The sequence below is a fragment of the Simochromis diagramma genome, unplaced genomic scaffold (assembly GCF_900408965.1).
Source record: "Simochromis diagramma unplaced genomic scaffold, fSimDia1.1 OVJJ01000344.1, whole genome shotgun sequence".
Taxonomy (NCBI): domain Eukaryota; kingdom Metazoa; phylum Chordata; class Actinopteri; order Cichliformes; family Cichlidae; genus Simochromis; species Simochromis diagramma.
The window spans coordinates 15,486,367-15,628,630 of NW_024387375.1; the positions used below are offsets into that span (position 1 = coordinate 15,486,367).

Consider the following 142,264-nt stretch of genomic DNA (forward strand, 5'->3'; position numbering starts at 1 on the left):
TTGAGCAGATCTTTTATTTATTACAAATATAAATTTTTTTTAGTCATCAAAACTAATAACATGGAAAGTGTAATTCAGGAGAAATATTAAAGCACACATCCGTTTCCTATGCCGTGAAATCAAAAGTTGTAACAGTCCTTGACCTTGTCCATAATGTAAGATTGATGCCGTCAGTCATTTAAAACAGCTGCAGGTTGTTGCAGCATGCTCATTGTGATCAATACAAAACCTTTCTGCTGTCTATGTCATCCTGGCCTCAACCTTCCCCATTTCCATAATGAATGTCCACTGGTGCCACTTGGTGTAGTGTGAGGTGAACATTTTCACCTCACACTACACCAAGTGGCTCTGAACACTGGCATTGCTGTAGGCAGAGCTCGTGAAGAGAGGTTGACGTTTAAACATCACTCCACGGAGATGTTTGTCAGATGAAACCAACATGTTTTGTTTTTACATTTTTAATCAATGAAACCATTTTCTACAAACAGACGTCCAAAATGGAAAATGGCTTTGTGTTCCAAACACACATCTTATGCAACGTTAAATCTAAAGCTAAGCTCTTTTGTTGTCAAACCATGCCCAACAGGCGACCTGTAAATGATTACCGTCTCCACAGCAAATCATTTCCACCAGGAAACCGTGGAGTCCTGTGATCCAGAATGACAGGTGTTGAAAAACATTGAGCTTTGGGGGAACCTCTGAAAACTGTTCAAGAACTATGAAATAACCCAGCTGGTTCCAACATGCCAAAGCAATGGCAAAGAGCATTAGTCAAACAGTAATATGAGTCAAACAGTTACTTTATTTATGTTCAGGTAAAAACATGAACCTGATGCAGTAAATTATTGCAGATCTTAGAAACCAGCACATGAACGTTGGGGCCAGGAGAGCATACAGTGGCGCCCTCCCCTGGCAACAGACTGCAGGTGCACACCACAGTTTGTTCCAAGCCAGCAGTGCAAAGAAAGAAAGAAAAAAAAAAAAAAAAAACTACAGCAAGAAATAAAGACAATATAGAAAATTAACAAAAAAAAAAAAAAAAAAAAAAAAGAGGTAAAGCAGACATTCCCACTTCAAACGGGGTGTGAAACTGCATATATATTTTATTCCAGAAAATGAACTTGAAATGCTAATCTGGCTATGAAACGATAAAAATGAGACCAGCCAAACTTTGTGCCCAGCTACATTATGTGTTGAGGGTTGCTCAGAGCTTGGTCTACCAAGATGACCCTACACGTCCGGTAGGATCCAACAGAAAGACGCAAACTCTATTAAAATAAGAGCAAAAAAAAAAAAATTTACCTGGTCAACACATTAGTTACAACTCTTCATTTGAGCTGAAGCTCTCGGAAATGAGGCCAGAACACAATCTCAGAAGGAGCAGAGGGAGAGAGCGAGAGAAGAAAGAAGGGAAAAAAAAAAAAAAAAAAGATAATATGAGCTCATCACTACCCGCATTCAACCAACTGCAACTTTCATTTCCACAACTTGAAGCAAAGACACACTGGGGGGAGGGGGAAGCCGAACCAAATCAAAATAAAAAATAATAACAACAATAATGCAACACACGAACTGGGGGCGAATATAATACAGAAGAGAACGCGAACAGTCGAACTGAGGGGGAGACGTGAAAACAAAGAGCTATTCTATCAAATGTGTAGAATGAGCAAAGTCTGCAAATTTGTCTGTACAAATGATCTTTGGAGCTAAAGTAAACCTAGCTTGCTCAATGGAACCCGCCCTCCCCGCTCCCCTTCCTCCCCCGTCACCCAGTGATGCTGTCCACCACTCTGGAGAGGAGACATCCCTTTTTTTTTTTTTTTTCTTTTTTGTCTTGTTTAAATATCACATAGCAATTTAAAATGTCACCCAGATGTTTTCATCTTTTTTAACATTACTCAACTACTGATATAAGATTTTACTCTCTTTATATTTTAAGTTCTGCGTCATGGAACACCCTTCCATTTTTCTTTTTTTTTCCCTCCTTTTTTTGAGAGACAGGGGCAGCAAATATATATTTAGAGTCTTAATTTTTCTGCAAGCTGCTTTCTCTAACAAGAAGGCTGTACATGTAGCCTTAATGTGTGTGATTACAAAAAAACTAAGAAGGAAGTCATGATTTCATCGGTTGCTGTAGAAGGCATTTTAATGTTGAGATGTGGCGAGATCAGGAAAGGTGGAAAGACTGCTGGCCCTCGCGAGCCGCAATCAACAGTTTCTCTCGCATGATCTCTATGCTGGAGTAGTCAGGCAGCTTCAGGTAGTTGACGCAGGTCATGACTGAGGGGAGGAAGTCGTCTGGATTCTCCGTCGACTCAAACGTCTTCCTCACAATCGTCAGAGGTGGGTTCAGGCTCCGGAAACCTGCCGTGCAAGGGCAACAGCGGGTGAGCGCGGGGCAGACTTGCAGTACAAACACATCCGAGTTTATTTGATTAAGAGTCACATGTCAGGCTCATTAAATGGTGTGCGTGTGTGTATGATGCGCCTCACCTCCGACGGGCAGTCTTGGGCTTCCTGTGACAAACTGCAGAAAGAGTCTTTGCTGCTCAGCATCGAAGCTGCTCAACACCTCAAACAGGAACCGAACTGCACGGCTGCAAAAACGGGATGAAATGGTTGAGAAAAGTTACTGTGTTACTACAGTGATCAAAAATACTCCTCTGCTTTGCAATGATGGTAAAACTGGTGCAACCAGCTGACTGCACTGTGGGTTCTGTTTACTAGAAACGAGAGTCACGATATTTCCAGTAAGAGCCAGCAATGTGGAACTGATCATGCTTTGCCACCATCAGCCAAATTCTTCGCATAAATACTGAAGAATGCTGAGATTTACAACGATCTAAAAATTAAGAACCACAGACGGTCTCACCTGTCATGTGTGTATCCGTGATCCGGTCGACAACACTCCATCAGCGTCTTGACATCCCATGTCTCTGATTTACTGCCACACAGCAACTGGTCAAGCTAAATGTTAAAGTGAGAACGGAAGGAGAAAATCCAAACTATGAGCAAAGGATTTACTTTACCAAAAGTGGAAACAACCCGTGTCTATATTTGACCCATTTTTGTCTACCCTGCATTCCTAAAAATGCACCGAGTGCGGCTGTAAGCAATGCTGACACACTGTTGAAAACTGCTGAATTTCATCATTACAGATGATTTAAAATGACTACCAGGCAGTAAACAAAACAAAGTTTCTTACCTCCTCTGGGTAGAAATACTGCAGGTGATGTAAGGGGAAGACCGACTCAAACCCTTCCCTAAAAGACTCAAATTGTCTGGACACTCCTTCATTTAGAGTCCAGTACACCACCAACTACAGGGACAAAGCAAAACATTAAGAACAGTGGGGACAGGGGGGGATTGATAAAAACGTGGGTTATTAGAAAAACTCAAATACCCTGAGGTACTCCTCCAGGTTGTAGATTGTGACTGGGACGTCTTTGCCGCCCTTTTTCAGCTCAATATTTGGGAATCCTGGAAGGGTGAAGTCCAAACCCAGGTCCTCCACTGAGCAGCCATTCATGTTCAGGCTCTCGAGAGCCTGCTGTAGCGTCTCCCTCGTCTGATGGAAACAAATGAGGACAAACAGGTTAGCAGAGAAAAGTGAGGGAGAACTGCTCTGGGTATAAAGTATGACCTAAAGGTAAGAGACACCAATATATGTACAAAGAAGGGGGAGCACTACCAACAGCAGTAAAGTAGGTGTAAGTTTCGAGGCATCGTTCCACAGAACAATACTCTGGGCCAATTTCATTAAACACAAGCTCTCTGCGCTCTACCTGTGATCGGTCTTGCTCCAGCCTCTTCTTTTGGCGGATAATATCCTCCAAGTGTTGGATTGACTTGGCAACACCGGGATCAATGTTCACCAGGTCGTGGGAGCTTATAGACATCTCATGCCGTAGCATCCACTTATAAAATGGCAGCCCCAAGGGCAGATCCAGCTAAAGACGAGGAGGAGGACAGGATCAGGTCAGAAAGTTTGTTTTAACATGTAAATGTTTCCAGCCTCCGCATGCTAAACGGTGTGCAAGAGATGAAAATGGAGGCCGTTACCAGTCTGAAGTCCATTATGGCTTTAGCCATTAGCTTTCCTAAGAAACGGAACTTCATTTTGATTTTGGCTATGTGCGCTGGTTTGGTCGTCCTGCCGAAGGGAACAGCAAACAGTCCTCTGGAGCTGAACATGTACTTGGTTCCCTCTTGGTTTCCTGCAAAACAAGAAGGCGGTCACTGAAAGTTAGTACAAGATACTGTAACATTAAATATGAATAAAAATGCATTTTTCGCTTCCAGTCATATCTTCTTGGGAAAACTGATCAATTAAAATCAGTGGCCCCTAAATAACGACATACTTCAAAAACCAAACTTAAGCACTTTCATTAACGCCTGACTAATGAGATGAAGACTGCCTCGATAATGAGTTTTGTATTAACAGACTCGCGTCATTTAACAACACTTTTCATCATTTCCCGCACGTCTGTTCACAGTTGCAGGATATAAGCTGGTACCTTTAGGATTGGCCAGAGTAACCTCTTCGCCTCTCCAAAGACCAAGATCGGCGCGCTGAAGCTCCTGAGACACCAGAGCGTAGAACTCCTGAGTGGGACCGAGACCTGTGCCCACCTGAAAAGGAGAGGGAAAACAAAGTCCAAACTTTCCTCCTATTTTCTTTCAGAGTTTGAGTATTCAGATACGAGAAACTTAAATACCTCATTCTCATACTGAATCTCGAGCATTGCCCTGGAGCTGCCGAGATCCTGCATCACAGACTCTGCCTGTTTTAGGAGCTCGTCGCGGTTTATCGTCCTCTGAAAACACAGCATAACAGAGGGAATCACGTGATCACATTTAGCAGGTCACACGACACAAGATGTGGATTCCAAGATAGAAAAAGTACAGCACAATGCTTCGAAGTAACACACTGCACCTTTTTCCTGTCCAGACGTGGTGCAACTCTGCTGTCCTGAGAATCTGACTGGTTGATCTCAGGGTTTGTGTCCAACAAGCGCTGCATTGCTCTGTCACGGTCAAAGGCGGTTACATAGAATAACATCTGCCGAGTGTCAAAGGGGAAGAAGAAGGGGCTGCAGAGGAAAAGAGAGAAATGTGTGTTACTACAGCCAGGCAACAACCCCAACAAATGTAATCTTGGCGTTGCAAAACAGATCACAGACTATTCTTGTGAAACTTACCAGGACTTTCCAAGCTCAATGAGCCACGTGGGGATGTTCCCAGTCATGATGACCAGAGGGTCTTGCAGCTGACGATTGGCTTTGGCTGTCAGTTTACTGTTAATGAACTCATTGGTAGAGATAATTTCCTTACACGCAGCGTTCTGTACAACAAAATAAAATATTAAAGTCAATGTTACTGGAATATTTTATGTCCCAACACAATGAACAATCCTAATTGTGTAAAGGCCTGTGAAAACATTTTCTTAAGGACGATATTTGGTGTTCAAAACTCTATCAGAAACAAACACACACTAACTTCCTCACTGTCAGAATCCTGTCCAAAGGAGACTTACATCATACAGGTAGAACCAGTATCTACTGATGGAGTGCAGGACCCTCAGCAGCAGGATGACCTCTAAAGAAGGGTCATCAAAAGTTATGGTCTCTGGTGGCTCCGAAGTGAGGTATGTCTCTAAGGGATTGATGACGCTGGGACATACACCATCTGGGAGCAATGGGAATAGTTTTAATCAAAACATACACATTTAGATTCAGTAGAAACTGAACAATAAGACCACAGATCCGCTCACTCGCTTTTTGATTTCACAGTTAAACTTTGCAAAGGTGACATCAAACGTCAGATGTACAAGTGTGTGGCCTGCTTGACATTTCAATGTCAGTGACATCCAGTATTTCATAGCCAGCAGGTGAGGTTTTAATGTAAAACGAACAAAGCCTTACTCCTGAGATCTCCAAAATTCTCACCATGCCACAGCTCATCCTGCTTCTTGGCGTTGCGGGGTGAGGTTTTGGTGGGAGCAGTCTGGGCTCGGCCTCTCTTGCCACCCACAGCATCTTTGCTTCCATCCTCGTCCTCCCTCACAGGCTTATACCTGTTTACAGGATAAAAGAGAAAATGGCCTCCATGCTTTAAGAAAAACAAAAAAAAACATGTACAGTCCCAGTTTTACTTCTAAAAGGCCATAGAGAAGAATACGTCTTTGAAAAGCAGGGCATCCTGGTGTGTTGCAAGTCTCTGTAAAGGATCTTCAATGGTTTTAAGTGGCTGTTTCATGCCTTTTCCCTGTCACTCTGACCTAGAGCAACTAAAGCAGTAAACTCCAATATTTAAAACAACAAACAATGGATTGGATTTATATAGCGCTTTTCAAGGCACCCAAAGCGCTTTACAATGCCACTATTCATTCATTCTCACATTCACACACTGGTGGAGGCAAACTACAGTTGCCCTGGGGCAGACTGACAGAAGCGAGGCTGCCATATCGCGCCATCGGCCCATCTGGCCAACACCAGTAGGCGGTAAAGTGTCTTGCCCAAGGACACAACGACCAGGACAGAGGCCGGGTATCGAACCGGCGACCTTCCGGTTACAGATGCACTTCCCAACCCCTTTAAGAGACTTTGAATCTTGATTGTCATGACATATTTAGTTGGTATAAAAAGTGGTTATTTATACCATATTGTGTGCGTTTTGGTCCAGATGCCAGCTCGGCCAAGTGGGTTTGCCTCATCATCTGTTGACTCCCGTTCTTCTTCTGCCTGCAGACTGTACTGCCGCACAGCCTGGTACACCGTCATGTTGTACGGTAGCAGGTGGTCACCAATGTAGAACTGCAGTCTGTGACGTACGCTGCCTGAATTCAAAAACTGAGCCGCCTGAGTAATCAAGAAATCACATAGGAGGGATTAAAAAGATGCATATCTACAGAGGATTATATAGAAGCACACGCACAACCATTATTTGGCATGAATGGAATCGCATACCAGTGATTCGTCTATTTCATCATCTGAGCCATCATCATCACTGTCTTCATCTTCTTCCCTGATTCGGCCGTATCCTGTGGAGACAAGATTTTAAATTTACAATGCAACCTAACAGCGAGTTCTGAAAAATGGCTAACAGCTGAAAAACGTTTGGTCTCTTGGACAATGCAAACTGCCCTGCAGTGGGGGTTGAAGCACAAGTTGACGTAAACATTCTGCAAATGTCTCTCACCTCTGACGACAAGATACCGCTCAATGGCTTGCACCAGAGCCAGAGGGTCGATCTTTACAGGTCCCCCTTTCCACTGTTTAACATTAGTGCAATCTGGGTGTCTCTGCAGCTGACACTTAAGCTGATGTGTGTTGAAGAACTTGAGTGCCTGAGACCCCCTGAGGAGAGAGTGGGAGATTCATATCAATTAAAAAGAGTACACCACACCAAAATGTGCACAAACAGCTGGAAACAAAATGTACGTAAAGCCACAGACCTGCTGCCATTGCCGTTGCCACTGGGGAAATCGTGCACCTTGACAGGAAATTGCTCCATTTGGCTCAGACAGCTGTTCATCTTGTGCACCATGGCCAAGTAAGGTGCATTCTCAGCTAGATCCAGGCGACCTATGGGCTCCATTCCTGGAGGCTGAGACAAAATGAGGGAATAAAAGATAAATAAATAAATAAATAAATAAATAAAATAAAAGTTAGAAACAAACCCAGCAAACATGCTTCCACCATCTTCCTGTAAAACACATTTATTAGAGGAAACCGTTGATTGTAAAAACAGATCACTGCAGAACTTTCAGACTTGAGCAGAATAAGATAATTTAACAATAATATATGTTTTAGTCTCACCGGACAGCCACCGAACACATGGAGGAACCTTTTGAGCCGCACATCACGACTCAGCAATTCTCTGTCTGTGTTGGCGGTCAGGTAGACCAACAGCTGCTTCACCAGCCCACTGTGCTGGATCTCAAAAGACGACACATCAGATTCTGACACAATACTGGAGATCTCCACTAAGCACTCCATACCACCGTCCACCTGTGAAATGCATCAGATGATAAAATATTTCAGGTATGGGGTTTAACTACTGATAGTTACTTTGTACTCAACAAGTACAACTACCATCTTCTTCTTGGAATACATCTTATAACTTTAAAACCTCAAACAAACAAACCCTGTACAAGGTGTTGCTAGCTGTTCAATAACTTCTTTTTCGAGGTAGCGCTCATGTTTTACCTGGAGGTTGAGTTGCTCGGTGGCTGTGCAAAGTCTCTGGAGGACATTCAGTGCAGGGTTGCTGCCATCCACATTTTCAGAGTTGAAGTAGCGCTCCACAAACTTAGTCGCTTGGTCTTTGATCCAGGCCTTAATTTTGTCTCTACAAATGACAAAATAAATAATTCAATTGTTAAGGACGATGGTTTAGCCCACGACGGGAGATTTGGATAACATAGGAGTAAAGACAACGCTAAGCTGTCTTCGTGAACTCACAACCGTACCGGTTATTTGAAATTGAGTCCTTGGGAGGGGCCCTTGCGAGGCCACTCACTCCTGCTGTGCGCGAGGGCTCAGAGTTGGCATTGTTGGTCTGAGCACCCAGCTTGCCCCATGTCTTGGGATTGAGACTGGCCAAGAAGGATGATTTGGGTGACTGAGTACTGGTAGGGCTCTTAGCTGAAAGGAAGAACAGGAGAATTATCAACTAATGACATAAAAAATATTTGATTATTATAGATTTAGATCATTTGGGGTTGGTTTTGGCTTTTTTTTTTAATAATACAAAAAAAAAAAAAAATTATGACTAAACAATTCAGTGTACCACAAGTTACTGTACACCAACAGGTTCTGCTCAACACTGTAAATATTAGCTGGCAGGTATTACTTTAACGCAGGGATGTCAAACGTACAGCCCTACAATTATATCAGACCCGCTAGATAATTTCATGTGTCAGTTATTAATGGTACGTTTGTACGTAGGAGCCGAAACTTCAGCCCTGCTGAGAATCCATGCAGGCAGGGGGTGGGACTTTATTTTGATGGGCAATCCAGCCAATCAAATGCAAAGACAGACTGGGATCATCCCATTGTGTGAAAAGGAGGAAGGGAGGTAGATGTTCCCAAGACAGCAAGTGTAGTGGTACGGACCAGGTACACAGAGAGACAGTCAGGAAATGAAGAAACGAGCACAGGCTGCATGACATTAGGAGCTGGATAAAGTGATACATGCTTTTATTTTCTGCCATTTTCCATTGTGGAGGACAAAAGGTTTCAACTCTCCAGGCCTTAAACCTCATTTGCAGAAGAAAAATCCATAAAAATAAGGCTTTTTGAAATGGAAAACGAAAAATGGAACGAAAAAATTTGCTTCCTTAAAAAGTATTACATTCACAGTTCAGTGTTAAATATTACATAAAATAAATTATATAAAGTGTCTTTGAATGGAAGAGATGCAGAAATGTCTGCATGTGGCACAGAGCCATGGCTCAGTGTTTAAATGAGTCTCACAGCCAAGGAAGTCATTTATAATTCTTAACTTCTTTGATCTGCTGCTCACCACAAGCAAGCACAAGCAGAAGTTCTAGACTTGACTGTATTTTCAAAAGTTTAACAACTTTTCCTACTGATAAAAAACCTCCCTCATGACTATTCATACTATACAGAGTAATTAAGCAATAAACAATTAACCTGTTGAACCCCAATGCCCCCAGAGGTGAAAGGGAGAACATCTGGTTTTACTCCCAGATCTGTAATTTAATACAGATCTCAGAATCTCAGATAAAAGCCCACAAAACGGATTCAAAACCACTAAACCGCTAAAAAAAAACAAACACCAAATGACCAAAGAGCAGGTAAACTGATTCCGCAAAAAGATGCAAACACAAAGTGAGCTCGTTCACCTGACGGCACGTACACAGATGTGCCCCCAGGAGCTGAAAACCGACATTTCAGAGATTCTGAAACCGCAAGTTTCGCACCCTCTGACAAAAATTCACTGAACCAGCAGCAAAAGAAGACGTTTGAAAAAACATTGTCATGAATTTTATCTTACCCTTGTATTAACAGGGGGGGGAAAAAAAACAAACACAAAAACAACCAACCAAAACAAACAAAAGAAAAATCCACACCACACTTCCTGCACAGCTCTCTTGCTCTCAGTGTGCTTCCAGATCAGTTTTCCATCAAAAATTGATGATGATATTTTTCAGCCTATTTGCTTGCTTGTTACGCACCATTCTGCATTGTGTACAGTGTTGACAGCACCTGAGATCAAAGTGAGCTGCATGTGGCCTGCAAATGTTTGACACCCCTGCTTTAACATATGCATCAAAACAGTAACAAATGTGCAAAAAACACACATTCAAATAATTTTGTCAATCAGTTGTTAATCTGTATAATATAATTAGTCTCATACTGACCTGAGTTCAAGAGTATGGTTCAGAACTTTTTCAACAAAATTATTATAACATATTTGTGTCTCAAAGTGTGTCTGGGACACTCACCCTGATTGTCTACTTTATCATCATCTCTTGGTGGCGAGTACTTGGGCCTTCTAGGTCCTCTTTTAGGTAGTCGTTTCCTTTTTAAGACATCACTTAACCGCCTATGTGCAAGAGAAAGTTATTTATTTCATGCTCTTGTGGTTATTTATAAAGATATTTGCTCTTCCATTAACTACAGACATACATACATACCCTATAATGCTTTGATAAATAGTAGCATGTATTAATTGCAGACAATATACATTATCTGTGCTCCGTTTACATTTTTAAGTAGTTGAACAACTATTTGACAACAATATTTGCTCTTAATGACTTAATTACTTTGTGTTTATGAGCTTTTCTTCCAAATACACACTGGATGTTTGGCTCTGCTAAAAAAAAAATTTATATAGTTTCCTTAGATAGCCAAACCAAAGCCACATACGGCCTCAAACTCACCCTTGAGGGCTGAGGTCCAGTGAGTCGTCCATGCTGTGCTGGAAGCTGGGTGAGCCCAGGTCAGGAGTTGTATTATTAGCAGATGTGGTGGATGCAGTGCTGATGGTGGTAGTGCAGAGACTGGCGGTGCCACTAGGGCAAGCCTTTGGAGGACTAGTGACCAAAAAGCTCTCAGACTCTGCCAAATTCTTCACTTGGTGCATGACACCTTGAAGACAAAAAGTATTGCAAAAAAAGCCTTAAAAGAAGCACAATACAGAGCTCCATGCCAGCATAAAGCTCTGGCTGAGGACTGGGACTCAATTCACATTTCAGGCAATTCAAGGAATAATGCATCAGGGAAAAAAATGCAAAGGAAACCATTAGCATCAATGCACCATTGCCACACTTGCAATATAGTAAGGTTTTAGGTAAAGTCAGCCTTAACTGTCACATTTTACTATCTTATTAAAAAAAATCTTTGCATTTAAAGCTTTAACAATTTGCATTCACAAACAATAATTTAGCTATGACATCATACAAAAAACTAACACAAAGTGACAGCTTCAGAGCATACTTCATTTACAAAACGCTTCTACTGTCTTAATGCTGTGATGAACAGATAAGAAACCACAGTTCTCCATGGGATCATACACTACCTTCTCTTCTGAAATAAACACTGAAAACATCTGGGAGCTTCTGCATGAGGATCTCAGCCATCTGCAGTGAACCCACTACAATCTTCAAGTCCTGACTAGATAGCATGGAGGCAATGTGACTGTAGAAATAAACACAAGACAAAGGTCAATTTAATTTAAAATCCCAACACTGGCCCTGTTGTTTCTTTAAAATTCTTCCTTTCCAACATCTTTAGCCTACTGTAAGACCACAACCAGATTTAATATCAGTGCTAACAGGAGCCAGGAGCCTGGACTCTTACCTGGACACAGCATGGTTCCTCAGCACATCCTTCAGCAGCTCTGCATCAGCAAAGTAGATGATCCTGAGGATGGCTCTAAGGCACTTGTGTCTGACAGCTGGGCCAGCTGATGAGCTGTACACCTCATACAAGACCCCGAACAGAGTTTTGATAAAGCACTTTGCCAGCTCAGGGTCCTCCTTCATCAACTGGGCTCGTGCATCTTCACGGCGGACCTCTTGGTGGCTGCCTAATGATAGACATGGAACGGGTCAGATTAATGCCATTAACCATATGCACTCAGTAACTGCATAATGATAAAATGAAATATTTCAGGGGTCTGTAGTAGAGAATAGTACTTGTTTAGTATATACCTCACTGTTTGGGTCATAGTTTAGTTCTCTTTTTGCTGTGGCCAATTAGGAAGCTGTAAAGCTCCCCCCACACACACTATCCTTAAGCTATAATAACAGCAGTAGCTACAAAATTTAAGTTTAGCTAATGTGTCCGACCATACTAGCACTAGCTGAACTATTGTTAGTGCCATTTTTCTGAGTAACTGTTAAGCTTACAGTGTGTACTGAAGCAAACAAATTCAATTTCAATGAAGCATACCAAACAATCCGGGGCAAATGCTCGTGCTGCTGCACCACTAAAACATTGCATTTAACAACGAAGGAATTGTTTCAGGGGATTTTTTTTGCTTTTATTTTTTCGGGCTGTTAACCTGTCACTGTTAGAAATAGAACTGTGTGACTCCAAGCTGATTATAACTACCACCCTCACAAGGAAAAAATAAAATAAAATCTTCATTCATTAGGCACTGAGAGCTTATTTAGATTTTCAAAGGACTTTTCCTTTTACAAGCCTAAAATAAGTCAACCCAAGGAGTTTGTTCCCATTCTATTCTCTGCTAAAATACACTCCTCTTCACACATATCTTCGTCACATATCATTAGTAAAATACCTGTGTTGGGGTTAGCAAGAGGGTTAGGTTTCCTCTGGATACCACGTGCTGTTCCTGTGTCTTCATTGATCTGCTGCATAGAGTTGAAGTCAATTGTGTATACGCGGCCGAGGGTTGACAAGCTGATCTCATCTTCCCCGTTCTGGTGGGCTGTCTGCAGAGCAAGACAACCACACCCAATATCAGTGAGAGATATACAGATCTATACCCACACATGATCCTAACACATTAAATATTCTGACACAAGGTTTAAAAGTCAACCCATTATTCATTCTTTAGTTATCCTTTATTGTAGCATCCTACTAAATCATTATAATATATTACAAAATAAATAAAATTTCAACAATGACTAAACTGATATGACATAACATAATAATAACAACACAGTAATGTGTACCTCAATAATGCGGCTGTCAATGCGGTTGTAAGGATGCCACAGTCCCCGGTCATCCCTCCACTGCCAGATTGCTCCCTCTGTTGTCTGGACACTGCCCTTCTTAAGCATTACATCAACTGCAAAGATGCCTTCTCTGGGCAAGCAGGGCATCAGCTCACTGAAAGGGAAAATACAGAGGTTACCCAATGCAACAAAAATGTTATAGACAAAAATGCCACAAAGTAATAAGCTGTTGTTTTAAGGAAGATTCCTTAAATTACATGAGAAAGATATGCACGTTTAGTAACACACACACACACACACACACACTCACTCACTCACTCTCTGAGGCCCATAGTTTTGATAAACTATGTGCAGCAAACAAAATAAAAACATTGCACAGGTGTCTGTATGTCTGCTAGTCTTTAATTTTTGCCACACTGCCCAGTGTGACCTTAACAATACCATATGAGTGAGGTCAGCTCGTAGAGCTCCTGGGGGCTCCGGGGTACCAGTTCAATCTGTTCCTGGCAGCTGCCATTTGACGCTCCACACAAAAGGAAACGCAGAGTTTCTGCTATGTCTAATTAGAAGGAAAAAAAGATAAAAACAAGCATTTTCTCTGTTAAGTGTTATGTTTCAAGTTCATACACGCCATAATAACACTACTGATAAAAATAAATCAATGGGTTGCGCAATGAATAAAATAAATTAATTTCAAGACATGGCAATTCTTTTTAAATCATTTACAAAGAGCCATAGGACTGCAAACGTTCACAAAAATAGCATTAAGTACATGTTTAGTGTCACATCTGTTTGGTTTGCTGGCAAATAAAGACTGCAAGTTCACAAGATGAGAAACAGCAAATGAAAAGCTTTATCATGTAGGTTGATGTAGCTGTTAGCAGGACCACTATTGACAGGCAGTCATAATTTGGATTTCAGTAATTTGGTGGGGGGAAAAACAAGTTACCAGACTGTATCTAGTAACTAGCACGTCTTAAACCTATTATAAATATCCTATCCCGTAAAGTAAATACACTGTAAAACCAAAAAAGAAAAAGCCAATACTGTCAGAGGGCCTACTAATGTGTGACCTATGTGCAAAGGTTACTCACTCTGTTTCATAAGCTGGACTGCCAGGCATGGACAGTTGGAGCACATAAGTGAAAACATGCGCACAACCATGATGAACATCCCCGAGCTGAGCACAGGAGGAGTCACTACCAACAGCTGCTGGATGTTTGTCAACAGGTCCCTTGATGCCACCTCCTGCAACAGGTTCTGTTGATTTGAACGGAGATGCATAAATGTACATTAAGTGGGCATGTGGACTACAAACCTCTAAATGGCAAGAAACAACTGTTTTTGGTAGACCATGTTTGCTGTTTCAAAACTGAGGTACAGACCTCTTCATGCTGAAAGTTGTCCACCAGTCTGGCGAAACAGAGACAAGTACTTTCAACTGACTTCTTATCCTAAAAAAGGCAAGAGAATAAATGGTGGATAAGTAACAGATTTACCACATTAAACTAAATAAATGACCTCACTGCTTGACCCAAATCACAGACGTAATGTACCGTTGTTGCTAATGTCAGATCAGTATCCTTTATATGAAAACTGTACCTGATGAGTAAGTCTCTGAGTCAACAGTGGCAGAGAGTCAGCAACAAAGTGGAACTCATCTGGAGTAATGCTCTGGCAGCAGTTGGCTGCAATAGCCAAGGCATTCCTCTGAGCATTAATGCTAAAGAACTCCAGGTACAGGAGGCAGTCAGCAAGCCCACCCTATAAGGGATGACAGGTGAGGATCATTACGACTAAATGCGGCTAGCAGAGAAAAGACAAATTAATGGCACAACAAAAAGACAGCGTAACACTTACGGCCTGCAAAATGGCTTTGCTGTGTCGCCTTGACAACATCTCCAAGGCAGTCAGGGCCTGCTCTGCTACGTCAATGAATTGAATCACCTGAAGCTGCAGACAAGAAAGTCGAACAAGCCATTAGCATATGAGAAGGTCACTGTTATGAATTCACAAGTGATTACTGACAGAAAGTGCCATGCTTTACCTTCTCCAGGAAGACAGGAATGGCATCAACCACCACAGCAGAAGATCGAGGGAGGGCCTCCATCATGTAAGTGAGTGCACGCGAGGCATGGTTCATCTGTATGCACAGAGCAATGATGTGAATATAATCAGTTGCATGACCCCCCCCCCCGAACAAAAAGTAAATAAACCAACGACATTTACAATAACAGAAGCCAGTCATACTCACAATATCAAAGTTATGCTCCATTTGTAACAGTGTAATCTGCGAAAGAGCAAGCAGTTACATGGAATTAAATAGCATATATGTGAAAAAACAAAAACTGATTTTCTGTCAACCAATATTTACATTACACATAACTGTGGGAGGAATTTTTCCCTGTAAAACAATGAATAGGTGAGACACTGCTTCAAAACCAGGAAACAGGGCTGTGGAGTACAGGAAGGTAAACAGCCAAAGAAAATAGGACTTACCAAGGCAGGAACCACACTTTTCACAGGAAATCCACCAAGTGTTTCCTCATTGCCCATCACAAGCAACTGGCACATTTCTATTGCGGCTTGGAGTTGCTGAGACTCGTCACCTGTGGCCTGGAGGCCTTGCAGAAGCTGTTGAGCCTTGGAACCTGAAAACGAGGGAGGGATTTTTATTATTATTTTTTTTTAATTAAAATATTTTGAGTGCAACAAGAACGCTGATGTCAATGTTAGAAGACATTACTCACTGGCTCCACTGCCTATGGTCCTGTGAAAGAGTTGAGACATGCGGGGTCCCAGGGGCCCAAAAAGATGGGGAGGGAGACCTCTGGCCTCTAGTAGAGCTAAAGGACATACAAAGCTTTATGTATTAAAAGGTCAAATACTTTTTTGTAATATGAGAAATCTCTAAGGTGGTTTTAACATACCTTGAAGCCTTCCCATTTCAGAATCATCAGACTCACTCTCACCAGAGGTGGTCATGCCCACTGCTCCAGCAACCGAGCTTGACGCTGGAAATAAACCGTAAAAATTCATATTTTAATTTTTTTTTATTGAAGTGAAAACAATCTATCAAATGGCCATAATTGTGTTAACTTTTTCATCTTCACATAAATGAATAGAAATCTGAATCATCTTCCTAATAAAGTTAGGAAGCTTAATTGAATAATGAAGTGAATAATTAACTGACATTTTCAAACTGCAATGTGAGTTATTATAAAAACATGGTGAGTATACATTTGTGTTGTTAGTGCGACTTTTCTAGTCTATAATTATGAGAAAGATCGGAGCAGAAATCTTAGTAGTTCACCTTTTACTTTAGAAAAACCTCTTCGTACATGTTCATCTACACCCCAATCACACATCATTCCAACATTTGAGTTATTTCTGGTTGCAATAAGTAATCTTAATTTGTTAGCGAAAGTACCTGAAGCCCCTTGTGATGCATCATCAGTGCGAGCGGCTGATGAGTTGGCCCCATCTTGGTTGTTGTCAGAGTCGGCCATTTTCTCCTGTCGGCGAGCGTCGGCTGCCCCGCGCTTGCCCAGGCCTGAGCCCCGCCGACTGTTACATGCGTACAAAGAGACTGATTATTATACTTTTATAGTGTCAAACTGCAATGCATTCTGTATCACACGAATACATAGCAGTGGTTCCCTTGGCTAGTGATTCTACTATGGTAAATTTGGATCATGCAAAAGCAGGAGAATATAAACTGAAACAGAGGCTTCCATGCATAGTTATTGCCCTTTTATCAAATGCACGTTAGAAGTTTTCATGTTAAACTCATGGGCATACTGCCAACCATGTACATTGTGCAGGGTTGTTGTGCCACCTCATGTTGTAAAGGGTGGTAAAATCAATTGGGGTCAGTTGGTCTGACCTATAAACACAATGAAATACCAGTTTGTACCTTCTGTGATGGAGACATTTTTCCCCAAAATGCCAATTTGCAGACCTAAATATTGATTATTTAAGGTCACTCAGCTGATACAAGCTGCTAACCCGTTCAGCTTAAATGAACTGTAAACAAACACAATGATAGCATTTGCACAAAATCGTTTCAGCCTTGATGTTTGCTGCTGTTGTTTTTTTTCACTGAAATCGTAACAGACTTTGAGTAGTTTTTTTCTGTTTTGATGAGAAGTGGCTTCACATCCAGTTCAGTCTGGGTGGAGCTCTGCTACTGACAGACACTGGAGCTGATGAGGCGTGTGCTTTAAAATAAAATATCATTAGACCAAGCAGATTTTAAAATGGCAACATTGGTGTAACATCATGAAATAAAGCAAGGGATCTTTAAGGTTTCATCTTTTGTTATTTAAAAGTTTTAATATGCAAACTGATAAAAAGTTTAAACTCAACCCTTTGGCCATCCATCTGAATAAAGCAGTCACACTAGCAACTAGGCATCAGTTAGGTCCCAGTAGGCTACAACTAAGAGTTTAATATATGTAAGCTAAGGTGTTTGGGTGAGTTGAGTCCAATGAATGAAAAGAAAAAAAAAAAAAAGTTTAGCAACTACTTATCATGATTATTCATTACCGTAATATAGTAAACGTTCCAACCTTAAAGAGGACATGAAACACTACACATAAAGGCTAATTTACATCATGGAGCCCTGCTCTCAAAAACTGAAATAGATACAATGTAGACCTAGATATAACATAACATAGATACACTGTCTGTGAACTGATTGCATCATCTAGGGGCTGTACAAGTGATTTTTTTTTTTTTTTAGTTTTAGTGTCCTTATTCTCACTAAGATTCTGTCTCTGGTTAGCTAACATAAACTAATAGAAGTCTATTAGCTGCAAACCAGCCAACCAACCACATGACCTAACGTTCTGTCCTGACAGAACATGGCGCTACACATGTTCTCAAATCTTTAAGCGCCTATTTCTTAAATCCAGCTTCACAGACAGCATCACATTTGTCAATTTTTGAGAGCAGGACTCCAGGATGTAAATTAGCTTTTCTATTTTTAAGAGTTTAATGTCCTATTGGGGAAATAGAAAAGAAACAGAGGTGGTAGGAGAAATGACATAAACTAGCAGATGTGTGTTTTGTTTTTTTGTTAGTAAAGCCTATTCTGAAATGCCAACTACTGTTGGCGTTTGGCACCTTAGCCTCCATGAGAGTTCTGCAGGTGCAGACAGAGGCACAAAGAGGTCCAAGCAGCACAATCCTTTGTCTGCTTTGGGCGATCTACAGGAAGAACTTTGTAGGACTAAAGGTACCAACCAACACTTGACCATAAGTGGACCAGGTGAGGGACCCTCAGAGACAAAGGCACATAAAGGCCACCACTAATGATCTGTCTACAGATAACCTTTATAGACCAACTTCTAGACAGATATTCCTGACCAAAAGGCTCTTTTCATCATTCTGGCTTAAGAGAAAAGACTGACAGCACAGCACTAGGTCTCATTATTAAAATTAGACTGCAATCATTTTAGATGCTGAATAAATCATGGATATGCATTTCTTAACTTTAGTATAGCTTCAATGATGTCCACATTCCTCAAAAATAAATATCCAGAAGTAACATGCATTTTTGTTTTTTGTCACTGTAGTGTACCTGGTGCTGGCACACGAGCCCGTGGTCTTCTGGCGTGTGCTCCGCCGAAAGTTGGGGAGCTCTGCTGGAGGAGACTCGCTGCGCTTCTTAGTGGATTTTCTCAAACCTAAAATAGAAAACAGTGATTATAACTTTTGGACTGGGCCCCAACTGTGGCATCAAATTCTTTCATTTAAAAACATCTTCTACAGGAGGTGAATCAAATTTTTAATTAACCCTTTAAGACCTACCATAGAACCAAGTCCGCCAGAGCTGATAGTATATTTTTACATGCTGTGGAGCCATTTTTGGGAGCATTTCAAGTTGCTATACATCAACACAACCATTATAGCCCAGATTTTAATAATATGTATGCATTAAGTGCATAGTAATTACATAAATTGCAAAAAAGTGCAATAAACTACAAAAAAATTGAAAATCGTTTTTGTTTTTTTAACATATATTTCTAGTTAGAGAAATTTAAGAGGCTTATCTCTCAAAACTGTAAATACAAAAAAGTTGCACAAAATAGATTCCATCCATCCATCCATCCATTCGCTTCCGCTTATCCTTTTTCAGGGTCATGGGGGGCGCTGGAGCCTATCCCAGCTGTCATAGGGCGAGAGGCGGGGTACACCCTGGACAGGTCGCCAGTCTGTCGCAGGGCCAATACACAGGGACAGACAACCATTCACACTCACATTCACTCGCACATTCACACCTAGTGGCAATTTAGATTATCCAATTAACCTATCCCCACAAGCTGAGATTCCCACCACAGGAAATTTATTTTGAGTGTCTTCATAGTTTTATTTTTGAGATACACCAATTTTTATATACTGTAGGAAAAACGAAAATAAATATTATAATGCAAATTTGCAAAAAAAAGCAGCATATGCATCAAAATAAACTATTTCCAGCAGTGCAATATGAGTCCTAAGCATCCCAGAAACGACACAGAAAGTCATAAAGTCAAAGATAACTTTTAAAAACACCAGTATAAGCTCATGAGGCCCTGATGGTAAAAAACTACATTTCCGTGAAAATGACGTCACTTCCGGTTTCGGGCAGGTCATGGCGGACATGTGAAAGTTCGCTCTGACGTCTATTCCAACGTAGGAAGTGTTATGAACAGCTGATCGGATCGGCAAAGCGTGTTTGTGGAATATTATGTTTTTGTTGCTGCAAGTGCTTTTTATGCACTTTTTGCAAAGCTATATGTGGAAGGAAACCGTGACCTAGGACAAGCTGATGGCATAAGATGTAAGTACAACTCCTCCGGTTTCATATGCAAAAAAAATTATTGCGCTAGCTTACGTGGTTGCAGTGCTACCGGGATTTAAAAATAGTTACGCAAAACAGAGCGTGCCCGCTCCGACCGGTTTTAAAGGGTTAATTATTCAATAGTAAAACATGTAAGAAGTTTGGGCTGTGGAAGAAAACAGAAAACATGCCACTACATTATGTTTATGGTTAAATATCTGTGAAAACACAGTCAACACATAAAAGCAAAGACTGATGCTATAGTAAAGGCCCACTGGTGTTGCCTGTGTAGAGCCCTGCACCACAGACCAGTGAGTATTAATAGCAACACCTATGGCACTATGACAAGACAACCTTCATGCTAGGTCTGTGACTCATAATTCAGTAGCATAAAAATAAATATTAACAGAGTTAAAACCAAATGAATTAAACATTAAAAATTGACTTCTGGACTTCATTTGACCTCATCTTCATGTCCCACTTGCTACTGATTTACAACATGTCAAACAAAAAGGTCCAGACTTATTTCAGTAAGTCTTCCAGGGGGGTAATTCACTAAAAGCACATACTTGTCCTATGACACAGGCTGCTGTAACGTGACTAATTTAATATGATCAAAATGTTCTTTCGCACTGAAAAGCACACAAAAACATGCTGCAGCACTGTACATGCTTACTCACCATTACAGCATAAAGTAACACAATCTGCGTATTAAAAGGCAGAGGCGGACAGATATGGATATGGCAGGAGAGATGAAGTACTTTCCTTTTGACAGAACCAGCTCATGATTCCTTCCCTGCCCTCAAACATAACTCTGGTCAGCTGGTGGGCCAACACACCAAAGCCTACGAAGGAGGGGTCTCTATTTGGGCCATAGCCCATGGAACAGAGCTGAGTTCAGTTACTATCCTTTCACCCATCTAGAACAGACTGACCCCACACTGACCCCTCTGAGTTCAAACTCACTTCACCAGACATGCCAGATTTTCACTAATACATTTGTGCAAATGGTCTATATAGGCTATCATACAAGCTGGATACTAGAGCCAATGTCTTCCTAGAAGCAACTCTTGCAACTCTGTGGCCATTTTGGCAACACCTCGAGGCAGTTAAATGAAGTCCTTATGTAAATGATTGGCGAGAAAGCCTGAGTATAAATTTTGATGGTCACCGGGACACAAAAACTCACCAAATATAATTACTAGCTAAACCTCATTTAAGTAGTACTTTTACTACATATACACAACATGGTTGTCACAATACTGGAATTTCAAACTTGTCAATACCCAGGAAGATAGGCAAAGCCATTTTTGGTGCCATGGGGGCGGGGGCTGCTCCTGTATCTAAGTACTAGCAGCCATACCTACTAGCTGCGTTCACTTTATCAAGGAAGTTAGATGCCTTTGTTTAGCTAACAAGGTAAAGCTATACCACACCAGCAGCAATAATATGCAAGGCCCATTTTTCTTTAGCTTCGAACCACTCCTGCAGCACTTACAGATAGTTTTGTCAGTACTGTATGTGACTTATTAATCGAGTCACAAATACACAACAGTTCACAGGGCTCTAGAATGCGACCAAATTTTTCAATGGTGCGACAAAAAAAAAAAATCAAAAAAAAAATCAAAAAAAAAAAAAAATCTTAGGTCGCACTGGTGCGACCAACTGTTCAAGTAACCAAAAAAAAAAAACACTTCATGCACAGCTCTCTCTCTTTTAAGAACAGTTTCCCGTCTCAAATCTCTGTTTTTGGCATTATTCATTCGCTTATTACCCACCAGTCTACCGTTGTTTACAGCGCTGTTGGCCGCTGTGGGGGGTTTTTTGTTTTTACTTAAATGTCCTCTGACAGGAAAGCCTAATTTCTGCTGCCCAATACTGAAGAAATTTAAATTATGCAAAATTGCAGAATACTGCAGAATATTTTTAAGATTATATGCTATAAAAAGCCAGGCCAGGAAGTTTTATTCTCAGTTACTTTGACACAAAGGCATCTGCTGTGACGCTCACAATTCTGATGAAGTCTCACAAGTATCAGTACTGACTGTCTGAGGCAAAATTGAATCGAAACCTTGTGAATCGGAATCTAATGGATTATAGAAATCAGTGATGATACCCAGCCCTAGTGGGTAGCCTAGGCCCGACAGAAGTGGATGTAGAGCTATGGGTAATAAGAAAAGATGAAGAACTATTGATAACTTTTTAAGTTAAGTTCAAGCCTGATCCGTTTGAAATTCATAGCCAGTGCTCTGACACGGAGTCATCAATCTCTGAATGCTGAAAAATCACAGTGTATCCAGAAAAAAACATTATATGTCATGATAAATGCACTGCCTAAGTGTCCCCTCTCCCCATTGCCTTTCAGCGGCAGGCAGCACCAAACAGGTCGTCAGAGGAGGCAATTGTGATCATCAAGTTTAACATTGTCTACAATATTGCCAAGGAGTGCCAAAGCACTTCAAGCACAAGATGGTTATTTAATCATTTACAAATGAATATTGTCTGTATGGACAGCAATTTACCCCACAAAAAAGTGCACATGTAAAACTGCGGTGTTAAGTGATGCGGTTGAAAAATTTGGGTGTGCCTAACCTTTGTGCTGGTGCTCCTAAGAAAAAAAATTTAGGCGCACCAGTGCAACCATGGCAAAACGTTAGTCTAGAGCCCTGGTTCAGGACAGAGTACATGTTTTACAGTTTTACTACACTGCTGCCATGTTGAATTGTTAAGTCAGGATTAACAGGCCTGTTCCAAGTTTTAGAAATATAAATCCAAACTGAGGCAGTATTCCAGCTGATAATTCAAATTTGGAATATGGGATTTTTGACTTCCCACTTGAAATAAAACGCAGCAAGAAGGGCATCCGTTGTGCCCTTCTTTATCTGGCCTTGTGACCCTCGACTCTTTACAGGGCTCGCAAAATCGCTAGCCCGACGTCCCCGGGCTAGCGATTTTTCCCAGTCGGGCTACCAAAATCTATCTCTGCCCTGCCCGTCGGGCTATTGTGGGAAGGAAAAATATATGTCAATGCTTTTGCATTCTTTCGGAAATGTAGCTGGGTAATTATGTCATTGGCATCGGTGAGCCACTGTCAATATGTGACATATTGAAATCGCGTTTGAATTTGCGCTTGTTTTTTGCTTTCACTTTGCAATTGCGTGAACTGTGTATCGAGAGCGACAGCACTGATTGGTGAGTGATGAGAATTTGTGCACCAATTCCTCTGACATCGTCTTATCAATCGTTAGCTTACTATGCAAACATGACAAGTGAAATCTCTCGCAGCAAGCTTAAACATATGAGAGGTTGATCGCGCAGAGAATCGCTGACCGTTATGTGGGTGTGTGTGCGTGTGTGTGTGTGTGTGTAAAAAAGCAGCAGGATATATATTTTAGTTCTGCTGAGCCAAATAAGACAGGTCAGGGTGAAGAAGTGACAGCCAAAGAAAAGCTTACCACAAAACGGAAAAGTTATAACAAATCAGACTATAAGGCAAAAAGAAAGTGCAGCTTTATGGTTTCTTGGACAAAAGAATTTCTGTGGCTGCAATATGACAAGCTAAATAACCTGGGCTGCACATAACTGGTTCGCAGGTGCGCATTCGCTGTCAAAATAAAATAAAAAAAAACGTGCACAAGATATGAAGTTGCAACGCGTGTTTGCATACATAAGATTTTCTGGAGGAGGACAGACATTTGTTTAGAACTCTTAAAGATGTCGAAGAAGCTCCTTTGAGCAATTACTTTGGTGTTCCTCCACCTCCAAAGAAATGTCAGAAGGAGTCCGAACCACAAAAAAAAGCACGCATTCTCGGAAAAGTGGTTGCAGGAGGTGAGCTGGCTTCAAACAAATGATGAACGCACAGAGATGTGGTGCGGAATGTGCCGTGAAAATCCCACTCTAGCGGACAAAAACAGTGCTTTTTATATGGACGCAAACGCGCGTTGCAACTTCTTATCTGGTGCGCGTCTTTTATTTTGACAGCGAAGGCGCACATGCGGACCACTTATGTGCACCCGTGTAAATAACATAATGTTCTGCCGGGTGTGTTGTTGGTTTTCTCTCGATTTCTGAGTCGACAAGCGCCTTTGTTACTGGGACCAGTCATTTTAAGAAAGGCCCCCATTGGAACCCATGAGAAATGCAAGAAATGCATTATTGCTCAGTCTGCAATATCTTTCCCAGAACAAACACCAATTGCAAATAACATACTCAAAATAAACCAGAAAAATCTGTTTAGAACAGCGTACTATGTTGCAAAAAGTGAACTACCACTGGCAAAATTTAGCAATCTTTGCAAACTTCAAAAAGCAAATGGCCTAGATCTTGGTTCCACTTGTCTCTTACCCGTGACTTCAGTGGAAATTTCAAATTCAGGATCTGACACAGACGGATTCATGTCCTACACAGTTCTTACAAGTTCACAGAAATTTCTGTTCAATTAGAACCAAGTATTTGAGTTGATGATTGTAATTTTTATAAAATGTTGTAATTTGTTTTTCAACAATTTTTTGATTAATGTTTTGATTAATGTTTCCTTTACAATATTATACTTTAATGTATAATATTGTAAAGGAAACAAAACATCAATCAAAAAATTGCTCTCTTTTTTTATTCGGGCTACTTAAATTTATTTTGGGCTACCAAAAACTGAAGAGTCCCTGCCCGAAGGGCTACCAGGGATTTTGAAATTTTGCGAGCCCTGCTTTATGTCTACCTAACGTTAATGTGTGTGCCAACGTTAGCTCCAATATTCATGATAACCATTTTTAATACTGTTGTTGAAACTACTGACCTCTTGAATTTTCTCTTAAAGTGCTGTTCTGTGTTGTGAATGTCAATTGAGGAGAAAAAACTTCATGCAAATTCATGTTATAGATATGATAAGCCACAAAAAGTAAAAAAAAAATAATAATACTACACTGACCTATCTCTCTCTTCTATGATAACTAAAGACATGTTTGCCACAATATAGCTGAAACTATTGTGAACTTCTGCAGCACACATGCAAAGGTGGAGCAATGCGTTTCCCATTTCAGATACTTGCTCTTTTGGGGGAGGGGCAAGAGAACCGCCATCTCTACAGTTACAGAATTCCTACATAGCTTTCTTAAAAGAATTAACATTAAATTTAAAAGAATTAAAAAATATTTTAAAGAAAAAAAATTATAGAAGAGATTTCTGTCTGGTTTTAGTTTCTAACAGATATTCTGACATTTAGAAACAATATTTAAATGCTTTGCCTATCAGAAAAAAAAAAAAATATATACAGATTTCCTTACAACACAACAACAGTAATTGGCTCAAAATGTGCAGCAGGTGTTGCAGTTGCCCAGGCTCTGCTCCATTTCTACTACACTAAACAGAAAAACAATAAATGCTTAAGTTTCAACACAATTAAAAGCAAATATGCAAAATAAGCCTTACAATCTGGTGACTAGTATTCCCTACAAAAGCAGAAAATATATTCAGTATGCTACCAACCAGCTTTAGTGTACTGTGCTAAAACTCAAAACATCTGCATTCATAGTAATTTACAGAGCAGTAACTGACTATACTAAAGTCACAGGACTACCACGATATAGACCATGTTACAAAAAGTCTTGTTTACTGCTGATTGAGCCTGCCATACCTGTGAAATCACTGACAACTGAATGACCAGCAGTATTTATACATCTCCGGTTTCAGGCTACTGGTACTTATGCCTGACATATGAACCAGCTCTGTGCAGTCCACACTCAACATGTGTACATGAGACATCCTAGTCAAGACACAAACTTTTTTTTTTATACACACTGTGTTACAGTGTCACCAACTGTACTTATAAATCATAAATATATGAATTACACTAATGTCTGCATATGGGCCTTTTTGAATGTTTTCTCTGCACAATTTTATCTGAAGTTAAAATCATGTGTATGCTTTACCAGTTATGCTGGAATATGTCTAATACAAAAACAAATACATTTATTCCCAGAAGTTCAGAATAAGGTTTTGTATCTCATGATGTAACACTTAATCCCTGGAAAATAACACCTCAATTCAAATATCAAAGACCAATGTGCCAAAAGATAAAAACAAACAAATAAGAAAAATAAACCCACAAGCCAAATCCTAACCCTCTTTATAGTATTAAGTTCAATGGAAAGAAAAATTAAAGGAGAGCTCTATAAAAAAAAAACAAAAAAAAACAAAAAAGAAACTTCCCTCCGTGATAGTCAACTATTCTGAACAATAGAAAAAATATAAAAACAAATATGAAAGAAAAATTTCTGAAGTACAAATGCTGTCTCCATAGAGCTAATAATGCAGACGTACACAGTAAATGTAACTTACTTGCTAGCTTAGCTTGTAATCCTGATGGCCCAGGTTTGGAGGTCTCAGTTTTGGATGATCCAGGCAAGGACAGTTTGGGTTTTGGCAGATTGACTTTGGGGTTAAAGCGTGCTGCCCACTCAAATTTTGAAGAGCTGGCAGCTTTGGCCTGCTCTTTGTCACGTGTACTACGGCGTGGAGAGGGGCTAGATGCTGAGCGGGAGCGACGTGCCTTGGACTGGTCTTTTCCTTGTTTGACTCGGGCGCCTTGGGTGGTGGTGCTGTTGGTGCCTGTTGTAGAGGAAGAGGTGGAGGCAGAGGAGGAGGAGGAGTCTGTCACGTTGCTACACCCAGCTTTGGCTGAGGCGGCCGATTTAGACGCCAGCTTGGTGGGTTTTGCAGTTCTGCCCTCGGTACGATTGGGGAGGGACCCAGCGGTGCTACTAAGACCGGGGAGAGAGTCTGCTTTTTTCCGTTTTTGGATTGGCGAGGCCCCAGCGGCCACACTCTTCTTGCTCTGGCCTCGACCTGACGATGCAGGCAATTCTGAAGTAAGTGATCTCTTCTTGGACTTAACTGGGCCTTTCTTGGTCTCTGAGGTATTGTCTCGGGGTGATGGGAGCGATTTCGGCTTCTTGGCAGGGGTTGGGCCAAAGGTACTTATTTGGTCAGGAGCTTCACTTCGCTTCAGCCCTCGGTTGCCTTCACTCTTAGATTGGTGGCCTGGTCGCTCTTGTTCAGATGTTCCTGCAGCCTCTGGGTCGTCTTGCAATACAAATGAAGCCACGGACAGAGTAAGACCGCTTCTGTTAGGGTGGAAAAGACACAGAAGTCCATCTTAGAAGATTTATGAATCCTAAAAAGCAGAGCATTGCAATGCCACATTCACTGCCCTTTTTTTTTTTTTTTTTCAGATTTTGATCAAAGTCCAAAAGGACAAAAAAATGCATGACCCTATTTACACACACATACACACTAAGCACCAAGTAGAAAACACAGGTACCTTCTTGAGCTGTGCCCTCTGGACTGGCCAGTGGCTGAGCTGGCTGTGGCTTTGGGAGCCTTAGAATTAGGTCTTCTACTTTCAGGTGGGGAATTTGCTTTATGTTTTACCTGCTCTGACTGCAACCTGTAAGGTTGGAAATTAAAGAGCACGTAACAGTGTGGGTGTCTGTGATTAAGTTACTTATAAAGAGACTTGATCAATCTCCAAATCATTTTGCCTGTCTCCCTCTGCATATAATCTGGCCATTATCACGTCTGGAGATTCATGAAAAATAAAGCTAAAAGAGGGTTAATTACCGACTATGACAAAAGAACAAAGATAAGCTTTTCCTTTGATTACATAGGACAATTTTACCATTCAGCAAGTTAAAATACCAATTAACTACAAAGAGACACAACCCAAATACAAATTCCCCTCTACGAAACATCATTTCATCTATTGCTCTTTCAAGAAAGGTTCAACAACTGCTGCCCACAAACTACGGCTGCCTTTTAAATATTCTGATTTTAACTGGACAGTAAGGATGCAGATACACTCACCTTCCAGCAACTGTGTGGTCTTGTGGCTGGGCCGCAGCAGTGTTCCTCTGTGAACGGCGCAGTGACCCCCCTGGATTGGAATTAGGCCGGTTGGACATTGGCACCTCTCTCCTGAAGGGACATACCCTTTCTAGACACTACCATTCACTGTAATAAAGGAAAAAGAGACCACAAAAGAACATTAACAAAATACCAAGACCACCCTTAAACCTGCACCCTCTCACCACCACCACCAAGTTGTCTGTGGTTTAAAATAAGCTGCCGTCTATTGAGATTGCGTATCATTGAACTACAGGTTCACCACTCTGGCCCCTTTGAGATGATCAGTGGCAAAACTTTCTCAAGACTGTACATGAAGATACAACATCTGGGTGGGGGTTGGCAGCAACACCACATGCTAGTAACTACATCCCCTCACAGCTGAAAATCAAAAACAGGGAACTAATAACTTTTAAAGACTTTATGCTAACTATATTACTGTGGCCCAATATGACCTGTTAAAAATAACTAAATCATAGCACAGAGTACAGTTCGTGTTCCTAATCTCTCAATAACAGTCATAACAAAATGTATACTTCTCTGAATAACATTCAGTAAAATACAGCAGTGCTGTTAATATTAAACCTTACTGCCAATATCAAATTTTACTGAAATGTTTTAGTTTTTCCCCCTCCCTGTGCTCCATGAATATAAAGCTATCACCAAGTACCCTACTTACGCACAGTATAATACATTTTTACACATTGGTACCTTTAAATCTTTGTCAGAAAGCACTACTGGAACCTTTTCACATACTTAAAATCATCAAAAGGATCATTTTACAATTTTCTTACAACAGCGAAAGATTCCTTTGTGTATTATTAACCAAGGTCACAGCCTAATTAAAATAAACATACAATACGGTAGACTACAATTTAATTCTTTTTTGGTTTCAGTTTAAGTCCTAAACTAACTGCCAACAGCAATTATGCTTCAAAATGACTACAGCATTGTATAAAATTTATATATCTGATCCAGTGTGCTTAGTGTTAGGGGTGCAGTACAATCTTAACAGTTTAATTGATCAGAATAGTACAGAAGTTTTCTTTTTAACATTAGAAGTGAATGCATGTATCTAACTCACAGGAGTCAATAAAGTGACAGTACTGATAAGACAATTGATTAACTTGATCTAAACACATACAGGAAGATGATTTCATTATTTGCTAGACAAAAACCATTGAATCCCTAAATAAATTTTTTTTTAAATTTTTTTTCAAAAGCATCTGACTATTTAAGTCACAAGTTAAACTATGATATCACGGATACTGATGATAAAAATACGCCACACTTGCCAAGCTCACTGGGCCATGTTAGGCCTGCACTGACAGTGCATCCTAGTCTTTGTTATTCGTCCATTCTGACAACTGGTGTTCCCCACTAGAGTATAATGGTATTAGTTAAGCTCATCAAATGATTTACAGCCTCACATAGACCATCGACCCAGTTTATTTTACCACATAACTAAAACAAGAACTGAAGTGTCCGATTTTTTTTATACCCATGATTTACAGAGGCCTATATTTCTGACGTAGTTGTCCACCACCACCGACTAACGCTAGCATGTTTAGCCACTTAATATCCTAGCAAGCCCCATACATTTTAACAATACCTTCATCGTATCGGTTTATTTATACAGAAAAGCTTCACACATCCAAAAGCGAAGCTTGTGGCGTTTACATCTTGAATCTAAAAAAGAGAAAACGCTAGAAGACTTGCTAACTGCAGACCAGCAGTTAGTTAAAGTTACGCTGGCTAACGTAGCAATGGTTACACTGAAATGCGTAGTTGGCGTGCCGGTGTGTCAACCTATTCAGCTAGTACCCTAGCCAAACAAATTGTCACATTTGAGAAGCTAGCTTGTTTGGGTTACGAAACGACATAATGCTTACTAAATGGCAAATACGCCCCTCCAACTGGCGAATAACGATCGGGTTCATCCGAAATTAGCTTCACGTCGAAAAAAGGCAACATCGACAAGACCCGTCTTTCGACAGCGGTTTAATGTAATAAAGCTAGCAGGCTACAAGTAAACTAACGCAAGCTAAGTTGGCAGTCGGATTGCCAGGACACACAGCTCTGTGTACGTGTGTGTGTGTGTGTGGTGGGGGGGGCTGACAATCAAGTTTAGAGAAAAGAGAAATACGTTTGTGTTTCGTAAGCAAGCTCACCGTCTACGATTGATGGGGGTAAATAAATCCAAAATACACAACTGTCACCTAGACAGGTAACGACGCTGATATAGTTCTACACTCTCCTTGCAATTGTCAGCGCGAATTGTTATGTACAGACAGACTCCTAACTAATGTTGGTAAGCTATAAGGATGGCTAACAATATTTTCTGAGCTGACTTAAGGCCAGTGCCTCCCTCTCACTACTACAGCGCTGGCTAGCCTTTTAGCTACTGTTAGCCAGGAAGACAAGTTGACCACTAACAAACAGCGTGCCAACACAGCGCATGGTTCTTGTTAAGACTTGGGTAAATGGGACACATAACTCCAAACATCTCATTCAACTACCGTTAAAGTACCTTGCTCTGAATTCAAAGCGTCACGGCTAGGTTATCATTAGCAAGCTAATACTAGCCTAGCCACAGCGAGGGTTTCTTCAATGACCGTTCTCTCGCAAACAGTAAGCTGACAAAAAAAATAAACAGCCGGCTATTGGCTTTAAAATACCTCGCTGTTTTCAATTAAGCTGGGAGCCGAGGTAACACCACATTACTAACCCCGTCGAGACCGAATTAGCAGCTACAGGACTGTCGCGCAGCTTACGATGTTTAATCAAACAAGAGCGTTATAGCTGTTACCAGCTAACCTTGGCATGCCAGCTAATTAACGTTAGCGAGCCTTGTTGTCGATGGCTAACATTTTGCCAGCTCGACAGGATGGTTAAAAGGATTTGTGTTGAAAACAGCGTTTTTGGCAACACCGCACCAATTCAGTGTTTATGATAAAGTTTTGATCAAAATTTCCCAAACATTAACAAGTTGTCTAGCTAGCAGTTAGCAAGTAAACGCTAACTAGCAAAAAGAAATGGCCCCTGATACCTTTAGACACAAAAAAAACAGGAAAGCAGGACCGGGATTCGAGTTATTTTCGCAACACCCATTCTTCCGATGTATTTCGAGGTTGAATACTGTCAAAATCCCAAAAGACTACAGGTTTAAATGTCAGTGAAAATGTCTACCTTTTGGTATAATGTTGTTACCTATTTGTTCCAGTGTTGTAGTTGTAACAGACAGTGCACCAGCTCCTCTTTTCTCTCTACCACTGCTAGTTTCACATCAGCTGAGGGGCCTACAACCGCAATATACCTCCGCGTGATTCATCCGCTCCGGGACTAGTTTGCTCCTTATTTTCTGTATCTGCTTGCTTTCAGTCAACAAAGCGAGCGCGAGCACTGGATCGGCTGCTCTTTCGAAACAAAGCGACGGGTTTCTAATGAAGACAATTCAACTATTTTTGTAGGCATCCAGAGACAGTCAGCTGAATCACTGAAGTCATTGGTAACATTAGCTTGTCACAAATATTAAGTATCAATCCGCTGGGTCGTGACCCCCCCTCCTCCCCCCTTCAACAGACATATATGAAACAAGCATATGTGTAAAATTAATATGCCCTGCATAACTTTTTGTTATTACCCAACATCAATGATAAAGCAATCGGTCCGTTTTATGAGTCGTTGTGCAAAGACAATTTTAGTTGCTTTTTAGTTGTCATGGCAACATTTTTTTTGCGTCCAAAATGGCGTCTTTGCTTGGGGAGAGACTGTTTGAAATTAGTGGTCAGGGTCCGCCGCCTCAAAAGGATTTTTTTCAACTTGTCATTACCAAAAACGAGGTTATGTATTATTTATATAACAGACTTTCGAGGAGTAACTGTATAAAGCGTGCTTATAAAAACAATCCCTCTATTTGAGGCTAGCTTAATTTTCACGTCGTTATTTAGCTTTAAATATGGCTTTGCGACTATTTTCTAATATTTATGCTTAACAAATAACAAGCTAATAGCAATATGTTTTAGTAAAATCATTCGCCCTGTTCCAGTAGCATATCGGCATCTTGTAGCGACTACTTCAAGAGAGTCTCCTGGATTAAAGTCTTGAAGTTCCATCTTTGTTTTTCCCCTCTAAATTTAGGTAATACTAACCTCATGGAGGATTTCTTTGCGCCTTGAATGCAGAGGTCTTCCCCCAAATCAGCAGAAGACATCTCATCAGGACTTCCAAAATGATAAAACTCTACAGTGTAAGTTTTTTTCATCGAAATCATCACTCCCACTTCCATGAAGTTCTTGATAATATTATTTTCTAACCTATTTCTGAATCTTGTTTGGGTTTATAATTTGACATAGAAAGGGCTGTGTTTGTCGACTTATCATCTGCAGATGAAGTCGGTGCTGTTTTTGGGCAAAGGATCCTGGATTACACAGCAGCACTGTGCCAAGGAAAGTTTGATTACCTGGAGCGTTTACCTGATGACATCATGCTCCGAATCATGTACTGCCTCGAGCTGAAAGACATGGCACTGCTGGCACAGACGTCACGCAGATTCAAAACGGTGAGGACAACGGTAAAGTACTGGATTTGTTCGATGATACAGAAATAATGCTTTAGTGTCTATTGTTTTTTTCTTGTGTTCAAATTCATTTGTGTTCACGTGTATGTTGTGCTGTGCTCTAACCGGATTGTACCAGCTCTTCAGCTCTGAGAAGTTTTGGGAGCAGACTGTGAGGAACTGCGCTGGGTTTAACAGGGACATTGAGGACATAGCCAATGCCATGGGCTGGAAGAGCACCTTTCTAACTTTTTTCCACAACAGTGATGATAAAAAACAGCAGTAAAATATATATTTAAAAACAAACCCTTTTATTATTGTTCCAAAACAAGTAAAATCACACTGGCTCATTAGCAAACTCAAAAAGACTTCAGTAATGAATGAGGGCTTTTGTGTGTGTGTGTGTGTGTGTGTGTGTGTGTGTGTGTGTGTGTGTGTGTGTGTGTGTAAAAAATGTTGTGAATATTCTCCAAAGCAAGTCACTACTTTTGCATTACAAAGGAAACTCTTGCTTGCAAGTTTTGTTTTGTTTCAAAGAGTGTGCGTTGTGTAAGATTCCTTGTAAATGACATTAAATTGGCACTTCATGTCTGGATGACAACCTGGTGAAATTAAAATGTAAACAAACTTACAGAAAAATACGTAAGCAACTGAAGTCCTGCTGACATCATGTCATACTTCCTGTTTACATTTGCTGGTGAACTGCTGGCTGCGCCCTCTGCTGAAAGCCCTCAACCGGCCTCCGCTGTCTTTGCATACACAAGGCAGCCTGGCTTTCTGTGGGATCACTGAAGCAGCCAGCAGAGGGAGCAATGTCACAATAAAAACGTCAAAATGAGTCAGATGACAGGAGGAGGAGGAGGAGGAGGAGGGAAATCAAGTATGTAAAGGTAACGTGTGCAAAACAAGTGCTGTAGTTCTGGTTACCATATCAAGGCCTAAAAGACTCCAACTTACTTATTCTGGATTAAACGCTTGTGCATATACGTGTGTAAGGACATCTGACACAGCAGTCCTACCTACCTCTCCTGAAACCTGTACCAGCAAGCTACAGTAACATAAGACAAAGGTATGCACTGTTTTTCTCTGTTTACAGGTACTTTAGAATCAGAGCTGGCATGTTATAGTAAATTTTAAAAGAATAACATAATACAGTAATACAGTCCTACTGTCATGTAAGAATGCCAAAAAAAGAAACAAAACCTAAGTAAGCCCTTGTGTTATAACAAAAAGTAGAACACGTGTTAAACTGCAGGTAGTTTAACATAAATGACCGCGCCTCCCTGCAATATCAAATATTTCTGTGGCCAAATGATAGCTGTGTGCTGGAGTGATCTGACATGACAGCATACAGCCCTGAATGGTGGGTACCATGACCTATTATTAGCCCCTGACACCGCCTTCTCAGCTGAGTCTGGTCTAGGAAAAATATTCATTACGTAACAATAAAGAATCTGTCTCCCAGACCCACTTCCCAAATACCACAGCAACAGCTAGGCCTCACTCTGAGGCACAGAGACATCAGCCACATCCATTTGATTACTGACGTGGTGTAGGGCTGTGTGGGTTTTTTCATGCTTATCCATTTACTGCACACATTCACAACACCACCCCTCCTTCTCAGTTCCTCTTTGTGGGTCAGTGATGCAGCGGGAGTGACGCAGCAGTAGCAGCAGCCTCCAGAAGGCAACTTCGCACAGCAGGAACCGGGAACCTCTGCCAGAGCCATAGTCCACAGACGGCAGTGACGAAGGGAAAGTGGTAATGGCCTGATCCGGGCTAGAGGAAGAATGGGAGCCGGGTAGTCGCTCTCCTCCTTCTAAACAAACACCAGAGAGGCTTCCACAGCGAAGGGACAGGCCCGGCAAGACCTTCCACACAAACGTTTTGGTAGGCATCTCAAAGTACGAGTGCTTGTTGCAGCAGCAACATAAGTTGTCCAAGGGATGAATGTCTTTGTATGCTAAAGAGTGTGAATGCTTTGAGAATGAGAATGAGGCCTACTCAGCCTTCTGCTGCAGTCTTTTCCTCTCAGCCTTTTCCCCGAAGAGCGTCCCTGCAGGCCGCAGCTGAGCTCACTGAGCATCAGAGGCGAAGAGGCCTGTTAACTTTGTCCTATGGTTTTAAACACATCCTAGCTGTAATGTCAGGGTTATGTTTACAAAATACCAATATGAGCACAGACCTTCCAGTTAGGACAGTTATTTTCTTTCTTATCATTTGCAGGCCTCTTTAAGCTTTAGCTTGAGACCTAACCTCGTAAATCCCAAAGCAATTGTGCCAAGCAATAAAAAAAAATAAAAAAAACCCTAATAAGGGTATCTAGGCTGTTCATATAGATGAGTTATTATTTAGGTTAAAACAATAAGAAGACCACAAAATGGGCTTTTTCTCATAAATAAGAAATGATTCGTTTTTCCAGCATCAGAATCTGCTGTCAGGTTTTACGGAGGAGAAAACCTGAAATTAGACACAAACTACTAATATATACTGAAACCAGGGTTTTAATTTGACTTCTAATATCTCTTTGCTGTGAATTCGAGAACCACACAGGCACTAACTAAAACAACAGGTGGCTGCTATGATTGGACAGAGCTGTCATACCAGGAAGGAAAATATAAATACATATATGTATATATGTCTTGAAAGTTCAAGGCAATCGTGATCAAGAATGATCTGTTTGATGTACCGCCCACTTTGTGACATGCAAATCTCGATAAGCTTATTAAAAAAGCTTATAAACTTGTCTGACCAGTAAAAAATTGATGCTGTTCTTCCTCTTTTCAATATCTTGCAGTCTATAAATATTAATTAAATGCAGCTTACTGAAAAAGAGCTCTTAATGGTTTCTGCACACAGTGGAATCACACGTGTCTATTGAAAAAGATGGTGGCAAACAACAACCTAAATGGTCTACATGGATTAGGTTTAATGTTTTATAAAGCAATAAATGTCCAGCCATTCTAATCTCCATCTTTTTATCATCAAGTTATTTCTTACTCTCAGTATGGGGACTTACTGATACACTACAGTGATGCAAAAAATGCCTTCATGGCAGCGATGATTACTCCAGTTTTAGCACGCTATGGGCCGTATTAAACGCTCCTAGCTTTCTTAGTCCAGAAGAAGGCTTAAGTAGTGGTGAGAGTCTAAAAACAAATGTATTAAACCACCTTCCCTCCCAGAAATGATGCCAAATGAAAGTGAAATCATTTTTACCGCTTTTTCATTACACTCTGGTGCTTTCCAAGAGCAGCCTCCGCAAACCGTTAACTTTATTTCATTTTCATTTTTTGTACACGTGTTTTTGTGACCACCTTATTCTGTTTAAATGTTACTTTGACATGTAGTAGTTTTACTGTACGGTGTAAGGCACAGACAATCAAAGCAAAACAAGGTTACTGTGTAGACTTATTTAAATGCAGATTTAAATGCATCCATGCACACAAATTAACTTCTTCCCACCAAAGCAGGGTTCTCTCATTCACATGCGTGAGAGCGAGTAGATAAGAACTTCTCACAGAATGGGCGGATATTTTGACGCTGCATGATGAAGGTCAAACGAACCTGTAGGCTGACTCTGCTGAGAGTCAGACCAGAGAATACAAAGTAAACTTTACAGTAACACACGCTGTAATTATGGCGTTTTCACCACAAAGCATTGTTCAAAAGCCTTAAAGGATCAGTCTGATCCAAGCATGAACTAAAAAGTGTCCAACCAATACCACTGTCATGTAGGGGTTTGTTTTTCCTTTTGGTGTCAGGCAGTTTGTGTCTTTATATACATAAACTTTACTTTCTTTGCTTTACAAAGGTTAAAAGAAAACATCATCATTCCGCTGTCACTCTCAAACTGACTGCTTTTCTCATTTTTACTCTGAATCAAACAACTAATCTAAGTTTTAATGTTTGCTGCTACAGTAAAAATATGTTTAATCTGTCTTTTTGTTGCTTTACACTGTAAGTTCACACAAGCAGATATGTAGATGATGATATTTGAAAAGAAAACTGAACAGCGATGAGCGGAGGGCTGCATGCCACGCCACCCAGAAATGGTGGCTATTGTGTGCATTCATCAAACCAAATTAATGTACAGCAAACACAAAAAAGGGGGCAGCAGTCACAGCTGTTAAGATTTTAAAGTTGGGTCTTTTAAGTGTGGAAAGCACAAACACTTAATGAAGAAAACATTCCCCCCTTCAGGGCGATGAGTAAGTGCATGCATGGTGATACAGCACCTGCCTCATTTCTGTCTTTTGAACTAAATAGTGCCATAAAAATGAAAGCTTTGATGCTTGCTGTTTGTTAAAGTGGATCTCAGTCAGGATGAGGAGGGCACAGTCATATGACTCCACTCTCAGCCGCGTAAATAAAACAGTGCTTCCGTCCTTAGAGGCTAGTGAGAAGCTCACAGAGCCATGTCGTGTTTAGCTTCCTCCCCTCCCCCTCCTCGTCTGCATTGCTGACGCATCTGCTGCCGGTGCATCAATCAGCAGCTTCTATGTAGGTATAAGCAGAGTCTCCGCTGAAAGCGGGACTCTCTCTTAGCTTTGCATCCGGTTTGCATGCTCGATGCAACTGTGAGAAAAAGCATTGATGAACATCTGTCCGCTGACTAACAAAGCTACACAAATAGGACAGTGCCATCTTCTCTTAGCTTGTGCATTACCTAACCACAGTGACTGCGTAAGCACAGACGAAAACCTTTGGTGTAATGTATTGCTGCACTGGCAAAGACAGACATAGTGTAGCGTCATGCATTTAAGGTGCATGCTCTTTCTAAGTGGGCTGGAGATGATTTTATGTCATGCATTTTTGGTCAACATCGAGCTGCATCGAGATCCCGCTGGTGCGGTGCTGGGAGATTTAATAGATCGTCTGCTGTACAGCAGAGGAACCCTTCACTCTATGCTGCTAATAGCAATGCAGCTCAGCGTTTTCTCTGGCGGTGCATTCGAGTACAGAGCTGGTGTGTGATGTAGCACCCTGCATCTCTCCGCTCTCCCTACAACCCTCTGCCATGCTTAATAAAAGTTGCCGCTTCCTGCTCAGTGGCTCCAGAACGAAAGCTTCAGTTGCCCAGCCAGCACAAAAGCAGACCAATAGTCCGATTTAGCTACACGCTGCTTAAACCGTGAGTTATTCCTATAGCTTGTAGCAGGACAGAAGAGGGACAGCCAGAGGAGGGCAGGGCAGATCTAGCCCAGGACTTGGGCTGCATGGATAGAGGCGAAGGACGTTGGAGCCGGAGTCATCTTCATACAGAGAGGGAGGGAGAGGAAGAAAGACGTCAGAAAAAGCTCTGCTTCTGACAACACCACTGTTCAGCGACCATCATAGAAAAAGAAAACTACTTTCGCCTTGGTCTCACGAAACTGTTTTTCATGTATAGTTTGGTATACACGGGGCTGTAGAAAAGGGATACTGCATGACACTGCTTCCTGTTCGCCCTGCATCACTTTCTCTAATTTACTAAGGTATGTTTTGCATGATTTTTTAACCGTTTTTCTTTCTCTTTTTTTGTTTGGGGTTTTTATTTTTTATTTGCGGAAGTTCGCTTCGCACAGATGAGTGAAGTGTCTTTTGCTTTGATATTTCGCTCTTTGATTGACAATGCTGTCTGTATGCTGTACTGTCATTTCTTGGTTTGTGGTTTAGTGTGTGGGGACTTTTTCATTACAGATGTAACAAAAATAATTTCACTTTGTCTTTGAAGGTAAACTAAAGTTGGGGTGTGGCAAATTCATAAGCCCTGATGAGAAATTCTAATTTCCGCTCAGCATGTGGTGGGAATAAATCCGAGAAAACTGATACAAAATGTGGAAAAAAGGAATGCGGTGAAGTAGAATAACGATGCAGAGGAAAGGATGAAACGCTTCTGATGAAGCACAAAGTACGAAATTAAAACAAATGCGTGGCACATCACTTGCGCTAGGTGAGAAAGTCCATTTTTTTTGCTGCAGACAAAGACACACAGACCAATACACAGACACAAAGTACATTCAAGCCGAGACAAAGGCAAACCTCGATTGCTCTGCAGACTGCTGCGCGGTGCAGGTTCTCAGAGAGGGCAGCTTGTTTGTGGGAGAGAGAGGGGACCGAATACTCGGACGGCTAATACAGTCACTTGCCATCCAGCTGAATCCCAATAAGAGCTGCGCCATAGCATGTTGCCATGACAACAGAGGCCTGTCTGAGAAAGACGGCAGCAGGGTGGCTGTGTTTCATCAGTCTGGGATGCTTTAAAGACTGGCGGCCATATTTGTTGCACGAGAATTCAAAAACAAAACAAAACGTAAACACAAAATACCTTCGGTGATAAATCACCTGCAGTCCCGGGAGTAAAGAATACCGGTCGTTCACAACAGCAGGCTGCCAAATGGTGCGCACCACTGGCAGACATTAACAAAACGTGACACAATATCAGATATCAAACTGAACTGTGAATATAAAACAGAGATAACCGATAAAGATGACTGGCGTGTAGATAAAAACATATTAAACTCCTAAAAAAAAGGATCTAATGCTAATTTGTACAATCATCACTGCGCAACTTTCAATGCAGCCACAAAGATGAAAATAGCAACAATGTAAAGTGGTGACCTCTGAGCTTGACTTGCAAAAGGCGTGATGATTCAGCACTTGCAAGTGTAAGCTGAGTGTGTTTTAGCAGATATAGTCAGCGCACTGTGTAACACATGCTAAATGCCTCAGTAACGACTCATCCCTAACTGACTCTATATGAGTAGGCCACAGTTAACCCGTCATCCTCTTTCAAAGTCAGAATTAACTTCATCTAGGGTTTGCAGATTGCAGATCGCGTTAAGTCATTATCAGAATCAAATTAATCCATAAACGCTGGATTGGCAGCGTTCAAAAATACCAGTCTGTACAATCAAGGCCGCCATTAGCTCCAGTATGCGGAAACTGAAAGGCATTTCCTCATGAGTAACTACCGCATTACTGTTATCAATGCATTATCAATTTTATATACTAATACATGCAATAAATAAGCTTTTCATAGCATTGTTTATGTTAGTTGCCCTTAAACGAGGTATTGATGAATAGTTGGGAATTAAAAGCAACCTTTGGTGCCTGCACGACAAACTGAAAAACAAAATGGGAGCATATGACTCATAACTCTATGGGTAACATTCATATATTAACTTTAAAACCAAAGCAAAACAAACCAAAAACAACAGGCAGTCATGATGACTGTACAACCGGTCTTTGTGTTGTGCACCGCTGTGGCATCACACTGACTGGATTACCATTCAATTTATTCATCATTAATTACAACTAAAAACAAAAAGAGCCGACTGTTTGAGAATGCCAGGTGCACCAGCTGTCAACCATTAGGTCATTATAGATTCAGGATTTTTTTTAACTGCAGCCATTCCGGTAAATTTTTAAGCCGGTCTCTTTGGTTTTAGCTCATATTTAAACGCAGCCTTTGAATAAAAATGCTCGCTCACAGTACTTCTATGCGGTTGCGTGACACACTCCCACCAGAGCACTTTCTAGTACAAACTATAAGCCACAAAGCAGCTACTCTGCAGCCTTTGCTGTAGTAGTTTACAGTTGTCACTTAAAGCTCAAATTTCCATTCCTTAAAGTAATTACTCACACCCTCCCTATTGCTGCACCGTCTAATGATTCACAGCCTGAAATATCAAAGTGCATTAACAGTTACGTGTGCCCGACATAAAAAGGGAGATTAACTTTTAAAAATGTGAGATTAAAGAGCTCTTCTACAGACGAGAAGCACATCTGGGATTAAGCAGAAGTGATTTCAGAGAGCAACACAGTCTTAAGACAGTTCAGCCACAGTTTATAGGTCTGATATTTCAATGAGCCTACAGTTTGCATTGAAGTCATTGTGTAAGCCATTTTTGAATTGTTAAAAAATTACATTTTATGCAAAATGCAAGTGAAAATATAGTTTCTTGAGTCAGAAGTGTTCACCAGCTTGTTGACATTAGAGCTCATGTGCCAGGACATTACTGCCATCTAGTGTTAAATCACACAAAGAGCTTGATAGCTTCAAATAATACATGTACACACTTCACTCCTGAGTCTTCTTTTGGAATTCAGATTCTCTGTTTCGCAAAACTCTAATGTGATTATTTCTCGTCCTATGTTTAGATGACTGTGGTGTCTCCATGCCCTCACAACCTGATGGATAACGCTCACCCTCAAACTGTGCTTAGCAAGCTTAATGAACAGCGTTTACAGGGCCTCTTCTGTGATGTTACCATTGTGGTGGAGGATGTAAAGTTTCGGGCCCACAAGAACATACTGGCAGCCTGCAGTGGGTACTTCAGGAACGCTCTGACGACTTCTGAGCCATGGAACTCCAGCCAAGTGCTGGAGCTGATGGACCTTAAGTCTGAAGTGTTTGCCTGTATCCTCAACTTCATATACTGCTCGAAGGTGACATCATCTGATGCAGAGGACACCAAGGGTGTAGTAGCAGCTGGAAAAAGACTCGGAATTCCTTTTTTGGAGAAGCTCGCAGAACAAGAGAGACAGGATGAATGTGTTAAACCAGCAGATTCTTATACTGCCCCGGTGTCTGAAAAAATAAAGAAAGCACCTCTCGGGCTTGAGGAGGTAGACAGCACCAGAGGACCACGCATCACCAATGCCTTCTCAATCACTGAAGTGTGTCCTGGAAACAATCCTTTCACCCCTCTGGATCAAGCAAACAGAGAGAGGCAGTCACCCGACTTGGGTCAGCTCCCATCAAGTTGTTCTACAACATCCTGCTTCAGCGGGAACAATGAGACTACCCACGCCCTCTCCGAGCACTCATATGCAGTATGCAAATCCACTGAAGGCAAAGATAGCAGTCAGTGTGACAGCAAGAAGGTCTGTAAGCCAGCTGTACCACAGCCAAAGCAACTCATTTACAGGAATATAGGACCGCTTAAAAAGCGGCACAAGCTGAGAAGCATTTTGGGTAAAAGCATGCTTCCGACACCAGCCGAACCAGAAACCGACAAACCAAATACAGTGACCCCCACATTTACTGACGGTGCTACTGCAACACCTGCCACAGTTATGACCCCGCCTCCGCTTTTTTCTGAGGCAGAAAAAAGCATAGACACAGGGCCACCCATGGCCACAGACACAGCTCCAATGGAGCTGGGTCCACCAACACTTTCCCCTCAGACAGAGGACAGTATATCAATCTATGGCTGTGAGCACTGTCCGGAGATATTCACAAATAAAGCTCTTCTCACCATTCACTCAGAGGTACATAAAAAGCGTTTTGTTAGTCATTTGTTTTGCAAGTTTTGCCACAGGAAGTTTATACACCTCAAACGTCTGCGCAACCATGAGCAGGTCTGTCCTAAGGCTTTGAGAGGCCCACCTAAACTAGATGCCAGGGATAGCTCAACCAAAGAGGTGGATCACCATTCCGATGACGGATCAGAAATGGAAACCAACACATCCCAGCCTCCTCCCACCGACCTACCAAGTCCTCACACCCCAGAGCCCCTTCAAGTGGACCAATCAGAGCCTCCACACGATGAGAAGCCAATGAAGATATATGGTGGTCAGAGGAGATATAACTGTAGTATGTGTAAACGGGTTTACGTCACCCTATCCAGTCTAAAGCGGCATGAGAATGTACATTCCTGGCAGAGAGCCTACCCCTGTCATTACTGTAACAAAGTATTTGCCCTGGCAGAGTATCGCACTAAGCATGAAATCTGGCACACAGGTGAACGCCGCTACCAGTGCATTTTCTGCCTGGAGACATTCATGACATACTATATCCTGAAGAACCATCAGAAGTCCTTTCATGGCATTGATCCCAGTCTGTCTGTTAAGAAAAAGTCTGCAAACGGTGGGCTAAAATCCAACATTTATCCTCTCAAACTCTACAGGCTTCTACCCATGAAGTTTAGAAAAAGACAATACAAGACGTACAGTCACACGTATTCAGAGAGAGCTGAAGGAGGTGATCAGTCTGCAACAGACAGTAACTCTGTTATCCCTCAAATTGAAGAAAATGGTCTCAACAGCCACTCTGACACTGCTTCATTCCCTCTGACGTTCATGGCAACGACAAAGATGATTTCACCTGTCATGCCTCGCATCAGCTTTGACAAGCCATGCGACCAAGATGGCGACCAAAATCTAAACAGTGAGGTGGAAATTCGAGGGGCCACAAGAAAAGAGGCAGAAAACAGAGGTCCACCCTTCTTTAGCTATGACGGTTCCTTTTCTGTGCAACCCCATGCAGAATCTCCTGCAGGTTACAAAGATAATCCATCTCCGTTAATTAACTCAGAGCACATGAGTCATAATATGCCCTTCTTAAAGTCCTTGAACACTGTTAAAAAGCTAGGTGAGCTGTCAGCTTCTGCCAAAAGAGTCGAGGACATGACCAAGGAGATCCTTCAATCGCACACAGAGAATTTGTTGTGTGATAAAACATTGGGGGCAAAAACAGAAACATACATCGCCAAACCCGCATGCCCAGGTCCATCTTTTGACAGCGATGCCATGCCGCTGTGTCAGATAACAGTCAAAATTGGCAACGAAGCCATTATCCGACGCCAAATCAAAGGATCGAAACTATTTCCCAGGAAAAAAAGGAGAATTCGAGAACTGAGTGTGGAGCAGAGCCCAAGCCAGTGCCCTCTAACAAGGGAAGACTCAGAGAGTCCCAGGCTCCGCTTCAGACCAGAAGTTGCTGCCACCAGAGAGCCAGAGGCATGCGATGACCCGTCTGATTGCGAGGGAGCAGATAAGCTCTGGCGCCCCTACTATTCCTATAAAGCTAAAAAGAAAAGGAAGAAGCTCAGATATAAGCACAGAAAAGCCATGTTTCACCATTTTCCTGAAACATCCGTAGATAGAACTGCTGCTAGCGAGGCCCACCTGGAAAGAAGCAGTTGGCTGAGAGAAGAGAGCGTGTCGGTGAGCAGCACGAGGGTGAAGCACAGCGTTGGCAAGAACTGCAGCCCGAGGGCCACGTACAACTGTGAGATCTGTGACAGCTCTTTTATCACGGAGACCGGTCTGAGGGCTCATGTCATTGGCTCTCACCCCTGTTTCTGTCGAACCTGCGGTAAACAAGGCCCCCCCAGTGAGGCGCCCGCCGGCCGCGATTACATCTGCAGCAGCTGTATGGAAAATGGCTCCTGCTTCGATAACACACCCCAGAGCCCCAACCGAGAGAAAAGGTACCGCTGCTCCTTCTGTCCCCAGCGCTTTCTCTACCTCGCCACGAAGAAAAGCCACGAGAAAAAACACAAGGAAGCGAACGAGGAGGGCTACACTTTTGACGACTTCGCACCGTGTTCGAAATACTCTGCACACCAGAGCGAAGCCAACAGACAGGCAACCGTCAAAACAGAGGACAGTGACAATCACGGGGCGACGAACATAAAACACGAAAGAGTGGAAGGGGAACATTTTTCCGTTGATGAGAATCAGCCTAAAACTGAGGAGAAAACTGACTTAACGACTCTCTATCAAGATGTGTCATATTCCAGCATTAAAAGCCCGTTATCACCTTGCACTGACCCACTGTTTTCCCTTGCAGCCTCAAAGCTGAAACACAAAATACCAAAAAAGAGGTTAAACACACAGCATTCAAGTCACCTGGTTTCAAAAAGGCAAGCGTGCGACAGAGACAGTGACAGCAACACGGACGCTGTGACGGGACCAAGAACGAACAGTCACAGTGAACTCTTTAGAAGAAATGACTCTGATTCTAGAGGTGCCCACATTTCCATGCACAAGCCAGAGAAATGGGTGTGCAAAGAGGAGCCGTTTTTTTAAAGGTCCATGAGGACTGCAACCATCTACAGGGAAGATTAAGGAGAAAAGAAAAAAAAAGCAATTTGGTTAGGGAACATAGGATTTGCAATGTTGTATTTGCAGCTTAGAGTGTTTGAAGGGACAGCAAACAGTAAACATGATGATCTAATTATCCATGTAATCTCTTCCCTCCTAAACCAGACTCAGTAAGCTTTTGTTCAAGTTTTTTTTTTGTTTCTTGCATAATATAGGACCTCTTGACACAGACTGTATTTTGTCCATTGTCTATGCATGTAAGGTAGACTCAGTGACATGACAGAAAGCTCATGGAAACAAAAATAAATAAATACAACTACTGGTGATATTTCTTCAAAACGATGTGCAATATCAAAGCAGAGAGACAAAGTGTTGGAAAATATGTAAAATCCGTCTAGTCTTCACTTTTCTAAGCCTGGAGAAAACCATATGAATTTTCTGACTGTCACCTTTCTGAATCTCCCTGTCAGCTAGCTGGACATGGCGAGTTGCACTTTATAGGTAGACTATGCTAATTTGTTCATTTAATACTTTGGATAAGTCGATTTCAATTTGAAGCACCACTGATGTAATTTCAATTTTTGAATTAACTCATTGCACCACTGAGATTAAACTTAATACTTTTGTGTGTTTAATATGTATAAAACATGTAAAATTATTTAAATAAATACTGTTGGATATTCTAAACCGTTACATCCTGTCCTGCTTTGGCCAAAAGTATAATAAAGGCTTCACCATTGTTTCATAGTATAATCTACGCCTAAATGCTAAAACTTGGTGAAACTAATTATAACTGAGGAGCTAGAAAAACATAGTGTTTAAGTGTGGTGGGTGTTTTTAGGCAGAAGGATTTAAGCAGGCTTATTGGTGCAAAGCCTCCTTCCATCAAGCCACGAGATGGTTGTGCACTCCTCATGGGTCCTCGGGGACCTGCACACCATCTGAAAAGTTAATTCCCTGTTTTCTTCCACACAAACTGCATCTGTTTTTAAGAATTTAGGCTCAAGACACAATTTCCAGATGCGTAAAAGAAATTCCTTTCTTCATTTTCAGGTATAAGGCACTGTTGAACACACCAATAGTAACATTGAGGCAGCCTGTCCTGCCGTAAACTTTAATGAGGGAAAAGCAGCAAATCGTGATGGCAGCGATGTGACTCCAGATCAGATCAGATTTTTCTTTTCATTTTTAAATATGTAAGTATTGCTGCATACGGCTTTGGAAATAGACCGGATTTTACTCATGCAGGGTCAAATTATAACATCATATTATATAAGAGCATAACTAAATATTGTGGAGTTATGTGTCCTGAATAGGGATTACAAACGTAAGTTAGAAGTATTTACATTTATAAATTAAGATGCAAGAAAGACAAAGTATGTGAGCTACCTTCAGCTGCTCCCTTGTTCACAAGGGGTCGCTACAGCTGGTAGCTCAGCATGTTTGATTTGGCAATTTGTTTTATTTTTTTCTTACACCGGATGCCCTTCCTGGCAGAACCCCACAGGGACTTGTGTCTCCCCTCGGGACAGAACCAGGGATCTGCCTAGCAAATGTGTAAACCACTATACTATGAAAGGAAAGAAAGAAAGATTATATCTAGGAATAGCTCCAGTGTTCAGGTGAAGAGGGCTCACTATATTGTGCAAAAGCTACACTGAGTACTGTGGTCATTAAAATAAATATGAGCTAAATCTAGTATATACTAAATATGATCATTAGTAATCTTATATATTTTCTGTTTGAGTATCATACATCACAAAGGCATTTTTTATCTTATTTGGAGACAGAAAATTTACATACATGGCCACTCCTGAATTATTATATTAAAAAATACACAAAGTATTTTACTTTGAATCTTAATCTCCTGTGCAGCTGGGAAACTACTGCCACACCCCTCTGAGTTGAACTCCATGTGCAAAATTAACAAAGGAAAACACTTAGGCTCCCATGTTATAATAACTGTATATGTGTAGTGAGCATATGCAGCATGTGCTGTTTAGAAACCGCATACCTGACAGCTTTTCAGGCTCCATGCTACTACCATCTGACGATGACACCCAACCAAAAAAGCTACACCACCTTGAAAGGGGAAGAGAATAAAACGACAAAAAAAAAAAACACGGATGTGAAATGCACACTGAACTGTGTATCTTACAGTATCTTGTAATCCACACAGAAGATAATAAAACCAGAGTGTATAATATTACATTTTTTTTCATCTACCTGTTTTGCTGAAAATAAATAAATGCAAACCAGGTATGACACACCCACAAACTTGAATAAATATTTGCTCAGTAACACACTCATAAAGCAGCTGTGACGTTCGCGGACATTTTTATGTTTTGGTGCAATCATTTAGTGTGCAGCTTTCCTCTGGTTAATGCTTTCAAAATAAAGTGTTTTAGTCAGTGTGTGGCCCCGAGAAATGAGTTTTTATCCGGGGCAGAGGTAGCTAACTCATTCATACCCGGTGACACCTTTATCTATCTGAAATCTAAAAGCGTACAGGGTTAACTTAAAGCGCTGGCGTCCGAGATTAGCCAAGCTAAGCTAAGCTAGTGCCACAAGTCAAACTATTATCGTGTTATCCGAAAGCGTTATGGTTGCATAATGAATGACACCATACACTCACAGAGAGAGAGAGGGGGACCTTAAATTCCTTTTAAAACTCCTACTAATCACACTGCTGCGCCAGCCAAAGGAAGCTCGACTTTAGAGGAAGCTCCAAACATTTCAAGGCTGGAGCGTGTGCGGGACTTGACGTGACGCTATAGTGGGACTGGCTTTTTCTCCACTCTGCCTGCATTCATAAACGGATATGATAAACCAGCTCTGAATGCACCGGAGCAGCGACAAAAGTCAGCTCTGACCATGGCGGAAGACGACGACGCTAAGATACGGATTTTACAGAGCCTGCGGGGTAAAATTTGTAAGTGAACCGACGTTTTGAGAGTCTCGCACAGTGTGAGGGGGGGAAGGAGGTCGAGAGCTGTGAGACGGAGACCGGGAGGGGTGCGGTGTGCTATCAACAGTCGACAGAGTGAAGGCAGAGACAGGCGAGCTGGTTCGTCTGCTGGCTGGTGCCTAACGTCAAGCTAGCCTAGCATGCTAGTAGAGGCTACTAGCTTGTTGTGAATGCATTCATTCATCGCGCAGAGCCTCGCCGCCACCATTTAATACCCCCGAGCCTATTTTGAAACTGTGACTCTTATTTTTATTCGTATTATTTTTTTTGGCAGCTTGAAGCCAAGTTAAATCAGCGTCGGGTTAGCTACTACCACCAGCCTCTTCAGTCAGTCGTCACCAAGCTAGGAGCCCATTCAGCTATTCTCACTGCGGGCATCTACCAGTCAGGCAACTCTAATGCTAAATATTAGACGGCAATAACGTTATTTCCAGCTACAGCACAGACTTTAAACGCACATCGGATTGAAAGCCAGCAAAGCAGTGGCTGCTCAACCCTTTAAAGTTTCACGTTAGTTGCTCATTTTTAGCCGGACACCAACCGTAACTTAACTGGGAACCACTAACTTATTTTTGCTAATAAATCCAGTATTGTTTATTGGCGTTAAAATAAAAATAAACCGGTTTCTTGAAGCCATTTCTGCGGTTTGAAATGCATGTGGAGGCTATCGTCATAAAAAAGATTATCGTGTCATCAAGTGCCACTAAATTACTGATTGAAAAACAGATGCTTGTTCCTTAAAAAATAAAAATAACATCGTAGTTACTTAAATGCCACAATCATCCCGTTTTTGTCAAACGTCCAAACTGGAAATCCCGACTTTAAAGTAAAATACCTCAGCAGAGCCTCGGTGTCCTCTCCTCGCGGGTCAGCTCCTGTGTGGGGGTATCTGCCTGATGGATTTATCGTTTTGTTTTCTACGGCTTCTCTCTACGAGCGTTTTAACCACCTTTTTAATGTTTTAAACGTTACACAAGTAGATTTCTTCATTGCAAGTTTTTAGGTTTTAGATAACAGGGTACTGCATATGGCGCAGTAGATTTGCTTATTTTCAGTGTTAATACCCATTCATTAGCCTTCATCCGCTTCCCCACCATCCTGTCTCCGTCTTCAGGTTTCGGTTTGTGTGTGGCACTGCTTCTATTAATCACATGAAATTTAACTGACTGGTTAAATGAATGCATTTGTATTTAATGAGAGCAATATTTATTACTGCTGTATTACTGAAATTATGTCGTGTGTTCATTCTTTTTAATAGCCACTCGAGATGCATTTTCAGTTTCCAAATTGATAGTAGGCACTCATGAGTAATGGGTGAAATGGTGTGTATTTACTGTAAGACGAGTATAGGCCAGCTACCATGTAATGCTTGTATTGCTAGGAACACAATAGGAAGACAAATGTCAGTTTCACTACTATGAATTAATGAAAAAACAGTAAGCAGAACAAAATAGAGGAACTATCATGGCATGTAACTCACTTTGCAGTCTTGCGAAACTCCATTCTTCCTCGTTCACACTTTGTCCTTTTTCCTTTAGCCTACTTCAGTGGAGGTGGCATTGTGTGAAGATGTGTTTATTGTGACAAAAAAATTTCCAGTGTACTTTCATCTGTGTCCTTGTTTGTTTGATTCTCATATTAAAGGTCCTAGGGCTTACTCACCCTTTAGGTCGTGGTTTCTTTTCACAGGGAGACACACTTCTGTTGTAGTGAAAATGCTATGAAAGGGCAAAGATAGATCAAGTGATGCCTTATGTGTTTGTCTTTTTTTTTTCTTCTTTTGCATATGTGCTTCTGTGCCCTACTCCCACCACGACATCCTGGTCCAAGTTTAGTGACAGCTTGACCCTTTTCACTGGCCATTCCTAAGATTAGACACAAACCGCTATTAATAACTTGTTAAAAAGCTGATCTCACTGGCAGCTTTTCTTAATTAGGTCCCTACCTGGGCTTAGGGTACCGGTCAGCAGCTAGAGGGCTAATTTAGACCATCATGACCCCTCTAATCCAGTAAATGGCCTAAATATGTTACATTGTGAAGTTATTTATAGTGCTGTATTTTTGGTAACAATTAGCTGTACTGGAAATCAGCTTTACCCTATGTGGCGCAGCTTTTGTGAATTGTTTAGATATGTTGTACTAAAACTCCATGATATGTAATCTGAGCCTGCCTGCAATGATATGGAAGTAGTGTGTTACAAAGGTGTTTGTCATTTGTGAATCAGCGCTGTGCTGTCACCATTGGTTCTGCTGAGGAAGTCGATGTTTCATGTTTTTAACCACATTTGAGCGTCAAGTCTACTTCAGCTACATCCGCTCTGCAGCCTACCCTGGCAACTGGCAGGAGTCTGTGTCCCCCGAATGAACAGGGGATGATGAACATCAAAGCAGAATTTTAAAAGTGTGCTGAAAACGACTGCAATCATAAATCTTCTATTAATTTAGGATTCCTGTGTGCTAAGTCGAGCAAATCAAATCACTTTAATGTAAACATAACGATTTTTTTGCTTGTTTATTAGAAGTAGCTGCAAAATTAAAAGCTTATTATTAATTATCAGACTGAAGATGTATTATTTAGAGGTCCAAACCTTAAGCTTAATTATATTATCACATACATGGACTTATCACTAAAATTCTGATATACAATTGTAAACCAAAAGAGCTACAGAGGTGAAGAAATATTACTGATATTGCTACTTGTGTTGAAGGCAGCTTTTTTAAATTTATTTATTTTTAAATATTTTTGCTATAATGCTAGGATGCTAATGATGTTCTGTTTGCTGCAGGTGAAGCTAAAAACCTGGGTTCTGTCTCGGGTCCAAATCGACAAAGGGATCTCTGTACTTTTTGCACCATAAGTCTGGATCAAGAGGAGGTGTTCCGCACTAAGGTGTTTGACAAGAGCGTCTGGTAAGCAGGATAATCTTGTACTAATATGGTGATTACAGCTGCAAATCCCAATGCCTTTTTGTCTTCTCTTTTTCAGTTAGGGTTGCAGTTTGGCACCTGTTACTGTGCTATCATGCTGTGATTAGGTTAAACATTACTTGTATTAGTTTCATAAATATTAGTTACACATGTAGGCTTCAGTTAAATGCAACTACATAATCATTATGGCTGCGTGAACGCCGAGGTGGGAGACGGCTAAACATTAAGTTGACTAGATGCAGCTAAAGGAACTTAGGAGACTTTTTTCTGATAGACTGTGCAGATTTTTTGTCTTTGCACTGATGTAGAGTACAGATTAGCTTTTTTCTAGTCCACGGTGTCATTAAATCATTATAGATATTTATTAAACCTTTATTAATATAAACGTAGAATTGAAAGGGATCACAGTAGCTGCATCACAGATTTTGTGGAAGGCCAATAAAAATATGTGAAATGGTACAATAGTGGTATTGTAAAGCGCTTTGGGTGCCTTGAAAAGCGCTATATAAATCCAATCCATTATTATTATTATTATTAGATGTGAAAGGTATGAAAAATCTATTCTTACTCACACACATTGATAGACTTGTCACCTATAAAAGAAAGTTATGTTTCCTGATCATTGCAACACTTCAAAATGTCAACTTTTTCTTGAGAAAACAATGCCTTTCTTTTACAAGTAATGCTGGCTATTCAAGAAATCCAAACATTATCTGTTTCGGGTTTAGTATTTTAGTTTTGGTGTTTCCGCCTCACTGTAAACATTTTAACGTAGAAAAAACATCTTTCTTTGGTTCGTTATGTGCAGTATAAAATTCCTTTCCATCAAATAAAAAAAGCTCTTCTCCAGCTGCTGTGTATCATTAGATATTGAATACGTCCTGGTTGACTTTTCATCTTTTTCAGTCTGGTAAATGTCTTTGTTTTAAGTCAGTGTTTTACACCATGATATTTGTCCTTAAAATGATTATTAAGATAATATGGAGACTTATGTTTTGGAGCCAATTTTAATTATTCAGCTATGCTGTCTTGAATTTATTGGTGAGTACGAGCCACGTGTACAAATACTAGGCATTTATTTGTGGGGTAAAAGTTTAGACTGCTTACTTTGCATGTCTAGAGTCATTAAGAACATTACATTTGGCTGCTGTTACTTGTGTTTTCATATTTTAAGTTTTTCTTTTTTTCTTTTTTTTGTTTGTTTTAAAAAATAATTTCATAAAATAAAAAAATCTCCTTTTGATCAGATTTTATATGGACAGAGTCATACTGTCTTTCATGGATGAAATGCAGTCTTTCGAATACTTAGAAGCTGTTGAAACATGACTCAGAGCTGTGTGTGTGTGTGTTCGGTTCCCTTTAAGCTGGGAAATGTTGTGTGATTCTGAGTGAAATGAGACATTATGCCATAGTTACATGTTCACAGCCAGTTCAGAGAAAGGTGTGGATATTATGAAACCTTTAAGGGTTTTTTTCTATATTGCTGCACATTTAACTTTAAACATAGTCCTGCCCTCTTTAGGCATTTCATAACTGTTCTTTTTTTTTTCTCTCTCTTTCTCCTGGTTTTTTTTAGTGCAGTTCAACAACAGTTTTAGAGGCTTCTTCCTCTGTCACTCTCAGCTGCACGAGTCCACTATTTATCGCATCTTAATCTATATGGGTATGCGCTCTGTTTGACTCATGCCTGGTGTGTATGTGCTCCAGCCTTCGGGTTTTAATAACTATGATTGCTCCCTTTTGTGGTCAAGTGGCTTTCTCACTTTGCTTGGAAACTAGGATGACAGCAGAGACAAGTGGGTGTATGGGTGGGTTACGGTAAATAGTTCTCTGATGTTAAAGAAGATATGTGGGTGTAAATTGGATTGGCTGGCCAAGCCCAAGGTGGAAGTGTTGAGAAAGATTACATCATTCAAGATGCATTAATGGACTGTGTGGCATTTGCATGTTCTCCCTGTGTGTGCCTGGCTTTTCTTGGTGCTCCGGCTTCCTCCCACAGTCCAATTTTGAAAGTGGCTAAAGTGACTGAGAATGTAAGCCCATGCTAGCCCTATGAAAGACTGGCAATGTGTCCATTGTGTATCCTGCGTCTAAGTCCTATGACAGCTGGTATGGGTAGGTGAAAAGATTCTTACTTTATAGAGGCGGACAGATTAAAGAGCTACACATTAATAAATATTGATACATATGTGATTGTTTACAAGTCTTATTTTCAGTTTCTTTTTTTTAATGAGGAAATATCATTGTAAATTTAATTTATTAAGCCATAAATACACCAACAAGCTCTACACACACCTCTGAGAGCTACTTATTTACAATGTGTTTATAATTGGCCTATCTATACCTAAAGCAAGTGTATATCTACTGAATACACTAAATGCCGGCTGTCAATTAGTGCGCTATTACGTTTGTTTTGTCTTTTTTTTCTCAAGCGTTGTCGGCTTCAATCTCAGTAAATCTAAAAGAGAAGGACTGCATTTTTACTTGAACATGTGGACAGTTTATCTAGCCAAGTACTGTTCAGTCTGTTTAGGGACAGGTGGGCAGGCAGCACATATTAAGGTAGCGTTTAACCTACAGTCTGCTAGCTGTTTGGCTCAAAGTCTTGGTCACGAGGCAGCTGAGTGGCAGAGATATTCTGACCTTCTCTCCATCCCCCAGTTTCTAAGGGGCAGTCAATCCTGTGGTGAATAAGGCATTTGACTGTAAGAGTGAATATGTTGTCTGTGTGATATCCCAGCAGTGTGCTACAAGGCTCTACAGGGTGTACTTGGCATTTTGTAATGGGATGACTATTGCAGAATACAGTATTGTGCAGAGGTCCGGAGCCACCCTTCATTTCTTTATATTTTGCTAGGAAAATAGGAAATGGGTGCAGCGTTTTACTGAAATGTGCAAACATGCATTGAAATACAATAAGGCAAAAAAATTGTTTGTGCAATTCTAACAAGCTTGAAAGTCAATCTTTGGTATGACCACCTTTATTTTTCAACTCTCTTAGGCAGCTTTCTTATAATTTAAGTAGTCTTCAGGAATAGTTTTCCAGGCTTCCTGAAGGACATTCAAAGCTCTTCTTTGGATGTTGGCTGACTTGCTCTGTTCTGTCAAGATGATCCCACTTTGCTCTTTGGAGACAATCCATGACTGATAGTGTCCCACTGTGTGTTTTTTCTGTCCAGGTATGCTATTACTGCATTGCCAGGGCGTTTGGGATCATTGTCACGATGAAAAATAAAACTGGTGCCAATGAGATGCTTTCTATATGGTATTGAATGGTGGTTTACATTTGATGGAACTTTTCTAAGTTCATAATTCCATCAATTTTGACATGGTCCCTTCCTAATTCTTAAAGACATGAATTTCAGATACTGGTCGTCTGTTCTAGATGTTTTTCTTTGTTTTTGTTTTGTTTAAGGTGTGCCACTTCTTCTTTTGTCTTCCACTTGTTGAGATTCCTCAATATTTATTTTTTTTTAACATCATAACAAGATGTGCTAAATTTTCAGCTAATAGCTCTGTGGGAATCACCTTTTTGATTCAAAAATACTTTTTAAGTTAAACTGTGTTGTCTTTTGGTATTTTTCTGTAGACGCAACTAAAGAAATGAGAACAAATTATTTGTTTTGTAACGGACTGCCAGTAACAGAGTGCCTAAAGATACAATTTAAAACTGGTTTGTTCAAGTTGTCTGTTATGTGTAGACACAACACTGGTTCATTCCTTGAGTTAGGTGCCTTTTTATATAAGTCGTGAGTAGGTTATGATTCATAGGTCAGTGTTAAGTAGGTTTATAAACATAAAAACATTCCTCTGAAAGTCATCAGGAAGGAGGACTAGACTGAAAATTTGTGAAAAAGCAGCTAATGTCCAAAGAAAAGCTCTGAAACATCGTCAGAGAACCTGGAAAATTAATTCTCAAGACCATTAAAAAAAAAAAAAAAATATATATTTGAGAAAGTCTGGCAGCTTGGAAACAGAAATTTAAAAGAAATGAGGGTTGGCTCAAGACTTTTGCACAGTACTGCATTTCTCTGGTTGCAGCATTGGGCATACATGCAGAATTGTATCTAAAATACTCAGTTGACAATGTAACGCATTGTACTGTGATCTCAGCTATTTGCATTTTTGCATTTTAGCTCTTTGCATTTTACTCTTATAGCTTACTTGTGTCACAGTTTTTGCATTTCATTTTTTAAAATGTAATTTATGGAAGACACAGGAATATAATGCAAGAGGGGAAAAAATACATAGATTTAGATTTTTCTTAATAAAGTTACACTGTATGTTCAGGAAATCAGAAGAAAACTGGTAAAAGTGACAGATTTAAACCTACAAGATATCAAGAACATTCCCCTCAGCCACGATGAGTCATGAGGGCACCCCGTGTCGTCCACCTTCTGCTCAACCAGTTCATTTCCCAGTATTTTAACAAATCCTGGCGGTGTTTATGACAGTCATGTGATATTATTACGCTTATGTCCTAACACAACACCATGTTAAATGTACTCAATAATTGCCCATTATTAAAATTACTACTTAACCTGAGCAAAATATAATATTAATAACTAGGAATGCACCAATTTGCCATTTTTATTTTATTTTTTACTCCATGATTGTATGAAGTATGAATCCAATACAGTATAAAATCAATAAAGCTGCAATTTTTAGACTGTACGTGACAAATGGATGCAAGTAAAAACTGTTTTTTACATTATTAACCAACCTATTGGTGCCCATTTAATAAAAGCTCAGCATAAAAGTCTCTACCGCTTTTTTTTTTTTTTTTTTTTTCTGTCATTCATGGTGACAGTATATTTTTTTTTCTTTATCTCATCCTCTGTTCTATTTTAGCGTCCCCCTCCCCACAACCACCGAGCAGATGAGCGATATATAAAATGATGCTGATGCAATGATAATGTGCAATAAAAGCTTTAAAACCAACTTAACAAACAGGAAATGGAAGAAAGGGAAAGTCGTCAACTGTAGTTGACTGCTGTTTGTCAATAAATCATAAGTAAAACATAAGCTACTACAGCAGTTAGCAGATTTGAAATTGTTCCAAAGTGCTGACTCATTGTTCTTATGTCCATTCATGCCGCTAACTCTTTGTCGATCAAAGTATACCCTCTGGGTTTACTAATGCATTGCCACTGATGTGTGACGTAGTAAACATTAACAATACCCAGAAGTCAATAGATCAGCCTGTTGTCACATATACCAGTGCAGCTGTGCAAGTCAGCTTTGGTCCTATAGCAACTGTCAGGTTTTGAATGTTTGGTCTTGTTTTAATGTGGAACATTTCTGCGTTCACAGTGATATCAAAGTTGTCTTTAGTTATTTTGAGTTGACACCCATAATGGCAAGAATTGCATAAGTGAGAGATTTTTAGACTGAAAAGTGAAACACAAACAGTTTCAGCCATAGAAAAAAGAAAATGCATCCCCTTTAAATTCTTAGATTTTGCATATCAGGGCATAATAAAAATAATCTGGTGCTTGGCAGGTCTTCAAATTGGGTAAATGCAACCTAAAGTCAACTAGAAAACATGACATGTTACACAAACAGATACCTAACAAAACCTAAGCTAAAATGCAGAAACAGTGTGAGTGGGAAAAACACTAAGTACACTCTATGATTCAGTAGCTTCTAGAACCACTTTTAGCAGTAAGTTGAAGTCATCATTTTCTGTATGACTTTATCTGTCTTACAGAAAACGATCGCACCCTCTCTTTACGCTGTTGCTTCAGTTCATTGAGGTTTGTGGGCATTTGTTTATGCACAGCTCTCGGGTTGAGGTCTGGACTCTGACTGGGCCATTGCAACACCTCGATTCTTTTCTTTTTCAGCATTTCTACTGCGCATCTGCTGCTGTGCTTGGATCATTGTCCTGTTGCACAACCCAGTTTCACGACATTATTTCATCTGGGATTAATCAAGAAGTTTGAATCGGAATCAACCAAGCTCTCGCTGTCTGATGGTCTCACATTTGACTCTGGAATACTTTAGTATACAGAGGAGTTCATGGTTGACCCAGTGACCTGTAGCTGTAAAACAAGCTGCAATCATTAGCCCTCCTCCACCATGCTTGACAGTTGTTGTGAGGTGTTAACGCTGATATGCTGTGTTTTCACCATGCGTGTCAATGTAGTTTTGCAAACCATGCCACCATCTTCTCGTCTTTCCCCTGAAAATCTTTCCAAACAAGCTATACTTGTTCATTCTTTTTCCAAATTGTACTGTCACAAACTGTAGCATTTGTCCTGTTGCCTAAGAACTGTAGAGTCTGACATGTAGCTCTTTGGTTTTTTGCAGTCTCTGAGCATCGCACAGTCTGTTTTTAAGGTGAATTTGCCCAAATGTCCACTCCTAGGAAGACTGACAACTGCCTTTTATGGTTTCCACAGTGAGAAATGATCTTTTAAATGGCAGAATGATGGTCTTGTAACCCTTCCCAGATTGTGGAAGAGAAGTAACAGTTGCTGATGTCTCTCATTCTTGGCATTGTGTATACACACACCTGAATGTTCAAGTACGTCTGCTTACATAGAGGTGCTCACACTTGCTGATGATCATTTAATCAAGTGCATTTGATTAACTGATCATCAGGCTGCTACTTGCATAGAAACAGTACTTAATTTTATTTATTTGTTACAAAATACTTCTGCGTTTTGTAATTCCTGTCAAATAAATATTGAAATGGTGCATTGCAGGTCAGTTTACCTCACAGTAGAACCTTTGACCACTGACTATACTCATTCTCGCTTGTTCCCTTTTTTACCAAAAGAGATAACCTTGTTAGCTAATTTAGACCTCTCCCTTTTACAGCCCTTTCTACGGAGAGGACTTCTACTTTGAGATCCCACGCCCATTTCAGTGTTTATCCTTCTATGTTTATGCCAAGAGTGTTTTCCAAAGGGACCTACCTGTTGGTGAGTAACATTTAAGAGGGCAAGCAAGTATATTTTCTCATCTCGATGAATGTGTTGATTTTTAACGTGTGTGTGTGGGTTTGTGTCACTTTCTCTTTTAGGCAAGGTGTCTATCCGGAAGGATGACCTATGTAAATACAGTGGGAAGGAGCACTGGTTTAGCCTTCAAACAGTAGATCCTAATTCAGAAGTCCAGGTAATTTCTAGGAAAGCTGATGACTCACAAATGTAAAAATTTGACCCTGCTGTACATCTTGCCTTTTTTTACTGCAAGGTTATTCGTACTGCATAAAGTTCCACTCGCTTGGTCATCAGCACAGCACAGTTAATGATGATAGTCTTTTACAGCTCACAGTACCCCAACATAGCGAGCAGGAAATCTGCTCGCACGTAGTCAGAAATTTGCATGCAGATAAGATCATTTCCATGTCAAAATAAGGCTTAATAACCTTACAAACTCAACTCTTCTCACTAACAGTCCGGATGGTGACATCCGGACTGTTAGTGAGAAGAGTTGACCATCCAAAGAACACACTGTCCGAGTCTTTTTGCATGGAAATAGAAAAGCAATATGCAAGTGTCAAGTTTATTAGTGGCAGACTCTTAATGTCATCGCACGATGGCAGCTGAAAAAAGGCAATGTTTGTGGCACAGAAGTAAAGACATTTGTCTAACTGCACATTTAACCTGTTTAATAGACAGCAAGTAGCTTTTTAACCAACACCACCAGAAAAATATAATTGCTTCCATAACTGATACTATTTCCTCCCCACTTGTTTTGTTCTAGCCATCTTCATGATTTAGACTAAAAGTCTTAAAATTTGTATTTGAAATGTAAGCACAATTTGAAAAGAGTAATTTCAAGTCTTTTCTCCTGCACATTTATATGATGTATAATTAAGAATGCATGCACACGAGGAGAAAGCTGTTGCTAAAAATGATCCTGGACTAAAATACTTTATCGACTTATCAGGTGTTTTCAGTCCATCGTCTTACATTTTTTGTTTTCCAGCATTTTATTTTTATCGTTTTTTTTTTATCATGAGTGCAGTTCTAGTTTCTGTCACATATAGGGCATATATGTGGGCTGCTCTGTTTCAACTGTACATCACTATCTTTGATCAGATAGTTTTTGTGGCGTGCTTGTATTGGGTGAAACTATAGCACACTACCACTTCTGTGCTGCTGCAGCTAACATGTTGACTCTAGCTGCCATTAGCCCACGCCAAGACTATTCTGGGTATGTGCTGCTACACTGATTCACTCACAAGTAGACACTTTCAACAGCAAAGTTACATCAGTGAGCGATGGAGGTGTTGTTTCAGTACCTCTCTGGTTTGATTTGCAGCCAAACAGGGGGGCTGTGTGAACACCCTGCGAGCAGTATTAATTTTAGGTAACCTGCTCAGTTAATAGGGGTCACGGCTGGAACGTGAGCGTTAATTTGGTGAGGATGCTGGTTCATTTGGACGTATATTGGCTTAAAGGCCTGTGCTGCATGAGAAAGGAGTACTTGCCATCTCAGCCAAGTGCTGAATTGCAGAGACGGAGTGCAAGTGTGGGGGCGTTTTGTTTAGCTCACCCTCTGTTGCTCACTCTCTCACTCTGTATCTCTCTCTCTCGTTCTCTCTGACACTTCCGAAGGCAAGACCGGCAGCCTTCACCACATCCGACCCCCCTAAAGATCTTTATGAGTGATTTTGAACTTTTTTTTTTTTTTTCCTTTACATTTTTAAAATTCACAGCTGTTGTGGCTCTTGTCACTCTCCTGGTTCTCCCATTAACCTAAATCAAGATGGAGTATGAGGTGGAGCAGGACTGCAGGTCTTGGAGAATAAGCAGAACCCATTTTGAAATATGACAGCGAGAGAAATGTGCAACTTAGTAACAAATAAACATGGTGTGCAAAAGTATCGCATATCATCAGTACTGCAAGCCAGATTTTTATCTTGTTTACGGCCTACATAACTTTTGACTTGTGCCTTCACTAAAGACTGTAGACTCATGGCCTGAGTAATGTGTAACTTCTTAGAACGTCTCCTCTCCTCATGGTCAACAGGGCAAGGTTCACCTGGAGATGCGATTGAGTGAAGTGATCACAGAGAACGGATCAACAGGCCAACACATATCAGTCCGGTGAGTTCTACGAGTCACTTGTTTCCTGTCAAGTGTGCTGTGAGTACAGTTAGTTTGAAACTTTGCAGGGAAATCATGACAGAACTCCAAAGCTTGAGTCAAGTGAGTATTTTCACTGGCTAAAGATCAAACCTTCACATTAAGCCCAGCAAAACAAGTCTCCAACATAAAAGGTTTTACGTGTATGTATATTTACATGCACGGTAAAAGTTTGAGTAATAGCGCATAGCATACAATCCTAAACTGACTGTCCACACTTCTGAGCAACAACTTGTTTGAGAAAGAAATATGTTTAAAGTTGTTTTAAAAAAAAAAAAAAAAAAAAGAAGTCATCATTGATAAAAGTTTCAGTATTGCTTGCTAATCTTGGGTCTCGGTAGCTTATTTTTTTGTGGTTTTAAGTGTGTCACAATATTCCTTTATCATTCACCTTTACTTCCGAGCTGTACATTTCACATCACACAGTTTTCACAAGCACAAACCGATATAAGGGCAGATAATGACGTGGGAGGATGTTGAGAGAGAGACGGGGGGGGAAAAAAAAAAAGAAAGCGCCCATTGACAGATTAGGCTGAGCATGTAAATTTACACACACGTATGTGCATGTGTATGTCAGACCTCTTGCTGTTTACGTATGTTGTTTTGCACCCCCACCATTCATGCTTGGAGAGCAGGGTAATGAGAAGGAAGTGATGGCATCTGAGCAGGAAGCGTGCGCTTCTCACTCTGCAACCGCTGTGGTTTTCTGCTGCTGTCATTCAGTGTTTGAATCGGATTGTTTGCTTAAACCGTCGGCCTGCTCACTGTCACCTGTGCGTAATTGCTCTTGTTTTTCTCCATCGGGTCAACCAGACAAGTCCACGAAGGGCGTGAGGCTCATCGTCCCGTTGCAGGAAGCTAATCGGAGCAAAGTTGCATCGCGTCGAGTTAAAAATGATGTAAGAGTGAGGCTTTAGGGAATATTGTTATGACAACCTTGAAGATGATACACAAACATCTTTACATTCAGCTGCTTGGCTTCTCCCTCCGGCCCCGCTTAGCATAGCAGGCTGAATTCATTCTTATTCTCTGCTGACTTGTGCTTAGCAGCCACATCCTGTTTAGACTGCTCACAGTGCCTGTTGTCACCTGAAACACCTGTTTGTTTTTTTTTGTTTTTTTTAAAAGATCCTTGTGTGACGCCAGTCAAACGTGAGGTCAGAGTTTCTAATGATATACTGTAATCTAGTTTAATAATCCAATGCTACATTTAAATATAGTTCATGCTCCATGTTGTTTTTGTTTTTTCCAATACAATACTATATAAACTTGGTTTGTAGTATATGCTTGTCAGTTGAGCCTGATTCCTCTTTTGGTGCAGAGTCATTGACATCTAACATAACTAAGCAGGTTTGTGAACAATAAATAGGGTGATGCAGTGACATTTTTAATGATTATGTCTTTAAGCTTAAGGTGCAAAAGCATTTACGGTTTCTGTTTTGAAGACGGGGTGTTTTTCTTATTGTTCCGGTAGTGCAAACCATACAAGGTTTAACACTAAAAGCATTTCCACTGAGGCGTCTGTTGAACCAACAAGAAATTATTTACCATTCACGCACCCGCGGCACGGCATTAAAAGCTAATCTCTCCCAAGGTCTGGGTCACTTTAGGGCCTGTCAAAGTGTTACTGTGTGAAATATTGACGGTTTTGGTCCAAGGTGAGCAGCTCCTCAGTGTTTAGAAAGGTGGAATCATAAGATGTAACAAGAATGCTATAACGGTATAATATAGTTGCCTTTATTTTATGTTCTTTCTCTTTTCTTGTGTTTTTATTCAGGATAATTGAGTGCAAGGAGCTGCCTTTGATCAGTGGGCAGAACTGTGACCCCTATGCTACCGTGTCACTTGTTGGACCTGCCAGGTAACTCTGAATTTCGCGCAGATAACAAAATAAGTTCTTAGTGTGTTACAGAATATAGAAGTAGCTTGTTTGTTCCTTTTTTTTTAGCTTTGTGTAATCACATAAGTAATGACCAATTTCCTGAAATAAACAGTGCACAGGTTTTCCACACTGCCTTTAAAACTACTGAGGAATATGTGCAGAAATATTGTGCAGTGTGACTTGAAGCGTAAGGTCCCTACATATATTCTCATCTTTAGGAGCACGCCCGGTCTAAACCAAGGTTGTTATGGTTAAAGCTAATTGTGGAAAAAGTTTGAAGTAGTTTTCTTTTTAACTAACTGTAAGAACATCGTGAACTTGCACAGCTGACTTAAAATAAAGTACAAACAGACAACAAATGTCGTTAGCTTTAGTCTTTCTCAGCCTGCCTGAAGAGGCTTTGTCACACATATTTGAGATGTGGGAGTTATTATGAGTTTGTTTGGTTTTTTTAGTTTCAGTTCATTTCCAGAGTGGATTTCTTTTCAGTTTAGTTTTTATTGTTTGAAACTTTTTATTGGTTTCACTGTATTAGTCTGTTTTTTGTTTGTTTTTAAACTATCATTGTATGGAGGAAATATGTAGGAAGATTTAGGAAAATCGGTGCAGGTATTAGAACTAAAAAAAATCCATCAAAGCCTCCTTGGGAAATTGTAATTTTTAATTTATTTTTTTGAGCCAAACTAAAAAAATACTAAGACTAAGGATCTTTCCTCTAAATATTCTTTTGTTATTGAAAGTTTACAAAATTGTTTCATTTAATTTTAGGTAATTCTAACAACCTTCTGTGGGGCATTTTCAGCTTTTACAAGTTGTTGTGCTTGCATTGTAATATCTGTTTGGACTTTCTTAAATCTTGCTCCTAGCAAGTACCCTCCATATTATTGGGGTCAGTTTGGCTCTGAAGCTAAAGCGGGTTATCTGCTAATCGTAAAGCATGAAGTGCTTAAGTAGAATAGAAAAGCACTTTAAAGGAACCAATCCATTGACCGTTCCATTATAAAGACTAGCACATGCCCATGCTACAGCATTGTATGGTGTATTTGTGCTGTTGGCAAACTGGTATATTTAATCTCATTGAGATTTTTTTCCCAGTAGATGGTAAATAGACTGGTTCTTATGTAGTGCTTTTCTACTACCTGAGCACTCCAGGCTCTTTAAACAGCTTTCCTCATTCACCCATTCATACAAACACCTTTTTCTATGCTTTTTCTAAGTAAGTGCTTTCTATCTAACATTCACACACATTCATGCTCCTGTGGATGCATCGGAGAGCAACTTAGGGTTAGCATTTCGCTCAAGGATATTTGGCATGTTGACTGGAGCAGACAGGAATCGAACCACCAAGATGGGGTGGTAGATGTTGTTTTACATGCTGGAAATGGGGTGTTTTTAGCTAGATGCTTTCAAGGCTGTTATTAGGCATCTATAATTCAACTTTTGTGAATATAAAGTTGTTTTATTGAGTTGTTTTTGTCATGAATTAAAGTAACAGGGTGCATGTTATAGATGCTAAAAGCAGGTCTTTTTAGTTGCTAGGCATGATGACAGGATTTCTGATATAGTTGGGAACCTCGAGCAGCGTGAGCTGTACCTGCGTGCCAGGTTTAGTTGCTCAACACCTGATCGTGCAGGAGGAGCTCGCAGACAAAGAGCAAACACGCAGACAGAGATTTTGTGCTATTGTAAGATTAGAAAGACTGAAACTAATTAAAACTATCTGAAACAAACCACACCTCTTGAAACAAATAAAATATCATAATCAAAGACTCAGAACTAGACTCTGGTTTAAACAAATTTTTATTTTATTTTTTTAATGAATGTCATGAGTGAGCTGACTAAACTTTCCAAGAATACAAAGACTATGAGCTCAACTATGAGCATCCACTTACAGCTTGCCACCATCGTGAACCTTGTTACAGATGGCAAGATTACATTTTAGTCATCTTAAGTCACTCCCTGACAGTGCGATAGGAGTCACATGCTTCTCTTCCCCTTTTCTTCTCAACGTATCCATAGCTGAATCCTTAAATTATCGGAGAAAATGGCATTCAGTTTCTGTAATGTCTCCCCTAAGGTCTGATCAGAAGAAAACAAAGGTAAAGAAGAAAACCAGCAACCCTCATTTTGAAGAGACCTTCTTCTTTGAGGTAAATCTTGTAACACATGTTACCACATCATAGGTTTCAAATGGTCTGTTGGTTACAGCAGATAATTGTATATATTAACCATGACATGTTCATCTGCAGGTCACACGGTCCTACTCTAGGAGGACTCAATTCAACGTGGAGGAGGAGGACATCGAAAAACTTGAGATCAAGTGCGTTTTGAAGGTTTTTTCCCCCCCTTTTGTGTGCGCTTAACGTTCTCTCGCTGTCTAACAGACACACACACATACATGTACACGCTTCCCCTTTATAGTCTTGACAAAAGAAGAAGAATTTCTTAACAACTTCAGGTTTAAAAAAAAAAAAAAAAAAACCCAAACAACAAAACTATTTTTATTTGGTGTATTCTGACTACTGATGGAGAGCCTTTGATTTCTGGTTAAGGATATGTGGGGCTTCCATCACAGTGGATTCATAGCTCACTGGGTAAGACTAGTCAGAGCTGAAGGTAAACACTCATGCATGGTGTTGAGGTTTGGATTTGAGGTGGTGTCATTGCACACATTGTATTGGTTTTTATGCACCAAGCAGGTAAGCACCGCTTAGTAGCGATTTTTCTTTTAAGCCCTTTTTGCCATATTTGAAGTGGGTGGTTGTTTTGTGCTGAACACACAGACACAAAGAGCAACATTTATTTTGCCTTGCTACTTGTACATGTAGTTTGTAGTAACAGTTGTATATTTGCAGATGAAAAACATTCTTTCAGTCCACATCCTTTCCCCTTTTTTGCAGAGTTGATTTGTGGAACAATGAGAATCTGGCTCAGGATGTTTTTCTGGGGGAAACACGGGTCCCTGTCAAGATCCTACAAAGCGACCACATTCACAAAGCCTGGTAAGGAGCAGACGAAAGTATCTCGCTATCTTTAAACATATTTATGCATACTTATTGAGCACTAGGCTGACAAATTTAGATTTTCTGTCCCCTTGTTTTGAAAATGGGTTTAAAGTGGAATCCTCCCCCCTTCAGGCACATGCCTGTAATAAAGACAGAGCATTTTCTTCCCATTGTAAATGGCAATACTGAGATAAAACTGAAATGTTCATGAGCTTTGGTTTACACCCCTATTACCTCCTGTTTACATAACTTCTAAAAGATTTTCCAAAATAGATTCAGAAGGGTCAGTTTTACCTATATGTGCTCGACTAAATCCAGCACAGTCTGGTTAAAACCCCAATGAACCTGTGCCGTTAAAAATTTACTACAGGGGGGGAAAAAAAACAAAAAACATGATCATTAATCTGTCATGGCCTGATTACCTTCCTCTTTACCAAACAGGGTTTTTTTTTGTTTTATTTATTTAAACACTGGAAGGTGGAACCGCTGCCTTTGGTATTTCACTGTTCAGGAACCCAGTCTTGCATGTCTGTTTGCACTGTTGCATTTTCTTGCTTTTACAAGGTGATCTTAAAACTCTTCCTAGATTTCTCAGAGTTCAGCAGTTTTTCCACTGTGTGGGTGTTTTCCTTGCTTTGCGTCAGAGTAGGAGATGTGGGATTACGCCAGATAGCAGTTTGTTAGTAGATGAGGGCTTTGAGTCGAGTGCGTGGGTGGCTTATGCATGGTGGCAGTACCTCATGTCCTGTGTTTATGCTGGAAGTCGTCCATGTTGCATTCATAAAAAGTGTTGGGTACAGGTGATCTGTTAAAGTGTCTCTGTCTGTGTGCAGTGATTACAGATCAAGGGGATTACGGGCAAACCTGCAGTGACTGCAGGCCAACTCGACATGTATAATGTTGTTTTACCCCACCTGTTGGCTTATGGAGAGATGTGCAGGCACTATGGGAGGAAGATTTATTGATCACTAGGCTGACTAATATGTTCTGAATCAAGGGTGGGGGAACTCCAAGCCTTAAGGGCCGTGTCCTGCAGGTTTTAGATCTCGCCCTGGGTCAACACACCTGGATCAAATGAATGAACCTGAATTAGTTCATTACCAGGCCTCTGGAGAACTTCAAGACATGTTGAGGAAGTAATTTAAAACCTGTTTTGGATCAAGGACTCCTCTAAAACCTGCAGGACACCAGCCTTTGAGGCCTGGAGTTCCCCCACCCCTCGTCTAAACGGATATTATAAAAAGACTTTTCCTCCCAAGTTCAGATTTTTGGTCATTTTGATCTTTTCTTTCTTAATTTAAATGTCAAAAAAACGCCGATTAGCGGTTGAAAAGCTTCACAAATTTAGATTTTCTTTCCCCTTGTTTTGAAAAAGGGGTTCAAAGTTAAATCATCCCTCATTTAGGCACATACCTGTAATAAAGACAGAAGCATTTTCTGAACATTTCAAATGCCTATGTCGAGATAAAGCTGAAGTATTTGTGTGCTTTGGTTTACACCCCTATATGCTGTTAAACAAGCCTAATGATTGAATTCCTCTTATTTTAAGTGAAAGCTGTTAGAGCAGCAGGAAAGAATTGGCAGCGTAGCAAAGACGGCTGTTTAGTTGATATACTGTGATAAACAGGTGGGTATATCTGTACTGAGCAGCATTTAGAAACCTTTTTTTTTTTTTTTTTTTTTCTCAGTTGTTGCTGTAAAATATCCTCTAGTTTATCGTCTTGCTTTGCAATCTATTTATCATGGTTTTGTCTTCCATTTCAAGATTTTATGCTCATTGCTTAAAACCTTTGTAAAGTGGACTTAAATCCTTTGTGATGCTGCATATTTACTGCACTATTCCTGATACTTTATTTCATGTTTATAGTATATATTTTCTAAAGATGCATCCATTGAACTTTTTTGGCTTATTTCAAATTTCCCTTTTTCCGATACCAGCATTTTCCACTTTCGATTTTCTTTCTAAAACCAGCACATACAAGCTAATCAGCTTTTATTCACTGATTTGTTTTTTTCTTAAATAGTAAAAGAAATTATAAAACCTTTACAGTTTCTGCAGTAAGTTACAGGATCTTCTTTTGCTGAAACAACTGAGTATAAAGTTTTCTGCTACTGCAAAGAGGTGAAAATAAGTTTCTGTACCTGACATGTATAATCTTTCTAAACAAAAGCAGGGTCTAGTAGATTTATAGAACAAAATAAATGTCAGGTACTTCCATAATTTTCCAATATATTTATAACTTCACTAGATAACCGGAGATCAACTCTCGTCTCTTTTTCTCCCGTCACCATAATTTTTCTCCTAACTGCTTTAATCGTTCTGCTCATACCTGCTGTTCTGCTCTGACCTCTGGATAGGTTCAACCACTTTTCTTTTGTTACCTTCTTAAACTTGTCCTTGTTCACTTAAGTTAGGTTGATTTAAGTGTCTGGTTAGGTTTGTTGTTAGGATCGTTTTCGTGGTGGTCCCCCCGCAGTTTACTTTGGAGAGCTTTGTCGCCGAACTCAGAGCTGAGACCATCTGTGCTAACACCGTGTAAGCTTGTGGCTGTGAATATACCACTGTGCACATGTTATGTATTTATGAGATATAGTGTCTTGTAATCAGACGTGAGGCTGTCAGAGGGTCACTGGTGCGAGCTGAGTACACTGGGAATCGGCTGATTGCAGTTCCTGGTTGATTCAATGTTGCGTTTTTTTTGTTTGTCTTTTTAATATTTTCCCACTTTGAGGATCTCATGCATCTCTGTTGTTAATTCATATGCTGTTTCAAGTGGCTGTTACTGATTTATGAAAATGGGAGAGTGTGTTAGTTGTTAATTATTAATTATTAGTGGTCATAAACTGCTTCTTTGCCTGGACCACCCCCACTATAAACAAGCACTCCCACCTCCACCACACCGCACCCTATCCCTGCCACCCACACACCCACCAATATCAGTCATGGCCTATGTAACCCTCGTCACTTTCTCAACCCTGTCCTCTAATGTGTGACTTTGTATTGTGCCCCTTCCTCCTGTTTTGTGTATATACTCCTCATGTCTGTTATTTATTCCTGCTGTCCTGCTAGTTATATTTTCATACCATGCTCAGATGGTGTGGCGCTCCCACAATTTTGTAGTACATGTACAACAATCTGGCATCTCTACTAGAAGTTTGTGCATTAAAACAAAGAGCTAAGAAGTCTTAAGTTAACTGGATGGATGCACACCAGATGTAAACCACTGCGTGCTCAAATAAGCAGCTCTCGATCTTTATCTGCATCGAAGATAATAACATGTCAGCTGTTTTGTTCAAAATTTGTTTCCACTTTCCTCAATTGGCTGTAGAGGGGTGAAAAAAATATTGCAGGTTTAAACTCTGTGTTTGACTCAGACAACTGTATTCTGCGTGAGTATATATGCACAACTCATCATATATTTAGGTAAGATGGATAAAAGCACATTTTGACAAATGAAGATGCTTTCTTCTGTCCTGCAAAGTGTTTTTGGAAGCTTCAGTGTTCGTTTTGCTGCTTTTCTCTGGTACAGTTGGTCTGTGATGTGTTAAACAGTTGGTATCAAACAAGCAGGATCAGCTATTTTTATTTATTTATTTTTTTAAATTATGTGTAATCTTAGGTGGGTTGTGTTGTAGAGTTAATATTTTATGGAAAGTGTCCAGACTGACACACATGTTCTCAGTTATCTGGTTTCTGTCTCGGTTATGTGATAAGTCGCAGGTTCCATGTGTTCAGAGGATGACTCATTAGTCACAGCACAGTAATGTGTTGTTTCTCTTATTGTGACCCATAAGGTATCTCCTTCAGCCAAAAGGGAACGGCAACAAATCCAAGTCTGATGATTTAGGATCCTTGCGTTTGAAGCTGACCTACATAGAAGACACAGTGCTGCCATCTGCCTGCTACACGCCACTCTGCACCCTGCTGCTCAAATCCCCAGATGTGAAGGTGAGACAGACGCTTTAAGTCGAGGCAAATCCTGATGAGAAAATTCCACACTGAGACGATGCAGAGATCGATATTGTTGTCTTTTCACTTTTTTTCTCACCCTTCTTCAGCCCATCTCAGCATCAGCAGCACACATCCTGGGGGACATTTGCAGAGAGCGATACGAGGTCGTTCTGCCGATGGTCCGACTGCTGCTCCACAACAATCGCTTCGTGCCTTTTGTCTCTGCTGTGGCAGCACTGGAGCTGGACAACACTCAGTGAGTACTCCTCTGGCACATACCTTTTTACACCAAGCCAAGTAGATATACCGGATAGAAACATGCAAACAGATGTTACTGCACTGCAGTCACGCTGTGTTTTCCCTAATAAACAGTTCAACTTTCTGGCTATGACTAATGCAATAAAACAGGAAGCAGCTCTAAAATACAATAGAGCTTCAAGAGTGAATGTGGTTTTAATTACTCGTCTTGACTCAGACGGTTTGATTCTGAAACTTCATAAAAATTCTAGTCATAAAATAAAGTCTAATTGGTGTCTGTGGAATATCTGTGTCCATACAGGGAGGCTAACACTATATTCCGTGGCAACTCGCTGGCAACGCGCTGCATCGATGACATGATGAAGATTGTGGGAAAGAATTACCTATCTGTCACCTTGAAGCCTGTAATAGATGAGGTATGAGTAAAAAGGAGACACACACACACACGCACGCCCACACACGCATCCTGTGTCGATGCCAGAATAGTCATGAATCACTGGGGTTAGAATGGAAAAATCCACTTAAACATCTGCCCTTCAGCCTCAGTCTGCAGATGTGCAGATGTAATTGGAGGGTTTGGATAGGCGCAGGGTATTTTCCTTTAAACGGTTTTAAAACTGTAATTTTTTTTAATCCTGTCTGGCTTGTTGACACTGGTCTAGATGTACAGGTTGAAGGCCACTGTAATTACCGCAGTTTCTTGCAACTGTATCTACAGAGTGTGCATTATTGTGTACTTGGTCTTTTCTTTTATCTGTGACTTGCAATTGCTAGTTAATTTGAGTTCTTCGACATAAAGCAAAAAGACACAGCTGGGGTTGAAAATGCCTTCAGTCCCTCCTCTCACTCACCGTGTCCAGCTGGTGTCCCTCCAATTTCAAGAAAATCTGAATAAATGTGCAGCTCCACACAGCAGCAAATCTCAGTTCTTGTTCACTTGTAATTTAAAGATTTGGTTTGAACTAATTGTTCTTTGTTTGCTTGCTTGATTTTTTTGTTTTTTCCCACTCGTATCTTTAACAGATTTGTGAATCCAACAAAACCTGTGAGATAGACCCTATTAAACTAAAGGAAGGTGACAATGTAGAGGTCAACAAGGTAAGTGCACCCATCTCACTAGATTTATCAGTCTTGTAACAGGATTAATTGAAGCTTTGCTTGTCGTAAAACTGCGAAAAAAGTGTTTATCCACTTTTTAGCTTCTGTTTAAAACATTTTAAAGTGATGCTAAGTTGTTGTGCGTTTTTTACTTTACCTGTGCAGGAAAACCTGCAGGGTTACGTCCAGAAAGTCTTCTCCTCCATCACCCAGTCAAGTTCTAACTGCCCACCACTAATGTGTGACGTCTTCAGGTCTCTGAGGCATTTGGCCTGTAAACGCTTTCCAGGTAAAACGTAGAGCCAGTGTTAAAAAGAAAAACTGCTGTGACAAAAGGTTATATGCACACCCACAGCAGGTGTGTAAATTGTGACGTAAATGTCATTTTACTCCAGAAACTGCTGTAAAATTATGCGGGGCTTTTAGCAGATTGCGATGTTGCTGCTAAATGCCTTAGTAGTCCACAGAAGTATATTAAACCAAATGATATTTGGCATATTTATATATACACCCACCAGTCTTTTCATTGCTTACACCTTGATTTTACTGGGTTGGACCTTTGCTTTGCCTTATGAGCTAACTTAATTCTTCATGGCATAGATTCAGCAAGGTGCTCGATACATTCCTCTGAGGTTTTGGTCTATTTTGACAGTTTTGAGCTTTTCTCATATAAAATATCTCTATTTTATACGCCATTTTTATGCCGATTGAATTGAATTTGCTGGTCTCTCAGGTGTTTCTTTCTCCTCTCCACAGGCGACCCACATGTTCAGTACTCAGCCGTCAGCAGCTTTGTGTTTCTGCGCTTTTTTGCTGTTGCTGTTCTCTCTCCTCACTCCTTTCAACTGCGTTCCCATCATCCTGTAAGTACACGTCACCCACTCTCAGCGCTAATGACCAGTGAGCGTATGCAGTTTACGTTCTCAGTCGGTTAACCTCGGTGCCGTTGTACATTTTCTGTAACTGCAGGATCCCGAGATTTCCCGGACGCTCACACTCATCTCAAAAACCATTCAGACTCTCGGCAGCTGGGGTAGCTTGTCAAAAAAGCTGGTAAGATTTATATTGCTGAATTTCTAGTGTGAACTACATGTTGTCCACTTTATAGTAATTGACAAACAGAGGCACTTTCCAAATGCATTTTTTTTCCTGTTATGCTAATTAAACCCACTTTGCTTTTTCTCTTTCTAGTCCAGTTTTAAAGAAACCTATATGTATGACTTCTTCAAATCATTCCAGGAAGAGAAGTGTATCGAAAAAGTTAAAAAGGTATTTTTTCCCCCCTCACATACTCACATAAAGGTCTATAAAAGGATTCATCATTTCTAATGGCTGTTATCATTTTGTTTCCAGTTTCTGGATGAAATCTCCTCCAACGTCAGTAAGGAGTCCAGTGGGCTGGAAGACGCTGTCGTTCTCAAGGAGGGGTGAGTGTTCAGTTCAAGTCTGGGCAGAACTGAGAACTCTCACTTGGTAATAAAGAAGCCTTGAGAGTAGGCATAAAACAACAAGTGAATTTTATGACACGATAACCGTTTGAGGGCGTTCACTATGTCCTGTTAGAAGAATCTAATTGCATCATTTGAGCATAAAGATTACTCTGAAGTAATAAATTGTACTTGTGTTTTTTTGCCTTAAGTAAACCAGCTCAGATTTGAACCCTTAGCCTGTCCTTTTATAGGGAAGTACAGAAACGTGCTCAGGGGAGAAAACCCCCTGGAATGAAAACGTTTAAGAAGAGATGGCTCAGACTGACCAACAGGGAGCTCTCCTACCACAAACATAAAGGTGAGACCAGTTTACTGTAATCTCATACTCGAATGTGATGAAAACTAATGAGGCAAACACGTATGCACAGGTTACACGCAATGCTAAGTTCCCGATACTAGCACTAGATGGAGCTAAAGTAGTTACTTATATATTACTTATAAAATTAAGAGATTAAATGGACTGGTTCTTATATATAGTGCATTTCTACTGAGTATTCAAAGCACTTTATACTTGCCTCATTCACCCATTCATACAAGCACTTTTTTTCTGTTTATGCCTTTTAAAGTACTGGACAATAAGCATATACGATGCATTTTTTAAGTATGACCTGATTTGCTTTTGTAGTTTCCTGTGTTGATTACTTGTGTGTTGACTTTGCATCAGCTGATTAATGAAATGCATCTTTTGAGGGCTTTGCAGAGTAAATGCTGCCTTTCTGTGATACTTAAGGAAAGTTTTGAGTGCTCAGTAAATTGTCAGAGAGAGAGGGTGTGATAATAAATAAGATTGATCATCAATCATTGGAGCCAGTTGATAGGAATATAAAACTTCAAGGAATTTCCCAAAAAATATGTTCAAAAACTGCAGCTTTTACTTTCATGGGAGAAGTTTAAATGTTTTATTTTCTTCTGCTCATTATTTAACCTAAACGGTAATGTTGTTGAGACTGGAGGCTGTTTGTGCGTAAACCTAACAGAATGACTTGTTCTCCCCAGGGAAAGATGCCGACCGCACCATTAATGTCAAAAATATCCGGGCGGTGGAGAAAGTGGATGAAAGTGCCTTTAACCGCAAAAATGTAAGCCAGTTCCCCCTCTCACATGGCCCCGTCATCACTTCTCATGTATTACCCGTTTAAAATGGAAACGTCAGTGCCAGTGTCACTTCCTCCTGTTGTTATTAACAGTGAAAACGGCGCATTGTTGGTCTCATGGGCACGTTCACTTTCAAATGAAGTACAGAAATGACAATGTTGTTGTTGCTGGCATCGCATGCCTCAGTGCTTTCTGTCTTAGCGTAGAGGGGCGCTTTGTTTCTTGCGCTCAGAATGACCTTTATGGGAACGAAACGGTCCCATCATAGTTTAACTACTTTGTTTCTCTTGCGTCAGATGTTTCAGGTGGTCCACTCTGAGAAGCCTCTTTACGTCCAGGCTGGAAACTGCGTGGAAGCCAGCGAGTGGCTGGAGGTCCTGAGCCAGGTCAGTCGTTGCAACGAGGGACGCCTGGCCACTTTTCACCCGTCAAACTACACCAGCGGGGCCTGGCAGTGCTGCCAAAGCCTGAGTAGCAACGCTCCAGGCTGCAAGCCCTGCACAACGTGAGTTTTTCCTCTACATCAACACCACAGCGAGGGGCGGGGCGGGGGGGAATGGTTCAGTACCCTCGCTGCCATCTGTGGGGCGTGTGTTGCAGATCACAATAAACGCTTAATAAAACTGCCTGCTGGTCTTAAGTTTGACTGACTGTGTAGGTGCTCACAAGCAAACCTTAACCTTTTAATCATTATCTCTTGTTATGAGGACATTTCAAATGGGAAATAGAAAACTTCTAAAGCAGGATTTTTCAGGTGTGCTGATTTTTATATGATGTTAAAAAAGAAAAGTCTTTTCAGCGTGGCATCAAAGCAGGTTAAGTTTGAAGTTTTCAATAAGGAAGAGGCTTTGTGGGGACTAAACTGAGCTTTAATTGAGAAGTGTTTGATTTCATTTATCAGCTACTGACTTTGAGGACCGTCATTTAGCTGCTCTGATGTTGTCGATCTTCTTCACAGCCTCTGTAGATGTTTAGCAAGTTTACAAAGATGAGTCAGATAGTGCACTTTCATGCTAACGTCTGTAGTGTAAGTGACGTGTGTGAGTGTGGAGAGATGCATGTATTTACGTTTTTTTTCTTAGTTTGTGAGTTTCCGTTTTTGCTGCTGCTTCCTGCAAAGATTTCTCTACACTTGTGTTCTCTCCTGTTTCAGCACCATGCTGGCCAACCTGCAGCTGGATATAGACTGTGACCGAGAAGCAGAGAGAATTTTCTCACTCCTCTCAGCAAACGACACAAAGCTTCAGAGCATGGAGGGTCAGTATCAGTATCGTTTTCAGAAATGCTTCATTAGAGAGAGCAGGGTATGGTTCATATAAATGCAGCTGACTCATGATATGACGTTCAGTTTAGGGTGTTTAATCGTATAAAACTACAAGCCTTATGTATACATTAGGCCCAGTGTTGTGCAGAGTGAGGTCCGATCAGCTGGTGTTTCTCTCAGACATTTGCGAGCTTTTTTTTTTTTTTTTTAAAAAACACCAGCAGCTGTCCTTTGTGGGATCAGCCATCAAAGCAATCAACGTATGAAGATGTCAGGTTTTAAATTCATTCATTCTCCACACTATGGTGTGTTTCACACGAACCACTGAGGGCAAAACTTTTAATTTCCAGTGTGGCGGGACAACTCATTTTCAGCCTTCATTTGGTGATTTAAAGGTGAAGTTGGTCTAATTCAGGACCACTAGAGCACCAACATCTTAAATCAAAACCACAGACAGTATAAATGGTCACGTAGCTACTGTGACATCATCTGTTGATGAGCATTTGGTAACCATCCCACAGATAATCCTCCTCAAACACAGTATCGCCAAACTTTACAACATAGATTTAATTTATTATTCAGTGTTACTCCAAAATGAGTGACTGAGCCCATAAAGTCATCGGGAATCTGTTCGGATATCTCAATAAACATTTTCCCACAGACTTGTATAGTAACAGAAGTCCTTTTACAGACACAGCTATCGCCATCTGGTGGCCAACTTAGGGCACTTTTACACCGGCTTCATTTGTCTGACCTTAAAGCTAAATTTACGGTGGCTCTGAGAGGACAAACGGATTGCAAGATAAGAAAGCTGCAGGAAAATCTCACAAAACACAACAAAGTGTTTCTAGGGAGACAATAACAGGACAGACGAGCTGTGGAAGTGACAGAAACCAAAACATGCACCGGACTGCACTGGGACGCGCTTACAGGAGGAAAACACTTCCGTTTTGTTTTGTAATTTTATTATTATTATTTTTCTTGTGTTTTATGTGCTTTTGCAGGAGTTTTCTATGTACTGGTGTTTTCTTGCAGTGCATTTGACCTCTCAGGGCCACCGTTTGCATCCACGTTTCATACAAACTATTAAACACGCCTCCTTTGTTTGTATCACATGGTTTTCCCCATTGGGCTGAACACCTCGGACACCCAGTCTGCCATCTCAGTTTTTCTACTTTCACTCTGGTGTCTGTGTAAAAGAGCGAGGGTAAACTGTTTTGCACATACTGCTAATGAAGCTGTTACTTCACTATATCGTCGCGTAGATAAAAACTTGTTTCCTGCCGTCTTCGTGTTCACCATCTCACTTCCGAGCACTTGACGTTGCACTTTGTAATGTTTGTCCTCTCCACAGATGCCTGTGCCAGTTTGGCAGTGTATCAGGGCCCCCAGCGAGAGCCGGAGGAATACTCAAAGTTCACCATTCAGGAACCCAAAGAGACCTTTCACACACTGAAACAGCTCCGAAACATCATGGAGGAGCTGCAGCGGCAGCACAATAGCAGGAATGACGTACGGCAGTACGGCAGCCTGTAAGTCTCCATGTTACATTATCACGATACACCACTTTTACGCAGTATGAGTATATAATGCAGTGACGGTAAATGATGTGGAAATCTTATTAATAATACTAAAACACATTCCGCAGTGTGGATGCTGAAAGTAGGACTATGTGATCTAAATTTGTAGAGGAAGTGCAGAACACGATGGCAAAGAAAAATGGGAAATTTTCAAAATAAGACTCTAAAGTTGTGATCTAAAGCCCTGCAAAGGACATCACAGGTGCACAGGGCAGCATCTGATATCCCCATGTTGTTGTTGTCCCTGGATCATCATCATCATCGATGTTGGTCCAGGTTTTAATACTGCAAGGGACCATTAATACTGTTGTGATGTCATAGTTTTTCGACATGGAAACACCATCACGTCACACAGCAAAGCCAAACCTTAATCCTAGCTCTGACTATGGCCCCTCTATCCCTGCCCTATAATGATAATGATGATCCAGGGCGAACACCTGGATCTCAGCTACACCTGAGGATCAGTTCAAAAGTTTTGGACACTAAAAGTAAAGCTGGGAAGCTTGCAGAAATAACAAAAAGTTTGACTTAAAGGGACTAACGCCCTAACTTTAATGTTTTATTACAGCTGTGGCCCCGGACTCTCAGAAAGATCACTTACTCATTATCTTTGTCTTCCTTCCCGTTTCAGTGACAACCCCATAGTGGGAAAAACCTCTTAACCTGGCTGGGGCGATGTGGTCCAAAAGCAGCCACGCCTGCATCACAACAAAGCGCCTACGTTGTCCATTAGAAGCCCCAGGAGCTGTGCCAGTGAGAAAAGGTGCGACCAGGTGAATGATACGCCACCTGACCTCCACATGTCATGAGTCCACTACAGCAGTGACAGCCCGAGAAGGGGAGCCAGAACAAGCTTGTGAGCTTGACCAGGATCGCACCTTCATCCTCGAAAGGAATGAACCCTTAGGTGTTTTCTTTTGTCTTTTTTTTTTTTTTTTTGAAGTATGTTGCCTCATCTCCTCCCCGTCCTCTGCAGTGAAGGTCACAGATTCTATCCGTGTCTTAACTTATGTCCCCCTTTTTACGTACAGCTGTGTGAAATGGGCATCATTAGATGGTGTGTGAATAGGCTGCTAATTTTTTCTTTTATTCACCGAGTTTTATACGAACAGCTGTAATGATGCTCTCCTCTCATCTGTGAACATCTGTCTTTACAGTTGATCCCTAATCACCAATCTGGAGGCCCCTCCCCCCCGTAAACTTCAGTCTTTTCTCCTCCTCCTGAACAAATGTAAATGTATATTTTCAAAGAACATTTAAACCGGTCTGCCTTACTTTGACGGATGTTTCTTTCACATCAAATGCTGAGGGAATAATGCAGAAGCACTTTAAATATTTGGAGCACTCCAAATAGAAAATGATTGGATACTTGGTATCAGCTTTCCCCATTTTGATCAGTTACATGATCCTTTGTTTCATTCCTGTACAATAACATTTATAGCCTGTAGATTTTAAGATATTTTTCTTGACCAAAGACGATTTCATAGGTTTGAACATGAACTTGAAGAAATTAATGTATTTTGAATACAAATGGTTTAAAAATGGAGATAAATAAGATGAATATATATAAATATATATATGTTTGGTTTATGTGTACGTTTTTGCTAACATATCCTTTACTTTTTAGTGACTTAAGGCAAGCAGTTTGCATGCGTTCAGTTTTGAATCCTGATAGCACGACTGTAGTGAAGAGTTGTATTTCCCTGTGATTGTGAATCGTATCGGTACGGTGTGCGTCAGATCTGTGCTGTCGTGTTGAGAGCCTTGAAACCTTACTAACAGTGGCTTATGTAAGAAATGATGTTCAACCTGCAGAGAGGAACCAATTGGAATAACAAAATCGCCCCTGTCTTTCACGCTTTAGTCCAGACAATCTCCGCCAGTGCGCACGTTATGTCCTCCTTCTTTACTATCGCGGCTCCAGCTGTTCTGTTTCATCGTCTTTAGGGAATTTTCTTGAAATGTGGCACAGCTGTTTGCCACAGCACTCTGCTGCAATGACCAGTAGAGAAACGTCTGAGTAGTAAAGGGAAAAAAATGATGTTATTACAAACTGTCAGACTCTTAAAGTTACTCATATTCTAGCATGCATGTCCTGCAGGAGTAGGGTTGCATCAGATGAACAAAGCAATAGCAAATAATCAAGATTGATTGCGTAAAATAGAGATTATCAAATTTACTTTGTGGGTCTTACTCCATTTTAATTTAATTCAGTTTGTTTGTAACTGACACAAACCAGCTCCTCAATTTTATTTTTTAAGTGGTAACCAGCAAAACTTTCCCCCCAGTTAGGGTGATTTTGATTATCAGTCGGTGGATTGTTTTTTTTGGGGGGGGTTTCTTGTTCATTTTTTTCCCTCTGAAAGAACCAGTGAACAATCACTTTGATTCAGTCTTGATTTTTTTAGTTCTTTTTTTTGTTCCTTCCTGTGGTTTTGAGTCTGCTTCCCATTTGAACGATGAAGTGTTGAATAGAGACAAAATTACTTAAAGTGGACCTGTTATGCTTCTAAATTCTCTCATATACTTACAGGTTTAATTGTGGGTGCTCATATAAACAAGTGTATGCAGAGTTAAAAGTTCACACTGCTCTACATTCACTGTTTCAGAGGTTGTTTTGTTGTGTTTTTTCTACTCATGGATGGTGATGATGTCAGAGAGTGGATATCCCCTTATATGGTCATCTCAGCTCCATATAGGGGGATATCTAGGGCATCCAATCAGAAGGAAGGATTTCACAAAGCCTTAAAGAGACAAACGCTCAAACAGGTTATTTTAGGTAGACGATCAAATGAGAAGAAATACAAACATGGAGCAGTGAAAGAGCATAACGGGTCTCCTTTGAACATCTAAAGTTTAAACATTGAATGCTGATATTACAGGGTTAACTGTGTCTTTTCTTTTATTTGTCTGTGATTGTTTTCATGAGTTGTGTCTTTGGTCCATTATCTATTTCTAACTTGCATGTCTTGTACATTTAACAATATATTTTTCTAGGAAAATGTTTTGTACCTTTTTTTTTCTCTCTTTTAAACACTGATTTTAATGTATTACTCAGCTGGTACTTTTGTTCTCAGTCTGTCGACTTCGTCAAGGCTGGATGCTTTCTGTTTTTTGTTTGTTTTGTTTTGTTTTTTGTTTTGTTTTGTGTGTGTTTTCTATCCCCGTGCGCACTCCTTATTGGCTCCTCGCGGCCATAACTCCCTCAAAACTCCCTCTCGTTGAAGCTGATTAACACAGTGTTACTGCGGTGAATGTCGCGTGTTCACGTGCACGTCAGTAGTGAACAACGTGCCTGATCGGAGCCAAAATAAAACTGTAAAGTGATTTCACGCCGATTCGGTTGATGGACTTTGCTTATGATTTGAGTGACGCTGAATAAAAACAAATCTCTGATGTCAAACTTCGACATCTGAATCGGAAAGCTAGCGTAGAATCAATTGTTGTTGTATCGCATAAGCTTGCATGCTAACTCCATTGCTAGTTTTAATAAGGCCAGTAAACTAGAGGGTGGTGTATGTGTGCTTATTTTCATAAAACGTGAACGGGGAGGGGTTGTTTTAATCTGTCTGATTTTAATAAGGGAAGTTTCTTCATTTGTTTGTTGTTATAAAAGTCTCTATGTGGAAACATGTGACTTTCCTGTTGGACTACAGCCAGCTTCATTTCATAAGATTACCAAACAGGAAGGGAAATGTCCATATGTGCTTTGATCTATCAGGTGAACACAGGGGAAATTAAGGTATTAGCCAACATGCAGATCTGATATGGCTCATAAGAAGGACCAAAATCTGATATCACACTGTTTGTTTTTGCAGGTGTATCTGAAACAATCATATTTTTTTTTTTCTCCTGCCAATCAGATTGTTCTGTGTCAAAGCAAAGTGTGAGTGCAGATGACTGTCTGAAGGCTTTGTAGAATTTTTTTTTTCTTTTTTTTTTAAAGCTAAAGTCTCTTCTTGCCTCTTCTTGTCCAGTAAACGGTGAGCGGTTCGATGTTATCGTCACATCTCCAGCTCGTTTCTTCTGAATGTCTGTTATTTTTATACACATTAAACATTTTATTTTTCCATAAATGGTCTATTCTGTGTCTCTTCATAATAAAAACACTTTGCCAGTGCCTCTTCTGTTTGTTAGGTGTCTGTTTTCCTACTGCGCTGATGTGACCTGCGTACAGTGTCCTCCACGATTCAGACAAAGAAACAAGTTGTGTAATTTTGCGTATAACTTGCTAAAGGTTTGCAATTGGATTCAGGTCTATAGCAAATTGAGGGCCAGCCAATGGCACCAATGTTTTCAACGTGAAGGATCCACCAACGGACTATGGGCTCGTTAGGCCGGGCACCAGGAGCAACCCAGGGCTCACTGTGCCAACTTAAAGTCTGACAGTCGAGATTATTATCTCCATAATAACAGCAGTCAGGATACTGTTGGCTAGCAAGGAGGGATTGCATAGATGGGCTGCACCAATAAGACAAACTAAATTCTGCTGAATTAATTTCTCATCCCGACTCTAAAATATGTTGGACCCTCTCGCCACCCTGTGTCTAACAGCGTGCTCCTGCTGTTTTTCCTCGAACAAAGGAGCGTTTACCTGTCCTGCTGCTGGGTTGATACCCGTCTAAAGCCCTATGCCACAGCTTGCGCCCTGGTATCTCCTCCACACTCTTGAGACTTTGAGGAAGATGCAGCAAAAACCTTCTGCTTGGACTACCTGTGCAACCTGAATAGGCTGCAGGTATCATCTCATGCCCTCTAACTGTAGAAAGTTAGTTTTTAGAGCGAGGCTAAGCTGGCTTTGTGGCAAACTGTGATGAGCGAGCTTGACGTTTGTACAGTTGGAAATGTTGATCTTAGCATAAAAGATGGAAACAAGCTTGGCTGCCTAGAAACACTTTAAAAGTGTTGGTAGCAGGACTTTTATTACTTTGGTCTGAGTCCAGATATCTGTTTAACCTGTTTACCATACAAGTAAGGCACGCTTTAACTGCCTGTGCTCAGCGCACATCTGCGAGATCCTGATAAGCTGGTGTGATTTTGCCAAGGTCGCTAAGGGTAAGAGCTAATAACCAGTAAAAGATAATAAACATCAAACATGAATGACATGTTTTCGCTCCTCTGGTGGGGAGGGGGCAAGTTTTGAATGTCTCTGGGTGGAAAAATATTTGGGTTTAGAGGATTGAATTTATACCACAGCGTGAGACATCCTCACCTTACAAAGAGCTCCATCTGGGAAGGTAGACACACACTCAGACAGGAGTTTAAGGTTAAATACACAGATCATACAGGATGTTGCTTTGTGGTCCCTGAAGTGCGTGTGCAGTCTTTCTATGTGTTGCGCTTCTTACGTGTGCATCTCCTGCTCCAGCTACACCACAGAGAGGGTGAAAAACTGTCTGTTGTAATTTAAATAAACCACACTGATCTGTTTCAATCTGTTTATTCATCATCGAGTAATATCAGCGATATATCTTCTATGAGACATTTAGGTCACGCAAAGTTTTAACTCTGCCTGGTGTCAGGGGAAAAAAGAAGCCTTTTACGCACAAAGTCCACAATGAAAAGATTTATAGGACAAAGCACTGCATTTGCAAACATTTTACACTCAAAGGCTTTAGGTAAGCTGTTTTCTTCTTTGCATATAATGTAAAGTAGCTGCAGACGCTTTCCATTAAACTTCTGCATGTCCGCTTTAAGCTGCATCTGCTGTTTAAAATGCACCCAACAATAACGAGGCATCGTCCCGTGAATCTGCTGCTCACACAGACATGCCGTGGGCTCTGCAAGGCGGCACGCCGGCCAGTGGGGCGAAGGGAGGCGGGTTGGCCTTCTCTGCTGAAGAGCAAAACGACGATCCTCCCTGGGAGAGCAGGACAAGGGAAAAGAGACATTAACCACAGACTTCACAGCTTCTGAGTGAAAACTCACACTTTTCAAATAAATTATTAGTTTTATAACCCGTTATGTTATAAAAAAAGAAAACAGCTGAAGCACTGTAGAGCCTACCCGGTCCCTTCTGATGCATTTGAGTTTAAAACCCCGACTCGAGGCCCCCTTTTTCACGGGCCTTCACAGACAGCTCGCTGTTTCAGTCGAACTGTTGTTTAAGATCAAACCTGCAGAAGCCTTGTTAATTGTTGTGATGGAACTTTCAGCATTATTGGTTGTAAACACGTGGGTTTATTTTATTAAGATGCAGCCAATAAATTGCTCCGATGTGGGTGGTCAACAGAGCTGTGGTTCGTGGAAAACACTAGGTTTCTGGATTAGAAAGGGCCCGTGAAGATTTAAAACAGAGCTTTGGCTTCCCCTGATTGTTTTCCACCTAAACACTTGTGTGTGGCCTTCTCAAAAAAAAAAAAAAATGAATTTCCTCATTTATTTTAAACGTATAATCTCCTTCATACTAGCTAACTAACACTTCTCCAAGCACAATTAACAGACCGAAACCCCACGGGGTACTAAAAAAACTGAACGCAGTGCTGTGTTTTAAATGTGAACAAACAAGATTTGCATCTGGATTTGGATCGATCAGAACCACAAATCATGCAAATGAAAGCACACTTCTTTTTGAAATGTGCTGCTGGAAACGATGTGACATTACTGTGGTTGTCACTAAACACTTGCAGGTTCACCTCTGAGTGTGTTCCTATCAGAACCAGCTGCCCTCGTGTCTTTTCTGCGCCTGCCTCTTATTCCAAATTTAAAATCTCTAAAACCTTGTTGTCTGTGTGACGTCATTATTATGGCTAAAATCAAATCGTTACTAGATGCTATTATTACATCATCTTAGTCATGATCTTTGAGCTCTTTCGGGGTACACTACATTCAAAACAAACTTGTATCTGTAGTGAAAATCACAGCATGACCTTTAAAAAACATTCATACTGAACAGGAATTTATTGCTGTAGCCACAATGAACGAATGCCAACATGCAAAGAAACAAGAAACACTACTGCCTGCACTGGGCCTCAGTGAAGGATGCAGATCTGTGAGTGACTGTAAGAATAGTTTTTCAGGTAAAAGTTTAAAAGCGGTCTTTGATATCTCAGCAGCCGATCCTTAAAGTCTTCAACTTGTTTTTGTGACACATCTGTCAGATGTTTGGTTGGATTGAGATGTAAAGAATTTTCCTTTTTTCCTCAAAGCAAGCAACGCCATTGCTTGTGAATTCCAACAAGGTACCATGACATCATCCCACCTGTGCAACAAGTCCAGTCTTGGTATTTCCTCAATTAGTGGTATTATAACAAAGTGGAAGTGACTGGGAATGACAGCAACGACAGAATGACAGAAGTGTTAGACCATGTAAAATCAAAGAGCGTGGTCAAGCAGATGCCGAGTACACAGAGCTTGACACCTTTCTGCAAACCTCCAAACTTCACGTGTGTTCAGATTAGCACAGGAACAGTGTGTAGAGAGCTTCATGGAATGGGTTTCCATGGCCGAGCAGCCGCATGCAAGCCTCACATCGCCAATCACAATACAAAGCCAAAGATGCAGAAGTGTAAAGAACGCTACCACTGGACTCCAGAGCAGTGGAGATGTGTTCTCTGGAGTGACGATTCGTGCTTCTCTACCTGGCAATCTGATGGATGAGCCTGGCTTTGGCAGTTGCCATGAGAATGGTCCAAGACATTTTGGAGAATTTCATTTTCCCAAGTTTGTGAGAAAAGTTTGGGGATGGTCCCTTCCTGTTCCAATATGACTGCACACCGGTGCGCAAAGCAAGGTCCATAAAGATGTGGATGAGTGAGTTTGGTGTGTCCTGACCTCAACCCAGTAGAGCACCTTCGGGATGAATTAGAGCTTAGACTGTGATCCAGGCCTCCGACATCAGTGTCTGACCTTAAATGGTCAAAAACTCCCACAAACACACTCTGAAACCTTGTGGAAAGTCTTCCCAGAAGAGTTGAAGCTGTTATAGACGTAACTCGAGTTCATATGCGTTTGAAGGCAGATAAGAAAATACTTTTGGAAATATAGTGTAACATCCACATGAAGGCCAGGACAAGCATGGTTTCCCGGCAGAATCTGTTTGCCCAGATCATCACACTTCCTCTGATGCCCTCGCTGGTTCACCGGCTGTCCTTCTGGATCCACTTTTGCTCATCATATCCACAATACTCCACAAGGCCTGCCATTTTTGACGTCCTCTGACTCCCCCTGGAAAAGTCTCTTAGATCCTTACATTTTCCCAATTTTCCAGCTTCTATCACCTCACCTTCTAAATTTCTTCCTTTGCTGACTGATGTATATCTCACCCCCTAACAGGTACTATCATGACAAGAAAATCACTTCACCTATGAGTGTTTTAGTATTGTGGCTGATAAGTTACATCATGGTCCCTGAAGTCCATCATAAAGAAACACTGAAAAATTCTGCATGAAATCATTTTGTGTGACACTTTGAAACCACAATTAGCTTTAAAGGAATTTTTAATATAGGGAGGAAACAGAGAGGTTTGCTAGCCAGTCGAGAAGTTTACACGAGAAACAGTTTAGACTTCACACAGCCACTATATAGTTGTAATTGTATCTGTGTGTGTTGGCGTGTGTGTGTGAGAGAGACGGTGTTGACCTCACATTGACTGGGTGGAGCTGGTGTGCTGTGTGTATATTGGCGTCCATCAGCAGAGGAGCTGTTGGGGAAGATGCTGTTTTCTCAGAGGGATCAGCCACAGGGCTGCTGCTCCACTGAGGCAAAGAAAGGGAAACACACACACATGATATTATGTAAGTGCAAAGAAGGGGAAAAAATCAGTTGATATTGGGACACCAAATATTGATATTTTATTAAATAAATTAAAATATACTGGGAATAGTACGAACACGTACACCATCCTGAGATAACTTACAGTAAATCCACTAAACTGATAAACCATCCAACACTGGGCACACTTATCTTGACTGTGGCGAAGGTGTGGTCCCTGGGTCAGCTGCAGGGGAGGGGTGGTACAGTGAGCTCAAGGAGCAGTGCCAGGGAGGTTGGAGCGACAGGTGGACATGATCTAGCTAATCAGGTTTCTCCCTTTTTATAGTGAGGTTGGAGATCAGAGACGGGATAGCGCGAGACAGCTGGAACGCTAGCGGACGCTTGTGCCGAACCAGGGAAACAGTGTTTGTGTGCAAAATCAATAAAAACCATTAAGCAACGCGGGAACAGTGTGTCAGGTCTCTACAAAATCTCTATCTCTGGCTGTCTGGTGACTCTATTGAATTTTTTTCACATTCTGTGTCTGATTGCAACTTTTGACTGGAAGGTGATTGCACCGGTCGCCTGGTAGGAGGCAACGTTTCTCCAGACAGTTGCAGTCTGACTTGCACCGACTACAATCACCCTCAGATTGCTAAAGGTTTGCTGTGTAATTTATAATTGCAGACAGATTGCATCAGTCTCTTCTGAACAGTGTAAATGAGTCTTTATCAGTGAGCGCAACTCAAGGTTTTCTGGTTTCAGGGAAGCAGGACAGCAGCGGATATGTGATTTTTGATGATTTATCTCAGGGAACTGTTCTATTATTGGAAACAGATTGCATATAATTGCCAACTTGACCCCATTCATTAGCAAACTGACATCAGACTGACTGCATCTTATCTTATGCATCAACAATGTCTTCTGTGGAAACTGTCACTGAACATGATATATTGAAGGAAGTGAAAAACATTTGTCTTTGATTTGTTCTTGTTCTTATCTCTCAAAGTGAAAACAACACCGATGTGATGAAGCTGCAACATAACGCTTCTGAAAATAGTTTTTTTCTAAGCTTTGATTTTAGTTTGGTGGGAAAAGTCTTTTGAACTCTGCGTCTGTGACAGTTTGAGTGGAAGCAGCAGGAGGAAAAGTGAAGGTATGTTTCTGATAAACGTTACCGATGGACTGAGGTTTAGCGGATCAGAGACAGCTCTGTTAGCCTCTGCTGATAGAACCGCATGCCAAGCAGTCTCAGGAACATTGTTATTGCATCACTCTCCTTGTATTTAACTTTTATGAGAGACCATTCAAGACATGCATGAGAGGTAAGGGAGAGTTTATTATGCAGACAAATCAGTGCTCTTGTACACCACAGTGTCAATGCAACACGTGGTCTGACTACGATTTTCTGGCTGCACAGCAATCAGGTGTCCGCTTCATGCGGGACTCAGCACTTTTATTTCTTGCCTCTCATCCCGCACGTCCCAAATTTTGATTGGTTCTAGTTTTCAACAGTTAGCGCTGCAATTCAGACACATTTCCTAAAGTTTTGCTTTAATGCAGAGGTTGTTACAACAATGAATAAGGCTGTCATCTGGGGTCAGCCTGATCTCACTGCCCACACAACAGGGAAGAGCATGAGTCACCACAAAGCTGGCACGCTCCAGTGGAAACTTCAACAAAGAAAAAGAAATGCAGCTACAATAAGATGAGGAAACTACTTATGAATGAGTAAAGCCAGTGCGAGAGTTTTTCTCTTTTAAACAGGAGAGAATGATCTTGAAGCGACGAGCACATGTGAGTATTACAATGTGCTGCCCGTGATTCAAAATGTGATGGAGTCTGCATGATTTGTGTGATTTTCTTTTTTTAATATTAGAAATGCCATAATATCAAACCACCTTTCATCATTAATAACATACTTTTTGACACTTATTTATTTTATTGGGATCTTTTTATCCGTGTACAGAAAGTGAGGTAGGGAGGTCAGGAGTGGGAAGGCTGTATTCTGTGGTTGGATGTAATCACTTCTTACAGTCAAGGCACGCAAAGAGATGAGAGACAGACTTTATGGCTGTTTGGCTTGGCTTTAAGATGCTGCACTTCATGCAGTCAAAATTATTTTTCCATTTTCACAGTGTTGAGTTTAATCTGACTCAGTGTTGAATTACCAGTATCTAGGGAATTTGTAAAAGTGAGACGATCTTATTTTATATTTGGGAAGGAATCGTTTTTGGCCTTTTGAACAACTGCACTAGGCTACTGCATACTGTGCAGCAGGAACGTGAGAGCAGATGGTGCCATGCTATCCTTTTTCCTTTCTGTTTTGCTCTCTCTGCACTGGTGAGGGGTAAAGACGAAACATTAATCTCTCCCCTACAGTATACATGCCTGCTATCGTGCTATTTACGCTAAAGTCTTGCAACTGTTGCTGGCTGTTTTATGTTTCCAAATGGAAAATTTAAAAATTAAACATTTTTAAAAATTTGAGCAGAGCAACTGAAGTGACAGGACAACATTGGCTGAGATATGACAGAGTAATAAATACATTAGAGGGTTACCTTAGCCTGAAATATCTGCTAGCAATCAACCGCCATCTTCAAAGGAGGACATAATGGGCAAATTTCTCCCTGTGTGGACACAGCTTAACTTTATTTAGACACCTCGCAGGCAACACTTTTTTAGACGTTTTATTTGAATCAAGGTCTCCTTAATGAATGTAGGTGTCATTATGTGTCCACCTGTAGTTGAAACAACAATCTGTGAGAAAGTCGCTGCCAATTCTGATGAAACGACAGCATAAACTTGCATTAAAACTAAAATAAAAGACTGCATAAAATAAATAGTAGAAGCAGGAAGTCATCAGTGTATAACAACAGGTTCAGGTTAGATGGCATAAATTTTGTCATTATCTCTTCTGCTGCAGCTCCTCTGTTTTCTACAGCAGTGGCCCCCGACCCCCCAGGCCACGGACCGGTCCGTGAGTTGTTTGGTACCGGGCCACGAGAGCTGAGGCTCGGGTGTGAAATTTTCACGATTGTTTTTAATCGTTTTTATCATTAACTTGGTTTCCCTGGGTCTTTTCCCGTGTGTGATGAATAAATCTTAATTTTTTGGGTACCGGTACTAGCTTTATTTTGTTGTATTTATCCGTGACACCTTAAAGGCCGGTCATGTCGGACATAAACCCGTCCGTGGTGCAAAAAAGGTGAGTTTGATGTCTGATGTCAGTTTGCTACCCTGCTCTGCAGGTCATAAATCAACTAGTGCAGCTTTAAAATCCACCACATTTTGTGTTGTTGCACTTTTTTGTTCAAGGTAGTTTGTGTAAATACATGCACACGGATCACAGTCTACTACAATTAATTGTGGTGTGCCACAGGGTTCAGTCCCGGGACCTCTGCTCTTTATTTTCTTTCTCCTTCCTCTCTGCAGTATTTTCAGGAAATATAACATTTAGGTTCACTGCTATGTAGATGACACACAGGTTGCCGGTGAAAATGTCTTACCGAAGAGATAGGAATGTGGTATAAAACTCCTAATGCTGCCCAGCACTGCTGTGGTGAGTATTCCTGTGAAGAAGGCCACGAGGTTGAGGCCGGCGAGGGTCCAAATTAAAATGTACACTGTAAAGACTTCCTCACAGCTTTCTACTCCAACAAATTCATAGTAGTTGCTGAGGTAGCCTCCACTGCATAACAAAGCCACAGAGCAGGTTAGTTCCAATGATTTGTAAGACAAAACACATAAAAGTCAAACGGATGATCAGGATATTTGTGACTGAAGTTCAGACTTTCAGCTTTAACTGAAGGGGTTAAAGCCTTATGGTGTCGCTGAGCTGCTCAATCCATTAATTCATTTTAACAATGATTTGGTCACTCCCATCTCTCTGTCTTGTAGGTTTATTTAGTTTTTTAATCATGACCTAACTTATCTCTGCTGACAACTCATTGGATGTCGAGCTCTCCACTGAACAGCAATCAAATGCAATTTCAAGAATTTGAATCAACTTCAGATGTTTGCTGATTTTGTCATGGAGTAATAAGGAAACAGGCTTCACCTGACCATAAACCTGCTCGTCACACAACTATGTGATTACTTCTGTGCATTTCACAATGGGGACTGTACAAAAACAACTATAATGCATAAAGAGTTAATGCAGTACTTTGGTTAAACCCCTTGAATTAAAGCTGCAAATTTACACTTTAATAGTTTGATTTAAAGTCCACTGTGATGGTGAACAGAGAAACTGCAAAAAAAGGTGTTTTTGCCCCAAAACGTATGGATGTATATGAACGTGTCTATCATTTTGTTCAATCTGTGATCACATATGACATAGATTACTGTTTACTAATGATTAAATGTCTCACTTGGCGCAGTCATACAGGTCGCAGCAGTAACAGGTTCCACTTCTTACCGTCATGGTACAAGACTCCTTTAGACTCCAACACGACACCTGGGCAGCGAACCACAAGCTCACAAACATACAGACAACACAACTGGAGGTTTATCCTGCACATTCGAATCTATCCGGACTAGTTGTGACTATGTATCTGAATTAGTCACAGGATAATGTTTTCCTTCAGCGTGTCTCTACTCACAGAAGTGTAGAAATTCTCATAGATGTAGCAGTTGCCGCTGCTGTAATACTGACATCTCCCTGCTTTCAGTGGCCGCATGTCCTGGCAAAAGTTAACATGAGAAACAATCCACAACATTTCACCCAGAACCATTCAAATCAACCTTTATTTGGTGCAAACAGTGGTAAGTTTGAAGTCGAATAAAACGGTCTTTTCCAAAATTCACTCAGTCCGATTTGAAACTGTAACACGAGGTCAGCATGGTCCTTTATTATTGCTTCACAGTCTTCAGTTAACTGTGCAGCCATCTGCTGAGGTTACAAGCAAGTGTAGGTATCTCACCATATTTAAGGCAATGCAGACGCCGTCGATCACCCAGCACACAGAAGAGACGACGATCCCGAAACTGAGAAAGACGATGGCAGCGGTCAGCTGGAGGAGAAGCAAAGGTGAAAACACAAATGAGAGAGCTTTAATGTAAGATTTGTGCCAGATGAAAGGCTGGAGGGAAGCCTGACAGGAATGCAGAGAAAAGCTGAGGAAAAGTTTTTTTCTTTCTCTCCAACACATAAGCGTTTTTTCATGTGGATCATGTATCGTAGGTGTGAAGCTATTAGGTTTCCTCACAAAGCACTTAAAACCGTGTTTTTTGAAAAACCGAACTTTGAGAGGCGTAAAATATTATGAAAGACATTTTTTTAAAGGTGGAAACTGTTAATTATATAAACAGTACTGTGCAAAAGTCTTGAGCCAAACTTAATTTCTTTATATTTTGCCAGGAAAATGGGAAATAGCTGCATCGATTTACTGAAACATTTGGAAACAGACGTGGAAATACAGCATATGAGGCAAAAACAGCATGTGGATAATTCCAATGAGCTTTTGAAGTCAGTCTTTGGTATGACCACCTTTATTCTTAACACAGGCTGAACTCTCTCAGGCAGCTTTCTTGTCATTTCTTTAAGTAGTCTTCAGGAATAGTTCTCCAGGCTTGTTGAAGGACATTCAAAGCTCTTCTTTGGATGTTTCTGCCTTTTGTTCTGTTCTCTGTCAAGATGATCCCACTCTGCTTCAGTGATGTTGAGCTGCGGGTTCTGTGGAGGCCAGTCCATGACTGATGGTGTTCCACTGTGTGCTTTTTCTATCCAAGTATGATTTTACTATTTTCTCCGCCATGTTTAACAGATGGCTGTAGACACTCACTTTTGTACCTCTTCTGACTTTTTCTTGAAGATGATTTGGACCAGAAATTTCAAACTTCCACTGAGATCATTACTGCCAAGGCTTCAGTGAACAGTGGACGGATCAGCTTAAGGTCTCTCAGGTCATGTGTCAGCTCTTTGCTGGATTTTCTTTTCCCTATTTCTTAAAAACACGATTTTCAGATACTGTCAATAGTTGTTTTTAGACCTGCCACTTCTTCTTTTGTCCTCCACTTGTCTGTTTAAGGCTGTCAAACTGTGTTTATCTTTGGCATTTTTCACCGATTCAACGCAAAATAGGATCAAATGATGTTTCTGTTTCTGTGGTGGCTCACCAGCTAAGATGATATAATCAAAATCCAAACTGGACCAAATCCAAGCAGAGTGAAAGTCGTCAACGCCTTTTTTCTCTTTGTTGACAGGATGAGCTGCTGGTTTTCACATAACCTAGAAGTGTTTTGAAAGCTTCCTTTGATATATCGTAAAGTGTGGGTGATGAATACTTAAACTGAAAGAAACCAAAAAAACATCTATTGTCTGTTTCACATTATTTCACATTATTTCTCCTCATTTGACTAGTAAAGTCTAGGTCATGTGACGATATTCACATTATTTTGCCTTTTTTTAAACCAACTTTTGTGCTACACTCAGTTTTTTTAATGGTGTTTTTCACAGTTTAGGATTTTTTATATTAGAATTTCTATCAGAGAAACACACACGAGTTCAAATAACTGCAGACAAAACCAGGATTAGCTCACTCTACACCCATTGGATAAAGGCAGATCGGTGCCGCTTTCCTAAAAAAATACATTTTTTTCTTTTTACTTATTGAAAACAGCCCAATAACAATGTCTTATAATTGGTTACATTGTTACTGTAAAATAATGTGCTGTCACTAGTGAGACGTCTTCAGAGCTTTTTGTTTTAATGTACGTGTTGCATTTATTCCTATTAAAGAGACGCAGGGAGGGCTGAACATACCAGCTGCCTGCGGTTTTCTTCCAGCCAGAGTCCCAGAAGTCCCAGGAAGGATCCAAGGGTGAGCTGAAGAAATCATCCAAAGGACCAAATTTAAAAGCATACGGTTTGTTACAAACCAAACAGATGCTAAGAGTTTAAAATGATCAATCAATATATATAAATCAATACAGCCGTCCATAATTAATTTCACACTCAGGTGAAGGTTACCAAATCTGCACCGAGTGAGGCAAAACCTTTGGCTACTGCAGCTTCAGCTTCATGATGGAAATCACATGAGATGCTTTCCTGTTCCTCCTGACAACTTTTTACATTTTTTAGTCGTATCAACCAGATGTCTCACTAAATAAAATCAAATATGATTTTTTTTTTCAAAAACAGCTTACAATAACTCCAGATGCGTAGCCAGTCACGTTCAGGCTCTCTGTTCGGGTCGTTGTGTAGACCCCGAGCACCACCAGCAGCAGGGACAGACTGAGCATGCCCAGCACCAGCCGTAGAGCTCGCCTGACCTTCACCATGATGTCTGCCACCCAGCAAACAAAGAAATAAACACATTTTCAGTCATATTAAAACGTTACAGCTGCCCAGCTTAGTTTATTTTGTTTATCTGGATTTCATTTATTTGACTTTTATTGTGAAAACTATTACCCAACCACAGGCACCCATCTTGTGTAGTTCACATGCCATGAAATATTTACAGCTCAATAAAATGAGGCATGGAAATGGACTTGAATCCATCGTTTCTGAACACTGGACAAAGAAACCATGAAAGCTCGCACTATATCAGTGGCAGCCAACAAAGGAAACATCTGTGCACTTTAAAACACAATTTAGGGAACAATATCAGGGTTACACTGGAGCACAACATTAGAACGTGTAACAATGCAAAGTTCAGCATCTTTTAGCTCTTATAAGGAAGCAGGAAAGATAAACTTTAGTGAAGTTTACTGACAAAAGTTAAAGCTCACACAAACACAGCAGAAAGGGTTCATGTAGCTTCCTGTCTCTTTCCTTGTTTATGTGACATTAAAAGCACAGGAGCAGTGAGATTCATCTCCTCCCGTGATCTTCACACTTTATGGACATGATTACAACACCACCATCAGTTTTACTGACAGCCTTTATCACTGAGCTTCTGTGAAAACCCCAAACTGTGCTGCAACAAATAACACTTCACCTGCCTTATCAAAAACTTGATTGGATTAAAAGCAACAAAACAATTAAGTAAACTGGATCCAAAGGGATTTGAATTATTATGATCAGTCAAGTTTAATACTCCTGTCCCATCCAGCTGTGATGCCACCACCGCTCTCTTACCTGTTGCTCGGCTCTGTGGGCTCCGTTTGTCCCGACCCGGTGCTGTTCCCTGAATCCGGACCATAAATCCTCCTTTGAAACACAGATTTCCCTCCGACAGCTTCTGATGAATGCAAACAGCCGTTCACTTGAACAGTCGTTTGAGCTGCACAAGCATCAGCTGCATGAGTGTAGCAGCTCAACTTCAGTGAGAGAGGAGAGCTCCTGCGTCCGATGCGTTCAAGCACGGTCGGAACCGTGAACTTCAGCTGGAAAATCACTTGACAGTTAAATTAGGTAATAACACTGGGACCCTTTACAACCCCGAGTTGTAAATCAAATAAAAGCACGTGGCTGCCCGAGAGCTGGTGCATGTCTAATGTATTAATGTCACATATTTTCTTTGCACGCGTGGGCGTGGTTTTATTAACTATGTGTACATTTTGCGCTCATACAAAACTTTGAGGTGAGGAGGTATTTTGTCATTTTTATAGATCAGAGCAATTATATGTGTTGTTGTATTAAAAAGTCACACATTATTAGTCCTTTAAAATCTATCATCTGCTTTTAAATAGCAAGCTAAAGCCATGCGCTGGCTAGCTTGGTGCTGAATGGATGATCGAGCATGCATCAGGATTTAAAATGAAGAGCAGTTCAGAGTGAGTTTGATATCGATGTGGTTCAGTTTTGTTCTCACGTTTACAGTGGCGTGCTCACTATTGCGCAGGGTACCTGTTGGAAAATCTTGCACAGAAAGACTGCGGGTATTTAAAAGATGTGGGGGGCTTATGGTCTTTTTTTAATCATACCAATCATACAGCCATTTAAATACAACCACAGAGTGTGGAATCAGTGTTTAAAATTCATGGTTTAAATACAAGGTATTTAATTCGTATTTCTAAATTTATTGATCTCTGTATCTTAAAATATATATATAAAAAAGTTCTACTTAAAATCAGAAGTTACCCGTTTTGAGTCATAGCCCGGAGGAAAGATTACTTCAATGAACAACAGTTTGTCTTTTAATTAGGCCGATAAGCTTTTAATACTAGATTTTAACTGGGGATTCCTCTTCAAGACAGGACAGTAGATTTGCTGCTGAGCCAGCAGCAATAAAGAGCCTGACCTGTCTGCTGATGTGGTCCTTTCAGGTTCATAATCCTAAACTAACTTTAAAAAAAAAAAAGATCACAAACAAGGTGACATCTGACTGACAAATCAAGGAATCTCTGTATGTATATGCACTAATTGTGATTGCAGAGCTTTTACTCACTCTGATGAGCAGCAGTCTCATACTTGGGGTCCTATTGAACCTCACAGATATCACACTCTCCCTTGACCTCATTATGATGTCTTCAGTTCAGATACTTCTGTGTGGAGTTTGCATACTTCCCTCTGTGTCTGCACAGGTTCTCCCCGAGTACCCCGACTTCCTGCCACAGTCTAAAGACATGCATGTTAGGTTAATTGCTGATTATAAGTTGGTCATACTTGTAAGTGTGAGCATGACTGATTGCCTCTCCTTGTTAGCTCATAATAGACTGCTGAGTTGTCCAGAATGTACCCCGCCTCTCACCTAGTAACGCCTGGGATAGGCTCCAGTCCCCCACCGACCTGAGTTTGATTAGCGGTGGTTAAAGAAATCCCAGCAGTTAGCTGGATATAGGAAACAAACGTATTTTATGGAGATGTCACATGAGGTGATATAAGGAGGTAAAAGCAGTATCTTAAGTGATTTAAAGGCCTTCTAGTGTTGACATCAGACAAAGCTCCAGCTTCCCCTCAAATTCTTTAAACATTTAATCCTTCAGGAGCATTTGTCTGCTTGCTTTTAAATTTTGAGTTGAGAAGAGGATGGGAAAGGAACTATATGATTTCACTGCTTCTCTTCATTTGCGTGTTTGCACTGGTGTATTGGAGGTTGTATAGTCATATGTTAAACATAGTCCATCTTTGTTTGGTAAACGTTATCTGCGTTTAGTTGTTGGAGGCTTGTGAAAGGTGTTTGCAGCTGTAAAACATGCATTCAGAACACAGAAAAATCTTTCTGACAGAGGTATATACACCAATCATTTATAGCATTATAAGCGCCTGCCTAATATTGTGGCAGCCCCCATTTTGCTGCCAAAACAGCACTGAGCCATTGAGGCATGGATTCCACTGAAGGCGTGCTGTGGTATCTGGCACCAAGATGTTAACAACAGAACCTTTAAGTTCTGTAAGTCATGAGGTGAGGCCTCCACAGATCAGACTTGTTTTTCCAGCACATCCCACAGTTCCTCGATTGCATTGAGGAACTGTGGAATTCGGAGGCCAAGTCAACACCTCAAACTCATTGTTGTGCTTCTAGAGCCCACAGCTATCAAGGAGTACCGTTTCCATGAATCAGTGTACGCAGTCTGCAACAATGTTGGTGGTATGTGTCAAGTTATCATCCACATGGATGGCAGGTCCTGAGGTTTCCTAGCAAAACCGTGCTTGAAGCATCACACTGGCTCTTGCTTTTTTCCCATAGCGCATCCTGGTGCCAGGTGATCTCCAGGTGAGCAACACATGCACCAGCCATCCACGTAAAGTAAAAGAAAACGTGATTCATCAGACCAGACCACCTTCTTCCACTCCTCCTTGGTCCAGTTCTGATTCTCACAGGCTCATTGTTCATGCTTTCGGCAGTAGAAAGGAGTCAGTATGGGCATCCTGACCGGTCTGCAGCTACACAGCCCACTACACAACAAAATGTGTATTCTGACTGTGTTCCATCAAAACCAGCATTAACTTTTTCAGCAGTTTAGCAGTAGGTTATCTGTTGGTTCGGACGACCCTATCGCTGGTTCACCACTGTCCTTTCCTTGGACCACTTTTGAAGGATACTTAGCACTGCAGACCGGGAACACCCCACAAGAGCTGCAGTTTTGGGGATGCTCTCACGTAGTTGTCTAGCTCCCACAATTTGGCCCTTGTCAAACTCGCTCAAATCCTTACACTCGCCCATTTTTCCTTCCTCCAACACATCAGCTTTGAAGACAAAGTGTTTACTCACTGATCTATCCCAACCACTGTCAGGTGCCGTGTTAAAGAGATGATTAGTGTAATTCATGACAGTGGTCATAATGACCTGATCGGTGTGTATTTAATCTCTTGGTGAAAAACTGACAGTTTCTGCACACCTTGCTGCACAAAATGATCCTTGAAATTGTTGCTCTGTGACCTAAGTATACACTTTACTGATCAGTATATGGGTCTAAATGGAAGGTTCAAAGCTCCCTGAATATGTAGGCTACAGATTTTTATAGTTTCTTCTTGGTTATTGCAGAGATCTATAAAAAAAAAACAATCACAAACACAGTTTAGCAAAAATATCAAACAGCTTTTTGCTTATCCCTTATTTATTTATTTATTTATTTATTTATTTTAGTCCAATCCTGGTACCTGAACATTTTTAAACACGTCTTTAGTTAAATGTATAAACAATGAAATTCAACCAAGACCTGACAACTGGCCCTCCAGCTGATCCTACTGTTCACTGAAGCCTAATCAGGAATAGTCTCAGTGGAAGTGTGGCTGTCATTGTTAAGGAAGTGAAACAGGGAGGTCAGGAGAGAGGTATAACAGTGAGTGTTTACAACTGTTGAAGAGGCTCTGTCATGGTTTGGGGTTGCATTTCAGCCAGTAGTGTTGGTAATCTCACCAAAATAGGCGTAATTATGAACTCAGAAAATACCATCATGTTTTGATCCACCATTCAGTACCACATGGAAAACATCTAGTTGACAAAAAACATATTGGACTCACTCATTGTAAGACCATCAGTCATGGATGGGCCTCCCCAGAGCCCGAACCTCAACATTATTGAGGCAATGTAGGATCATTTTAACCGAGAACACTACACACAGGCAGCCAACATCCAAAGAAGAGATTTGAATGTCCTTCAAGAAGCCTGCAGAACTATTCCTGAAGACTGCTTAAAGAAATTAAAAGAAAGTTTGCCTAAGAGAGTTCAGACTGTGTTGAGAAATAAAGGTTGACTTTTAAACTCGCTAGAACTGTACTAATTCTGTTTTTGTCTTATATGCTGTTTTTTCAAATGTATTTTCTTAGAGAAATATAAAAAATGGGAGAGCCTCAAGACTTTTACACAGTATTTTAAATATACTTCTTAAGATTTAATTATGTTATGTTACCATAAAGTATTGAGGACATTCAGTATTTCAAAGATTAAACTTTTTCCTGCAAAATGAGAAACTGAAGCAGAGACTAGTCGGTGTGCGGTTCCTTTGGGACGTGGATAATTCCTGGTAAACAGTGCCCTCTTCTGTCTCTATGGAGACAAGACACATGCTAAACCTGCTAGCATTGGCGCTAGCATCACCCAGCTGTTTCATCCATTTTGTTTAGCCTAGCTAAGCTGCGTGTATTTACAGTGCGGCAGAGATGGATGACGGCGACGAGCCAGGTTTAGTCCTCTCTCACAATACTTCGTCGGGCTCCAAGTCGGGTGGGGACAAGATGTTTTCCCTGAAGAAGTGGAATGCTGTAGCTATGTGGAGCTGGGACGTTGAGTGTGACACTTGTGCCATTTGCCGAGTACAAGTAATGGGTGAGTCCGAGGAGCTAACGGAGCTAACTTGGCTACTTGTACCTTTAAAACCGAACGGCCCGGCGTGTGGAGGTACTCTAACATTGTTCTTCATTTTCAGATGCGTGTCTACGATGCCAGGCGGAAAATAAACAGGAAGACTGTGTTGGTAAGACCCTGCCAGCACTGACATATTTATTAGCAGCACAGACACTCGGCAGGTTAATCCACAAAAAAAAGAAAGAAAAAAAAAAAAGAAAAAGGAAGAAGCTAACAGTAGCTAGTTGGAGCTGTTAGACAAACTCGCTGAGCCAGGCAAAATACAAGATAATAACCTTTTACTTTCTTCTTTCTTTTAAAATATAAAGCAGAGATTTTATATGACCATTTATTAGCATTTTGATATAAATATAAGGTATCAAAGGGCACCTAATCTGATCCTTGGGGGTGCTATTTTGCATGGTAAATGCCTTTATAGGACTGTCGTGTTTTGTTTTTAGCTTATTGTAAATGGTTTTTCAATATGTGCCACTTATGCTCTGCCTTTGTGTTTCAGTTGTGTGGGGAGAATGCAACCACTCCTTCCATAACTGCTGCATGTCCCTGTGGGTGAAGCAGAACAACCGCTGCCCCCTCTGCCAGCAGGACTGGGTGGTTCAGAGAATCGGCAAATAAGCTGCACATCCAGGTGGATTACACCTGCGTGCACCCCAAAGCGGTGACAGACTTGGCAGTGATCACTGCAGAGCCTTGTGCGGAGCCGCTGACACCGCAGTTGTCCTCCTGCTTATTGATTGCATGTTTTCAGTAGTCCCGGTACCAGAGGAAGGACAAAATGAAAGCTGCACAGACTGGTTACTCATGGCGTCCTGAAGAAGATGGATGAAATATGTTGAATTGTTTGGTCACTTGTTAGCTTTACATTGGTGTCTGTGGTGGTGTTTGGCACACCTTGAATATGTGACCCTTTTCTCTTCTTTTTAAAAAAAAATAAAGACTGAAGATCTGTAATATGTGGGGGTTTTTCAGTAAGAAGTTTGAATAAACTCTGTATGATATGATATGACTCACTGAACACTTTATTAGGTTTAGATGCTTGTTATCATCATCATATCTAGGCATGTAGGTGTAGTCTGTGATCTACAGAAATTCAAACAGCATCAGAATGAGGAAGAAAGGTGAAGTGATTTTGAATGTCTCATGATTATTGGTGGCAAACAAGGTAATCTGAGTATTTCACAAAATGCTAATATTCTGGGAAGATTTCTTGATGTCAGAGGAGTTTGGTCAGACTGCAGAGTATGCAGAAGAGCATCTCTGAATGCAGGTGCTGAACCTTAAAGCAGATGGGCTACAGTGGCAGAAGACCACCACCTTCTGTCAGCTAAGAACAGGAAGTTGAAGCTCAAGTTCAAACTGGGTGATGACAAAATGTTGGGGAAAAAAAGTCCCCTGTTCAGATGAGTCTCAATTTCTGCTACAACATCCAGATGGTAGGGTCAGAATTTGGTATAAATTATAAACTGTATTCATCCAGTTTTTCATGCTATTCTGTCCATAAAGTAAAAGAGGAAACAGAAAATCCAGTCATTTATAATCTGAGGTTTTAAAAAAATTATATTCAGAATTAGTACACACATTGGTTGTTTTAAAACAAGCAGATATTAAATTGAGTCAAGGTGGCGTTTAAGTCTTCAGACGCTTTGTAAGCTGTTGGGAAAAATCAATTCCTGAGCTGCTACTGAGCCAATTATGACTCATTTAGTGAAGACTATAATAAAGTTATAATAAACCAAGTGTGCATACCAAATTGCATGCACATATAGCCTTGTCAGTGGCATTATACTCTCATGAAGAGTTCATTAACTCTACAATAACTTGTTAGGGTCCTTATCAGCCACCTCATCGTGTTATACTGGCAGCCCAATTACTGCACACAGTCACTTTGTAACTCCTAAGAATAGACCAGGATAAAGCCTCTTAAGTTCAAACCACATAAGTTGCTTTCCCCGTGTGCCACATACAAATAAACCCTTAGCCACCAACAAATCCCTAAGGACGGTGGTGCTTTTAAGGACTCAAACATGCATGGCCCAAGAAGTGAGGGATGCTCAGGATGCAGGTGCTCAGTTGAGCGTGGAACTTGCAGATGGGTTAACGTCAGCGTTTTAAGTTCATCCGCTGCCCGCTGGTGTGCCACAGGATCCATCCAGCATGGGTGACCTGCTAGGATTGGACAACTTGGTGGCCAACACCACCTACCTGAAGGCCCAGCAGATGGATCGCAACGAGCTGAGAAAACGGAGACTCTCCCTGACGCTGCCCAAGCTGAAGAAGACCTCTGCTCTCCAGGTAGCAGAGGGAGAGATGTACGAGTCACTCTGCGAGCAACAGCCTATCGGGAGCAAGCTGTTCCAGCAGTTTCTCCTGACCTCTAACGACCAGTACGCGGCTGCTGCTGAGTTTCTGGATGAGCTGAGCAAGTGGAGCTTTGCCGAAGATGAAAAAAGAGAAAAAGCCAAACAGACGATCCTCGCCAAGTTCTGCCAGTCTCAGTCTACGGGATTCCTGTCCTACTTCACCGAAGAGGATGCTGAAACATGCAAGGACTTATCAGACAGTAACTTTGATGAGGTTATTTTGGACCAGCTGAGAGAAGCCACCAGAGAGTTCCTGAAGGGAAGACCTTTCTCAGAGTACCTGAAAAGCCAGTTCTTCTACAGGTTTCTGCAGTGGAAGGAGTACGAGAGGCAGAAGATCACTGACAAATACTTTTATGAGTTCAGGACTCTTGGAAAAGGTGGCTTTGGTGAGGTGAGTGCCAAAAACATTAATGTCAGAATAAAAGTGTTTGGACAGTCAACGGATTTTCCTGCTATAGCCCAATAGCACGACTGTGTGACTCACATTAGTGAGGCAGGCTACTAACTTAAATAATCCCCCTAAATCACCTCTACAGAATAATGTTATGTCGTACAATTTATTATTGTGTATTATATTGTATCCTTTGTCTTGTCTTCCTCACTTTAATCCTAAATGGTGGCCGCCGCTCCCTGAGGCTTGTTCTGGAGGTTTCTTCCTGTTAAGAGGGAGTTTTTCCTTCCCACTGTCTCCAAGTGCTTGCTCATAGGGAATCATCTGATTGTTGGGTTTCTCTATGATATTGTCTTTATCTTACAACATAAAGCACCTTTAGGCTGTTGTGATAGCAACATGGCTAGTTTGTCCTTTAGAGCAGAAAGTAGCTCAAACATGTTTCATATTGATTTGTCATAAATTTGTCCGTCAGGTGTGCGCGGTGCAGGTGAAGCACACGGGCCAGATGTACGCCTGCAAGAAGCTGGATAAGAGGCGTTTGAAGAAGAAAGGCGGTGAGAGAATGGCTCTCGTGGAGAAGCAGATTCTGGAAAAGGTCAACAGCCTTTTTATCGTAAACCTGGCTTACGCTTACAACAGCAGACACCACCTGTGCCTGGTGATGGACCTGATGACTGGAGGAGACCTCAGGTTCCACATATACGACTTAGGGAAGAGAGGCATACGGATGGAGCGTGTGGTTTACTACACAGCCCAGATAACCAGTGGCCTCCTGCACTTGCACAACATGGGCATCGTCTACCGTGATATGAAGCCTGAAAATGTGCTGCTGGATGGTAAAGGACAATGTCGCCTGTCAGACCTCGGATTGGCTGTGGAGCTGTCCAAGGGCAAAATGATCTGCCAGAAGGTGAGTGTCTCTAGATTAGCCTTGACTTTCAGTGTCAGATATGTGCAGGATCAGAGGCTCTCTGTGGTTTGTGCAAGAGTAAGAACTTCTACTCTCCATACCAGAGAATCTCTTGTTTTATTGTCCTGCATGGCCACCCAATGCTTTGTATTATTTTTCTGCTTCACTAAGGAAATCCTCACTGACATTAACACTGAATTCTCTCACAGTGTGTTCACCTGCCATTCCAAGGAGCTTACCAGGAATAGATATATTGACTCCCAGTCCTGCTCAGGCCAACAACGAATAAGTGCACAGCCCTGTGTAACCCATGAATCTCATTAAAAGGTGCCTGACCTCATCCACGGTTGGACGCTGCGTAGCCTGAGAAATGTAAGGTAGATGGACCAGAGCCTGTTAGCATTCGCTGGCTAATCTTTGCTTTGCCAGATATGGCTTACAGGTGTCTGTCCAGGAACACAGTCAGAGGATTCACAGCAGGCCTCCACTCACTGGATGAGTCTCACAAGTGCCTATTAAAGCAGGCATGGTCACATACAGCCCACTTTGATCTGAGGTGTACAACTTGTGTTGTACAAAATGTAAAATGAAAAAAAAAGGGAAAGTAATAAGCAAGAAATATATGTTGGCAGGTGCAGGTACAGGAGGACTCAAATGCCAGTGTGTAAAAAAAGGTTTTAGGTCTAGTTTTAAAGGACTGAGTGGAGGGAGCAGATTTGACTGTGAGGGGAACGCTGTTCCACAGTTCGGGAGCAACCAAAGAGAACACCCGGTCTCGTCTGAGTGGGGTCGTCTGATCAGAAGCATTCGATCTGCTGACCAGAGAGTTTAACTACTCGTTTATTTATTTAGTTTCAATATAAGTAAAGAAGTTCAACTTCAATCACATGTCTTGGTTTTTCTACCTGAAAAAGAAACGCTGCTGTAGGAAATGAAATCTCTCTTTGGGCTTAAATTTGTAAGAAATGTGTAAGATTACAGAAAACTTTGTGGTTGTTTAATTTTTCAGACAGTCTTGTAATTTTAAAATTCAAAGCTTTAGTTCATTTACAAAAAAAATATCTCATTTTCTTTCTTTATTTACTGTGGACTGAATTTAAAAAAACTAAAAGCTGTCATTTAATTATTTAGATTAGATGAAACTTTATTAATCCCTCGGGTGGATTCCTCCGGGAAATTCAGAAATTCAGTTATTTATCGATTATTTAATTACATTTCTGCAGTAAAGATCGCAAATTTATACCCTTTTTCCAAATTTTCCAAAGCCATCCAGTGGGCCAGATTGTAGTGTTTACCAGGCCAATTCTGGTCCTTGGGCCTTACATTTGACACCCCTGCTTTAAAGGATCATCATTTTCTCTTTATCTTGTTTTGGTGCATTCTAGCATCTTCATTTTTATCTTGATGTTTTATTGTTTTTTGTTATATTCAATTAAACAGAAGCTCTATATCTTATCCAGCTTCTTCTTGTTGCAGATAACTGAAATAATTATTCAAACTATAAATGATTTGTTGGAGTAGATTATCATGTTGACGTTCATTCCCTGCTTTATAATGGTTTCAGAAAAAGGTCTTTTTTTACAGTTGTGTCTTTTGAATCTCGGACTTTAGTATTTCTGGCTATTAGAGACTGCTGTCTGTCAGCTCCACAACCAGCTCTTGAGCAAAATAATAAATGCTTAAGTGCCCTAAACCTGCATTCTGTTCAATGGCCAGCAGGGGGCAACTCCTCTGTATGCAAAGGAAGTCAGACCCACAGAAGCCTTTGACAAAATTGTAACACCTGACAAGACCGTCAGTGATGCAAATATCTCATTAGCCGATCATTAATGCATTTAGACACAGAGAGAGAGTCAATGTGACCTAGTGAAGTTCAAACTGAGCACCACAATGAACAAGAAAGGTGATGTAAATAAATTTGAATGTGGTGTGGTTGTTGGTGCCAAACAGGCTGGTCTGAGTGTTTCAAAGGCTGTTGGATCTGCTGGGATTTTCCCCACACAAACATCTGCAGGGTTTGCAGAGCATGGTCTGAAAAGAGAAAACATCCTGTTCTCAGTTCTCTGGGTGAAAATACTTTGATGATGTCAGAGTGCCCCTCCTGTCAGCTGAGACCAGGAAACTGGGGCTACAATTTGCATCAGACGAGAAAAACATTTCCTGGTCTGATGAGTGTGGATTTCTGCTGCGACAGACTTTGGTGTAAAGGACATGAAGCCTGGATCCATCCTGGCTTGTATCAACCCAGATAGCAAGGAGACGTGGTTTCAATGTTTAGTCAATATCAGGTGATTCCATTGAATCAACGATGAAATCTGACGTTGACCGAACGTCACTCTTGCACCCTTTTTTAATATTGAAACAACGTCATGTTTTGATATTGAATCACTGTTGAACAGCTTGCACACTTTGGGCCTTTAGGTGCCTACTGAGCATCATAAATTGCTAAGGAAGCAGCAATGTTTTGTCGCCTTTTGTTAATTTCCTACCGTGATTATCCATTTCCCCCCATTTCTCCCACCCCATACTACATTCACACACCTCAGCAAATGACTGACAATTCTTTGGAGCTTAATTTAGTTGAATGCCACAAAAAAATAACCCAAAAACCTGTAAACAATGAAAACCTAAATTCTCTTCTTGTGCCCTCTGTGTGTGGTCAGGCTGGTACGACTGGCTACATGGCCCCTGAGGTTCTGAAGCAGGAGTACTACCGCTACTCTGTGGACTGGTGGTCCCTGGGATGCAGCATTTATGAGATGGTGGCCGCCCGCTTGCCTTTCAGAGACTTCAGGGAGAAGGTGCAGAACGATGAGGTGACTCGCCGCACCCTGGAGGACGAGTGCAAGTTTGAACACAAATCCTTCGATGCTCCCACCAAAGATATTATCAGCCGCTTCCTCAAGAAGAGGGTGGCGCGTCGCTTTGGGTGCCAGTAAGAAAAACACTGAAAGTTTGAATGGTCTAGATGTAATGGAGCGAAGTCGCCCGGCAGCAGAAAAAGTCTCACTTCCTTTTTTTTTACTTATGAAAACATGCCGTGGCTCTTGGTGTGGTTTTTACAAGAAATGGGACCAGGAAGTCTTTAATAAACAGAAATAAATATTTCAGCATTCTGAGGAGAAACATCTCAGTGTAGGTTCTCAGCTCATGTTTGTCTTAAGCGCTTGAAACGAAGGCAGCTGGATTTCTTTTTGCTTTTTGCTTTGTCCCCTCTCATCAAACAGGCTTCCTCAGTTCTAAAAACTGTCCGACATATTTAACCCCTGCTTGTGGATTTTCCTGCGCCCGCTTATCCAACACCAAATCCAGTCAGTTTACAGAACTGAGGAAGTCTCTTGAATGAGAGGTGAAACATCTCCACGAACCAAAAGGGCCTTCATAAGAAGCACTTAAGACCATCCTGAGTAGAGATTGCTCGATTTCGACCACAAATGATAGAAAAAAGCATCAACATGAACACTGATGAAGTACTACAACCACACCAACACAAGGGGGCGCTAAATTTGTTCAAAAAGGAAATTATTACCTGAGCGAAAACGAAGGCACCGACTTGAATGTGCTTTGATTTTTATTTTGTGACTTTCAAACTTCTCTGCTTCAGTTTATTTTTATATTTTTAACTTGTCATCTTAAGTTCTCTCCAAGCATCACAACAAAGGGAGGGTGTGTCCTCGAAGCCTTTCAGAGGAACTTTGTGACCATCAGCTCTGCTTTTGGTCCTCTCCAGGAGCTCCATGTGACAAAAATGTACTTTGTGTGATTCTTTACATTCTCCAGTTATAAAAATTTGTACCCTATGAAACAAATTTCATATGTTTATATTTATATATTGGATGCATAAACATTCATGGTCAATCCTGAGTTTCCTGAGGAGCCAATGAGAAAAGTTAACAACAGAGCACGAACAGATTTGTTTGCTTTTCCTGCCAACACAGCTGGCTGATCTGCAGCTGGACCCATTTATTTTTCTACTTTTACTATTTTTAAAGCCATTCGGCTGCTCTGAGTTTTATTTGTTAGCAAAGAAGGCTATTTTTAATTCGCTTCATTTGCACAAACTTACAGAGCCGCTTATAGGTATAGCTTCATAGCGGCTCTGTAATTACATAAATGCAAGAAGAACATGTGTTTATTGTATTGACAGTGAAACTTTAGGTCACTGGAGTTACGTGTTTTCAATCATTTCAATTATTTAAACTCCTCAGTAATGTGTCACCTTCATTATAACCTCTGAGTCAAGATAAGTGCAGAAAGGTTGAAGCTGGATGGAGTGGTGTAGAACATGGGTGTAAAAATAAAAAATCAACAGAAGGGGAAGTGAGGCAGATGATTCTGAATGCGTGGCAATAACTTCTCGTCACATATTTCTGACATGTTTTGTGTTAATGGACAAGGCATTTCTCTGAATGCCTCAAAGTAACACTTCCTCTTAATCCATCACCTTTAGAGGCGATGACCCACGAAGCCACGAGTTCTTCAACAGCATCAACTTCCACCGACTGGAGGCGGGCCTGCTGGAGGCCCCCTGGGTGCCAAAGCCCAACGTGGTCTACGCCAAAGACGCGGACGAGTTCAAGGACAACTCTGACATCAAGGACGTCACGTTTGACACCAAGGATGAGAAGTTCTTCAGGGAGTTCAGCACGGGCGCAGTGTCCATGCAGTGGCAGAAGGAGATGATTGACAGCGGCGTGTTTGACGAGCTGAACAGCGCCGCGGTCATCCAACGCGACCGAGAGACTGCGTGGAAAACCAGGCTGTGCGTCCTTTTCTGAGCACACACACAGGAGGAATTTTGGACACTTGAATATGCACAGATGTCCTTAAATCGAAGTGCCTTCAATTATGTGCCTCGGAAACCTTTTTACGCGTGCCCTTTTTCCTTAACCTCAGTACATTTCCCCACATAAATAATTTCATTATGCAGCCACAGCCAAACATAATAGGACATTAGTAGCTGCAGTAAAATAAACTTGCAGTATTAATGCCCAGATGGAAAACATGCTGACATTGTGCTGCAGCTGCGGCTTTATACTTTGCCCTCTGTTCCCGGTGAGACAGCAGATCCCAGCGCCTTCATAGTTTCCATTACATCACTCGGCAATTTTTGGCAGGCAGCTGTTTACGTGTGTTTGTAAACAAGCTCCATAATGGCTGCGTGTCATCACACTAATGCGCCACCTTTCTATTAGTGGCCCACGTTTCACACGGGACCTCTGAAGAGCCCTTCTTCTTTCCCCCTCTGATGAGCTCCTGCTCAGGGTCGCGCTGATGAAGTCTCTCAGCGCACCACTGAGCGCCGCCAGACGCTCACGGAGCTCGCTCAACCTCCCGCGGCACTCATCATCATCATCCCCATTATCCCGCGCTGCTCTGGTATTTACAAGCACTGGATGACTCGTTCACTAATTTTAACGACCGAGGGAGACAAATTGTCGTACATGCACAAAGTTTTTTCCACTTGAGAACATGTTAACATAGATTTTCTGGCACCATCGAGCCAACGCCAAACCCCTTTACAGCCCCCTCAAATCACCCTTTGTTTATGCACAAACCCCTTGTTGCTGTGCTCAGTGCACAGCAACAACAACAACAAAAAGTAGGCTGTTTGAGAAAACCTTTCACACACAAGTTGCCTTTAAGGATCCATAGTTTCTCCTGATTCATGACTGAAGACTCAGGTTGAAGTAAATCAACGGACTGTTACTGCTAATCAATCGTTGCAGAGTCTACTGTAGCTTCTGCTTGGAAAACAGCAGATTTCAGGGGGGCAGGTTTGGCCTTTAGGCTACCAGAATCCCCTAGGTGTCTTATTTTTGACTTATTTTTACTTATAAACTTTTAAACAACTGCAACTTAAGAAAAGTGGTGGGCAGATCGATCCAGATATCGATATTCTAGATACCAATGCTGGTATTGGTATCTGACCGATACTGGCGCTATAGAATCGATACTTTAGTTTTTGAAAATGAAAAAATAAATTCCAAAAATGTCTGTGAATGTAATAACCAACAGAAGTTGACCCAAACTGCTTTAAAGACAGGTACAAGACAGTCTCCAAAAACATTCAGATTTAAAATACATAAAAAGCTAAAAGTTGTGTTTTGTTGTGTAAAATAATTATTGTGGAAAGTAAAAATCACAGTGATTTAGTGGTCATTAAAATGTGCTCAGAATTTCCAAATTGATGCTGATTGTTCTCATTAATAATGGCACGCTGCTCCCCTACAGAAGCTGGCTTTATAGGTTAAAAGTATTGGTACTTGGTATTAGTATATACTTAGTATTGGATCAGTACATACTACTACTGCAGTATCGCACACCAGCAAATAGAAAAAACATCACAATAACTAAACAAAAACAAAACAAATATGTTTCACAAAGCACAACGGAACAGTTTTTGGGGAGACAATAAGGTGACGGACCAGACGCGGATGTGACAAGCTAACAGTAAATAGCTAATACCAAACATGTTTCTACAGTATTACATGAATCATGTGACTAAAACTGACACGCATCACAGCTCATCTGTCACATTGTTCTGTCCCCGAAAACATTTCCGTTGTGTTTTTCTATCTGCTTCTGTTTTCTTAAGTTGCAGTGCATTTGACCTCTCAGGGCCACCGTACCTTAGTGCCAAACAATGCCAATCATGTTTTGTAATGCATTTCTGAACACAGAAATGTGCTTTTCTTGCAGTTTAGATGATATGCTCTTGTACTTTCAACAACATATTTTGGTTTGCAAGGATTTTATGGATCATCTTTTTTGCTACTGATGCTGGCAAACCTTTTTTTTAACAAGCTGTGATGAAAGAAAATAAAAGCAAATTTCCAAAAAGCTTGAGTGAAATAAAGTTATTTCCCTGTCCTCCTGCCGCTGATGATTTCTGCAAACAAGTGAGTCACAAGAGCGATGACATGTGAAGTTACAGGTCGAAAGCTACGCAGTCATTGTGATTATCCTCTTGTTGCTCATCTCACGGTTGCAGATCTCATCTGCATTTATCCAAGCAGCCCGGTGTCGATCTGAAAAACAGAGAGGCGCTTGTGTCTTCAGTTACATCATGTTGCTTTAATATTTGATTCGGATTGCTTCATCTGTCACTGTCAGCGTAACCCTCCAAAACAAAAAACAAACCCCTCAGTACGTTTAGGTAATGAGGGACACATAAACATGTGTTGTGCTAATTCCTGCGCGGGCAGGGGAGAGGCGACCTTACAGGGCGGAGAAGTGGCCCCCCCTTCACGCTCCACTGTCACGAGATTAGAGGGTGCTTCAAGATGGAAATCCAAGACGCAACCTGATCATCGTGGCTGTGAAGGCAGAGTGGGGAGTCCACTGTGGACGATGTGACGACAAGGCAAACTCGGCAGAAGGTCGCCAGGAACATGTTTTTACCAGGCGCGTACAAGCTGCTGCCAGGGTTTAGTTCCCCACGGCCCAGCGCTGTAATGCTGCCCTCCAATTCACAAACAGCACAAACAACTCTGCAACACACACACAACATGTACTATAAAACATTTGCACTCAGGCATGCAAATACACACTGGTGCACGCACCTTTCTGCATCTGTAGCACCGATTGTGCAGAAGAAGATGTGCACAGATCCCACAGAAGACTTTCACGCACTCTCTCTCTGATCCACACACACATACACACACACACAATCTTATTACCTCTGTAGAAGCAGGCGTGGGGTTTTAGAGATCAAAGCAGGACAGGGTGTAATTTGGTATCTGCGTTTGTTACATGCCCATGCTCTGGATTCACATCAAAGGCATGTGCCACACTTCAGTTCTGCCCTGGCATCCTCGGGATGGTATCACACCACTGATATCGCTGCTTTTTCCCCTTTTTTGGCTCTGCGTGCGTATGTGTGCGTGTTCTTCAAAAGGCGTAAACATGAAAATTACACCGAGCGATGTTTATATACGCACTTCTATGTGTGTGTGCGTGTGAGTGTTTGGGATAGGTGAGAAAATGGTTAAATAGCAGAGACAGAGAGGCCATTGTCTGCTGAAGGAAAGCGAGAGCCAGCCATGAGGGAGAGAATGAAGGAGGAAGAGAGCTGTCTCGTACTCAAAGCTGGTGTGAGGTCTATATTTTTAGGATTAAAGTCTGTTTTTAAATGGTTGAAATCTTTTCTTTTTCTTCCTTCTAGGCAAATTTCACGCCATTCAGCGTAACAAAAATATAGAAAAATTTGAACCGAGAATCGAGCACCAGATCAGGACCGAGATCCTCATCCCGCTGAGCTGCCAGTGTGAGCCTCACTGCTACAGCCCAGAAAGTCTTTTGCTCTTTTGGTTCACGTTCAATTTTCTAAGCTTCATTGCTTGAATTCTTAACATTTCCACAAATAAGTGAATTCGTGCTTGGCGGTCCAACAGAAACAGAGCGTGTGTGTGCATGATGTTCTTCCCCACTGAGGCCCAGTGGGTAGTTTCCATGGTGCCCAGACCTCAGACCCCTTCCAGTGCCAGGGAGTGGACAACGTCATGGACAAGGCACACACACACACACACACACACACACACACACACACACACACACACTTATAAACAGTCTTAGCCTTCATCCTATCTCTGCACCATGTTTGGTCCCTTTACTGCAAGAATCATCTGTTTATGTGATTTAATCTCATGTTCCAACAACAAACAAAAAAAGCTGCCAGTGAGACCAAATGGTGGCACCGGTTTCCAAACTCACGTCCTGGGAAAGTGTCTTGAACCATGACTGCACAGCTATATCGAAAGCAGCGAAAATTACCCCAAGACATCAACCCTGTCAAGCCCATGTGATTACTCCAAAATCTTGTCAACTAGAGGACAAAACAAATAATTATTCTGACTCATCAAACACTATTTAAATATTGTCCGCAAAAGTTATTTTTGCTTTTCCCCAACATATAGAGCTAGGGTTAAGGTTCTGACCTCAAAGGGTTAACATATCAGTGTCAGGTGATTGGAAAAAAGGCCACTTAAGGCTTAGAAGTGGATAAAAATTACTTACAGGAGCACATATGTAGAAGACTTTACTCACTCATTGATGTGTCTGGATCCTAAGTTTCGGTATAGTATCTAAGTCTTACCTAATGTTATATCGGCAGATAAATGGATGGAAAGATGGACGGATTGAGTCTTTGTGTTATTGCTACAGCACAGAAATCATCCACCAATCATCCTTACCTTCTGTCATATCGGCGATACGTAGACATTAGAGCAAGCAGTGTTTGTGGTTCAGACCCAGGACACACAGAGGGGATCATCTCTTGAATGGCTTGGTGTGTCCCCTCCAGAAGAACTAGAGGATCAAGAGGATATTGGTCCAGAGAGTCTCTGCACTACTACCTCTGCAAGCCCATCCAGGTGGATTGATGGATTGATGGATGGATGGACGGACGGAGGAACAGATGGATGTACTGAGTCTTCGTGTCATTGCAACAGCACAGAAATTATCCAACAACCATCATTTTGCCATGACAGTGGTGGTGGCATAAAGGCAGGAGGAGTTCCAAAGGTGGTTTTAATGGTTTTCTTTAATGGCTGTAGCTCAGGAGGTAGAGCAGGTCATCTATTAATTGTAAGGTTGATGGTTTGATAGTAAAAAAAACAAAAACCTGCTTGTGTGAATGGAGCATGTTGTAAAGAGTGCTCAGGTAGAGCAGTCCATTTACCATTGGCTGCCTATTTGTCAACAAAGGTTTTTTTTTAAAAATAAATTCCAACAATTAATTTCATTTTATTTATATAATGCCAATTAACAATAACAGCTGCCTCAAGGCACTTTATAATGTAAAGAATCTTCAATAATACAGAACAAACCTCAACAATCAGACAGTTCCCTACACTCATAAAAAGGAAATTGCGCGGTTGTTGCATTTACAAAAGTATAACTTGTAATTTGAACAAATTATTTCAGGTTTCTATGGTGAACGTAATTAAATCATGTAGGATCTGCATAATATTCAACAACTTAATTTGTTCTTGTTGAGATGACATGATAGGATCTAGTAAGAGTGGTTAGTTGCTGGACTGAAATTCACAAGGGGAAAAGGAAAGTCACTGGGTTTATAAGAGGCAGACAACTACACACACACACACACACACACACAGCATTATCGCTATTTATTGTGGTTTAACCTGTCAAGGACAAAAACATAAAGAAAATTCTGCATGAAGCCTTGTAATCATAGCTATACTTTTGTTAAGCCTGTTTTGACAGTTTGGTGGCGTGGTGGTTAACACTGTTGCCTCACAGCAAGAAGGGCATGCGTTCAAATCCCCAATCTAGATAGTTTGCAATGGGTTCTCTCTGGGTAATCTGGTTTCCTCCCACAGTTAAAAGTCATGCAGTTATTTGACTTAGGTTGGCGATTCAAAATTACCTGTGAATGTGAGTGCAAATAGTTGTCTCTCTGTGAGAGACTGGTGACCTGTCCAGGGTGTACCCAGCCTCTTACCCTATCACTTCTGGGTTATGCCCCAGCTCCTCTGCAACCCGGATAAAGATAGTAGGATGGATACAGTGGAAGTTGTTGTGAATCCATTAACTTTTCATGTTATCTAGACTTTGTTGAACATTATGTAATATGAAGACAACATGTAGTATTTACATGACCAAGTAGTATTTGGGTAAAAGTTATTGAATAGTGTTGGAATAAAGTGACAAAATTGTGAAGAATTAAAATGTTCCAAGAGCTCAACTTACTTCATTTAAACATGTTTCAATCACATTTCATCAACACAAAATGCACAGCTTTATTGAATATGAATAAGTTGTGTTGATTTAACTCAGTTGTTTAAGTTTCTTCCAAAGCAAAACAATTGTGTGCAAAAAATTTCCACTGTTGAATTAAGTAAATCCAACATGTTCTTTTGTTTTCAGTGTACATGCAAGCACCTGGCGACAGTGGGAATGAAAAACTCCCTTTTAACAGGAAGGAATCTCAGGCAGAACCAGGCTCAGAGAGGGGCAGCAATCTGCCGCGACCAGCTGGGGGTGAGGGGAGGAAGGCCGGACAAAACAACATCAGTGACACAGCAGGAATCCCCTAGTTTAGGCTACTGAATACATTATATTCTCCATAAATTGATTAATTTCAGGATTGTTGACAATCAAAAGGTGTCCTTCATTATTTCTGGGTCCTCTCAAAGAGGACCTGCATCTACATCTATTTAAAGTGAACAAATTAGTAAACAGTGTATTTTTTCACCACTTCATACAGCACTCTTAGCTGTTTCTATCATAAATCCTTTACTTTTAATGTTGGCCTCAGTAGATTTTTAAGCTGTTATCCTGCTTCTTAACTTTCACAGTTCAGCCATTTCCTTGATCAGCAGTCTGCCACATCTCTCCGGTCACCTGTCACTAGGAATAAAGTTCTCTCCCACAAGTAGAAAATCCCAAGGAAACAGCTTAAAGTTCAAAAAGTTATAGCATCCTGAAACCGGAGTTGGCCGGAGCGTTAAGCTTTCTGATGTTCCTTCACCCCTCCAGTGCAGGGTGATTGAAGATCAGCACATCAAACGAAGGGAGAGGGATATAATGATACAGAATACCGTATCGGGGAAACACTTTACAACTCCTCATCTTAAACAGTGAAGGAAAGAAACAGTTGTGGTGCATGTGTTAATGTACTTTAATTGCAATGCACCGTGCTGCCTCAGGGGTCACCGACTGTGGGGGGACTGCTGGCATCTGTGTTTGTGTGGACAGATATGCTGCTCGTGTGTATGTGTGTGTGCTCAGGAGCAGGTACAAAAGTCATCACGGCGTTGGGTAATGGTGACAGAGAACCAGAAATGCAATCTGTGAGGCGGTGTTAGTTTCTAAGACTGTATCCAGTTTGATTTAATTTGCTGGTATTTCTTGCATTCTTTGTTAGCAGTGTAATATGACTGACAGTTGGCGCGACAGGCAGTCTGGACTCAGTCCAAGTCTTTTTCTGCTTTAAGTGTGTGTGTGTGTGTGTGTGTGTGTGTGTGTTCCCAGACTCTCTAATCTACCTCTTCCAGTCTGTCAATATCACTTGGCATGTGTGTGTGTGGCTAAATTCGCTCCTCTGCGGCCGTCCTTGGACATCTGGGGTGTGTTGATGCTGCTAATGGATACTGCGACTGTAACAAAGAAAGAGGCCGATGTGTGGATTCTGTTGAAATATGAAGTCTGTTTATATAAAGTACAGAGCTGGGGGGAAAAAAAAGATAATTAAACTGCTCCTATACTATTATGACCAAACTCTGTGGAATTTCCTCACAGGTACTTCTCACACAGTGACTCCACACGAGCAGGAAAGAAAGAAGATGAGGTACACTCAGATATTTGGCGAAATGTTTAGACTCTTACAGGAATGCACTTTGTACTGACTGTGGGGGAGATGTCGCTGAGCAGGCGAGGTCTGGGGATTGTCCACTTTGAGCTTATCTACATCAAGAACTCGTTCTCTGGCCTCAAGAAGTTAGGCCAGAGAACGAGGCCTAACTTCCTCATGCCTTCTCATAAGGCAGTTGCTTTAGAAAGTATTCAGACACATTCAATCTTGGTGCACAAAAATAGTTCAGTGGCCATGTTATTAGGGTAGTACTTGGTTGGACATCTTTTTGCCTTCAGAGATGCTTTAATTGTTCATGGCACTGATCCAACAAGGTGCTGGAAACTTTCCTCAGAGTTTTTGGTCCACGTTGACATGACAGCGTCAAACAGTTGCTGCAGATTTGTCGGCTCCACATCCATAATGAGAATTTCCCGTTGCGCCACATCTTGAAGGTGCTCTGTTGGAGTGAGATCTGGTGACCGTGAAGGCCTTTTAAGTACACTGAACTCATTGTCAAGTTCAAGAAAGCATTTGAGATGATTTAAGCTTTGTGACACGGTGCATTTTATCCTGCTGGAAGCAGCCATCAGTAGGTGGGTACACTGTGGTGATAAAGGCATTGAAGGGGCAGCAATATGCTCAGGTAGACTGTGGTGTTTAAATGTTGGTACTAAAGGGCCTGTGCAAAACTGTATTTCAGTTTCCTGCTCTTAGCTGACCAGAATGGCACAGTTGTGACCACAGCTGTACCTGATAAATTGGCTGGTAATATTTGTAATAAATGCAAATATAATATGTTTGTGTTCTAGTTTATATTTTTGAAAAAATGCATTAAGTTTAAAATGCATGTGAAGAGTCGCATGTATTTTATATGCTCTAATCAATCAATTAACCAAGACTTGCAGGCCTGAATAAGGCCATTGTGCCCACACTGTTTAGTTTATTCCAGCCTTGTTTCTTAGCCTAATGTTTGTTGAGACAGACGGAGCAGTTGTAAACCACACCTTACATTTTTTTTTAGCTACAAATAGAAAAGGGGATATCTGTACTAAAGTACACTGCTGACCCACAGAAGGTGTGTGACATTCACTCCGGGCTAAATGCTACAGGCCAGACAACCACAAAGGAGTTTGCAGCCTTTAGTACAGATTTATTGAAGCCGTGTTTTGTTAGGGTAGCTAAAATCAGTCAACTCTTGGAAAAATTCCCCTTAAACTGACAAAAAAGAAGCTGTTTGCATGCAAAAGAAATAGTTAAAAAAAAGATAAATCAGGATTCAGGAATGATCAAAATGTTACAACTATATTGTAGCGGTGTCTTCCACATAAAGGACTACAGTCCAACAGTACCAGAAAAACTAGATATTTATTTATCCTGAAAACTGAAAACTGTGTGTGATAAAAAATTAAAAAAATTAAAAAAAGATTGATCTTAGTTCCCACATGAAACATCCAGTTTTAAACACTCTCTGGACGCTGGCGTCCTCGGAGGTACTACCACTTGTTTTGACTGATGGGCTAATTTAGGAGGTTCTACTTTTGGCTCTTTCTTGTTTGCCGGCAATCTTTTTGGCATTTAAAAGAAAACTGAGCTCGAGTTGCAGGTTCACTAACGCCGACCACAACTTCTGCTGAGAGTGCTTTCAGTGGTGACACGCCTCAAATCTAAAAACTCCACACTGTAACCTTATCGTGCTTATTTTTATCTTCAGTGAATGACGTTTTGTACTCCCATGTTCGATGGATTAAAGGGCCGGGCTTTATCTTGTGATGATCAGGAGGTTGTGGTCTGCCGGCTCCCACACACACACACACACACACACGCACACATAAATATGCCAGCATAAATACACGCACACACTCCCCCCAGATGTTTCCCGACATGGTCTGCTGTGACTCCGGTACATTTGTTTATCCCTGCATGCATAGTTAATGCTACATGCCCTGCACAACAGAGCTTACCCTGCTTTTTGTTTTCCACTGCAGCTCTTTTCCACTCTCAGACTGACCAACACAATGGCTAGTACACCTAAAATGGTACTGATGGCTGTTTTTCTTCTATTTGGAAGTCAAATGATTTTATCACAAAGGGCTTAAAATGAGGCTGAAACAAGTGACGTCATCTCGGATGCCTGTGTATTGCCAGAACTTGTCACTGTGCTTATATTTCCATAACTGCATTATCAAAAGTGCTGTGGCTAAAGGGCCAAATAAGCATTCAGAAATGTTACATCATTTTGAAGCTTTCTGGAAGTCAGAGTTTTACCTGTTGTATGCCAAACTAGACAGATCACGCCAGCCGCAACACCAGTGAATTCTTAGGACACAGAAATTATTCATTTTAATGGAAAATTCTGGTTTATTTCAACTTTTTTTAATGACTCGTGTAAGTCTGCAGTCCGCATACAATACCAGGTCTTACCAGATCTTTCAACGTCTGTACAACACAGTGAAAAGGAGAGATGCACGTCTGTACACTCTTCAGCTTTTATGCTTTACAAGTTCATTTTTTACTCAGTTAATGGTTTGAAGTAGAAAAATACAACAATCACTTCCCCCAAAAGTTGGATATGTTTACCCAATTACCCAATCCTACCCACATAGCAGACAGGTCAGGCCCGGACCTGGTGTCAAGCAGATATGGGCCAGGCCTGGTGTAGATGGCACTGTTTATGTGATGGCATGCCACATCTGGCCAGATTGTAGTTTGGTGTATGTGGCCCAGGCTCAATGAAAACAGGTCTGGTCCGGGTCCAGCATCAATCTGGCACTTCTGACTGACCAGTGTCATGGCGGGGTGTATGTCAACCAGATGTGGGCCAGGTCTGGCAATAATGGTGCTATTTATTTGCCTATTTTAGTTAGAAGACCCAAATGCCATGTTGCAATACTATACTGCTATAGTAGCCAACGTTTCAAATGCAGGTTTGACAGGTTTGTGAGTGTACACTTTATCCAAAACCTAGTTACGGTTTACTTATGGTTACCACCTGGTGGCTGTAGCTCAGGAGGTAGCGTGGGTCATCTACTGATTGAAAGGTTGGTGGTTCGATCCCTGGCTCCTCCAGTCTGCATGTCAACTGTTTTGATGTGTACGAATGTAGTTAGGAAGTTCTCAGTTTAGAGAAAGTGTGTGATTCGGTGAATGTGTCATGTTGTATGGAGCTCTTTGAGTAATCTGGGAGAGTAGAAAAGTGCTATATAAGAATCAGTCCATTCACTGTCTGAACAGAGTTTTGTCATGTTTCTTTTGCGCTAATATGTTCCGGTATATGTTGTTATTACATGGCTTCACTAAGGTACACATTAGGCTGACATCTGTGCCAGCACCGGGCCAGCAGTGTGTCTGCAACTGGCCCGTGGCTGCACACAACTTACACGAGGCCCACATACTGCAAAGAATGACGGCCCTTTGGTGGCCCAGATCTGGTTTGCCAGAGGTAATCCACACATGGGCCAGCACAGGACCACCAGTGTGTCTGCAACTGGCCTTGTGCTGGCCCATATGTGGGCCACATGTGTGGGCGTGAGCCTGGTTCTGCCAGACTTTTCTTCCTGCTAAAAGCGAGTTTTTCCTTCCTACTGTCAAAAAGTCCACACCAAGGTTATTATAGTAAATTAAAACTAAGCTAAAAACTCGACTTTTGGAGGAGAAAGGAAAACAATTTTGTGAATTTAGAAAACAAAATGAACATTTTTGAGACTTCTACATCAGTGTCCCCCCTCCCCTGTGATCTGTTCCTCTTCATGTGATTTAACTCCAGGTCCAGTCCTGATACACATGAACTCCGAAAAAATACTCACCTTCAAATTTTCACCTCCGAGAAGCATCTACGCGGCGAGGTCTGCTAGTCACTTCACTGAAATGCAACACTAACATGAGCTCTCCCCTTCCTGAGAAATTTGCTTTTAAACCCGCATCACTTACAGCTGCTCTCCTTGCTTAATCACTCCTGCTTGATATTCTGCAGTCACTTCCATCCTCCTGAAGGTGAGACTTTTTCAAACAGCTGCTCTGGGTCGCATGCTTTGTCAGATTGTTAACACATAATAAGCCCACGCACTCTTGTAAACATCAAAGGCGCTCCTCTCTCATATATATATTTTTTTCCAGCCGGTGCAATGTCCTTTTCCGTTGTCGCTTTGAACACATATACAATTATTACAGCTGGTGGGAGGAGATACTGCACATGATGCAAATGGGGACGCTCGCACAATGTGCATACTCGCCCGTACACACAAACACAAACGGCCGAGGCCCTGGCATGTCTGAAAAGAACACTTTGATGGTGCGGCCCTCATTTGCCGTTTGAGTTGGCATTGAGTGAGTTCTCCCGTGGTCCCCTGGCCACGGCACACACACACACACACACACACACACACACACACACACACAGAGAGCCATGAAGGCCTCATGGAGCCTGCAGGGAGTCAAACTGCTCTCACCTGTTGTCTCTGGCAGCCTAAGAGGAGACGATTAGCGCCCAGCACTGACAATATGCTCTTTGTTCCCCTCTTTCGCTCCCTCTCCCTCTCATGCTCGCAGTCCGTTGCTTCTGCTCATTCCTCCCTTCTGTCTTCCTGTGTTTCTCGCTCTCAGTATCTCTCTGTCCCTCTTTGTGTCCTTTTAACTCGCTTGCTATTTCCGTCTCCCTCCCTCATTCTCTCTTGCGCTCTCTGTGTCTCTATCCATCTCTAATGCCCTTGTGGCCATGAGAGCAGCGTGTGGAAAACAGTCGAGCACTTTATCACAGATCATCGATGTAATCCCTCGCAAGTATGCTACGCGAGGTCGCTGAAGCAGTCGCAGTGACTGAAGCCGGAATTAACTCATTTGGCTGTGCAGTGATATCAACACATGAAGGTCAAATGTTTTAAACATTAGCTTGGATTAAACCTTAGGAAATACAGCACATGTTCCACCCCGAATGCATTAGCATGTATTAGAGAAGCCTGGCCTGGCATCCACGGGTAAAAGGGTGTAAGTGAGCTGTGCATGTGTCCCACACGCCAGCAAGAGCACACAAGTCACAAACAGCCAAATGTGATATTTCCACGAGCGGGGGCACAGATGTGCAGCAGTATAAAGTGGGCTTTATAGCCAGAGGGGAAGATCTCACATCGAGTGACCCGAGCTAGCATTCCTCAGTATGCTGAAAACATAGTGGACAGCAGTGTAGTGGTAGGAGAGGTGCAAAGTCTGAGCTTGCTCGCTATCAGCTGTGCTAAAATAGGAAAACAACTTTCTCCCCCACTTTAAGCAAATACAAAACTATACCAAAGTTTAGTAAGAGCAAAAAAATGCAGGAAAAAACCTGGCATGTGCAATTCCTTTAATTTGCCGAATATAATATGTAAACATAATGATATCAGATTAAAAAAAAGAAAACAACAGAAATTGCTGCAATCTTTACACAACGTGCTTCAGTCCATTTAGGTTTGTGGGCGTTCATTTGTGCACAGCTCTCTTAAGGTCCCAATATGGCATTTAGATCAGGGTGAGGTCTGACTGGGCCGTTGCAACAAATTGATTCTCTTCTTTTCCAGTCATTCGGAGTCATTGTGCTGTTAGGTCCATGGTCGATTCAATGACTGCAAGGAGCCTAAAAACAGGTCCAAATCACCACCCCCTCACCGACGGGCTTTTCATGAGCTGTTAGTGCTGGTATGGTGTTTTCAATATGTGTTGCCGTGCATTGTGGTCAAAACATCTCCACTTTGGTCTTGTGTTCATATCCAGCTATGCGAGTCTAAGTCATCCTGTCATGTTCTTTTTAGAGAGAAGAGCTTTGTAATGAAAACCTTTCTGAACAAGTCATATTTGTTCAATTGTTTTCTAATTATTATGTCATGAACTTTATCATTTAACATGCTAACTGAGGCCTGTAGAGTCTGAGATGAAGCTCTTTCTGTTTTTTTGCAGTTTCTCTGAGCATTGCAGGGTTTGATCTCGGGGTGAATTTACTGGGATGTCCACTGCTAGCTTTATTCCCAAACACAGCATAAAAAGAAAGTCAGGTGATACAAGCGGTAGCATGCAGAATCATGGGTAATCACGCAAATAATACTAAATTTTACTTAATGAAGAGATAATCTCTTCCATGTGTGGGAGAGAGATGGTGTTTAGAGCTGGTAACATGAAATCCAGTCACAGTTCACAGGTGGTCTGCTGTTTGCATAAGTGTCTTATCAGACGTGCTAAAAAAAACGTTTCCGTTCACCTGACACAGTGCAAACAAGTCAAGCGTAGCGTGCACAGTGCAGGCTACATGTAACTGGACAATAAGTTTACTGTGACCAGTGAGGAGAGAGTAAAACACACACTGGCAGATTTTAGCAGATAGTCTGAGATGTTATACAGGGAGTGCAGAATTATTAGGCAAGTTGTATTTTTGAGGAATAATTTTATTATTGAACAACAACCATGTTCTCAATGAACCCAAAAAACTCATTAATATCAAAGCTGAATGTTTTTGGAAGTAGTTTTTAGTTTTAGCTATTTTAGGGGGATATCTGTGTGTGCAGGTGACTATTACTGTGCATAATTATTAGGCAACTTAACAAAAAACAAATATATACCCATTTCAATTATTTATTTTTACCAGTGAAACCAATATAACATCTCCACATTCACAAATATACATTTCTGACATTGAAAAACAAAACAAAAACCAATCAGCGACCAATATAGCCACCTTTCTTTGCAAGGACACTCAAAAGCCTGCCATCCATGGATTCTGTCAGTGTTTTGATCTGTTCACCATCAACATTGCGTGCAGCAGCAACCACAGCCTCCCAGACACTGTTCAGAGAGGTGTACTGTTTTCCCTCCTTGTAAATCTCACATTTGATGATGGACCACAGGTTCTCAATGGGGTTCAGATCAGGTGAACAAGGATGGCCATGTCATTAGTTTTTCCTTCTTTTATACCCTTTCTTGCCAGCCACGCTGTGGAGTACTTGGACGCGTGCGATGGAGCATTGTCCTGCATGAAAATCATGTTTTTCTTGAAGGATGCAGACTTCTTCCTGTACCACTGCTTGAAGAAGGTGTCTTCCAGAAACTGGCAGTAGGACTGGGAGTTGAGCTTGACTCCATCCTCAACCCGAAAAGGCCCCACAAGCTCATCTTTGATGATACCAGCCCAAACCAGTACTCCACCTCCACCTTGCTGGCGTCTGGGTCGGACTGGAGCTCTCTGCCCTTTACCAATCCAGCCACGGGCCCATCCATCTGGCCCATCAAGACTCACTCTCATTTCATCAGTCCATAAAACCTTAGAAAAACCAGTCTTGAGATATTTCTTGGCCCAGTCTTGACGTTTCAGCTTGTGTGTCTTGTTCAGTGGTGGTCGTCTTTCAGCCTTTCTTACCTTGGCCATGTCTCTGAGTATTGCACACCTTGTGCTTTTGGGCACTCCAGTGATGTTGCAGCTCTGAAATATGGCCAAACTGGTGGCAAGTGGCATCTTGGCAGCTGCACGCTTGACTTTTCTCAGTTCATGGGCAGTTATTTTGCGCCTTGGTTTTTCCACACGCTTCTTGCGACCCTGTTGACTATTTTGAAGGAAACGCTTGATTGTTCGATGATCACGCTTCAGAAGCTTTGCAATTTTGAGACTGCTGCATCCCTCTGCAAGATATCTCACTATTTTTGACTTTTCTGAGCCTGTCAAGTCCTTCTTTTGACCCATTTTGCCAAAGGAAAGGACGTTGCCTAATAATTATGCACACCTGATATAGGGTGTTGATGTCATTAGACCACACCCCTTCTCATTACAGAGATGCACGTCACCTAATATGCTTAATTGGTAGTAGGCTTTCGAGCCTATACAGCTTGGAGTAAGACAACATGCATGCAGAGGATGATGTGGACAAAATACTCATTTGCCTAATAATTCTGCACTCCCTGTAAAGAGTTTTTAAAAGGAGTTTTCAACAGAAACACTTAAACTGAACTAACTGGCCTCTTGTTTCTGTTCCTCTAAACCTGCAGTGTAGAGTCTTGGTTTGTTTTGGCAGATGAGAGCAGCTGGAGTAAAAACACTACCTGTCCATTTGTGGAGACTTACATGTGATGCAGTGTCCTGGAAAAAGCTGTCTGAGTGTCTGCTTTGCATTTCCTCAGCACTGGTGTATAAATCATACAGTGTAGCACACGGATCCATTAAACGCAGAAAAGACCAATTATGTGTTATTCCCCACCGCTACCTGTAACTGTGATTAAAGCTTTAAATGTACTAACATCTCACTAAGTCTCTGAAATTCATTTTAAATTTTTCTGGACAGCAGACGGTCACTCTGTGTTTATACAATTAAAAAAAAATGAAGAATTACGTTTGAGGATTTGGTTTCCTGAAGTCTCTCTGTACTTTTCAAACAGGAAAGCTCTTGTGCAAGCTACCTGATGTCTGTAACTGATTGTGTTCATACTGTTTGTACCCTTCACTGCCCTGACAGACTGTACAAATTCTCTCATTGCTTGCTGTGACTTTTTGGACTAAACCCAAATGCCCATTTATAAAGTTTTTGAAACTTTTTAAATGGGTCAGCTAACTCCAACCTGTTTAAAAAGTTTCAAAAACCATAATTTACAACATTAGATATACAAAAAAAGAAAATAAATTGCTAAAATCACATAAAAATTGAATATGTTGTTATGCGCTGTATCTCCATTCGGCCTGGTGTGGGGCTGTGGCTCAGAAGATAGAGTGCTTTATATTTTAAGGTAAATACCCTGCAACTATACAGAGAAAACCACAACAATTAAACGACCCCCTATGAGGGAGCACTTGGCGATGGTGGGAAGAAGTCCCTTTTTGCCTTCAAGAAGGAAATCTCTGGCAAAGCATGGCCCAGGGAGAGGCAGCCATCTGCTGTGACCGGTTGGGGGCGAGGGGATGATTATGATTGCATGCAAAGTGGTTGATAAATACAAACATTGGAAAGTTGGTGCTTCTGTAGTCTACATGTCCAAGTATCATTAGGAAAGATACTGAACCCTGTGTTACCCCGATGCATCCGTCGGGCTGCGTGTGTTACATAGGTTGCAAGAACTTCAACCAGAAGGATGGTTGTGTGAATGAGGGTTGTAGTAAGAAAGTACTTTGAGTGCTCAAATGGAGTAGGAAAGCACAATGTTAGTACCAGTCCATTCATGTGACCTGCAGTGCACAGTCAGCCACCTACAGCCACCTTCATGAGACAGACTTCATCCAGTATTATCCAGGCAGTAGCAGTTCTGGCCTGCCCAGTAATAAACTCAGGTAACTTCATTACTGTTAGCAACACAGCCATCGCTGTGCTTTAAGGCTGTGCTGACGGGCCATGACAGATTGAGTCCCCCCTATGGACTGGGGCCTCTCCGCTCCCTGACATGTTTTATTAGACTCCCTCTGGACCACATTGCCCAGCCTGACCTGGATCGCTCCACTACATGATTGGCTTAAAAGCCCTGGGTCAGGACTCTCTTAGTTCAGGGGAAACAGTTGAGGCATGTGCTGTAAATCAGCAGGCCAGAACAATGACACCTAAGGAAGCTAAACTCTCCTGATGGTGAACGCGCACCATAACTCACACCTGCTTAACCTGGGAAGACACGAGGTGCTGATCCGAACGGGAGTGAACGCCTGAGCCAAGCTGAGAAGTTTCATTACCTTATATGCACTAACTAACTAAGCCTGTTATGGCCTCAGTATCTCATCGGCAGTGTGAAATATGTTGCATTCAGAATTTATGGCTGAGATTCACATGCAATATTCATGTTTTTTTTCTCCTGAACACACAAGGTTCTCCATCCAGCAGCTGTGATAGATGAAGCGTTCTTGTTAACGGGATTTATGAGGAGACGTGAGTGCAATCAGTATTTCAGCCCATCGTGTAGCCGGTTGTGGAAAATAGACAGTTTTCTATGCTGGCTGGAGCTTTGTAAGATCAGGGCTCAGTAAAGTACATTATTGAATGTTTACAGGCTAAGCTCTGCTTGATGAATGACCTGCACAGTGGCAGCTCTCCTAAAATCAAATAGGTACACTGGCGTATTTGTACAAAACAAACACGATGACGAGGACAGAGCATATATACACATGTACCTGCATGCTTGTAGGAGATGTTGTTTAACTGGCACAAATGTATCTATAAATTATTTATTGCCTATTCCCTATTTATGATCCTATTTATTTCAGTTGGATCAAAAAGCTGGAAAATGGAACTGATCTGGAACCATTCTGATAACTCTTTAAATCCCAGTATTGTAGCACGGGAAGCTGACTGCAGATCTGACATTAATGAGCCAATAAGTTCTGCCGTAATTCACGAGAAGCCACATTCATCAATCACAACCGGACTGCCTGTGCACATAGTCAACAGACCGATCGGGTACCTGCTTATCACAACCTTCACAAAACTCTCATTGGTACCATTTGTTTGGTTATTCACACTTAGCCTGGCATAGTGGTAACCATGGATGGAGGAGACTCAGGCCACCTGGATGTGCATCTTGCCCGCCCAATCAAAAGAATGTCATATTTAGTGAAGAGGGGAACCCAGATTAAACAAAAACTAACAAGGGTAACTAAAAAACATCAACTAACAGAAACCTAGACTAAGGAAAAGCGCTAGCAACCAGGAGCACTGGAGCTATGCAACACAAGGGGAAGGTGAACAGAAACTGTGACAAAGGCAAAGGGGAAGACAGCAACTATATGCACACAAAAGGGTGATTAGGGGAGGAGAGACAGCTGGAGACAGGGAAAAAGACACAGGTGAACCAAATCACAGCGACGAGACCAACGACGTAAAACTAAAAGCAAAGAATCGGGACTGCAAACTCAGAAAACAGGAAGTGATCATTAAATCAGGAAGACAAAGACATGAATTAATTTAATACGAGAGACTTGAAAGAGGAGGGAGGAACACTAGGGAGGAATTTAGAACTGAGAGTAAATACACAAAGATAATGAATATAAGAAATAACATAAACATAACACAACACCGGGATCTAGAAAGTCTCCACAAAACTGGGTCAACTGGCCGATGACCATGACAAAGAATAAATTTCTCTACCCAAAGGAAAAATATCAGAAGAAATACTGGAACGATTCCTAACATCTGATTAGATGGAAAACCTAGAGATTACCGCCAATATCGCCCACTGCCCTTCCCCTCTTAAAGAGCTCAATGATGAAGTAAAACTCTCATATTCTCCATAGGGATTTTGATAATGAGTCATAATCAAGTTAAAACCATAGAAAGTAGACCTACTACGAGCTACAACCTGGTGAAATGATGGCAGCTGCTCCTGTTGGAGCTCCAAGTCAGTATGATACCAACCTTGTATTGTTTTATACTTTATTATACTATAAATTATATATGTTGACAATTCACAAGACCTATTTACAAATCATAGTCTTTAAGTTATAAGGTTTTTGTCCATTTTTGACCAATAAATTACAGAGTTCACCTTAAAGACCTCGATGGACGTAAGCTGAATTTTAACAGATTTATAACGACCCCACTCTCCACTTTACAAAGTTTCCACAGAATTCATTCGAGACTTTTTGAGCTATCGTGTTTACAAGCAGAAGGACATGCACACAAACGCTACCGAAAACGTAACCTCCTCGGCGGAGGTCACGTCTATCCTCAATCATAAACCCTTTTTTCCAGTTTCTTTTATTTTTGTTAAACCAAATCAAATATTTTTTAGGATCAGGACTCATCCTGCAGCTGGTTCAAAGCTTAAAACTCTTTTTATACCGATGGTTCAGAACACACGCATATAACGTGTTCTGAACCATCAGTGGATAAAATGAATGGGAAATTCACGGTCACTGCCGAGCTCTGTTGCTGTGTTCAAAGACACTTCCACTGAACGGGATGATGTTTAATGGCTCACAAACTGTCCGACCGCTAATGAAACACTACACACTCAGACACACATAAACTCTGTATGGAATAAATCTGGTGTTTTATGGTATCAAAGCGGAAACAAAATGCCAAGTTTCTGGTCTTAAAATGGCAACTTTCAGGTGACTAATCCACTTCCTGACCTCTGGATTGTGGCTACAGCTACTGCTCAAGTCATCCAAATATTATTTCTACAAGACCACCCGAGTATAGCAGGCTAACAGTAGCCTTAGCTGGGTTTAAAATATATATTTAGCTATGAGGCTAACTAACCTCCCTTATGACCCAAGCTAATATGAGCAATCATACAAACTATTTCTGTGCAGTTTGTCAGTAAAGGTGCGTGTTAAATGTACAGTTTCTGTATTTACCTTAAGGACAAAAGAAACGTTAATGTGTGATAAATTCATTCTCAGAAATTGAGAAAGATGTCGGAAAGATTTCATACTGTGGGAAGTCTTAAAAAACAAATTCAAGTATAATAATTTAGTGGAATTCAAAGGTTGTATGAATAGTAAGAACTTTAATGCAGGTTTGTTTGTAGTACTGCAACTACGATGCACCGGTGCAGAGAAGCTGTGGCGTTCATGGTCAGTGTTAGCTGGTTGATGTCAGCTACCATTTAAATTTTAGCTAATGATGCTGAATAGAGTCACGCACTGGATGCTAGCTTTATAATGTCTAAGGGTTGCTGCTTATATCTTGTTACTATTCCTGAGGGATTGTTTCCCCCCACGCTGCACCACTACAACCAATCTTAGAGTTGCCCCATGAATGAAGTTAAAACATCCCATTTTAACCCCTGAGTATACACCAGTATAACCACAGTATCTACCTATCTACAATGTAGGCAACAGCTAATAATGCTTTGTTTTTCTCTGCTGATGTTCTAGCAAACCGATGTACAAGCTGAAGACTTTCATTATAATTATAATCTAAATAAAGATTGTATTCCATTCAAATCTTTTAATGCCATTGACTATTGCATTTCCGTCTTTGTCACTGTACATCTGACAAGGTATCTCAAAGAGCCTTTTTTTACTCTCATACTTTTTAAAATTCATTTCAGAGTCTGTAAGTTTTTTTAATTTTACTTTTAATTAAGTAAAGAATTAATACTTCAACTTTTACCAAGGTACTTTTAACACAAGTATCAGTACTTCTGCTTAAGTTATGAATGTGTGTACTTAGCAGTGTTTTAGCATTCTAACATTTACTAAGCAGTGAATTACTGTAAACCTAAATATAATATAAATTAATATAATACAATCGCACAGCCAACACCAGCAGCAGGAGATTTATTTAAGCACACATAATCAAAAACAAGCAAAAAAAAGCCTTATATCAAATGTTTGTTCATTCTTTATGGATGACAAGGCCTTTGTAACTATCAAGTGATCACATGGGCAAAAAATAAAACTTTAGTAACTTAATATGCTGTTCAGACAGTCATGTATCTATTTGTTTAGAGAGATTTGTCTCTATCAAAAAGACAACATAAGATTACAGACGAGCTGCAGTGGAAACACTAAAAGCCTTGTCTGCTTTTCTTCCTGCTATTTTTTGCTAATCGTATCTCTCACTCCCCCACACGTCAGATCCATTCAAGGTTTTTCTTTCATGCCCGCTCCAGTGAGGCGGCTGTTATGAGTCAGAATTACCAGGTCGAAACTTCAGCGTTTGAAATCTTTATTATCTCTGAGATCGGTTTTCTAGTCTACAGTTTGGCATAGAGGCACTTTATCTCACATCGTCCTCACCGGATCAAGTCTCCTAATCTCACAGGAAGTCTCCGCTTTAGATGTGGGCGTGGGGTCACGGGGTGAAAAGGTACGATCCTGAGCCAGTTTGTGAGTTTTTAATATACAAACATCAACAGTCCAGAGAAAATAAATGCATGAATGAAGATTTTCTGTAGTTATCTGGTTGGAAATCTAGTTTATCATCCAACTGTGACTGTCAGTAGTTCCCTTTGAACCACGCCAGAGTAATTATAACCATTTGATGTGGACTTTTTAGCCATTCCACAAAAATACAAACTTTCTGACTGGAACGGGTCAAAATGGAAAGGACATGGCCAAATGTAAACTTAATGTGTTGTTTTTCCAGATTTCTGGAGGCTTGAATTTTGAGAGACGGGGGTAAGGTGAGACAGGATTAAAATATCAAATAGGCTTTTGGGCTCATTACAAAAGAAACAGGATTTTTATACGTCCTCTTCAGCAAACCAGAGTAAGCTGTGTCCGTTGGCTGCCGGTGAATGCGCGCTCTATGTCCTGACAGACAGAAGAATGAGCTGCTTTATTACCTCTGCGCAGGGCTGCCAATCATCATACGGCGGGTATCCCCTCACACTAGTGCAAAAACAAATGGAGTATAATGTATTAAAATATATATTTCCATTTGAACAGATATTCAGTGTTTTACTAATATAATGACCTTTACTGCATACAGTGATCCTGCAATGGATACAAAAGCCCCAAACACAGGCGGGATTTCATAATCTTGACCTTACAGCGCACCGCCCTCATTTTATCTCCCATCAAATCACGTCTCTTTCACTTTTTCAGTGAGAATTCAGCCGTTTCCACACTACGCCGACTCCTGGAGTCACGCTCCCTGCTTCATCCTGCTGATCCCGCTCTGTCAGAAGAAACGCACCGCGATGGAGAAAGCTCGTATCTGATGGTTTTAGATGCTGCCTTTGTTGATTTACATTGTTGATGAGCATCAAATTTTAAATGTATGTGCGCAACAAAACAGATCGTGAGAGCCAACCAAAATGACCCTGTCATTATCTCTGTGGCCTTATCAGCGGATGGAGTTGCTAAGGTGACTCTAAGATGGATCTGTTAGCATTCAAGCTCTCTGCTTTGTTAGGATCTCATTCATAGTACTTTTTAAGTACTGGCTTAAGACTATGGTGTCCATCCGGATGCTCACTGAATACTGAGGGCTCAATAAGCAACATACCATTAACCAATACTTCACTGTATTTAGACAATGGTGAGTGATCAGAGACAGCAGGGTCATGCAGGGTGAATGACTGAATGACATATAGAACTTGCTTATTGTTAAATTATTAAGGTGTGAAGCCATTTTTAAATTCTCTCTTATGCACGTTGATCAGTAGTGTTATTTTGCAGAGCCCGTGGCCCTTTCATTGCCAAAACAAAGTATGACACAAGGTAGAAAATCCAGACATTTAGATATTTACGCTGTACACTGACTGTAAAAAACACAGTTTACCACAAGCACACACAGGCTTGTCTGAGGAGGTTATGAATGTGACTCATCAGTAATGAATTTAATCCAGGCACGTCTACACCGCTAGATGATTTTATTTATGGCTCAGTCACTGGAGTAAAAATAGGACGGGATCCTCCTTGCGACTAGGAAACATTTGCTTGGTTGCACAGGCATCGCATTTCAATTTTCTGCATTCGCAAAATGATTGCAAGTAGTTGCTGTGACTGCTTTTGATAACCAGGCGACTGCACCGGTTGCCTGATCGAAGGCGAAACAATCGTCTTTCACCAGCGGCGATTATCTGCAAACCTTCGCCAAGGCAGATTGGCAAAGGTTTGCAGATAATTACCATCTGTCTAATTTCTAAATGCAGGCAGTTTGCCAACACACTGCAATCAGCCTGTGCGTATGAGTGCAGCTCATCTGCAACCTGTCCCTTTCTAATAGGGCTTTGTCTAAGCTGGTTGTATCCTCATTATATTCCTATATAAACGTGAGGCTGCTGAGTGCATATGTCCTTTTGCAGTTAAATTGTTGCCCCCTAGAAACTACGTCACTATTTGTGGAGGAATCTCTGAGGTTCTGTTTGGACTCTGACTGTAATGATACGGTAACAGACGTGCGACAAGTGGCAACAGACTTGTGTTTTTTTTCCCAAACCATCACAGGTGATTGCCACTTTATCACAAACAGATTGCATGTAATTGTCAGCTTAACCCCATTCATTCACAAACTGATAGCAGACAGCTCAGTCTGACTCTGTCTTATCCAGCTTTTGTCACTGTCTCATCGCACCAAAGTTGCACTGAAGACAGCAACTGACTGTGATTGGTTGCAGATCTGGTCCCCGTCTTCAGGGCAAACACTGAAAAAGAGATAAAAATGTAGGTCGTGCTGTGGACTCCCACTACTGTTTTCCCAGGTGTGACTGGAGCAAGCTTTCTTCAATCATCGCAGAACAAAACTGCAGACACTGCTGTAAAAGCAGTACTTTTTAAAACAAAGCACTTTATTATTTTTATGTAAAATTACTTCCTGTATAATGACCCTTTACAAATGACTTGCTTTCCAAACCAAACAACAACAAGCAAGTTTAAAATGAAAGCAAAGTTAATCATCCTGATGCTCTTAGTTTCAAACTTTCATTTCTATTTTTTAACTAAGAAACCATAAGTGTAAAAATGTGCTTATTTGAAAATACAACCACCCTCATCTCCTTCTCTGTATTAACGTAATAATGTGTTTAAAGCATCATCGGAGGGTAACGTCACTCTCCTCAGAGGCCTGTACTTGCCCAGCTGCAGTGCTGCTGGCACAGGGGCAGTAAGGTGATCCGCAGGCTATCAGCGGGCCATCGGTATCATCTCGGGTATCTGTGTCATTTCTGGCATGTTCCAACCCAGGAGCCAGATTCTCTTTCCATTTCCACTCCTGCATCACGAAATCAAAGATCAAAGATAGCTGCCAGCCTTTCGACAGCTCGCCGTCGGAGAGGAGCACCTGATCTTCTTAGATTGAGATTTGCAATTACGTCTTTGTTTAATCTCTGGCTCCTCAGTGTTTCCACACGCCACCCGAATTCCATAACAGTGCTGCCTTATGCTGCAGCACACCCTGCCAACACTTATCACATCAGCCGAGGACTGAAGGGAGCCAAACGTTTGTTCAACCTCGCATTTTCGGGCACGTTAAAACACAAACTGCCGTTCACTCCATCAGATGGCATCGGTCTGGTCTTGCATAAAACAAAAACCCCGAAATCTTAGACAAGTATCAGAACAAGGCACAACTTTGTCTAGCCCGCCCCCCACACCCTCTATGCACACACACCCCACCCGCTGACCCCCACCACCATGTGCCAAAAATTATCATACAAGTTTCTCTTTGTATCCATATTTAAAACATGATGGAGAAGAATTGAGCCTTTATACGAGGGGCAGCTTGTGTGTTTATCCAGCAGCTCCAGCACCAGGAAACAAGAGAAAGCCCCCATTGGTAGTGGTGGAAGCAGGAAAAGGTTGGAGACTGCGGGGCTGGCGAGAGGAGAGGTGAATGGAGACGGGGGAGAGAGAGAGAGAAGGAGAAAGAAACTCTTTGAGTGACAGTAATTTGGGAACCTGGACTTTTTATGACTTTCCTCCTTTTGGGAAAACATACAGACTTCGGGGTATAGCACTTGGGACCATATCAAAGGCATCTTTTACCATGAGAAGGTGTGTGTGTGTGTGTGTGTGTGTGTGTGTGTGTGTGTGTGTGTGTGTGTGTGTGTGTGTGTGTGTGTGTGGCTACGGTGAACCAATCACCACACAAATGTAGGTTTAAGTTCTTCCGATGTTCTCAAGTAAATATAAAGTTTTTCAGAAGAGGAAAAATGTTTGTTTTATGTCAACAGAAAACCTGTGTGAGGTGGGTTGTTTACCACCACAACACTGGACTGAAATGTGAGAACCAGCATTAACTAATGTGGTAGAACTGTTGGGATTTATTATATAACCATCATCCATTAACCACCGAATGTCAGCTACACTACGTGTCAGCCGCACAATCTCTTCATCGTTGAAATCAAGGTTTTTGATAAAGAGGGCATTACAGTTTTCCTGTGATGGAATTTTGCCATGGAATACCAGATTTTATGGGAATTAATTGACAGAAGGGAAAAAAATGAAGCAATTTGTTAAAACAGCGAATGATCACACACATGTTGCCAATCCAGCCTTAAGTCATCATATATTTTGCATTTATCTGAAAATACCTAATAATATGGTGAAATTAGAAATTAGAAAATATATTCCTTTTTTAAAATTGTTACAGTTTGGCAAGTTACTTTTTAAAAAAAACATTTAAGCAGGATTTTAAACATAAATCACAGTACTACCGTACACAAACTAGTCAGTTAATATCGTTCTCTAAAGCCGACGTCACCGCTCGGCGTCCATCTCCACGTACAGATGGTTGGCCTTTTAAAAGTAAGGACACATCAAAATGTTTACTCTCCTCACTGATAATGAAATATTAAACAAGCTGAATTTAATGAACCTGAAACATTCAAACTGATTTTTAGGTGTCAGCGTCAAAACACAAGGTAGCGCCTGGAAGGCGCCGACTCCCTTAAAGTTGTGAAATTTAAAAATACTGAAACTACAAACTAGCAAATTATTAAGAAATTGTAAATTGTGTAAATGTGAGAGTTGAGAAACATTTCTACTGATGGGTTTGTTTTTGTGGCAAACAGAGCCGGGACTGAACGGGCCTCTTCATGACCCTCTGGCCTCGCTTCCACATTCAGGACGCTCAGGAAGGCCTGCGGCTTGGAGGTTTGAAACCACAACGACCTTCTCACTCCGTTTGCCTCGTTTTAAACTTTTTTATTTCGAAACGAGACAGGGGATAAATTGCGCTGACTATGAAGGGCCCCCTTGTTCACTAAAGAATAATAAAGAAAGGATACCCTGGTGGAGAACCTTGGAGTAATTTTGCCTGTAAGTGTGTGAGAGTATGTCTGGGCTCGAGAGTTGGCTGACACAGAGGGTAGAGAGAGGGAGCGAGCGTGGGGGGGCTGTCTCATTCCCTCCATGATGGATGAGCCTATTAGCTGTCCAGTGTTGGCACAGGTTTAGCTTTACAGCTCGGCGGCGCTCGCCTCATGGCACACCACGGGCGATTACAGCAACCAAAGGGAGAGGGAGCGGGATGAAATGATGATATCGCGTTTGGGGTATGCTTGAATCGACATCTGCTCCTGCAAACGATTGGCAGTCATGTTTAATTTAACGAATGGCCACATTGTACTTCTCAGATGACCTGTGCATGCTGCACGTCACTAAAAAGAACAACTTGGAGAAACAAAGAATTAAAACCAAAGGAAAATTGTTTGTTTTCATAGTTGGAGTTTGTTGTATGGTATTTCTAATCCACCTGAATGTGCCCCCTTACTTAGGTACACCTGCTCAGCTGCACCAGTGTAAACATATATAAACATGAACGTGCAGAACACAGATATCCAGTCATGTGGCAGTAACTCAGTGTATTTAAGTATTTAGACATGGTTAAGACAGCCTGTTGAGGTTCAAGCTGAGCATTAGAATGAGGAAGAAAGGTGATTTAAGAAACTCTCGTTGTCGTTGGTGCCAGACAGGCTGGTCTGAGTATTTCAGAAACTGCTGATCCACTGCTACATAACCTTAAATACAAAGAAAGGTCTGAAAAAGTTCTAGTGAGCAGCAGTTCTCTGGGAGAAAATGTCTTACTGGTGTCAGAAGTCAGAGGAGAATGGCCAAAATGGAAGGCAACAATAACTCAACTAACCACTTGCTAGAGGTCTGAATATGCAACATGTACAACATGAAGCAGCAGAAGACCTCTCCAGGTGCCATTCCTGTCAGCTAAGAACAGGAAACTGAGGATAACGTTTATACAGGCTCTCCAAAAGTAGGCAACAGAAGTTTGGAAAAATGCTTCCTGGTCTGATGAGTCTAAATTTCTGCAGCAACATTCAGATGATTGGTGTAAACATCGTGAAAGCTTGGATCCATCCTGGGGGATATTTTCTTAGCACACTTTGAGCCTCTTAGTATAGACGTTTAAACACCACAGCCTGCCTTGCTGACCATAGCCATCCCTTTATGACCACACCATACCCATCTTTGAACCCTGCTTCTCAAACTGGTTTCTTGAACACGACAATGGCGTCCACAGTCACCAGATCTCATTCGATAGAGCACCTTTGGGATGTGGCGGAGCAGGGGATTCACATCATGTATGCGCAGTCGCCAAATCTGCAGCAGCTGTGTGATGCTGTCATGTCAACATGGACCAAAATCATTGGAGAAGACACACAGCAAACAGCCCAGAGTGGGTTTGAACCACAGAGTATGGAGCACCTGCTCTATGAGAGCATTATTATCATCAATACTATGTCATTCCTCTTTGGGTAACATCCTGCATTTTAATGAAATTTCCTTTCTTCTTGAACATCGACAAGAATATAAATGGAATTATTTGAAGCCATCATATTTTTATGTATCATGATTTATTGATAGAAACCATCACAGAGTGGGGAGATCAGACTTTACAAGCTTGTAAGCTGTGACAGAGAGTTAAAAAATTAACAGTCTCTTTAATCCTGCATTTACTACAACCAAGGAGCACTCCTTATGCCTTTATTATTTCATTATGCTGTTTATATACAAACAATACTGACCAAGTGGTCCTTTCCCCCCCGTTACAGAGCAGCAACCTGTCCAGCATGTATCCTGCCTCTCACCCAGTGTCAGCTGGGATTTGTCCAGTGTCATTAGAGCTTGATGAAGACAATGTGATAGTTCAAATCTATTTATTGGATGCCTATTAGCTAAATTTAAGTTGAATTAAGTTTGCAGCTACTCCCAAACCATGCTGACGTCTGATGGTGTGCGACACATCTGTAAACCTTTGGATAGCCTTAAAGACTCGTCTGTATTTATGTTCACCCATAGTGCAGATAAGGGAAAATTAAATTGTTTTACTATTTTACCTTTAATTCACTTTTAATATGGAGAAAACAAAACAAAACAAAACATTTATAGCACATTATCACTGCAGATCAGTGAGACTTAGGATACATTCCTGTGCACATATATTGCAGCAAATGGACATATGCCAGCATCCCATCCCTGCACACACACACTCGCAGGCGCGTCAACATTAACACATACATTCACCCTTCAGACGTGGACAGTTTCCAGAGGAGAGTCCACCTGATTCTCTCATCCATCCACAGGTTATAAATAGGACTCGTTTGACGTACCAGGGCAGAGGCCTACAGGGTGGGCAGATGAGGCTGGGGTGGGTGTGGGGTCAGAGATAGTTGATATCCCTGTGCTTGTCCCCTAACCACTCTATAAACCCCCTCCTGTCTCTGCTGCCAGCTTTCTCTCACATGCACGTCTGCCTCCCCCCTCCTCTCTTCCCTGTGCTCTTGTCTGTGTGCTCGGCCCGCCATGTGTCCTTCCTCACTCACTCTGTGCAACATGTGTCACTCGCACTCTCTCCGGCATGTGCTCCGTCTCTCATGCTCTCTCTAGCTTTCCGTCCCTCCCAGCTGACAGCATGTAATTGAAATGGTCAAACGCATGAAAACATGACAAATGGCAAGGAGGTATTTGTGCATCATCATCAGCATCGCTGCTGCTGCTGCTGAGCGGTCTCTCCTTTGCACTTCGTTCAGCTGCAGCTCAGTTGACAGCTTGCAGCCAAACTGCATGGGCAACACGGCAAATGGTGAGGCGACTGAGAGGAGATTTGTGCTTCATCATCATAATTATAACGGGCCCCAAACTCCCTCCTCCCCTCCAGCAGGACCTACACACTTGGCTGCAGCGCAGAATGAGTCAACATGTGTTAAAATATGACCTGTGACTATTTAGCCTGCACATGTTGTACTTCCCAACAGAGAGTCCCTGAGAAACGGGATGTGCAGCTTAACGAGATTAAAGATGATCAACCAGATTAAATGTGATGCCTGAGTAAGTGGAGAACAACAAATTGATTTTAAACCCGTTTTAAATCCCAGCGTATAGTTTTTGGCTCAGATTGTGTGATCACTGTTGATCCACTTCTGAAGCACTTTTAATCTTAAGGAAAAGAAAGCCTGGAGAATCAAACTTCCTGGTGCCGTGTCAGAGGATTCCTCCACTAAGAAAACAGAGATAAAGAAGTAATTAGGAAAAGAGAGGGGGAACCATGCTGAGCCACTGACCTGGGTCTGATCAGCAGCCGTCAGCTCTGACAGTATATCACCATACACTGATAACATATGTTTGGTTTGGGCACTCGGTGTCCCTCATGTCAACCACAAATGCCATTAGATACTTACCCCCAGCATTTTAGCTAAACTAGCAGTGTTGACCTTGAATTAAAGGAATAGCTCAGCTTTTGGGAAGCATGAATTGGAGAAGCTTTGTACCATCAGGCCAGCTTGTTCCTGCTGCAGGAAACGACCAATGTATGAGGTTTTAAAAAAAATAGCTATGCATGCGTTCCTGAAACAAATGCCGTATACGTGTGTTTCCACTTTAAAAGACCAAAAACGGCCACATTAGGGTGAAAGCGGGGTGCAGGAGGGACAACACACGCACATTCAAGTCTTGTTTCAGGTTATTTGTATTTTTTCTGCAGTTTCTTGGTTAAGGTTAAGTTTAGATCACGACTTTCTTGCTAAACTTAGTAGCACACTTTAAAAACAACTTTAAAGTTATATAATTGCAAAAATATTAAAAATAATGTGTCACGGTCCTAAGATTGTACTATTATTGATCTTTATTTCATCATAATTTTTCACTGCTAGTCTCTTGGTTTCAGTTTCCAGTATTTCTAGCTCCCTGGTTTCTTAGTATTTCATGATTTCTAGTCTTTAGGTTTTGTTTATGTGCCTCCCCTGTGCCTTCCTGCTCCACGTTTCAGGTCTCTTTTCTCTGTGTCTTCTTCATCCTTGCGTCCGTGTTTGTGTGTTTCCTGTTTTACTTTGAAAGTCTGTGTCCTATGGCAATGTATTCTGTTTTGCTTCCTCCCTGTCTCCTCACGTCTAATTAGGTTCAGCTGTGTCTCCCTCCTGTTGTGCATTCCCCTCGTTACCTTGTGTGTATATTTACCTCTGTTCTTTGTCAGACTGTCTGTGTCTCATCATTCTGTTCATGTTCTCCAGTTTAGCGGTCCCCAGTTAAGGTTTTTGTTAGTTTGTAGTATTACATTCAGCCACAAATAAAGGCTCGCTTTCAGTTAAACATCTTCATCTCCATCGTCTGCGTTTGGGTCCACTCCTCATTCTCACCACACAATTTGCCTTTGGAAGCTCTGACAAATAATGGACGCAGCAGACTTCGAAATGCATGAGCGACAGCAGGCTGTTCTCGCCCAGCTGGAAGACGAGCTCAGGTGGAAGCCATGGCTCACCCCCGACTACGAAAGCATATTTCGAGGGACTCGTTTAGCTCTGGGGGGACCCCGGAGATGCCGTGCTGCTTCACGTGCGGCTTCACTTGCTGCTAAACCAGCACCCAAGCCTTCATGCCTGCGCTCCCCAGCCTCGGTGCTGCCATTCTGCGCGCTGGAGGCCAAGTTGCCTGGATCACCGGCTTCCTCTTCCCGGAGGAAGCGGCGCTCACGGCGCCGTCACTCTGCCCCAGCTGAGCAACCTTCAGTGGTGAGTAAAAGTGACTCCTTTTCTTACGCGCCTCCAGAACCCACAAACATAAGAAACTATAAACTCACCCAGGAAAGCTTTGGGATTTCTTTTTTTGATGAGGAGTTGGACTTGGAGGATTCCTTTCGTTCTGCTCCTCCAGAGGAGGTAAAAGACAATCATTTTTCAAGGACTGTTAACGCAGTTAAATCAAAAACTGTAAGCCATGTTACCAAGTCAGGTTCTGTCAAGTCACAGTTTGTTCACTCAACCACAAAGACTGTAAAAAAGACTGCAAAAACTGTCCATCGTGGTGGAAAAGGTTTTAAACCTATTTTTGCTGAGACTGTTTTTTCCGAGCCTTCTCCTCTGCCTCTCTGTGCCCCCGTTTCCAGGGCAGCTGTGGTCCGGCCGTCCCCTGCACCTGTATCAGTTTCCTGGGTGAGGGGGGCTGGGGCCCGGTTGGTCCCTGCTCCGGATTCAAGGCCAGGTGAAGCTCTGCTAGTGTCTGCATCTGTACCAGCTCCTCGGGTGGGGACAGCAGCTGCCCAGCCGTTGCCGGTACCTATTCCGGCTCCCAGGGTGAGGGTGGCCATGAACCAGCAACCTGCTACACCCATACCTACCCCTCGGGTGGGAGTGACTGGTGTCCGGTCTGTCCCCGGCAACCATACCAGTTCCCAGGGCGATGCTAGCCAGGACACAGCCCACCTCTGCACCCATACCCACTCCTCGAGTGGGAGCGGCTAGTGTCCAGCAGGTGCCTGCATCCGTTCCTGTTTCCGCTGGAGGCTTAGGTGAGCCTGTCCAGCCGTTTCCCTCGTTTTTTGGAGGCTTAGGAGAACTAGTTCAGCCACCTGCTAATCCACCACTTCATCCACCATTACAACAACATCAACTTCTATCACTAGCTTACTCGCTAGCTCAGTTATTAGTTCAGGTATTAGCTCAGATATCTGCTCAGCCACAGATTCAGCCAGGGGTCTCCACACCTGCTGGCCCTGCTTCATCTCAGCCAGAGGTCTCCGCAACTGCTATCTCTGGATCTGCTCCCGCTGGGGGCTCTGGAGAGTCCATCCAGCTGTCCACAGCCTGCTTGTCCACGTCCAGCACCACACTATCGCCAGCCACTTTCCAGGCCATCAGCTGAGCATCTTTGCCATCATTAACTGCCTCCTGAACTGTGTTGCCAAAGCTGCTTCCCATGTGGTCAGTGTCTGGACTTGCTACACTGGCGCCGCCGCCACTTTCTTCACGGCAGGCACCTTGGACTGTTTCATCGCCGCTGCTGGCTCCGCGGACGGCCTCCTGAACTGTCTGCGTTTGTGTTATTATTAATCTTTGATTTTATCATAAGTTTTCACTGTTAGCCTCAGTTTCAGTATTTCTAGCTCCCTAGTTTCTTAGTATTTCATGATTTCTAGTCTTTAGGTTTTGTTTATGTGCCTCCCCTGTGTTCTGTGTTATGTCTACTCTGTGCTCTGTTACTTTGAAAGTCTGTGCCATGTTTCCATGTTTCAGGTTGTTTAGTTCCAGTTTCATGCTTAGCTGTCCCCAGTTTAGGTTTGTTTTGTAGTGTTCATTCAGCCACAAATAAAGGCTCGTTTTCAGTTTCATCTTCATTTCCATTGTCTGCGTTTGGGTCCCTTCCTCATTCTCTCCGCACGATTCACCTTTGCAAACCGTGACATAATGATCAATAATAATCTTACTATAATGATTGCAGCATAAATGTCTGTATCTGCCCTTTTCCTCCTTAACAGTGTTGTGCCAAAACTTGCTCCAGGAATTTAAACTGTTATGAGTGACTTGTTGATCCATAATAAAACATCCCAAAGAGAAGGTAGAAGCTGCAATGAGTTTGTGGCAAAGTAACTTTGATATTTCCTTTGGTTTTTCCTTGGGTAAAAAATAAATAAATAAATAAAATAAAATCTCATTAACAATAATGTTTTTTTTTCCAAGAGATCTGGCTGAGAGAGCAGCAGAAATTTTAAGAAAGATAACATCACTATTCTATAAACCTACTTTAAGGGACCAAAACATGGCTAGGTTAAGTCATAATGACTTAATCAGGTAATTTATTAATTTTATGTTTAACCCCTTCATAAATCATGCTCACTACAGACTATTTATCAATATAAGTAAAGATGTTAGTTTAAAAAAAAGTAGAAATACTAAAAATCATTACTTGGCACAACAAGGGAGGCTCATCCTTAAATTGTAATCCTAATATTTTTGACTTTTGAATTCATAGTATATAGTATACATGAGACTTGGGGGGATATAAAAGATGCTAATGAGGTGAACCATATTTCCTCTGGCAGGTTATTCCACAACCAGCAAACACTTTTGTCTTTAAGCGTAAGGTGGGAAGTGCTTCTGCCCGAGGTTCAGAGGCTTATGCCTTTAAAAGACAAATTATATGAGGACAAGCTGCTGTTTGTCTCTGTTTCAAGTCTCTGGTCAAAGTGAGCTCAGGGGCTAGAGACCAACCAAGCTGTTGGGATCCTGGAGAGGTCACCAGTCTTTCACAGTTCTAACACTGAGAGGCAGACAAACTTTCACACTGGCAGTCAATTTCGAGCCACCAGCGACATGCATGTGTTTGGACTGTAAGAGTACACCAGAGCACCGGAGAGAACCCCACGCAGGGATGAGGAGAACATGTAAACTCCACACAGAAAGACGTGAGCTGGACAGTGGATTCAAACCCACCATCACTATGCTGCTATATATACACTACCAGTCAAAAGTTTGGAGAAACCTCCTTATTTAATGGTTTTTCTTTGTTTACTACTCTTCAGTTTGTATCTACAATATAGAGACATCAAATATATGAAGCAAGATATAAAGTTATGTAACAAAGATAAAATTGATATGTAAAAGTTGTTTTGTTTTGTTTTTTATCTTAGATTCCTGAAAGTAGTCACCCTTTGCTTTTTTGACAGCGCTGCAAACCCTTGGCCTTCTCTTAATGATGTAGTCACCTGAAATGGTTTCCACTTCACAGTGTGCCTTATCAGGGGTCATTCATGGGATTTCTTCTTTCTTAATGGGGTTGGGAGCATCAGTTGTGTTATGCAGAAGTCCTCTTTTCCTTTCCTCACCCCCAACTGGTCTCGGCAGATGGCCGCCCTCCCTGAGCCTGGTTCTGCTGGAGGTTTCTTCCTGTTAAAAGGGAGTTTTTTCCTTGTACTGTCACCAAACCGCTTGATGACAGGAGGTTGTTTGATTGTTGGGGGTTTTTCTGTCCTATTGTAGAGTTTTTATCTTAAAACATAAAGCGCGTTGAGGCAACTGTTGTTGTGATTTTCCGCTATATAAATAAAATTGAATAATAAAGAGTGCTTCTTTGTGATCTTTCATTTTTTCTGATCTGAGGAGTCTATTTTTTCCCATTTGATGTTCACATAATCACGTGTAAGCCTTTTTTTTTTTGTTGTGGTGGGGTTTTTTTTGGTAAATATAAAAATAAATCCCCATCATAAGAAACATTTTTGAAGTAGTTTGGAGGTATTTTGTTTTAAACTCAAACCAGGAAAGTGCTCAGCATCTTTAACATCTTTTTTATTAAGTTCACAGAATATTGGTTCACTCACAACAACTAAGGCTATAGTTGTGATTATACTGTGAGGTCTGGATATGTTACTAACCTCATGTCCCAGTTTAGTTGTGAGTTTCTTTTTTAGTAAAGTTAAAGGTGTCTGTCTTTATTTTCACAGCAGAACGTGGGAGTTAAATCACACGCTGACCTGCTGTTTTATTGTAGCTAACAATGTCGGTAATGACAGTTACATGGCCAGGAATGCATTACATGCAGGGAATACAATTGGAATATCAGCCAAATGCATAATCAGGTTGTTTTGGTACCTCCAGCTATCTAAAGCAGCCATCTTTCAGTTATCCTAAGCAGCTATGTCTCTGTGCCCCCTCCGACATCAGATGGGAACTGAGCATTGAGAGGGAGACAACACTGGATACACTGATACTGCAGGAGTTTTGTTTTCTCGTGTGCGTTGCCAGGATGTGGTGTATAAATAGGCACTGAGCTGTCTGTGTGTGAATGCAGGCTTAAGTTATGCGGCTATAGCTTGATAGGGGCTGTGCGTGGCTGCGGGGGCCACTGCTGGGCCGGAGCTATGGTGGGTCAGGGATGTCGGCGTCTTCTCATGTCCCGAGATCTGAGAGGCCTCACCCAGGAGGTGGTGACGGGTGGCAGAGGGGCATGGATTCGGAGTATTTTAGTGTTAATTGAGCTTATTGGGCTGCTATTCACAGCCTTGACATGTGATTGATTTAAGAGCTAGTGTGAGACAGAGCTGACATCTATGGTGGCGGCTCCTTAGATATGGCCCGAGGACTGCACAGCTGTGAGAAATAATCCCCTCCCTCCTTTTTTTTTTCTTCAAAGAAGAGCGAGCAATGCACCCTCCTTCAGTATTTTATTAGTTTTCCATCAGTACAGAGAAGGAGAGGAGAGAAATCCGAGGGCCGTCCACAGGGCCTTGAACCTGAACACCAGGGAGGGTTTTACAGACTGGAGCACTAGTTAAACTCACAGAGCTAATCACATACCAGGACCAGATTTCACCATTTAGAGGGAAAGGTTTCTTTAACTACGTTCAGAGCTAATTATTCGACTGGATTTGATTTCTAATTAAACTTGGATGCGTTATTTATTTGTTTAGCATTAATAATTTATCCAGTATTGGTCAGATTTCCTGGAAACAACAATGCCAACAGCACAAAACATCTTCCTTTCTCTCGTGCTAGCCCCCAGACTACAGACGCTTTTGAACATGGATGTAGCCTTCATGATGTCACCCATTAGTGTTGAATTTTTATTTCGAAGTCTCAGCATAAGCCACTATGTTGGTTTATTGGTAGATGGTGTGAAGTTTATTGGTGTTACCATATTTGGAGGAAAAGAAGGGAGTTTTCAGCAAATGTCATCAAGCTGTATCCATATCTGCTGATTAGTTCTAAGTAACAGTCTATCTGTTGCTGGAGGTTGATTGTAATTGCTGGGAAACTGACTGCTAACGCCCGCATCACACAGGTCTCCAGATGAGTCCGTGACTTCCTGGCATCCAGCTGTCGCTATGGGAAAAACGTTATTGTCCAGCTGGTTGGCAGAAACTTCCATGTGGTTGTTTTGTTTGCTATCACATTGCTCAGTCATAGTTTCAATGGAAGTGGTACAAACACTGTATGTCTACTCTCCGAGCTGTAGTGAAACTGGGAACAGACATAAATTAGAAATGAAAGCCTTCAAAGTAAAGGTTTTTGAAACATGTTTGCTGCACTGCTAACAACTTTTATTTTGAAGGTGAACAGTCTCCATTTTCTGTTTGCAATGCAGTTTTTCAAGTTTTACTATCGCTGGGCTAGCAGTTAGCAAGTATCTGCTAAACAAACATGAAAAATGCTGCCAGTGCTACCCCTCAGCCTCCTAGTGGATGCACTGATAAGTTTGAACATCGTAGGCGACATCCTTCTTGAGTTATTGCATTCACAAGCTTTTCAGAAAACTTTGCGCTTGAGATCATTGCCACCAAGATTCTCACTTGTCCAAGATTATTTTTATGCACCTATGGTAACAATTTAAAAGTCCTATGTTGTATCGTTCTCGAGTTATCATGTTCACAAAGTTGGGTGGATGATGTCAGTGTTTTATGGCTGAGGGATAAAAACTACAGGTGACTGTGGCAATCTGCAAGCAACCAAAAGCGAGGTTTTGGTGCAGTACATTCTTTGCAGCCAGTTTCATCCAGGTAGAAGCAGCAACTTCCACCAGCAACACCACTGCCCACCAGCCCGGGAATAGGTGATATAACCTATGTGTTTTTAAGACATCCAATACGTTGGACAACTTTTGAGCAAAATTCACATGACAATCCTCAATATTTTTCACTTTAGCGTAGCTTTTTAGCTCTTTCGTTTTTTTCACAAGTTTTGCTTCATATTTCCACCTTCTTCACGCCCAACAAGCCTGACCCCTTAAGGGCATCCACATAAAAGCAACTAGCAGCAACTATAGAAAGTCGAAGGCATGGCAGTGATGTCAGCGAAGGACGAAATGGCCACAAGCTACGTGAAGTGGGTGGGTCCCAGTTAAGACTCATCTCAACTTTGAGTCGAGCAATGAAAGCAGCTACCAATGAGAGTGAAGAATACAGCTGACTGACATTTACAGGTAAATACAGCACACTGAGGGTTACCTTAGCATCTGATTCAGGTTGCACATCGCTTTTTACCTGACAGTTGATTCTTAAGCCTTTATTATGTCACTCGGACCTGAGTGGACCTCAAGTGGACTTGATAATGAGTACTCAGCATCGGGTCTGTTCGTGTCGGTTTGTGTAAAAGTATAATCATGGCTTTCTTGGACACTCCAGGCTCCAGTTGCCTAGTTAGCAAGGTTTTAGCAAGGTCTGAAAGTAAATTGAGCCAATAACATAAATGCTTTTGTGCGGATGCCCCTTAAAGAGCGTCCATTTGGGTTGTTGCCTCTTGCAGCATGGTGTTAAAAATGCCAACAAAGCAGACAGTTTACTAAACACATTTCAAGCCGACCTTAAAGAATAAACACATCTAAGATTTGTTCATTCTTTAAGGAAAGTTTCTGAAGCTGACTGACAGCTCCTGACATAATAAACACCAACTGCA

General features: G+C 41.4%; 7 protein-coding genes across 17 annotated transcripts; 5 read left to right on the forward strand and 2 right to left on the reverse strand.

Annotated features, from left to right (window-relative positions):
• Positions 1-782: 782 nt before the first annotated feature.
• trip12 (thyroid hormone receptor interactor 12) lies at positions 783-31,317 on the reverse strand. 5 transcript variants are annotated; one of them, XM_040009106.1, is made up of 42 exons: positions 31,113-31,317; positions 27,864-28,010; positions 27,322-27,447; positions 26,340-27,124; positions 18,762-18,867; positions 16,608-16,744; positions 16,108-16,191; positions 15,928-16,023; positions 15,677-15,828; positions 15,432-15,467; positions 15,225-15,320; positions 15,038-15,130; positions 14,780-14,941; positions 14,563-14,631; positions 14,272-14,437; positions 13,619-13,736; positions 13,175-13,331; positions 12,778-12,931; positions 11,832-12,060; positions 11,551-11,669; positions 10,913-11,120; positions 10,475-10,575; positions 8,474-8,648; positions 8,211-8,352; positions 7,821-8,012; positions 7,457-7,608; positions 7,201-7,358; positions 6,969-7,042; positions 6,661-6,860; positions 5,949-6,076; positions 5,537-5,688; positions 5,202-5,344; positions 4,937-5,093; positions 4,719-4,817; positions 4,518-4,632; positions 4,063-4,217; positions 3,786-3,950; positions 3,404-3,568; positions 3,206-3,319; positions 2,873-2,967; positions 2,494-2,597; positions 783-2,364 (listed from the first exon to the last, which is right to left on the reverse strand). In XM_040009106.1, exons 2-42 carry the CDS (start codon positions 27,959-27,961, stop codon positions 2,168-2,170), a joined length of 6,174 nt encoding a protein of 2,057 aa, XP_039865040.1. In that variant the 5' UTR covers positions 27,962-28,010; positions 31,113-31,317; the 3' UTR covers positions 783-2,167. The 5 variants fall into 5 exon arrangements, with proteins under 5 accessions (XP_039865040.1, XP_039865041.1, XP_039865044.1 ...); XM_040009107.1 differs by having other exon boundaries at positions 31,092-31,317; XM_040009110.1 differs by lacking the exon at positions 31,113-31,317 and adding an exon at positions 30,074-30,397.
• A 234-nt stretch (positions 31,318-31,551) lies between these two features.
• On the forward strand, positions 31,552-33,053 carry fbxo36a (F-box protein 36a). 2 transcript variants are annotated; one of them, XM_040009122.1, is made up of 4 exons: positions 31,552-31,744; positions 32,043-32,151; positions 32,291-32,475; positions 32,600-33,053. In XM_040009122.1, exons 1-4 carry the CDS (start codon positions 31,649-31,651, stop codon positions 32,744-32,746), a joined length of 537 nt encoding a protein of 178 aa, XP_039865056.1. In that variant the 5' UTR covers positions 31,552-31,648; the 3' UTR covers positions 32,747-33,053. The 2 variants fall into 2 exon arrangements, with proteins under 2 accessions (XP_039865056.1, XP_039865057.1); XM_040009123.1 differs by having other exon boundaries at positions 31,560-31,744; positions 32,291-32,463.
• Positions 33,054-33,175: 122 nt separating this feature from the next.
• On the forward strand, positions 33,176-44,964 carry zbtb38 (zinc finger and BTB domain containing 38). Of its 2 annotated transcripts, XM_040009113.1 has the most exons (3): positions 33,176-33,529; positions 34,085-34,350; positions 40,606-44,964. In XM_040009113.1, the coding sequence occupies exon 3, from the start codon at positions 40,606-40,608 to the stop codon at positions 44,260-44,262; it is 3,657 nt and encodes a 1,218-aa protein (XP_039865047.1). In that variant the 5' UTR covers positions 33,176-33,529; positions 34,085-34,350; the 3' UTR covers positions 44,263-44,964. The 2 variants fall into 2 exon arrangements, with proteins under 2 accessions (XP_039865047.1, XP_039865046.1); XM_040009112.1 differs by lacking the exons at positions 33,176-33,529; positions 34,085-34,350 and adding an exon at positions 34,368-37,937.
• Positions 44,965-46,483: 1,519 nt separating this feature from the next.
• rasa2 (RAS p21 protein activator 2) lies at positions 46,484-79,023 on the forward strand. Of its 5 annotated transcripts, none has more exons than XM_040009115.1 (25): positions 46,484-47,209; positions 50,032-50,155; positions 56,999-57,102; positions 57,204-57,298; positions 59,162-59,238; positions 61,055-61,138; positions 63,237-63,309; positions 63,409-63,479; positions 64,060-64,161; positions 67,960-68,113; positions 68,224-68,372; positions 68,676-68,790; positions 69,398-69,472; positions 69,638-69,761; positions 70,229-70,335; positions 70,442-70,525; positions 70,664-70,741; positions 70,826-70,899; positions 71,154-71,260; positions 71,959-72,041; positions 72,354-72,562; positions 73,211-73,314; positions 73,543-73,596; positions 74,676-74,853; positions 75,533-79,023. In XM_040009115.1, exons 1-25 carry the CDS (start codon positions 47,152-47,154, stop codon positions 75,561-75,563), a joined length of 2,514 nt encoding a protein of 837 aa, XP_039865049.1. In that variant the 5' UTR covers positions 46,484-47,151; the 3' UTR covers positions 75,564-79,023. The 5 variants fall into 5 exon arrangements, with proteins under 5 accessions (XP_039865049.1, XP_039865050.1, XP_039865051.1 ...); XM_040009116.1 differs by having other exon boundaries at positions 73,546-73,596; XM_040009117.1 differs by having other exon boundaries at positions 46,485-47,209; positions 73,543-73,581.
• A 1,302-nt stretch (positions 79,024-80,325) lies between these two features.
• On the reverse strand, positions 80,326-94,768 carry LOC120719695 (transmembrane protein 255B). The gene is made up of 10 exons (XM_040009121.1): positions 92,928-94,768; positions 91,676-91,778; positions 90,742-90,881; positions 90,359-90,421; positions 88,518-88,607; positions 88,197-88,277; positions 87,966-88,051; positions 87,129-87,286; positions 83,487-83,598; positions 80,326-80,761 (listed from the first exon to the last, which is right to left on the reverse strand). Exons 1-9 carry the CDS (start codon positions 92,997-92,999, stop codon positions 83,531-83,533), a joined length of 861 nt encoding a protein of 286 aa, XP_039865055.1. The 5' UTR covers positions 93,000-94,768; the 3' UTR covers positions 80,326-80,761; positions 83,487-83,530.
• Positions 94,769-96,002: 1,234 nt separating this feature from the next.
• On the forward strand, positions 96,003-97,288 carry rnf7 (ring finger protein 7). Its single transcript, XM_040009405.1, has 3 exons — positions 96,003-96,251; positions 96,352-96,399; positions 96,787-97,288. Exons 1-3 carry the CDS (start codon positions 96,086-96,088, stop codon positions 96,903-96,905), a joined length of 333 nt encoding a protein of 110 aa, XP_039865339.1. The 5' UTR covers positions 96,003-96,085; the 3' UTR covers positions 96,906-97,288.
• A 123-nt stretch (positions 97,289-97,411) lies between these two features.
• grk7b (G protein-coupled receptor kinase 7b) lies at positions 97,412-107,756 on the forward strand. The gene is made up of 4 exons (XM_040009404.1): positions 97,412-99,044; positions 99,520-99,957; positions 102,621-102,892; positions 104,408-107,756. Exons 1-4 carry the CDS (start codon positions 98,445-98,447, stop codon positions 104,733-104,735), a joined length of 1,638 nt encoding a protein of 545 aa, XP_039865338.1. The 5' UTR covers positions 97,412-98,444; the 3' UTR covers positions 104,736-107,756.
• Positions 107,757-142,264: the final 34,508 nt, after the last annotated feature.

What these genes read in the sequence shown, in the direction of transcription:
- trip12 (XM_040009106.1), bottom strand. Translation starts at nt 27,961, where the DNA reads ATGTCCAACCGGCCTAATTCCAATCCAGGGGGGTCACTGCGCCGTTCA. An exon ending in GACCATAGGCAGTGGAGCCA is followed by an intron (nt 15,829 to 15,927) that starts GTGAGTAATGTC and finishes CCTCGTTTTCAG; the next exon opens with GTTCCAAGGCTCAACAGCTT. An exon ending in TCTTGCTAACCCCAACACAG is followed by an intron (nt 12,061 to 12,777) that starts GTATTTTACTAA and finishes GTCTATCATTAG; the next exon opens with GCAGCCACCAAGAGGTCCGC.
- fbxo36a (XM_040009122.1), top strand. Translation starts at nt 31,649, where the DNA reads ATGGCGTCTTTGCTTGGGGAGAGACTGTTTGAAATTAGTGGTCAGGGT. An exon ending in TTGTCATTACCAAAAACGAG is followed by an intron (nt 31,745 to 32,042) that starts GTTATGTATTAT and finishes CTCTAAATTTAG; the next exon opens with GTAATACTAACCTCATGGAG. An exon ending in AAATGATAAAACTCTACAGT is followed by an intron (nt 32,152 to 32,290) that starts GTAAGTTTTTTT and finishes TATCATCTGCAG; the next exon opens with ATGAAGTCGGTGCTGTTTTT.
- zbtb38 (XM_040009113.1), top strand. Translation starts at nt 40,606, where the DNA reads ATGACTGTGGTGTCTCCATGCCCTCACAACCTGATGGATAACGCTCAC.
- rasa2 (XM_040009115.1), top strand. Translation starts at nt 47,152, where the DNA reads ATGGCGGAAGACGACGACGCTAAGATACGGATTTTACAGAGCCTGCGG. An exon ending in ATCGAAAAACTTGAGATCAA is followed by an intron (nt 63,480 to 64,059) that starts GTGCGTTTTGAA and finishes CCTTTTTTGCAG; the next exon opens with AGTTGATTTGTGGAACAATG. An exon ending in GTAGCTTGTCAAAAAAGCTG is followed by an intron (nt 70,526 to 70,663) that starts GTAAGATTTATA and finishes TTCTCTTTCTAG; the next exon opens with TCCAGTTTTAAAGAAACCTA.
- LOC120719695 (XM_040009121.1), bottom strand. Translation starts at nt 92,999, where the DNA reads ATGAGGTCAAGGGAGAGTGTGATATCTGTGAGGTTCAATAGGACCCCA. An exon ending in ATGAGAATTTCTACACTTCT is followed by an intron (nt 88,052 to 88,196) that starts GTGAGTAGAGAC and finishes TTCGCTGCCCAG; the next exon opens with GTGTCGTGTTGGAGTCTAAA. An exon ending in GACCTGTATGACTGCGCCAA is followed by an intron (nt 87,287 to 87,965) that starts GTGAGACATTTA and finishes TTTGTTATGCAG; the next exon opens with TGGAGGCTACCTCAGCAACT.
- rnf7 (XM_040009405.1), top strand. Translation starts at nt 96,086, where the DNA reads ATGGATGACGGCGACGAGCCAGGTTTAGTCCTCTCTCACAATACTTCG. An exon ending in TTGCCGAGTACAAGTAATGG is followed by an intron (nt 96,252 to 96,351) that starts GTGAGTCCGAGG and finishes CTTCATTTTCAG; the next exon opens with ATGCGTGTCTACGATGCCAG. An exon ending in TAAACAGGAAGACTGTGTTG is followed by an intron (nt 96,400 to 96,786) that starts GTAAGACCCTGC and finishes TTTGTGTTTCAG; the next exon opens with TTGTGTGGGGAGAATGCAAC.
- grk7b (XM_040009404.1), top strand. Translation starts at nt 98,445, where the DNA reads ATGGGTGACCTGCTAGGATTGGACAACTTGGTGGCCAACACCACCTAC. An exon ending in GAAAAGGTGGCTTTGGTGAG is followed by an intron (nt 99,045 to 99,519) that starts GTGAGTGCCAAA and finishes TTTGTCCGTCAG; the next exon opens with GTGTGCGCGGTGCAGGTGAA. An exon ending in GCAAAATGATCTGCCAGAAG is followed by an intron (nt 99,958 to 102,620) that starts GTGAGTGTCTCT and finishes GTGTGTGGTCAG; the next exon opens with GCTGGTACGACTGGCTACAT.